Below are 125,277 nucleotides of genomic sequence, written 5' to 3'. Positions count from 1 at the left end.
GCTGCCTCTGAACTTTGCTCTCCCAGTTAACTTCATTGTGGGTTTCATCCTTAACCAAAGGAGAAAGTTCTCAACCCTAACAGATCAACCAGTCTGTTGTTCCATGTCATTCTAACTGTTGCTTCCTGACCTGCATACAGATTTCTCAAGAGGCAGGTCAAGTGATCTGGTATTCCCATCTTTAACAATTTTCCAGTTTGCTGTGATCCATACAGACTGGCTCCAAATATGGAGAGGAGTCCATCAAGGCTGTATATTGTCATCCTGCTTATTTAACTTATATGCAGAGTACATCATGAGAAACGCTGGGCTGGATGAAGCACAAGCTGGAATCAAGATTGCCAGGAGAAATATCAATAACCTCAGATATGCAGATGACACCACCCTTATGGCAGAAAGTGAAGAACTAAAGAACCTCTTGATGAAAGTGAGAGAGTGAAAAAGCTGGCTTAAAACTCAACATTCAGAAAACTAAGATCATGGCATCCAGTCCCATCACTTCATGGCAAATAGATGGGGAAACAGTGGCTGACTTTACTTTTGGGGGCTCCAAAATCACTGCAGATGGTAACTGAGGCCATGAAATTAAAAGACACTTGCTCCTTGGAAGAAAAGTTATGACCAACCTAGACAACATATTAAAAAGCAGAGACATTACTTTGCCAACAAAGGTCTGTCTAGTCAAGGCTATGGTTTTTCCAGTGGTCATGTATGGATGTGAGAGTTGGACTATAAGAAAGCTGAATGCTGAAGAAATCAATGTTTTTGAACTGTGGTGTTGGAAAAGACTCTTGAGAGTCCCTTGGACAGCAAGGAATCCAACCAGTCCATCCTAAAGGAAATCAGTCCTGAATACTCATTGGAAGGACTGATGCTGAAGCTGAAACTCCAATACTTTGGCCACCTGATGTGAACACACACTGGAAGACCCTGATGTTAGGGAAGATTGAAGGTGGGAAGAGAAGGGGACGACAGAGAATGAGATGGTTGGATGGCATTACAGAATCGATGGACATGAGTTTGAGCAAGTGCTGGGAGTTGGTGATGGACAGGGAGGCCTGGCGTACTGTAGTCCATAGGGTCGCAGAGTCGGACACAACTGAGCAACTGAACAGAACTGAATAGATCAACACTCCCTTCTTGTAATGACCATGTATTGTACCCACTTTTACAGTCCTAAGGTCATTATAAATAATCTAAATTCATTTTTTGGCTGCACGGGTGTTCCCGGCTATGCACAGGCTTTCTCCAGTTGCAGTGAGCAGGGGCTACTCTTTTCGGTGTGCGGGCTTCTTGCTGCAGTGGCTTCTCTTGTGGAGTGCAGGCTCTAGGTATGCGTGCTTCAGTAGTCGCAGCAAGAGGGCTCAGCAGTTGAGGCTCGCAGGCCCTAGAACACGGGCTCAGTTGTAGCACACAGACTTAGCTGCCTTGCAGCTTATGGAATCCTCCTGGAGCATGGATTAAACCAGTGTCCCCTGCACTGGCAGGCAGATTTTCAACCACTGGACCACCAGGGAAGTTCCAGACATAAGTTTAAAGGATCTACTTAATTCCCTATAGGTAATGTAAAGGAGACGTAAAATGAAATTTATAATAAAAAATTTACCTTAATCTGTAAATCTCAAGCATAACTATAAGAATAAAGACTTAGTGAAGCAGTCAGATGCTCATGGCTGTATACAGATCCCCAGGAAGACAGGATCACAGAATGAAAAGGGTATAATACACTTGGAAGCCAAACACATGAGTACTGAGACACTCCATCAGGTCCAGTAAAAATGAACCAACTGCTGCACTTCAAACAAATGTTTGGAGACTCAAGCTGTTAATGACTAAGTACAAAAACTTAAATGTGGTTTGGTTTCAGGCACCCCAGCACATGAGATACAGAAAACCGCCTTTATGTGAAACATCACAGGTTGTCATATCAGCTTCTTTGATGACCACCCTTTCCCATTACTCTCAAGTTTGGGGACGGAAATACTATCAGTGGTGGCCATCTGGATCTGGGGGACTTTGACCGCCTCCCTCATGTTATCAACATAATGCCTCTCATCCAGAAAGTAAAGACGACCAACGAGGCCTCTAGGAAGCGGATGGCTTAGGGGTCAAAGACGGGCGGGCGCTACTACCAAGCTAACTGCTTCATACTGCAGTGTCTCCTTCCCGAACTCAGAGGGTTCCCTGCTGCTGTGGACACCTCTTCTGAACATTCATTGTTTTGATATGGAAAATACTCAAGCAGATTTCAGACCCAAGCCTGGCTGACATAGCAGGCCAGGTGGGAAACTGCAGAGCTCGGAGGGCAGGCCTCCTAGAGTCCAGCAGAGCCAAGAACTTCCAGCTGTCCCCACGATGCCAGGTGCCCCACCCCACCTTCTGCTTCCTTACAAAGTGGCTGCGTGGGTCTGGGAAACAGGCTGTGATGCATTGGGTGTCAGTTAAGAGCAAGAGGGGCCCTCAGAGGAATAAGCAAGCAGAAGGGTACTGAGGGTGAGTTTGGGGACTACCTAGAGAAGACAGCTGGGCACTCAAGTCCAGAGATCCAGGAGTCTTCATTTCACCCCTGAACACCAGGGGACTCTGAATTTCTGAGCTTCCATTTTCTCACATGTAAAGTGAGGATGGCTCTAGCAATACTTACCTTACCAATCTCAGGAGACTGTTCAGTGGAGGGATTCGATGACTTACTGTAGATGAAGCCATTCTGTAGAGCACCTTGGGAGTGTTGTTCTTATGACTGTCACTACTATTCGTAAGAACAGCAGACCCGTGGAGAAGGTGAACCTCGAGCCCCTGAGGGCCTGGGGCAGTCAAACAACAAGCGGGTGCACACTTCCTACAGATGAGTCACGTTTCCTAACCTGCTCCCTGGCAGGAAACATAAGGATCGATGACCACTTGCAAGAGCAAGTGACTGTTTTGGATCTAGAAGGAATAGGTGGAAAAACCTATAAGGCTGGGAGGTGTTTTTGAGAAATACTATGTTTCCAAAAATATCCCCAAAATGTGTTCCACTAAAAATTACCAAAAAGGACTGGATGCTGAGATGAGTGTGGGAACCGACTTCCTCCCCCATGCCTTCTCTGAGATCTTAACAATGAACTTCCAGTGAGGATATGGGATGCAGGATGTGCCAGATTTATTTAACCACAGAACCTCCTTTCCACAGAGCATCTACCAAAGGGTTTCATGAAACATACTTTGGGAATTAAACCCTCCAGCTGGGCATGTAATATGGGGACATGGATTATAAGAAAGGAAACAAGAACACTTTGTTAACATTCAGTCAATGGTAGGCAGCTGCTGGACATTTTGGAAAAAGGAGAAATCTGTTTTTTACCATGGCACTGACACAGTATCACCTGTTCCCTGAACCCCCTAATTCCAGCCCCTCGAGATCCACCAGCTATGCAACCCCACATTTTACAGTCACATACATTAAATCTATGTTTATTTTTTGTTCTAAAATGTGCTTTTTCTCTCTTTAATATCAGCCCAGGACCTCCACCTCCCCTTAAAAAAAAAGCCAACAAACACCACCACACGCACACATACACACACACCACCCTCCAACCAGGTGAAAATCCCCGGCGATTAGTCTATAACAAATATTGACACGAGGGGGAAAAAAAGCATGTTGAAATGTATTAGAATCAGAACCTGTACAAAAAAAAAAAAAATTAAAATATAACCTGAAACTGTTCAAGTTCAGAAAGGCTACTAGTCAAGTCCTTTTCTCTTGCCAGGAGAATGCCATCATCAGAGGGCTCTGGGTCACCAGCCAGGGAGGGTGGGAAGAAAGAAACAGAAGCAGCAACAAATCCTTCACCAGAGGGACCACGACACACCATCCCCACCACAGATGCAGCCGGGAGGAATTAAAGACCTCGGGAGAGCGAATGTTGGCAGACAGCCTCTGTGGGCAGCCGGGGCCTTCACACCAAAGGCCAGTCTGAGTAGTCAAAAGGCAGCAGGGAGCGAAGCCAGCAGAGAACACCAAGCCAGAAGAGACTTCTGCCACCCAGCAGACCCATGGCAACCCAGCACTGGTGCTCAGATACCAGGGGTAAAGACAGCCCAGTGCTCCCAGCTAATGAGAGATTGGAGCTGGGCATTAAGAGGCTGAAAACCCGCAGGTTTAGTAAACACAGCCCAGCGTCGGCATCCCTCCATGGCCTGATTGGAGCTGCCAACAAGGAGTAAGGCAGGAGAGGGAAAAAGAAGCATTTTGATACCTGGCTACTAGAGAGCGCCCACACCTCTGTGGGTACTGTGTACAAGGGGCTGGAGAAGGAAGGCGCCCCCCTCACTCAGAGAGCACCCATCCCTGTGGGCCGGTTAAAGCTGCTTCTGGCTTATGAACAGCCTGACAAAATGACACGAAGCAAAAGGAAAACTGGGAGACAAGCCCTTAGACAGGAACGAGAACCTCCTGGAGGGAAGCTGGGCAGTGTCGGCCCTGTTGGGATGGCATCCGTGGAGCCCCTGAGTCTGAAGGGAGCAACTGGGGACAGGGGCGGTGGGCTGGTGGGGAGGGACTTAACGGTTCTTCTGGAACAGTACCAACGAGGGGGGAGGCGCTGGTGAGGGCACGGGCAGGTCTGGAACTCACGGAAGGTGGAGAGGGGAGGAAGAAGGCCCTCGGTGTCCCCTCCCCACCTGACCCAGGCCTGGTGAGTGCCAGCTGCCCCAGCCTGCCCTAGTGGCGGCTGGAGACCAGACCTTTCACTTTGGACATCTTCTTAGTGGGCTGCCTCTGCTCGGCGTGAGGGGGACACTCTCGTTCGGCCAACTGCTGTTCCATCTCCTGAGCCGAGGAGGACGCGGTAGCTTTGAGGGTCTTCTTAATGTTGGTAACCTGGAGGGAGACAGAGAATTGGCGTGCTCAGCCCGTACGTGCCAGAAACTCACAAGTTGCTCCTGCAACAACGGGGGCCACTCAGCGAAGAAACCAGAGCCCTCTGCAAGAAGACCTGAGATTATCTTCAGAAACCCACGCGAGGGGAAACCCTCAAGCAGGGGCTACTCAGAGAAGATTATGTGGAAGTGAGTGGAGCAGAAAAGCGGAACTAATGACGCTTTCTTGGTTGAAAATGGGAAACAAGCCAAGTGGTAGTGGACCATTTGGCAAAAAGGTACAACAGAGCAGGTGAGAGAAAGCACTGACTAAAATGGCCACAGAAAAAGAAAGGGGGACACGAGATGCTATACTCAGCTGACCGCTTTCAGGTATGAAACCGCAGACTACTTTCACAAGAACTTTGGAATACAATTGCATGAGCCTTTATTTCGGCTTCCCTGGTGGCTCTGATGGTAAAGAATCAGCCTGCAATGCAGGAGACCTGGGTTCAATTCCTGGGTTGGGAAGATCCCCTGGAGAAGGGAATGGCAACCCACTCCAGTATTCTTGCCTGGAGAATTCCATGGACACAGGAGCCTGGTGCGCTGCATTCCGTGGGGTCCAAAGAACACGACTGAGCAACTAATATTTTCTTCCTTGAATAAGCAACTAGAAGGTAAACTTCAGCCAACTAAGTGACCAATGGCAAAAAAGGTAGTCAAAGAAAAATGAAATCACAGTACTGTTTTCAGCAGACCTTTCTTAACGGATATTTAAGCACCTCCTCCTGAACATATCCTATACAGTAACATGGGTGTACTGTTCTATGAATGTTCTGCTAAGTCGCTTCAGTCGTGTCCAACTCTGTGCGACCCCGTAGACGGCAGCCCACCAGGCTCCCCGGTCCCTGGGATTCCCCAGGCAAGAACACTGGAGTGGGTTGCCATTTCCTTCTCCAATGAATGTTCTACCATTTCTTAATTAGTTCCTAGCTTGCTTTCCACTTATGTATGGTGCTTCAATGAACAGCCTTGGCATACTTTTGTGAACACCTGTGGAGCTTTCCAGATCAAAGGGTTTACACATTTTACTTTAGTAACTACTGCTATACTGCCTTCTGAAACATGACTGTACCAACTTGTCCTACAAACTATGAGCTCCTATGCCCATATTATACACATTTCCCAACGCCAGTTCTAAAGGATCATTCATACCTTTGACCTTCAGCTAGCTGAGAATAATAATAAAGGGAAGAAAAACAGAAGAGGAAATATCAACTTTTTCCCCCAATCATTAGAAGGAAGAAAGAGGAGAAAGCTGGTGCAGAGAAAGGTGTATGCCTGTTAGTAAGAGTAAGCAGCTTCCCCTGTTTGGTGGCTTCTGTGTTCTCTAGGAAGAAGCCCTGGTTTCTTATAGAACAAGAAGGGAGCTATTACTGTCAACACTTCTCAACAGGCAGAGTATCAGGAGCTTGAGTAAGAGACAGTCCAAATGCAGAAAGGAAAGCAACATAAAAATTAGGTTCCTGGAGGAGAGCTGTCATCTGTGGAATGGGCCTAGACTAGACTGCAGGTCATTTTGTTTTTTGTTGTTCTAAGATGTAGGAACAGCCACGCCTCAACACTGCTGTCCCCTCAGTCATCTCAATGGCATTTCTAAGAGGAGCATCAACAGAGGACTGTGGACGGGGACAGTGGACACAGAGGGCCACCGAATCCAAGGCTGGGTGCATCCGGTGTCAGCCAGGCCCAGACATGCCATCTCAGGACCCCGGGCATCCCACGTTCCCGGGCTCACTGCTGCTCTGTTATCTCCTGTTCAGGAGAGGTGAGGTAGTGAGCAAAGAATGTGAAGCAAGTGGACAGCCTGCCACTCTTTCTCTTACTTCAAGGCGTATTTGATGGCCGTGGAGGAGAGATTAAGAAATGTGACTTCTCAGTTATCACTGCTTTATAAAACAACACTCCAAGTGCCTATTTACCTCTTCAGTTTCTTATAGAAACTTATCTCCCAATAAGCTGATATTCTGGGTGCTCAGTGACACTGGCATGCCACATGAAGAAATGAGACCTACCTCAAGGACAAATCTGGCTTGTTCTCCATTTCTGACATGCCACTCAAGACCTTGTACCATCCTTCCCTTCGCAACACATGCCCCCCATTCGAGCCACACCAAGTCCCCAGCCACACACACAGGAGCAGTCATTTCCCTCTACCTGGCTACCTGTCCTGCACACCCTGTCATTCCAGCCTGGGCAAGCCTCCTCCTTCACTAGCCCCCTCCAACCCCACCTCTTCCACAAACCCACCCTGACCACTCGCCCACGCTGACCTGTCTCCCCTCAATTACACTGCCTGGCAGCGCCGCTCACTGTCAGATGGCGGCCTCCTACATGCTATGTCTCCTCTGTTTCAGGGGTTCACATCTAGCTTCCTACAGTGAGACTACACGCTGACAAAGCTGAGCCCTCCACAGTCGGGTAAACAAACCTAGGTGAAAAGAGGGCTTCCTGAAGAAATGAGGCCCTTTATCCTCACAAGGCCTCAGCTGGATGGGGTGGGGGTGGGAGTGGGTCATAACATGGCTCACAGTGGGTCGTTATGCATATACCATGCTCAATCAGTTTGACTGTTGGCATTTAAAACACACGGAACTTACAAAGGAGACTGCTGAGCCAGTTACAGACTCTCAGAGTTGAAGGGAGAGTCAACCAGCTTTCTGTAATAACTCCCCAGGTCTAACCATAGACACCTCCTTTTAGAACCCAAGACTGGCCACTCAGGCAGGTCCGTCAATTAAGCCTGTCTCAGCTCCATGGAACAATCCTGAGAAGTCTAACTCTGCCTTCACAGAGCCACTCTTGAAACAATGATTGCTATCCCACAGGCTGGACCTCTTTGGCCTCAATGCCGTGCTGCCTTCTAATTTTCTTCCTTGAGCAGTCTGGCTTGCAGGCCAGAACCATCCCATTACCCCAGATGACCTAGAGTTTGTCAGGTCCCTCAGATTATGAGCGCCGGATTCTCACATGGGACTGCATGTGCTGACACAATCACAGCCTAGCTCTACTAGAGACTTTAGATACTCAGGTGAAAGGGGAATCGAGACAGCTCAGGGCAGGAAGACACCTTTGAGCTGTGGGGCCGAGCAAAGGCAGACAACATGAGTAGAGCGCATAGTGGGGAAAGGGCCACACAGAAAAAGGAGACCAGGGAGACGGCAAGAAGCCTCTCAGGAGGCACGGGAAGTACACGCTAACAGCCAATGCGCTCTAGGTCTGTCACTAACTCAGCTTCTGGAGGATTTTCCATATTGAAAGAAAAGAGTGTACTTTGTCCAGTTATGCTGTATTACCTACCTGACTGGAAAATGGCTTATCTTGTAAATGCAGCAAGAGCTATATATTGACGTTCCACAGAACATCAGACTTATAAGCACATTCAAATATGAAGAAGAATACATTCCAAAATCAAATATAAGTGATGAGGTACTTTGTGGAGGTGACCAATACCTCCCTCCAGAGCATTTGCTCGGGGATGACAAACAGTTCGTGACATCACTGCTTTATCTCCTGCAGGTATGCTAGCATTGTGACTAATTAGTTTGTGTTATTTCTGTGAAAGACTAAAATGAGAGAATATTCTTAGGCAGTTTGCATGGGGCTGACTTCACTAAGAGGGAAAGCTCTTAAAGCTAATAGCCACCAGAAGTTTGCTGTTATAAGATTTGAGGGAAAAAAAAACATGGAAGTTTTCCCCTCTGAGAACACCAATCTAACTTAAAAATAAATAAAGATCAACTTAGTTGAGAAGATGACTAAAAAAGTTAAGAGTAACAGAAGCATAAATACAAGCAGAATAGAACAAAATTACAACTTGGTGGTAGATCTGTTTTCAAGTCAACAAATACTTAGTGAGCTACATGTAGCAGCCAGGTCATGCATTTAGAAAAACTGACAAGGCTCTGGGCTTTGACCACGCTCCTACTCTTCTCAGAGGTTTCTGCTCTAGATTTCCTAGAAGAGTATCAAATTAGTGAAAAGTGAAAGTGTTAGTTGCTCAGTCATGTCCAACTCTTTGCGACCCCATGGACTGTGGCCCGCCAGGCTCCTCTGTCCATGGGATATTTCCCAGGCAAGAATCCTGGAGAGGGCTTCCATGCCCTTTTCCACGGTATCCTCTCGGCCCAGGGATCAAATCCAGGTCTCCTGCATTACAAGCAGATTCTTCACTGTCTGAGCCACCAGGAAAGACCAAATTAGAAGGCTGCCTTAATTGGTAGTGGAGGTGACCTTGGTTATTGTTGTCGATGTTCAATTGCTAAGTTGTGTCCAATTCTTTGTGACCCCATGGACTACAGCACGCCAGGCTTCCCTGTCCTCTGCTGCTGCTGCTGCTAAGTCGCTTCAGTCGTGTCTGACTCTGTGCGACCCCATAGACGGCAGCCCACCAGGCTCCGCTGTCCCTGGGATTCTCCAGGCAAGAACACTGGAGTGGGTTGCCTTTTCCTTCTCCAATGCGTGAAAGGTGAAAGGGAAGTCGCTCAGTTGTGTCCAACTCTTAGCGACCCCATGGACTGCAGCCCACCAGGCTCCTCCGTCCATGGGATTTTCCAGGCAAGAGTCCTCTGCTGCTACTGTTAAGTCACTTCAGTCGTGTCCGACTCTGTGCGACCCCATAGACGGCAGCCCACCAGGCTCCACTGTCCCTGGGATTCTCCAGGCAAGAATCCAGGCAAGTGGGTTGCCATTTCCTTCTCCAAAAAGTCCTCTAGTTGGCTCAAATTTCTTTCTCTTGCACTTAAGCAAGCCCTTACTGCCACCTGGTGGCAGCATCAGGCCCTACCAGCTGGAGCAGCTGTGTTTTCCAGTAGCGGACTGCTGACAGCCAAGTCCACACGTGCTGGCTCTCTCGTTTAATAACCGTACTTTAAGGAGTCCACACTGTTGTCTAAGTACTGGTCGGGCTTCCACATTAGGCAATCAGTGTCTTCTTTCATGAGATGCCATTTATTATGGAAATAAACTGGAGCCATTCAAAGTTCTACAACTAGTATCATTCATTTTGGCAAACCACCACAATCAAGCCCACCACCTGACACACAATTAGCAGCAGTCCAATCACCCTGGTTCGATTCTTGAGTTGGGAAGATCTGCTGGAGAAGGGATAGGCTACCCACTCCAGTATTCTTGGGCTTCCCTTGTGGCTCAGCTGGTAAAGAATCGCCTGCAAGGAGGGAGGGGGGTTCAGGATGGGGAACACGTGTATACCTGTGGCGGATTCATATTGATGTATGGCAAAACCAATACAATATTGTAAAGTAATTAACCTCCAATTAAAATAAATAAATTTATATTAAAAAAAAAAACAAAGAAAGAATCACCTGCAATGCAGGAGACCTGGATTCAATCCCTGGGTTGGGAAGATCCCCTGGAGAAGGGAAAGGCTATCCACTCCAGAATTCTGGCCTGGAGAATTCCATGGCCTGTATCACAGGGTCACAAAGAGTCGGACACGATTCAGTGACTTTCACTTCACTGCACTCCAACCACACTGGGGCAGCCGGCAGCTATCAGGCTCCTCCTGGGCGACCAACCAGGTTAAAGAGCGTTTCAGGTGATCCCAGGTCAAGTGAGCATTTTGCCTCTAAATCTCCTATTTCCGGGGTCTGATTTACAGGGAACAGTCAGTGAAGAGGAGAGAGACTAGCCTTTCCTACTTCGCTCAGACATCAATCCCAGGTCAAAGAAGAAACTACAATCTTCAACAGGGGATCACAGAGCTCACTAGAGGAGCAGAAGGCTTACTTTCCTAATTGTTTCTGTCTTTGACTAATGCTAAATTGAATATAGATCACACTTCTCCTGCAAGAAGTAGGGTTAAAAATTTACAACAGGTGGAACATTCCCAAAGTAGGTGTGCCTGTGTAGTATACATGGGTGTTTGTGCACATAAATTCTCTCTGGTTTGTGAAAAGCAGACTTCAGCAGTTCACTGAAACAGGGTGTGCCTGAAATATACAACAATCATGTGAGGCAGGGGGCAAAGAGCTGATCTTACAAAGATCAGGTTTTAATTTAAATAAGACACAGGTTTTATTTTTAAGAAATACATACAACAGAGTAGGGGAAATCTTCAAATTTCACAAATCCCCCTTTGAAAGGCATGACCACCTATTTCTTATGTTCCTTACCTCTAACTCTGGGTTCCAGTCTGCCATACTCTAGGACACCTGACTTTTAAAATTCATTAAATATCATTAATGCCTCAAGCTCCATCATACCAGAACAGAACTTTCAGTGCTAAAATTCTGATCTTCAGGGCTCCAAACAAATTGGGAGATGACTCACACGGGTGTCCAGGCTACAGTCTCACAAATGCCCATTCACTCCAGGGCTGGAGCCTGCATCTCCCCAGAGGCTAAAAGTGTCCTGAATAACCAGGTGTCTAATACCACAATCACAAATTTTACCTTCACTTGTGTTTCATTCATCGAATCTTTTCCCTTTCTTCCTTGTTCAGGATAAAACATATGATGCATTTTCAAAGGTTATGACAAACACGCACAGATTAGAGAAGAATAAAACGAACATAGTGTACCCACCACACAGCCGAGGAGCAGAGCAGCATTAGGCCTGGATGCCAGGTGCCTCAGCCCAGCCTCACCCCGCCATCTACCCAGCCTAGTAACCATCAACCTTCCATCCACCCTGAAGGCCATCCCCAAACTCGTTTCTTGTGCTCTGCAGCTGCAAAGTGTGTGTGAGCTGAGCAATTACAACATGCTGGTCTCCAAGCCCACTCACCCTCTGGCGACCGGGAATCAGAAAGGAGACGGAGAGCACCAAGCCCAGGGATGGGTCACACTGTCCTCTACCTGAGCACCTTGCCCAGGGCCCGCTCGTGAGCGCTTCATCTACGCCAAGATTCACGAGAAAAGGAACAGGGATACCTGGGAGTGGGGACAGACACCCCCTGCCTTACCTCGGCCTCTACTTGCTGCTGAGTTCGGCTGTGGTTCTCCTTGTACTGGTTGGCTCTCAGAACTTGCTGCTCGATGCCCAGCAGGACAGCCTCACAGCCATCACACCTACACAGGAGAGAACCAGCCCTGAGCTGCAGAGAAGCCTGGGAGTCCACCAGTCTCCCAAATCTCCCTCCCCAACTCCATAGACGCTTGCTGGAACATTCCGTCTGCAGGGGCTCTTGCCCCTTCAATCCTGCCACAGGACACGTTGTTACTAAATACATAAGACAAGGCATATGGAAACAAACACAGAGGATATGGAGCAGTTTCCTAAGAGTTTATTTTTGACCATGGCATGCAGAATGCAAGATCTTAGTTCCCCAACCAGGGATCAAACCCTCGCCCCCAGCAGTGGGAGCACGGAGTCTTAACCACAGGACCACCAAGGAAGTCCCTGGGGTGGTTTCTTAGAATACAGCTTCAATTTCCAACCTACGTGTCCCACAGACCATGCAATTAAAGGAATCAGGAGAGACTGCACAGGTGGCAATGATTGATCAGTTTTCTCATCAGAAAAAATTATTTTCTAAAAGCATTCTATTTTGAAGATTGCCCTTTTTCTTAGAAGTGTGTTATTTCCTGGTTGCCACCCACCTCCTCATTATTTCATTTTCCACACTTTTTATTTTGAAAATTTTAAAATGTAAAAAAAAACAGTTGGGAGAAGGAAATGGCAACCCACTCGAGTATTCTTGCCTGGAGAATCCCATAGACAGAGGAGCCTGGCAGGCTACAGTCCATGGGGTCGCAAGAGTCGGAAACGACTTAGTGCACTGTCTCACCCCAGAGATCCTGCCACATATACCACAAAAACCAAACACCCACAGTGACCTTGGCCCCACTGCTCCAATCACTCCCAGGTGGGAATCCAGGCACATGTCCACAGAGGTCACAGACAACACACATATGGTTCTGTTATGTCCCATATATTATCCTTTCATGTCCGAAGGAAGACATTTTCTCTTAGAGATTTTCATTTAGTGTTATCTTTAAAAAATCTTGTGTTAAACTTGCCTCCATCTTTTCCTTGGGTAAGGACAACCCAGAAATGGCCCTTTTGTGTCTGTGATGTTGCCATTCACAACTTTCTTGACAGGCCTAGTACAATCTTGAGAACAGGGCTGCTGTATGCTGAATGTCAGACGGTAGCTCTTAGCTTTGCCTATCTTAGGGAGTTATGCTGTGCATTTTTATTGGTGTACCATGTTTGATTTGTCCCTAGTACCTTTGAAGTTTTTCTGAGAAATGAAATAATGCAACCTAAACTTATTAAAATACATTTTAAGCCTTAAAAAAAAAAACAGTTGAAGCTGTAGTACAGTAAATACCCACCTCCCCTCCATTTCAGAGTCAGCAGTTGTGAACATCCTGCCATACCTGTGGAACCACTCTACGTACCAGCTTTGTTTCAAATCTGATTCCAATGCCTAAAAACAAGGGGTAAGAATTCGTAGACACCCTGGGATGGGAGCTAGGAGAGCCCTGAGTGCAAATATGTTGACGCCAGATGTTGGAGGTGAAAACTGTGTCGGTCATCTCAAAGACAGAAACAGACAGCCAACTTCAGCAGGACTAGATACCGAAAGCTTCTCTTCCAGACCATGTTCGTGTTAGGGGTACATTATAAGTTTCTTTCCCATCTATTCTGACTTAACAGTTTTACAATCTTTTGAAAGCTCCTGTATGTGTCACATGTTGTAAAGGGAAGATGTATGGAGTCACACCTAGGACGGAACCCTGGGTGAAGTGTGGGCAGCAACAGCCTGGGGGTCTGACAGGAGCTGCAGCGAGGGAAGCCTCTAGAAGGTCAAAGCCGGGCTGTACCTCCCTGATATGCACCTCCTGCGGCTAAGCCGGAGAGTCAGTCTGTTTAAAGACAGTTTTCACCCCCACCCCCACCCCTTGCCCAAAGTCTACCTGCCCTGTTTCATGATCTCAAAAATGACATGAGCCCACCTGCAACTGTACTCTTCTCACCTCCAACTATACTCTCATCCTGGCCCTCCTTCACAACTCGGTTTTTAATAACTATAACAAATTCTTATAGAATGTGCAACAGCTTTCACAAGCATCCAATTCCATTAAAATAGTTTATGTGCAAATGTCCCACTCCTTTTTATATACCAGAATACGGTTATCAAATATTCTATACCTGGGTCTATATCCCAATTTAGAATAACCCATTCCTTGTCTTCAATATCCCTCATGGGGTTTTACAACAATGGCACCCCACTCCAGTACTCTTGCCTGGAAAATCCCATGGACGGAGGAGCCTGGTAGGCTGCAATCCATGGCGTCGCTGAGTCGGACACGACTGAGCGACTTCATTTCACTTTTCACTTTCATGCATTGGAGAAGGCAATGGCAACCCACTCCAGTGTTCTTGCCTGGAGAATCCCAGGGACGGGGGAGCCTAGTGGGCTGCCGTCTGTGGGGTCACACAGAGTCGGACACGACTGAAGCAACTTAGCAGCAGTAGCAGCCCAATGTTACTGATGCTGAATATGGTTCTCTTATCCACAAAATCTTACTGACACAAATTCCCCAGCTTGGTTGAAGGCTGAGGGTGAGTCTGTGAAGCAATAGGATCAGTTTCAGGCTTAAAAGACTCCACCTACCAACCCTGGGCATTTCACAGCCTGCTGCTAAATAGCCCCCAGTTGCACAGGACAAGAACAATTTTACAACTATGACATTAGGCAGCCTGAAGTGATTCTTGCTGTCACACAGATATAGTCACAAATGCAGCTCACACCCTGCTTGCTATCCCAAGATCCCAGCACCCAGGCAGCCCCCGCTGATACCTGAAGACCACATTTCCCCAAATAGAAGCCCAAAGGCCAGGCTAGATATCCCCTTCCTAAAGGCGGGCGGCAGGGGGCAGTTGGCTTCCCTGGTGGCTCAGTGGTCAAGAATCCGCCTGCAGTGCAGGAGATGTGGGTTTGAGCCCTGGGTCAGGAAAATCCCCTGGAGAAGGAAATGGCAACCCACTCTAGGATTCTCATCTGGGAAATCCCATGGACAGAGGAGCCTGGCAGGCTACAGCCCTTGGGGTCACGAAAGAGTCAGACACAACCTAGCGACTAAACAACAACAAAGGTGGGGGCGCCCCCTTCTTGGAGCCTCACCATTCATGCAAGGTCTTGACAATATTATTGATATCTTTCTTTCGGATGTCACGGCCAATGCAGAAATCCACTTCCAGCAGCTGGTTTCGCTGGTCCAGCTTGCCCTGGATGATGTCAGTGTAGACTGCCTCAATGATGAGGTCCTCCAGTTCCCGGAGGTTCCGCATCTCCAGGTCCTTCAGCAGCACGGAGTAAGGGATACACTGTGCAGAAGGTATGCATCATACTTACAAAACCACTGGTAAACATTCAAGAAAATTCAAGTTATTACCCAGATAGCCAACGTCTGCCTCAGGGCTTTGGGAAGTGCGGTCCAGTGGTAATTATTAACATTTACAGTGCGGTGAGATCTGGGCTTCCCCAGTGGCTCAGCTGGTAAAGAATGTGCCTGCAATGCAGGAGGTCTGGGTTCCAATCCTGGGTTGGGAAGATCCCCTAAAGAGGGGAAAGGCTACCCACTCCAGTAATTCTGGTCTAGAGAATTCCATGGACTGTAGAGTCCATGGGATCACAAAGAGTTGGACACGACTGAGTGACTTTCACTCATGGCAACAAGAGATGGATAAAAGAGCTGTGAGACCGGTGGGATCCAAACCAGACCCACAGTATCTAGGAATGCATTCTCCTCCATCCTCTGCCTAGTGGACGTTGCTCACCTTTCAGCTGAGAAGAGAGAAATACTCAGTATCTGGCACTGTGCTGCCTTCTGGAAGCTTGCAGAATTTGTGTAACATGCTAGGTCATCAAAAAACTCCAAACAATCTCAGACACCAGAGAGACAAACTGGCTGCTTGCCCAGCAGAGCAAAAATTTTAAAAACTTACAGGCTAACACACCCACCTACAGGTGGCCACTGGGTACTGCCGGCTCAGGGGTCATCCTGAAATTTACATTTGCTTTCTTAGTCTCTTACCCAACAAAGTCAACTCCCCAGTAGTAGTCCTGTAATGGGCTGTACCAAAATTCTGCATGACTCCAAGGAAAATGGATATTTAAATACCCAGTTTTCTGCAACTCCTCTGACACATCACTATTTGCTTGAAAATTAACAGAGCAATCAAATCTGCGAAACAGACAGGAGGAAGATGTATGCAGAGAATATGACAAACCTACCTGAGGGGTGTTCTATGACTAAAGGTCTGAAATCCAGAGTTGGTACATGGGCTTACAATGAGAGGTTGCAAACATGAGGTAAAGAGTCACTACTACTCTTTGCTATACTTGAGAAGTCCATGACCAGGACAAAAGGAAAAAAAAAGTTCAGGTCCTCATTTCCTAACAAATTAGGCCTCCCACCTGTAATGCCCAGCTGAGAATCAGAAATCTGTGATTAGACCAGATAAAATAATATTAATAAGTGAAAACAACAATCCAAGAACAAATATACATCTTTCTGGCTCAATCACAGAAGGAAAATGCAAAAAGCAAACTTTTTCAAAGGCACATCTTCATGAAAACTTAAGACATTTAGGTTAGGATTGAGCAGAGAGCCAAAACCCAACTATAAATTGACTGAACCTGGATCTTCTTTGTTAATGGCTATGAGCAGATGGTTGCATGTCACCTAAACTGAGTGGGGCAAAGACCTCAGAGACACAGTGGTGTGGTATTTTACAGGAGGTTAGGGTCAGAAGTTAGCATATAAGGCAAAAAATTCCAATCAGTATATTCAACCTTGAAAATCCCCAGAGGAAGGCAGCCTATTAAAAAATCGACCTCTCAGTAAGTCCAACACACAGGTTATTCCTCCAGCACAGAACAGTTCACTGCGTATTGAGTAACAGCTGAAGTGGTTAACTTGCCTTCAGATGCCTTGCTGTTTGAAAAATCTGCATCTTAAAACAGCAGTCTCCTTTAAGCACGGCAAATGCTTGAGCACGTGGGGTACCACGGCATGCCAGAGCTGAGACCTGCTGATTCACATCACTCCTGGGCATACTTTTCCTAAATGGAATCGTGAGTAATTATCTACACTATTTTAACTGCTATCTTATTCTCTTTTGTCCTTTGCCAGACAAATTTTATGCATTTATGATGCAACTCTACCGTGTGCAGCTGGGAGTTTCCACACTGATGCCAACGAGACACCTGCCTCGAGGTGAGGAAGAAGACAGGAAAGGGCTGGGGCCATACCTTCATCCTCGACGCCAAGCTCACGATGGTAAGGTGTTTCAGCTTGTTCTGCTGAGCTGTGCTCAGTTCTGGCAGGCTCTCCTTGTTGGCTGCTCAGTCCCACCCACCACAAAAATCAAGACACAAAACAAAATTAGGATTTCTTCACGGAATAAGCACACAAACTCCCCACATCAAACCTACTACTGAATCACTGTCATGCCTCTGCACTTACTCATGAGGCAAATGTTCCATAAGCGCCTCCTGTCTTCACTCAAAGACCATGTGCTTCCAAAGAAGAAAAAAACTGAATCTCTACACCTAAGAAGCTGGGTCTCCTAAGAAGCCAGGCATGACTGCACAAAATGATATGAAAATTATCTTAATGAAATACTATTTTCAATGTCTTCCCAGCGTACCTGTTATGTACAATGCACTATCTTAAGTGATTCAAGGGGAATAAGATGGGCCTTATCAGGGCTGCTGCACTCCACAACTCCAGAAGCACCAACCACCACCCACAGTTGGGCAATTCAATGGCCTTGGACTTGTCCTCAGTTGTCATCTGACATTTCAACAGCTACAAATGCAGGAGAACTACCAGAAGAAAGGTACAAGTTACCAGAAAACGACAAGAGGGTGAGAAGAAGAAAGGGAAAAAGAGAGCGCACAAGTCAGTGCAATCACACTGGGGAGATAGGAGAGAAAAAGAAAAAAAGGTGGAGCTTTGGATGACTGTGGAAGGACGGGCACAATGTGAGCAATGGCAATAATGAAAACAACTGCGATGGCAGCAACCAAGGGAACAGACGGCAAGTTGTACTTAGTGCAAGTGCACACACAGATCCACACGTACACACACACAACCAGGGAGTCCTCACAACCACCCCACAAATCAGATTCCAAATGTCTTCGGTTCCTTACTCATAATTCTAGATTCCAACTGGTGAATCCAAACTGCCTTTTTTTCCCCTTGAGCACCCTGCTGAAATTCACGTGATGGCAATTCCTGACCTAAACTGAGTTAGGCTTTTTAATCCCATTTGTTGTGAACAGTCATTTGTTTTGCTGCAAAACTTGAATGCATTTGACTACTGGTTTTGCCCACATCTCTCAAGGGTGTTACATAAAAAAGTATATGCATCATACAACTTTTTAAAATCATATAACCTTTTTAGAATCCCTAAAATTCTAAATGATGAAACATCCAGCCCAAGAAGTGCAAATAAAGGATTGTGGACCTTTTTATTACTCCCCTCTGACAGATGAGGGGACTGAGGTACTGAAGATCACTTATTTTGCCAAAGGACACACAACTGGTGGAAGTGGAGACAGAGTATAAAAGCCAAGAATCCTGGTTCCAGAGTCTGTAAAATGCTGCTCTCTAGTGAGGACAGAAACAAAGGATTCACTCACTGGAACAAAGTGAAGGTCAGAAAAAACTAGCAAGTGGCAAACTGTCCAGTGTGATGGCAGCAAAGAGTTAAGTAGAAGTGACCAGGGAGAAAGAAAGTGAGAGAAAAAGCAGTCAGGGATACCACAGTGAAGACCTTGAGTCATACCACTGAAATAAACTGCCAGGTCTATGTCATACCACTAAAATAAACTAGGAAAGCCAGACAAAAACGCCTTGAGTGGAATATGAGTTAGTGTATGGACATGCATGTACCTCATTCCTGACAGTTACAATGACAATGCTGTACAATAATTTACAATGACTCAAATGATCTAGAAAAGAGAACTAGGTAAGTAGATTATGGAGTATTAGATTATAGAATATTAAAAATGACTATAAAGACGTATAGTAAAGTAATACTCAAAATTCTCCAAGCCAGGCTTCAGCAATATGTGAACCGTGAACTTCCTGATGTTCAAGCTGGTTTTAGAAAAGGCAGAGGAACCAGAGATCAAATTGCCAACATCCACTGGATCATGGAAAAAGCAAGAGAGTTCCATAAAAACATCTATTTCTGCTGTGTGGATCACAATAAACTGTGGAAAATTCTTAAAGAGATGGGAATACCAGACCACCTGACCTGCCTCTTGAGAAATCTGTATGCAGGTCAGGAATTAACAGTTAGAATTGGACATGGAACAATCAGGAAGCAACAGTTAGAAATGGACATGGAACAACAGACTGGTTCCAAATAGGAAAAGGAGTTCGTCAAGGCTGTATATTGTCACCCTGTTTATTTAACTTATATGCAGAGTACATCATGAGAAACGCTGGACTGGAAGAAACACAAGCTGGAATCAAGATTGCCGGGAGAAATATCAATAACCTCAGATATGCAGATGACACCATCCTTATGGCAGAAAGTGAAGAGGAACTCAAAAGCCTCTTGATGAAAGTGAAAGTGGAGACTTAAAAAGTTGGCTTAAAGCTCAACATTCAGAAAACGAAGATCATGGCATCCAGTCCCACCACTTCATGGGAAAAAGATGGGGAAACAGTGGAAACAGTGTCAGACTTTATTTTTCTGGGCTTCAAAATCACTACAGGTGGTGACTGCAGCCATGAAATTAAAAGACACTTACTCCTTGGGAGGAAAGTTATGACCAACCTAGATAGCATATTGAAAAGCAGAGACATTACTTTGCCAACAAAGGACCATCTAGTCAAGGCTATGGTTTTTCCTGTGGTCATGTATGGATGTGAGAGTTGGACTGTGAAGAAGGCTGAGCCCCGAAGAATTGATGCTTTGGAATTGTGGTGTTGGAGAAGAATCTTGAGAGTCCCTTGGACTGCAAGGAGATCCAACCAGTCCATTCTGAAGATCAGCCCTGGGATTTCTTTGGAAGGAATGATGCTAAAGCTGGAACTCCAGTACTTTGACCACCTCATGTGAAGAGTTGACTCATTGGAAAAGACTCTGATGCTGGGAGGGATTGGGGGCAGGAGGAGAAGGGGACGACAGAGGATGAGATGGCTGGATGGCATCACTGACTCGACGGACGTGAGTCTGAGTGCACTCCGGGAGTTGGTGATGGACAGGGAAGCCTGGCGTGCTGCGATTCATGGGGTCGCAAAGAGTCGGACACGACTGAGCGACTGATCTGATCTGATAAAGGCGTAAAACATGGATAAACGCCTATGAAATAAGTGAATAAAGCCAGATATAAAATTGTACACGTAATCTAATTACACCTACAGAAATCATAAGCACAAGGGAGAAAAAGTCCAGGACCATAAAATGAACAGTGGTTATGGGTGGTACAACTACAAGTGACTTTTTTCCCTATTTTCCAAACCTTCTTCAATATGGTGATGGTATTTAGATAATATTTAACACTTAAAGACTTTCCAAATGGTATTCTGACATTTCACAACACTCCAAGTGCTCTACCAATACCAGTCCTCAAGAACCTCATCTGAAAAAAAACAAGGGCTGTATTTATGTATGAGCATAAACACAGCCCCCTTTAACCCACTGGGAAATAAAAGGAGGGAACCAAGGTCATCATGGGATGTCACCTACAGAGCACAGTGAGATGAGAAACAGCCAGGTAAGTGCCCACCCCATTATACCCCAGACCTCAGTGAGCCTCGGGAAGACAACACATCCAGGCAGAGTAACATAGTGGAGAGAAGACTGGAGGATGTTACCAACTCACCTATGTAATCGGGGTATGTTCCATAGGCAAACAGATTCAGCAACTGCAAGTAAGCAGCGTTGGCTCCTTCTGCAAGCTGAGGAGGGAAAAAAGAAAACCGTTCACAGAGTGAGCTGTCTACCCATCACTGTAGCATTTGAGCAGAGGGCAGGTGATCACAGGCCTCAGTTCTGTACTGTGTTATTGCTTGGTCCCTGAGATCCCTCCCAACTCTGATTCTTTGGGAAAAAATAAATAAGGTTATTAAGGGCCCATATTTAAATTCTCTCTCTCAGGAATACACACTTTACACTCTACCCAGCTTGCCCAAGGAACTACTTTTGTCACATAGATGCGCACACATGCACACAAAGCAATAAGCACTGGGAGCAAGTGGAATTTTCTCAGCGTTCCCCACCATTGAAACAAGGACTGGAGCATCTTTGTCAACACCCCAGCTTGATGGATACAGGGTAAGTCACCCTTAATCCAAACTGAAAAAAGTACAGGGGTGGCTCCAAGTTTCAAGGCCTACAAGTGGACTATGAATGCCAGAGATTAGCAAAGCCTAAGATTCGACAGCACAGCCCAGCTGGGACAGGAAACCAGGCTATCCGCCAGCCCCAAACAAAACTGTTCATTAAAATTACCTGCTCCTCGCTAATTGGAGAAGGCAATGGCACCCCACTCCAGTACTCTTGCCTGGAAAATCCCATGGATGGAGGAGGCTGGTAGGCTGCAATCCATGGGGTCGCTAAGAGTCGGATACGACTGAGAGACTTCACTTTCACTTTTCACTTTCATGTATTAGAGAAGGAAATGGCAACCCACTCCAGTGTTCTTGCCTGGAGAATCCCAGGGACGGGGGAGCCTGGTGGGCTGCCGTCTATGGGGTCGCACAGAGTTGGACACGACTGAAGCGTCCAGCAGCAGCAGCTCCTCGCTAATACTAACTGCGGAAGAAAAAGGAAAGAGGTCCTGCTCTGCTCTGCTCTGCTGCCAGTCACCATAACTGTGTGCTTTCCCTACTCGCAAATATGACCTGTTACTCTCCCAATTTACCAAACTCAGGAAAGTCTAAACAGGAACCAATTGGCATTCTGTGGACACCGATAATAATACCACTCAACTTTAAAAGGTTCCGAAAACTACATCTATAATTTCTGACCACTGGAAGGCAACTAGCTTATTCCCAGCTCATAAATGGAAAGAACATCAACTGTGGGAAGATAAAGGTGTTCTGCTGAGCATGCCAATGAGAACTCTGACATCCTAATACCCTGGCCTACTTTCTCAGATTATCAAGAATCTCCTGAGGTCCTGAATCAGAAGTGGATGAGACCATCAAATCTAGCCCCTACTTTTCAGATAGACAATTTCAAAACCAGCCATAAAAGACTATTTTCTCTAGGACAGACACTCCAAAATTTCTCCCACTGGCCCAAATCAGTAACATCTTTCTGACTTTAATTTTCATCCATCTCCTCTTACCCAAACTTCCATAAAAAACAACTACTTGTTTATATTCATTCAGGCTTTTCACAAACCTGGCCATCTCTTCTTTTGAAAGATGATGACCTATCAAACCACAAAAAGACATGGTGGAAATTTAAATGCAATATTACTAAGTGAAAGAAGCCAATCTGAAAAGGCTACATATGTATGTTTCCAACTATATGACATTCTGAGAAAAGTAAAAACATCAGTGGTTGTCAGGGATTACAGGGGAGGAAGAGAATCTTGTGGGCAGTGAAACGCTCTCCCTGATACTGTAATGGTAGATACATGTCATCAAACACTTCTCTAAATCCACGGCTTTCCAGGTAGTGCCATGGTAAAGAATCCACCTGCCAATGGAGGGGACACAAGAGACATGGGTTCAATCCCTAGGTCAGGAAGATCCCCTGGAGGAGGGCATGACAACCCACTCCAGTATTCTTGCCTGGGAAATCCCATGGACAGAGAAGCCTGATGGGCTATAGTCCATGGGGTCTCAAAGAGTCAGACATGCCTGAGCACACACACACACACACACACACACACACACACACACACACACACACAACCCATGGACTGCACAACACCAAGTGTGAACCCTAACAGAAACTCTGGTCTCTGGGTGATGATCATGCATCAGTGACATTCCACACTGGTGGGGGACATTGGTAACGGGGCAGGCCATGCATGCATGAGAGCAAGGGATATGTTAGAACTCTCTGCACCTCCCTCTCAATTTTGCTGTAAATCTAAAACTGATCTAAAACAATTAAGTCTTTAAAAAAAAAAAAGAACTTAAATTTTCTTAAATTTTCCTCACAGGATTCCTTTTCTATCTCTGGTAATTAAATTTTTACTGAAAGTCTATGGTGTGTCAGGGTACATAAGAAGCTCTAAGAAAACAACAGTGGGCAGAACAGACCTTACCCTCACAGAGCTTACAGTCCAGCAAGCCAGTCTGATGTTAAATAAAAATTTACAATTAAAAAAAAAGTGGGTCTTTCTGTTTTCAACTGTTGCAGGGACAGGAACTGATGCCACACCCATACATCTGCACGGGATGATCCAGCGGAACTGCTCGAGCTTCTTAATCAAGAGGAATGAGCACATGTACAACCCAAGTCCAGTAACCTGAAGACCCAACTCCTTTTGCTACAACGGGCTGACTAACAGCAGGGCTATAAGCATGAAGCCAGCAGCCAACGGCAAAGGCATGTGTCCTACTGTCATGAACTGAAGAACTGGCCAGCAAAAGTCAGTCACCCCACTTATGTGGACCACCATCGACAAGAAAGCCCGGGCAACTCTAAGTAGCATCATGCACCTGATCCTCAAGAACAAGGACCACCCAGACCTGTACATGGCAGCCTTCAGCAGAGCAGGAGTGACACTGGGCAACCAGGAAAGAGCTCTGACAGTGTAGAGGAAGCCAGCCTTCCACTCCAAGAGCTCCGGGTGTAATAAAGTATGTAATACAATAAAGTATGTAATAAAGATGTCACCAGACTTTTAAATCAATCAACATAAAAGCATTAATCAATAAATATGAAAATATCCTAGGTGGAAAACAGAGGTGGAAAAGTATGGGATCCTTTACAGCTCTGTTCCACCTGGTTATTCACATTTTTAAGATACAACAACCAAAGGTGATACCCAAGGTTTTAATAACCTACCAAACAAACAAGCAAACAAAGCAAAAAGGACTACTTCCCAGCTTTTCATGTCATATTGTTTTTACACATCTTTAGCACTCAACTGCCTTTTTCACAGAAATAAAATATTCTTTATCCATGCCCATCTCATGCTCAATAACAAATACTTCCTGCTACGTATGTGCCTGACCAATCTTCAATGTCCATATTTACACCGGAGGCTTTTTGTCCCTAAGAATGACTGGAACTACCAGTAACATCATTCATGCTGATACTATACTTTTCTAATTTATCAGGTTCAACTGGATTTTTCCCCTATCTTTCAAATTACTACCACTTCTCTGGTGACTCAGACAGTAAAGAATCTGTCTGCAGTGCAGGAGACCCGGGTTCGATCCCTGGGTCAGGAAGACAGGAAGATCCCTTGGCAAAGGGAATGGCAACCCACTCTAGTATTCTTGCCTGGAGAATTCCATGGACAGAGGAGCCTAGCAGGCTACAGTCCACAGGGTCACAAAAAGTCAGATACGACTGAGCAACTAACACTACTACTAATCTCAATTTACTCCAAATTCAGATGAAAATACTGACCAGAAGGAGCCCAGAATTTCATCCCCACTCACTTCCCCTGCCTTACCAATTTCCATCCCTTGCTCAAAAATAGCACCTCACAGGTCCACAATGCTTCAGCACCAATAATCCCTGGAAGCCTGGAGAATCTCAGGAAGGTTTAAAACAAAGAAGATATTGTCTGAAAACTGCCCTTACCTCCTGCACGTTGGCCAGCTCCAGCAGTTCTCCGAAGACATATACTCCAGGAGCCTCCAAAACTTGGCTTATGAGAGCAGTGAGAGCTGAACCACTGGTACCTTTGGCTAGTAAGATAAACTGTTCCAGGAGGTTACTTGAGGGCTTCTGTTCACCTGCCATTCTCTGGCCTTGAGATCTGTCCAAAAGAAAAGCGTTTCAGTCATTTTTCCTCCTCCTTTGCAAAATCTATGCTTATTTCATGCTGGATCAGACATCAGAATAGTCTTGCAGTATTCAAAAAGAAAAAACAGGTCCTGAGTCCAGATCTCACTTTGTGACATGGTAGGGTCTAACCTGGAGTTACAGGGATTTGGTCCTTATTCTGAGGTTTGAAACATTTAATAAAAGCCACTTTATTCCATCTGACCCTTCCCCAAAGGCAGCACCTTCGAAGCCCTTAAACCTAACCAAGACCTGAAGAAACACACAGGAGTATCTCAGTAGCTGTCTTATATTCACCTCATTTTTAGACTCTGGTTAAGAAGCAGAGAATCTTGTCAAAACACAGAGGCATCAGTTGTAAGCAAAAGCAATCAGTTATAGCTTCCATTGTATCATTAGAATCCCACCTACAACCAGATACAGATAAGGAAAAATAAAAGGCAGACAAGAAAGACGATGCATTTAATCAACAAAATCACTGACTGAATAGAAAAGGGGAGAGGAGGATCATCTTGAAAGATAAAGAGCAACATATTCAAACTAAGAAAATACACACACACATGCTCTTTAAGTCCATGTGGAAAATCCCTTTATTTGGCCTCCTACCGGTATGTGACATTTCACAAAATACGACTTCAGAATTTGTAGAAAACCTCCAGAAAACAATAAAAAGATTTGAGGAAACAATGAAGATACAGTATAGCCATCCTGAAGACATTAGGACAGGAGGGTTCCTCGATTGTAAAATCTACTGACTACAAGCTGAGTGTATGTGAACATACACACATTGTATATCTACTCTACAGGAATCCTACATAAGAAAAGATCACTTCTCTAAGAATGATATATCCTGGGCAGTGTGACAAAATGAAGGAGTAGTAGAGGGAAGAAGAGAACAAACCGAAAAAGGATAGCTTGGTGCAAGAGAAACTAAGTTTTCCTTTGCAGGCAGGCACCAAGAGCTGCAGTCCTTTCACAGTATTACAGGAACAAGTATGTCGTTTCACCAGGGTTACTTAAGAAGGTCTTGTTGGAAACAGAAAAAAATGAAGTGCTAAATAAAAGGAATAAAGGTTGCTAAGGGAAGGGGAAACTGGAGGGAGAAGAGGAGAGGGTATGAGGGAGATGTCGGGGGAAGGTGATGTGTTCGGAGAGGAAAAAACAAAAACCTCCCTTCCAAGTGGAGATGTGTGAGGACACTAAATGATAGGGCATGGAGAAGGGGTAAAAACATGGACACAACTTCGGTCCCTCAAAAAAAATCTCGGCCTGAAAAGCAAACCCCGTGGGGGCAAAGAGATAATAAGGAGGTGCTGATAACCGCTTTCCTCTGGAGTGGGAGGGCCCAAGGAGGCGGCTAGGAACTCAGGGGAGAATTCCCGTCCTGCGGGGGGCGCTATTTTCATGGACCGCAGAGGGGCAAAGTCGCAGCCTTTGCGGGTGGGGAAGCGAGAGCAAGCACGGTGCGGACGCTGAGGGTCGCGGGCTGGGGTGGGCTTTAGGGCGGGCGGCGTGTACCGCGCAGGGCCGCGGGTGCAGGGTGAGGAGCGGAGGGGCGCGCTCCGGGGCGGGGGCGGGGCGGTGTAGCCGCGGGCTTTTCCCACGGCTGGCGCTAGGCCTGACCGCCCAGCTGCGACTGGCGCGCCGGGCCCCACCCTCTCGCCGGCCCCTACCTGTCCTCGGCCGCCTCTCTGTCCTCTCGGTCGCTGGCTTGGCCTCCCGGCGCCTGCCTGTAGGTTGTCAAGCGTCCATGATCGGCCCGGCGTCCGACGCTTTTCTGCCTCCGCCGACCCGTTGCCCTTGCGGCTCCCCCGGAAGCCTCCCGCCGCTACACTCGAGTTCCGCCCACACTCGGTTCCTCTGTCGCGTTCGCAGCCTCGGAGCTCCAGTGAGGCCTCCACCAGAGAAAGGGGGTCCGAGCCGGCTGGGGTGGGGGTCCTGAGGAGAGGAATGCAGCCTAGACAGGACTGGGGGCCCAAACCATTGCCATCAGCAGCTTTGAGCCCTAAATCCATTCTCCCTGCAGAACTGTGGCTACCCATGGGGTACAGAGCATCTTTGCGCCGAATGCTGTACACCGTCTGGTTGAATTCTTAAAACAACTCCAGGCCTGTAACATTATTCCCATTTTTTCAGATCCAAAGGCCAGTGTGTCGAAGTCTGCTTTGAAACCCAGGCTCTCTGAAGCCAAAGACCATGTTCTTCATCTCTATTCAGAAAATGTTTAAAAATAAGTAAAAGATGGGTTGAACCAACCATGATTCTGTGACCAAAATGATATTTGTGGTGTTGCATCTGGTATTTACCAACGCCCCTGGAAGATAGCTAGGAATGCCACGCAACTGAACACCTAAGGTGGCTCCTTTAACGTGTGCACCAGACTAAGGTCTTGAAAATGAGAAGGGGAAAACAAAACAAAACCCTATTTACCTTTCGTGAATTCAAGTGCAGAAATCAGACAGCGGCAAAGGTGTGGAGCACCAACACATTCATTTTGAAAATTTCTTTAGTGCCTATTATGTTCTAGAAGGTTCTATGAAGATAAAGTTCTTGCCCTCAAAAAGCTTCAATTTGTTAAGTGCTATGAGAGAGAGAGATGACACCACTTTGGAAGCACAGAAGAGAATGCACTGGGGAAGAGAAAGTGGGCATCTTATGGGCAAGAGCTGAGAAGAAAAAAGGTCTGCACTATGTAGCGTATACTGATGCAAAAAAGAAACCCAGAGTGACTGGAGCCCAGGGTGAGAGATGGGGGCTGCAGAGCCAGCATCAGGTCATCTTGTGTTCTTGGAAACCACATGCAAGGCACTATACCCATAAAAACCTAAATACAGCAAAGTTCCTACCTGGGAGAGTTCATGGTTCTGGGGGAGACAGGCCTGTCTGGCCAGGACAGATGGTGCCACAGGTATCCCAGAAGTACAGCCAAGGCTCTCCTGACTGTGCCCTGGGGAGAGGTGATTCAAGGCAGCCTTCTAGAGGAAATGAGGCTTGAGTTGAGCCTGGAAGAATGAGCAAGCAAATCAGAAAGAGGACAAGCCATGTAAAAGAGTTTTTCTTTTATCTTAGAGGCACTGGGGAGCTACTAAAGGTTTTTAAGCTGTGGAGAGGTCTGAATAATTGCCATTTTGGACACTAGCTGCTATAGGAATGGACTGGATATGGAGAAAACTAGAGGCTGGGAAACCCTTGAGGTGACTGATGGATTCCGGTTAAGAGATTGTGAGATCTTGAACAAAGGTGGCAGCAGTTGGGCTTGAAATAGAAAGGTCCTTGTTGGAGACGTTTAGACCATAGAATCTATCCTGGCAACCAGTTGAATGCAGGGATAGAGATGGAAGATATCACCCAGGATTCTGGCTGGGGAGGCCAGAGCTGTCTGGAGGTGGTGGTAAGTGAACAGGGCTGAGGAGGAAAAGGGACAAATTTGGTGTTGGAAAGAGGACTAATAAGTCTTGTTTAAGTTCATAAATATTCTGGCTGTGCCTCTGCTTCCTCCAGAATAATGTTCATATTTGAAGGCTCAGGATGCCTCCCCCACCCCACCCAGCTTTGTCTCACTGCCCTCCCGTCATCAGAGCTCAAACTCCATGCCGTCCCAACACAACAGGACTCAGATCTTGCCTCTGACACCAGGGCCTAGGCTCAGACTTGCTCTCTCTTCCTTTGTGCAGTGCTCTTCCCTCATATTTGTCTGCTAAAATTCCACCAACTATGTAGGCAAAGAGTTAAACAATTAAAAAAGTACTAATCATGAAAAGGGAACACTGAACTATGACCCTTCATTAAAATTAAGAATTGCCCTTTCTCAAAAGACACCAGTACAAGACTAAAGGGACAGGACACAGACTTGGAAAAGATATTTGTAAAGTGTGTATCAGACAAGGAACTCTGTATCTAGACCATATAAAGAACTATAAATCAACAAGAAGATAATCAGCCCAATTAAAAAAGTGGACAAAAGACTTGAACAAACACTTCACAAAAGAGGATAGCAAACAGTCAACAAGCATATGACAAGGATTCAACACCAAAGACAATGTAAACAAAAACATAATGGGATACCACTTTTAGTCAAAATGGCTAGGATTTTTAAAAACTGACACCACTCTCTATTGCCAAGGATAAGAGTCAGCCAGAACTCTCTTATGTTGCTGTTTAAGGTGAAAATTGGTACAAATATTTTGGAAAACTGGCAATATCTACTATTGCTGATCACACACCCTCCAGACAAGCCAGAAACTTCTCTCCTAGAAATAAGTGCACGAGTCCACAAAAAGAACCGTTTAAGAATGTTCACTGCAGCTCTGTTAATAAAAGCCAAAAATTGGTAAACGAAAACCTAAATGTCCATGAACAGTAGAGAAGATAAACAGTGCTACATACCTACAATGGAATACTACTTAGCAATTAAAAAGTAAAAATAAAAAACTTAGCTACTGCCACATACAGCATAGATGAATCTCACAAAAATACTGAACAAGAAAAGCCAGACTTATACTGTACATAGTGTATGATTACATAGGAATTCAAGGGACTTCCCTGGTAGTCCAGTGGTTAAGAATCCACCCTCCAATGCAGAAGACATAAGTTCAGTCCTTGGTCTGGGAACTAAGATCCCACAAGCCGTGGAGAAATAGGGCCCGTGCACCACAACTACTGAGCCTGCCAGCCCTAGAGCCCATGCTCTGCAACAAGAGAAACCACCACGATAAGAAGCCAGGGCTCTGCAACCAGCCAGTAGCCCCCACTCGCCTAAACTAGAGAAAGCCAGTGTGCAGCAACACAGAACCAGATCAGCCAAAAATAAAGAAATAATACATAAATAAATTAAATTCAAGGACAGGCAAAACTGTTCTATGGTAATAGAAGTCAGAAGAGTGATTATCAGGACGGAAGGATGACTGGGAAGGGGCAAAGGGGTGCTGCAAACATTTTCTATCTGGATTTAGGGGTTCATGACACAAGTGTATACGTAGGCAAAAATTGTGCCCTTGCTGTATGTGTTATATTTCATTAACAAAAACAATTTACAGATAAAGATTTTAACGTAGACCCCTGCCACCTCCTCCATCAAGTTTTGCCAACTGAATGTATCTTTCCATGGGGGCCTCTGTAGCATTCTAATGTCCTTTCTTTTGTACCATGCCTACCATTTCATCTTGAATTCCAGTGGAATCTCTTTATTTCCCTAACTACATGGTTATCTTCCTGGTGGTAGTGACCATGTCTTTCACCTTCTACCAACAAAGTCTGGCAAGTAACAGAAACTGAAAAAGGTGTTTGTTGAATTACATGGAAGGAAAAATCAGGTGGGTGCCCAGAGGGGCAAAAGAAGTAAAGGAAGAGGAAGGAAGGCCTAGAAAAAGAGTATAAGATCGCTAAAGAAACTTTAGCTTAAACTACAGTATTTATCTAGTTTCTGAAATCATATTAAAGCTTTACTGTCTGAGCTACCAGGGAAGCCCTTGAACACAGAACAAATCAAAACACCAAGTCTTACCTAGACTGAGGATAAACAAACACTGCACTCCTTCACTTGTAGGAAAGTCACCAAATAAATGTTCACCTAATATCCACTGAAGAAAAACGCACAACCTAAAACTTGCAAGTTATGTTTTATACAGGGACCTTACTGAGGACTATAGCCCAGGAGACAGCCTCATATAGCCCTGAGGAACTGCTCCAAATATGTAAGGGAGGAGCCAGGATATATAGCAGTTTTTGCTGAAAGAGAGCTTGTAGTTGAACATCAAAAGATTACTGCCAATTAACAAGAAACAGAGAACTCAAATGGATGATTTCTGTGGTTTTCTATGCATGGGAAGATGCAACTGTCTGGGCTCATTGACATCATTCCTTAGATATGTATCTTAATTATCTAGGGCAAGTTCCTATTTTTCTCCATCCTGAATCCTCCTCTGGGCCCATCTTCAGCGGTGGCTTCAGTGGCTGACGGCTTGACAGTGGGCAACGTTTGTTGTTGTTTACTGAAATGTCAGGCAACATTTTTTTGTCCACAGTATCCTCTGGGTGTTTCAACCTTGATAGGAAAACTTCACCAAGGAGAGGAAGATCGCATAGCCATGTTGCTAAAAATAATCACTACCCTAGTGTACTGCAAAAAGCCCAGACTGCAGGAGTCTTAGAGCTGAATTCTAACTCTGCCCCAACTTTCTGTGACCCCGACAATCTCTCTGCCTCTCTGGGCCTCAGTTTCTTCATACGTAAAATAATAGAGGTTGGATTAGCAAATCCTCTGAATTCTGACTGTATTGATAGTCTGAGTACACAACCTTTACATCTCTTGGTCCACCGCAGGAGCACACCAGAAATCCCTGCGAAATACCTAACCGGCTCCCCAGGCCAACAAACAAGTACGACTTGAAGGAGTCATTCTATTACATTCTCTTTCATGATTTAATCAGTGTTTGTGTTTGTTGTTTCAGCCTTACCATGATGTGCAGGAGATTTCTGGGTTCCATGTAAATAGAAGTTACCTGTCTGTGGGCTGTCATCTTTTGAGGCTGAAGAGGATCTTCCCGCCTGGTTTCAACCCCTGGGATTCAGAAACCACCAAGCCTACAAGCAGATTTATGGATTTGCGCACACTTTGCGGCACACTGGAATCGAAGTTAGAGGAACTGAGTGCGGAGAATGCTGGGATTTGTAGTCCCTGGGCTTTCTGTTGCGTGCTGGGATCTGTGGTCTCCCCGGGCGCCCCCTGGAATGCTGGGAAGTGTAGTCTCTACCACATCGCACAGGGCAACCTGCTGTCATCTCAAAGCCCTGCTGTACCCAGCCGCAGGAGAGCCTCTGCAAATCTGAAGCAAACTCTCCTCTGGGACAAACTCTAGGCAACCACGCCGAATGAAAATTTTGTCCTACGGGACTTCCCCGTGAGGGCCCTTCCCATTGACGCTCTTCGTCCCCCTGCGAAGCCGCTGGGTGTTTCTATTGGTCGATCAAGATGCCAATCGCCGAGGCGGGCTTTCTATTGGCTTCAGGGCGGGCGCTCAGAGGCTAGAGGGAAGGAGAAGGGATAAGGAGCGGGAGCTGAGGGGAGGGAGAGGCTGGTTTGGGTCTGGCCGCTGCCGCTGTTCGCCCGAGGTCTTCAGGCCGGGCTGCGGCTCCGTCCTCAGTTCCTGGGCACCGTCTGCGAGGCTCCGCCAGGCCAGCGTGAGAGAGCCACAGGCGGCGGCCGCCGCATCATGTCAGCCAAGGACGAGCGTGCCAGGGAGATCCTGAGGGGCTTCAAACTGTATCCGCCCGGGAGCGGGGCGGGGCCGGGAGGGCTCGGGAGGCGGCCGCTCGCTGAGGAGAAGGACCGGGGGCGGGGGCCGCGCCAGGTGGGCATCCGGGGAGAGGGTGGCGGGAAAGGAGGACAGGAACGGCGTCCGGGGGCCCCCGGCTGGACCCGGCGCGGGAGGCGGGGAAAGGGGCGTCCGGAGGAAAGGAGGGGACGTTGATGGGAGCCCTGTGGGTAGAGGCAGAGGAGCCGCCGAATGGGACTGGGAGAGACTCCAGGCGTCGGAAACCGGAGTCTGGGAGGCGCGCTTGGGTCCGAGAAGGGAGGCAGGGAAGGGGCTGCGGCCCGTAGGGGAGGGCCGAGGGACCTCGGTGTGCTGGCCTCGAAGCCCAGCAGCCTCTGGCGGGAAGCCCACCGGGCAGCAGGGGGAAAGTGACTTGGAGCGAGTGACCTTGTGTGGGACAAATACAGATGCTGGTGTTGAACTCTCTCAATGCGAGTGGGGTTCTCGCATCCCACTCCGCACCCCTCAACCCCACCCCACCCTCTACTCCCCTTCTTGTTTCCACAACTTCTCTTCCTCACTTGTGGCTCCTTCCAGGGCTGGAGCGGAGGAAGGTTAGGAGTGAGAAATCCGAGATGGACCTCACCTTAACTCTTGGCCCTTGGAGGCGTTGGACGGTCGCTGCTTCTCCCTCAGCTCCTCAGTTGTCTTTCCAGCGAAATGAGGACCCTAGATGTGTGTGTGAGATGCCTTGAGGCGTTTTGGTTTTGCACTGGGACTCCTGGCGAAGGTGTGTCTGCTCGCACGAGTTTGTGTGATTAAGGCGTAGACACACTGGAACTGTCCAGCAATTATTTGATTACGTTGGGGACACGGTAGGGTTTAGTAGGGTGTAGAAATCATTGTCTCGGGCCTGTTGTGATGCTGCGGATACTACCTTCTCCCCTTACCCTAGTGAAACTGTGTTTGAATGCAGTGTTCATCTGTGACCATTTGATGCAGATGGAAAAAGTGCAACCTTGTCCGTTCCAATCTCACATTTTCCTGCTGACCTTAATCTCTTCTTACATCCTATGTTTACAATATGGAACATTCTTCAGTTCGTCTCTTAATGAACTTTAAGAACAGTTCGTCTCTTAAGTCATTCCTGTAGGGCTCCTCCCCTGGAGATTTACTCAAGCAGTGTTCTCTGAGCTGACTGTGTATTTCCACAGTGTCCATTTCACCCCTGCAAATTTTCATTGCCTTGTCATAATCAGAAACCAAGTTGGTAGTTTTAGAACCCAACAGCAAAAAAGTTTAACAGGAAGTTTTGAAGGTGCAAATTAAGTTTTTCAAAGGGGAACTGACCTGCTATGCTTTTTTTTAAGGGAAGGCAGTATCACCTAAGCTTACTGCCATTTATGATAAACTTTCAGTACTTTTATGCAGTGAAGTTTCCTAACAGCCTCTTTTATATATTAATAGCTTCATGTACCTTCCCCTGTTTCTCTTGCTAATAGTGCCTATAGATAGGAATGGCTGAAGTGTTACAAAAGCTGGCACGGATTTTATTTTTCCCTTAAGTAATTTATATTGTTACTTTACATTTATGCTGTAAACGGTAAACTGAAGACTATGAAGAATTGAGAGATTTCAGAAGCCATGTTTTTATCTGATTGGAGTTAACATGTTGCTGAAAATAAGAAAGGGTCTTTTTAATGGCTTTGAACAAACCAAAAAGGGAAAGTTTGAGCTTCTCACCTTCAGCCTTGGTTCTTGAATGTTGTTCAAGAGAAACTTTGGCTCTTGAGAAAGAGGCAAAGGACAAATATGGAAAAGAATATAAAGTAGAACGAAACAGGCTTTCAGGGAAAATTTGACCAGGGCTGATTAAATCACATGGGGAGCAGCCACTGAGAAAAGTTAGCGTGGAGACAGCAGAATATCATCCTCTGGTAGCTTTTATTCATATCCGAGAATTAAGAGAGAAAAGGAAAGAGTTCTAGGATTTCTTACTACCTTCAGGGAAAAATAAAATTAATGTTTTAATAAGAAACTACCTGTTATCCACCTTTTATTGGATAAATTGTTCTGAGTATCTTTTTTTGTAAGAAGAGTCATTTCTACAAAAAGAAATCACCATTTTATTCTCCTGCCAACAATATTGATAGTACTCATTTTCCACATTGACTGTGTTGGTCAAGATTTCTTTTTGTCAGTTTGAACAGTAGATGACATCTTGCGTTAACTTGTGTTTCCCTGATACTGCTATCTCTGGAGAGGTAACAGCATAGTGGTTAAGAGATATACTGGCTTGAGAGCTTTACTGTCTGCAATGGAATTCCAGCTCAGGTTGTGTGTCCCTGAGGAGCTTCTTTTAACTGCTGCTACAATTTCCTCAGCAGTTAAAAAAGGATAAAAATAGTATCTTATCTCCTAGAGTTATTGTGAGCATTAAATGAGTTGATACCTAAAGCATTTAGCCAAGCACTTGATGCCTATAAGCACATTGTATTAGCTATTACCGTTGTCATTGTTATTATTATTATAAGTCACAAAATCTTCTGTTTGGCCATTTCTTTTTCTTCTATGGATTGTTTGTTGATTTTGTTTTTGCCCATTTTACTATGGAATTGCGTATTTTTCTTGTTGCTTTGTAGGTGTTCTTTATTGTAATATCAATCCTTTGTGTACATTACATACTGCCAATGTTTTCTCTCGACATTTTACTTTTTTTTTGTTGAACAGAAGTTTAATACTATAAATTCATCAATATTTTTCATGTGACTTTTGAATTTTGTGTCTTGTTTAAGAAGACCTTCCTTATCTTACTGTTAATAAATATCCTCCTATGTTTTTTCTCTTTTCAATGTTTAGCTCTTTAATCCACCTGAAATGTATTTATACATATGGTATGGGGTGGAAATCTAACTTCCTCTGCTATTTGGATAGACCGTTGTCCACTACCATTTACTAAGTAGTTAGGCAATCCTTTCCCCACTGTTTTGAAAGCTATCTTTGTCGTGTACTGCTGCTGCTGTTGTGTTCTAAGTCTCCATAAGACCTGGGTGTATTTTTTGAATATTTCTGTTTCACTGATCCATTTAGCTCTTCCGATTCCTTTCCTGTATGCATTGGTTTAATATAGTTTTATAGCGTGATTTAGTATAGTTTACAGTAGGATTGGTATGTCACAGAGTTATGTGTTTGTTTTAAGTCATATAAGTTCCTTATAAATATTCATGTACTGTTTATACAAACAGAACTTTGCCCATGTGCTCATAATAGGTATTCAATAAGCATGAATAACATACTTCATAAATCAGGCATAGTCTTTGTGTCTGAGAGAATCCAACATGAACTTTATATTTGTCATAAGTTTTTTCAAAAATGAAATATTAAAAAAATTTTTTTGGCTGCTCAGGCTTGCGGAATCTCAGTTCCTGAGCCAGGGATCGAACCCATATACCCTGCAGTAGAAGCTCAGAGCCCTTAACCAGTGGACCACCAGGGAATTCCCAAGATTTCTTTTTCACATCACTTCCACACCACCTGCTTTTAGCTCATACACGTTAGAAACTGAAGTTGTGAATGAAATATGACTTGGGGAACAAATGTGATTCTCCTGCAAGGTTTTGATTGTGAGTATTTAAGTAGCTAATATGGAGATTTTGTATGTGAATTCTGCATTCCGTATTTTATTCATTCAATAAATGTCTGTTGGGCAATTTCTGAACAGGGCACTGTGCACTTAAAGGACATAAAAATGTATGAGTCACAAACCCTTCAGAAGTCTAACCATTTTTGTGTCTGTTTAGAAGGGATATCTTATAAAGCAATGCATTTTTTAAAATAGTATTTAATTTTTCTTTTACAGACTCCAGCTACCTAGATATGACCTTTGTTAATATTTTAATATAGTCTTCTAGTGTAGCTAATGTTTATTGTATTTCCTCTTATTAAATGGAATCATAAGTATTATTTTTAAACTTTTTAAACTGAATAAATTTATCGTGTTCATAATTTTTGAAGATAGGTATTAATACTTTGAATTGCAGCCAGTGACATAGATTTGTCACAGAAAGCCTTATACTAGTTTTGTAGTGTAGGCTGTAATGCACTGTTCTGCCTATCAGATTATTTTTTCCTCAACATAAATCTATAATTTTATTAAGTTAATATCAAGAAACTGACACACTGCCAGAAGAAAGAATTATGCTTTTATGATCTCATTATTTTTAATCTGTCTGGAATTTGTTTTGGTATAAGGTATGAAGCAGTGATTTAATTTTATAAAGATTGCTGCTGCTGCTGCTGCTGCTAAGTCGCTTCAGTCGTGTCTGACTCTGTGCGACCCCATAGACGGCAGCCCACCAGGCTCCCCCGTCCCTGGGATTCTCCAGGCAAGAACACTGGAGTGGGTTGCCATTGCCTTCTCCAATGCATGAAAGTGAAAAGTGAAAGTGAAGTCTCTCAGTTGTGTCCGACTCCTAGCGACCCCATGGACTGTAGCCCACCAGGCTCCTCCATCCATGGGATTTTCCAGGCAAGAGTACTGGAATGGGGTGCCATTGCCTTCTCCGTATAAAGATTGCTAATTGTCTTTATTTCTTCATTTCCTTATACTCCAAATATTAATATAATATCCAGAATATAAGTGACTGCCTACAAATCAATAAGATAAATACTTAATTCAAAATGGGCAAAGGATATGAAAAACAGTTCACAGAAGAAAAATGCAAATGACCAATGAATAGATTCAGAGATGTACAACCTTCTTAAAACAACAAGGGACTTGCCTGGGGTTCCAGTGGCTGAGACTTCTGTTCCCAGTATAGGGAGTATTCCTCGATCTCTGGTTGAGGAACTAAGATCCCACATGCCTCGTGGTGTGACCAAAAAAAAAAAAATTTTCCTAATTAGTTGACAAAAACTTAAAAGATTGATAATAGTCAGTGTTGGCAACTATTGGGGGAAAGGGGTGCTTTGTTTGCTCTGTGTGCGTGTGTGTCTGTGTAAGACCTTATGGAAAGTGATTGGTATCTATCAAAAGTGTATATGTAGCTGCAGCAAAGCACAGAGCAGTCTTTGGAGCATGGACTATAGATTCAGATTTTATTGCCTCTACCAGTGTGACCATGGGCAGAGCCCTCAACTCTGAACCTCAGTATCCATTTCATTTCTTTAGAGGGTTGTTAAGAGGATTAGATGAGACTTCATATAAAGTGATTAGTACAGTGCCTGGCTCATAGTAAGTAATAAATGTTAAGTGCTATATTATTTGCTTTATTAATACTTATTATTATTAACAGTAATAGTAATGTTAATATTACTGTAAGTGAAAAAAGTGAAAGTGTTAGTCGCTCAATCATGTTCAGCTCTTTGTGACCCCAGGAACTGTAGCTCCTCCGTCTGTGGAATTTTCCAGGCAAGAATACTGCAGTGGATAGGCATTCCCTTCTCCAGGGGATCTTTCCAACCCAGGAATCAAACCCAGGTCTCCTCCATTGCAGGCGTATTCTTTGCCATCTGAGCCACCAGGGAAAGCCACTTATTTTTCTGAGGTATAACCAATGACTTCATGCTATCATTCTTTCTCACTGAACAGCTATAATATTTGTTTTGCTTCTTTGAAGAAATGGTTCAGTTAAGTAGCATCAATGTATACCTAGTATTTATCTTGTTTTCTAGCAACTAATCACATTCCAATTTATGGCAGTAAGTAGAAAAAGAACTAGTTTGACTCAGAGGTTTCTGAAAGCAACTTTCACTTATGTTGTTGCATTTCCTCTCTATAGTTTGCTCCTGGATCCCCCACCTTCTCTTTCTCAGAGCACTTTGATCTTTGACTTTACTTCCAGTCAAAAATAATTGGTTTTGCATCATCTATTCACTTAGATTTCCTTGTTAAGAGTAGTAGACTGTTGAACTTTTCTTGAATGTCAGTATTGCCTAAGAGATACCTTGACCAAGTGTTAAAAGTGAGTCCGGAGTTTATAATTCCTAAAATATACCAAGGGAACACTTCAGGCAAAGATGGGCTCGATAAAGGACAGAAATGGTATGGACCTAACAGAAGCAGAAGATATTAAGAAGAGGTGGCAAGAATACACAGAAGAACTGTACAAAAAAAGATCTTCATGACCCAGATAATCACGATGGTGTAATCACTCATCTAGAGCCAGACATCCTAGAATGTGAAGTCAAGTGGGCCTTAGAAAGCATCACTACAAACAAAGCTAGTGGAGGTGATGGAATTCCAGTGGAGCTATTTCAAATCCTGAAAGATGATGCTGTGAAAGTGCTGCATTCAATATGCCAACAAATTTGGAAAATTCAGCCGTGGCCACAGGACTGGAAAAGGTCAGTTTTCATTCCAATCCAAAGAAAGGCAATGCCAAAGAATGCTCAAACTACCGTACAATTGCACTCATCTCACATGCTAGTAAAGTAATGCTCAAAATTCTCCAAGCCAGGCTTCAGCAATACATGAACCGTGAACTTCCTGATGTTCAAGCTGGTTTTAGAAAAGGCAGAGGAACCAGAGATCAAATTGCCAACATCCGCTGGATCATGGAAAAAGCAAGAGAGTTCCAGAAAAACATCTATTTCTGCTTTATTGACTATGCCAAAGCCTTTGACTGTGTGGATCACAATAAACTGTGGAAAATTGTGAAAGAGATGGGAATACCAGGCCACCTGACCTGCCTCTTGAGAAACCTGTATGCAGGCCAGGAAGCAATAGTTAGAACTGGACATGGAACAACAGACTGGTTCCAAATAGGAAAAGGAGTACATCAAGGCTGTATATTGTCACCCTGCTTATTTAACTTATACGCAGAGTACATCATGAGAAATGCTGGGCTGGAAGAAACAGAAGCTGGAATCAAGATTACCAGGAGAAATATCAATAACCTCAGATATGCAGATGACACCACCCTTATGGCAGAAAGTGAAGAGGAACTCAAAAGCCTCTTGATGAAAATGAAAGTGGAGAGTGAAAAAGTTGGCTTAAAGCTCAACGTTCAGAAAACGAAGATCATGGCATCTGGTCCCATCACTTCATGGGAAATAGATGGGGAAACAGTGGAAACAGTGGCAGACTTTATTTTGGGGGGCTCCAAAATCACTACAGGTGGTGACTGCAGCCATGAGATTAAAAGACGCTTACTCCTTGGAAGGAAAGTTATGACCAACCTAGATAGCATATTGAAAAGCAGAGACATTACTTTGCCAACAAAGGACCATCTAGTCAAGGCTATGGTTTTTCCTGTGGTCATGTATGGATGTGAGAGTTGGACTGTGAAGAAGGCTGAGCCCGAAGAATTGATGCTTTGGAACTGTGGTGTTGGAGAAGAATCTTGAGAGTCCCTTGGACTGCAAGGAGATCCAACCAGTCCATTCTGAAGGAGATCAGCCCTGGGATTTCTTTAGAAGGAATGATGCTAAAGCTGAAACTCCAGTACTTTGGCCACCTTGTGCAAAGAGTTGACTCATTGGAAAAGTCTCTGATGCTGGGAGGGATTGGGGGCAGGAGGAGAAGGGGACGACAGGGGATGAGATGGCTGGATGGCATCACTGACTCGATGGACGTGAGTCCGAGTGAACTCTGGGAGTTGGTGATGGACAGGGAAGCCTGGCGTGCTGCGATTCATGGGGTCGCAAAGAGTCGGACACGACTGAGCGACTGAACTGAACTAGAAATATAGTTTTAATCTTATAAACCCCAAATTTGGGGAAAGTAAAACACACCACCCATACAGCCTGTGAACACACAGACTTTTTAAAAATATTGATTGATTTTATGTATCTGGCTGCTCAAAGTCTCAGTTGCAGCTTGCAGAATCTTTTTTATTTGGCATGTGGAATCTAGTTCCCTGACCAGGGATCGAACCTGGGCCCTGTCTTAGGAGCACAGAGTCTTAGCCACTGGACCACCAGGGAAGTCCCCAAACAGATTGTTTTGATCATAGATCATAGACTTCATGGAGATTGTGATTGGTAGTTTGTTCTCCAGAACCTTCTTGCGTGGGCTTGGAGAAGTTATTGCTATCCTGAATTGATTAAATGATGATAACATCCTATTGTTTTTGTTATTTAGGATTTTTAAACAGGAATTGCTGCTTTTGCATTTGGGGGAGGAATTTAGAACTTAAATTCTTCAGACCTTCTAAATTTCTTTCCAGGATTATATTTATAGTGAAATATAGTATTGACTCAGAGAAGGCAATGGCACCCCACTCCAGTATTCTTGCCTGGAAAATCCCATGGATGGAGGAGCCTGGAAGGCTGCAGTCCATGGGGTCGCTGAGGGTCGGACACGACTGAGCAACTTCACTTTCACTTTTCACTTTCATGCATTGGAGAAGGAAATGGCAACCCACTCCAGTGTTCTTGCCTGGAGAATCCCAGAGAAGGGGGAGCCTGGTGGGCTGCCTTCTTTGGGGTCACACAGAGTCGGACACGACTGAAGTGACTTAGCAGCAGCAGCATAGTATTGACTTCTGGAAAAATGGAACAGAATATGGTAAAACTGCCATGGAAAATTCCAGTTGTATCATCATTGTATTTGATAGAAGACTAGCAGTGGTGCTGAGGTTTGCCAGCTCTAGGTTCTTATTAGGCTTGACCTCACTTTTGCCTCACAGGCATCACTTGTCAGGACTCTGCGTCCCCAGATCACCATGTTAGAGGAGGACTTGACTTCTAAAAGTATGGACCTGTCCCTATTCCTGAGCTTTGGCATCAGAGGGAGATGCTATAAAAGGCAAGGCCATCTTGTCTAATAAAATCTGACTGTTCCAACCATTGCTTGAATGCATAAAACTCAAATTATCAAGATTTTAGGAGCAACATTCTTCTTTTGCTTTTCACCTGCTGATAATTTTGAAGTTGAGAGGAAAAGCAAATATATTTTCTTAAGTCAGATATCCATAAAGATCTCAATGGATTGGACTAAAGAAGCACACTGTTTATAGAGGAATTTGCTTAGACTGCAGTGAGGATGTGGGGACACAGCGAAGTGGAGCTGGTCCAGAGGAAAGACACTTGAAAAATGTCAGCACAATAATTGGAGAACTGAGGAAGATTAACCTGAAGATTAATTGGGCAAAGGATATGAGTGTTGTAAAGTTTTAAAAAACTGTTCTAAAGAGTTAAAATTGAATGTATTCTTTGTGGCTCTCAGAGGACACAAGGTTAGCAGTTATAAGGGACAGAGGTTAGCCTAGTTGTTTTTTGTCTTGGAGGATTTTGCGGGGTGGGCCTCTGTGCAGCAGGCAGGATCTAGTTCCTTGACCAGGAATCAAACCCGTACCCCCTACAGTAGAAGCAGAGTCTTAACCACAGGACCACCAGGGAAGTCCCAGCCCAGTTTTAATAATTAGAGTTACCTGAAGAGAAAAATTTTTTCCAGAAAATATTTTAAGCAGCAGATGGATGCTTATCCATCAACAGTATTGCAGAAGGGAATTATATATGCATCAGACAAGATATTAGAGTAGATGGTTTCCAAAAGGTCTCAAATCCTTTCAACACTGCAGTTCTTTGATTTGGTGACAAACTTTCTTAGTTAACAAGGACTCTTCAGCAGCTTATTTCTATTGAGATATGTACTATACCTAAAATAGGCAAAACACTTTTTTGTCATTTGACATAATGAAAGCATGGTGTCGTTTCCTTTTTGTTTTTCAGACAACTCTTTAGGAACTCAGTATTGTTAATGTGTTTTGTTTAGTGTATTGTAGATCCACTGATTCAAAGTTATGGAGAGCAATTTTTGCCTCTGAATTTGGACTAAACATAAATAGCTCTAATATAAAAAACACTTTATATATAGCCACAAGAAGAAAGAGGATAGTCTAATAATATCTCACATTCTTGTAGTCTTTTTCAGTTTTTCAAAGCCCTTTGATGTATTATTACATTATTATTATATACAACTCTATACAATATTAACCTCACTTTATTGACAAGAAAAGTAAGGATTGACAAGGTTGTCACTAAGATAAAGGCAGAATCTTAACTTAAACCTTGGCTTGTCTTTCTACAAACTACTATTTTCTATAGCATATCATGATGCCTCTCTGGAGAATTTATTTTTGTTGCTATATTATCGGATGGCATCACTGACTTGATGGACGTGAGTCTGAGTGAACTCCGGGAGTTGGTGAGGGACAGCAAGGCCTGGCGCGCTGTGATTCATGGGGTCGCAAAGAGTCAGAAACGACTGAGCGACTGATCTGATCTGATCTGATCGGTTTTCAGTTTGAAATTTTTCCTCAAAAAAAGAAAAGAAAATTTTCCCCAGTCACAGATTTATTTTTCAGTTGGAAATTATTCTCTTCTGTTGTGATCCTACCCCCTATATTCTTTGTTTTTCCTCAATTCTCAGATACAGAGGGCTAAGGGAGAATTTCCTAACAATTAGAGTTAGCTGGGGGGGAAAAAAGATGTTTTTCAGAAAAAGACATTTCCCCCACAGACTGGGGGCCTTGAACAACAGAAGTTTATTTCTCACAGTTCTAGAGGCTTGGAAGTCCAAGATCAAGATAGTGACTGATTTGGTCCCTAGCTTCCAGCTGGCCACCTTCTCCCTGAGTCCTCACGTGGTGGAGAGAGAGGAGATGGGCAAATCGTAGGAGAGTCATGACTCTACCATGTGTGGCACCACTGCCTGGCCGACAGTTCTACTTGGAAAGGATGATTCGTAGACAGGTCACTGCCAAATAAACTTTTTTAAGTGACTAAATCTGAGAATCTAGCCTGATCACTTAACTTCACAGAATAGAAATTAAGAGATTTAAATTAAATGTCTTTTGCTTTTGAGCCACTTTCTGTGAGAAGGATAAAGGCAGAGGAACTCTGGCCTTAGGGCTCCTGCTTACTGGTGGTTCATTCAGACATTTGTTGGCAGGGTCTGTAAGTGCCAGGTAATTTACTAAACCCAAGAGATGTAGAATAATAAGCCAGTTTGTGTATCCAAAGAGCTTTTATGAGGGAGGGAGAGACCGAGTCGGAGATGATAACAAGCAGAATACAATGCAATAAGTGCCTAATAGTTTGAAGTACTGAGGAACCTCAGAATACTGTGGAACCTGAGGCTGGAGGCGTTCTAGAAGACTTCAGAATTGTCATTTGAATCAGGTCTTGGATGATGAGTAGGTGTTGAGCAGTTTAATTTTAAAGATACAAGACAGTAACATAGAGGAGGAAAGTGATGGCATGGAAAATGAGGAAAGAGAGGATTTCAGAGGGGAGTTGGGGTCAAAAATGAGAAAGAGGGCTTCCCTGGTGGCACAGTGATCCCTGGTCTGAGAAGATTCCACATGCCACGGACCAACTGAGCCAGTGCAACACAACTACTGAGTCCATGCTCTAGAGCCCAGGAGCCGCAAGTACTGAAGCCCGTGAGCTCTAGAGCCCACATGCCACAGCTACTGAGCCCAGGTGCTGCAACTACTGAGCCCTCCTGCCTAGAGCCCAAACCCCCACAGTGCCCTGAACAGATTAAACAGGGTGGCATAACTACTTCTTTAAACCTCATTCTCTTGTGGAACCTGCAAAATTTGCAAGCTGCAGTAAAATCCTTTATTAAAATGCTGAATTAAAAAAGAGAAGCCACCACAATAAGCTTACACACTGCTACGAAAAGTAGCTCCTGCTCACTGCAACTTCAGAAAGCCCACTCACAACAACAAAGACCTTGCACAGCCATAAATAAATAAATTAAAAAAGAATGAGAAAGGATGAGGATCAAAAACAAGTCCTTGAGATTGCTGGAAATTTCATTCACTCATTGCATATTTGAGACTCTACTGAAAGTTCCATGATCCTTTCTTGGTGATCTTTTTGAGAATAGTAGCTATTTGGGGAAACAAATTAACTACCAAGATTTAAAAAGTGGATAATAGGTGAGGAAATAAATTCAGCAAGAATAGATTACTTTTCCAAGAAATCTGGTGACTTGAGAAAGCAGAGATTAGGGAAGTAGCTTGAGTAGGCAGAGAGATTTTATTAAATAGTGGAAGTCACTTATTAAAGCTTATCCAACTTTATGCAAGTTGCTTAACACTTATAAGACAAGGATAATGCTTGTTCCATCTGCCTCATAGAGATACGAAATTTGAGTGGAATAATATTTGTCACCTCACTTTAAAAACGGTAGCTCTATAGATGCATTGTGCTTACTATTACACTGTTAAATTATTTATCTTTGCTTTAAATTTCAGGATTGCTTTCTATTTTTCAAATTTTAGGTTCCATGTTTCAGGGTGTTGATAAAACCAGAGCCTTAGTGATCCTTTTTTTTTAACTCCAGATTAGACATCTGAAGCCTTTTTCACAATTCTGGAGGATAATTATGGCTGCTGGAGTGATGAAATAAGCCCCCTCCTTGGCACGTATGTCCCATTTGAAAGCCAAAATCATCTTTGGTTTTCCTTTTTTTTTTTTTTTTTTTAAGGGTTATAACTTGAGGAAGTTGATTTTTCAATATGGTAGCATTTTTAAAGCTAGGTAAAATTTGGGATCTCTAAATGTGGATTTCAATAGGATTTAAGGTAATATTCCTGTTCCTCTGAATAATGTGTAAGAAACAGCTGCTGATCCTTTTGGGAAAGTACCCTGTGTTGTCTCTTCCTCCATCAGGAGGTTTTGGGAAGCAGGTAAAAATGCGAAGTGAGTCTCTATGAATCTCTTTGGTTGTGTCTCTTCTAGCTTGTTTCTGAGCAGTTTCAGACACATAACCACACATATATCAGTAGAAGAATACACCTACTAGAAAAAGAAAGGTTTGTTTCATTGTTGTCTTTGCTAGTGAGAAGGCTGTGTTATGTTTCAAATACTGATCTTTTTCTCATTATAAATTACTTGCCTCCACTCTTTTCCCAGGCCAGTTTGAATTTTGATTACGCACTTTCCAAGCATAGTACCTCTGCCAGGCCAGAGTATTATTTCACTGGGATATCACCACTGATCACAGTGTGCATATTATGTTTCAAGGATACTGATAGCAAGTTTCTCAGGGATCCATTTATATTTTCTCACCTTGTCCCCATGCATAAGAGAAATACCACATGGAAAAATCACTGGGAACTTATTAGGCAAAGAAAAATGTTGTTGTTCAGTCGCCAAGTCATGTCCAACTCTTTGCAACTCCATGGACTGCAGGAAACCAGGCTTCCCTGTCCCTCACCATCTCTTGGAGTTTAAATGTCCATCAATTAGAACTGGTTCTTTAAACATACTAAAAAATAGGACACTCTCTATAACCAATGCTAGGGCAGAAGGAGCCTAGAAGGAGGGTTTTGGTATTCAAAATTAATGAAAGGCAGGGGGAGTTCTCTGGTGGTTCAGTGGCTAAGACTCCATGCTCCCAAAGCAGGGGGCCCTGTTTCCATTCCTGGTAAGGGAATTAGATCCCATATGCTACAACTAAAAGAGCCTACATGCCACAACTAAGACCCAGTGCAGCCAAATAAATAATTTTTTAAAGGATTGCTGAATGAATACCTTATTTAAAAAAAAAAAAAAAAAGAATGATAATGGGAATAAGAGAAGGAAGTGAATTCATAAAGTGAACTAGGAAGAGAGGGTTCTAGAGGGGAGAGATCATAAAGGCAGAGTGTTAAAGTACAGAGAATGAGAACAAAAAGAAAAAGCTACAACCAAAAATGAGGAAAGCAGAGCAAAGAAAGGCACTCCTATGATGAAAATGCTCAGAATACCACTAAATAGAAACTCCCTTTGTTTACTGCTGGTCATTGCAGCTGCTTCCACCCCAGAGGAATGAGAAGGGGGAGGTTTTTCCTCATGCCTGTGACCTTGGTGTTGAAGCTTTGCCTCCTATTGCTCAGGTCAGCCATAGTAGACATTAGCATATGTCATTTGTGCTTAGTCAGCCGTTTTGCCTGACAATTCAACTTACCTTGAAATTCCTCCAGACTATGGGTAATGAGCCGCATTCCCATGTATAATTTACTCTGCCAAGTGATGAATTCAACTTAATACAGAATGGGCTTTTCATTCTAATGTGTTTTCATGTACAGTTTGGCTTAGTGAAGAAACTGTTCTCCCTAAGGAGAATGGGGTTTTGGGGTCTGTCTGTTGCCTTTTGTTTTTTGCTGAGCTCCATCTCTAAGCTGGCCTTTCCATAGCCTATTGAACCCTGAGTGAGCAGCTCTACTTGTTTGGCTTCTAGGCACTTTTCAGCAAGCCTTGCTTTCTGATTGCTCAGCCTGAACAAGAATCTAATCAACCCCTCTAACTTGCTCTCTGATGTTCAGTGTGGTTCAACACGTATTTGAAAGGCAATTATGTGCTGAGCACAGAGAAGAGAAGGGTAAATAATACAGTGCCAATGGAATTTGACTCACAGACTTATATTCATGGTACATTCTGATAAGTAATGTGATCCAAGTTTAAACAAGTGTCCAAGTGCGCTGAAGAGGGATAAAAGCTTTCCCTCAGGGTGTGTCAGGGACCACGGTCAGAGAGGTTGACAGCAACACTTGAGTCCTTAAGAAGAGTACTGGATGGGGGGATACATACTCTAGGTGGAGTGGAGCAGTAGTCTGCTAAACACTCAAGCAGAAGAAAATAATGTCTTTGGGAAGTATAGCAATTAGGGGTAGCTGGAGGGTAGGCTGTGCCTAGGAACTAAGGTAGGAGGTTACTGGAGAGTGGAAAGGATGGCTGAGACTAGACTCTGTCTCCCTCCCTCCAGTAAGCCTTGACTGACCCTCTTAGCTTCACTCCAGGCTTTCAGCAGTTCATCATACCTACTACCCTCCTGGCTGCCTGTTGGTTTCCTGTTCTGTGTTAAATTGTCCTTTCTACTTGACCTGCCTTCTTATCTCACCCTTCTCCATTGTTCTTTTAGCCTATTATTAACTTATAACCTTTAAAAAGAGGGTCAGTATTCCCCAAACCTATTTACAAAGGTTGAACTTTATATCAAGTTCCTTAGAAATGTGTGTGTCTGAGGATGGAAAGATTTTTTTTTTTAACGCTCACATGGGATTAATTATGCCCATGTCAAGCAAGAGCCAAGGTCTTATCTTTCTATCCTCTCAAACAGGGGTCCCCAACCTCTGGATCTAATGCCCGATGATCTGGGGTGGAGATGATGTAATAATAATAGAAATCAAATGCACAGTAAATGTAATGCGCTGAAATCATCCTGAAATCATCCCTTACCCCAATCCAGGGAAAAATTATCTTCCACAAATCCAGTCCCTGGTGCCAGAAAGGTTAGGGACTGCAGCTTTAGATCAATGCTACTTAAACTATTAGTGGTAACAAGCCAGATTTTTACTTCTAATCCTTTATAGACTAGTGTTTTCATAAAATAAATAAAAATGAGTTATTAGAAAGATGACATACAAAATGTCAAAAATTTTATTATTAGAATCAACATTCAAATTACTCTGCCAAATTCCTGTTAAACTTTTTAGACCCTTGTCGTAGACAGGTAACCAATGCATTCACAAACCAGCACCAGTCTGTGGACCACTTTTTGAGTAACATGGCTGTAGAATCCCCAGTACAATTTGTGCCTGATACACAGTCGAACTTCAGTGCATATTTAAAGAGTAAGTATGTGAATGAGATGGTTAGCAAGATTATAGTAGTAGAAAAGGGAAAATGAACAATGGCAGCTCTCTTTGGAGAGTTGAAGGGAAATAGTTTAGTGAGAAAGAGTACCGTAGCAGGGTTACCCTCCATGTAAAACAAGCTTTCTGTCATCACTTTCTGAACATTGTTCCTTTGGCTCTCTAGGCAAATACTAGTAAATCACCTGTGTGAATTTATGAGAAATACTAGTTTTGATCTTGACAAAAACATAAAAGTTACTGTGAATGTCTATAGAGAACTGTCAACCTGCTTATCTGAACTAATTTTCAGGAGCAAAGCTACAGTTGGCAAGGATTGATTCAGATAGTAACCCTGCTCTTTCAGTCACAGTATACTCCATGTCATAATATGGACCATACTGCCAAATGCTTTCCCTGCCTGAGATTTTCTTGTTTCCTTTTGCATCTTTTTGAAGATTCGCTGAGTAAGGTAAGAAGTCTTTATATTAAAAACTTTATAATAAACAAGCTTTCTGTGTCAGGTAAGATAACTTCAGATTGCTTATTACACTACAGATTTTCAGTTCCTTAAAGCAAGTTGTAAGGTCTTGAATTCCTTTCAGTAAGAAATTCCTGCTATTGTTCAGAGGATAAAAAAGCAGGAGGTGTACTCTGATATTTGAACTCACAGCTGCATTTCAAGGAGATCATTAATCTAAGATATTTAATTAACTGAATGCAGCTTATAACAGGGGACTTCTGCTGTCATAAGTAGATTCTTGTTTCCATTGTGGATCAGTAAAACCAACCCTCCGTATTATGGGTTCCACATCCAGGGATTCAACCAACTGCATTATCAGAAATATTTAGGGGACTTCCCTGGTGGCGCAGTGGTTAGGACTCCACCCTTCCAGTGAGGGGGCATGGGTATGATCCCTGGTTGGGGAACTAGAATCCTACATGCCCAGTGGTGTAGTTAAATTTTAAAAAATATGTATATTCAAGAAAAAAAATTCCAGAAAGTTTCCAAAAAGCAAAACTTGAATTTGCCGTGCCAGCAACTATTTACATAGCATTTACATTGTATTATATATTATAAATATTCTAGAGATTATTTAAAGTATAGGGAGAATGTACCTAAGTTGTATGCAAATACTATACCATTTTATAAAGAAAGGACTTGGGCATCCACAGATTATGATGTGAGGGGGTCCTACAACCAGTCCCCCACAGATACCTGAGGGTACAGCTGTACAGCATCAATAACTCAATCCATAGTCCTTACTCTCTACTAACCATATCCCAAGAGAACATTGTTAGGTGGAGCAAAAGGACCATTTTTGTGAAATGTTTGAGGTCTGCCTGCCTTTATCATCCTCTCATCAGTTTCCTCAGCTCTTCTAGCACTGGAAGCCTATCCTCATAAAGATACCCAGGATCTTGCAGCTGCCTGAAGTCACTTCTTTTCAAGAACACGTAGTACGGACAGGCCTCACCTGAATGTGAGCTGTGTTGACTACCTGAGTACCTTTCTCATGAGTTCCTAAGAAAGGTGTTTAACTTCTGAGATCAGTACTGTTTCCTGTGAGTGTCATTATCAAGTGAGATAAGATTGAAAAATAGAAAAGAGAGGGGCTCTTAGGACAGTGCTTAACTGGTATATTGAATGTAGGTACTCAGATAGTAGTTCTTTCCCCTGCCTCTTTCTTTGAAAGACCAGCTTTAAGCAATTAATGTAGCCAAACATCAAATAAGGCTGGAAATACTATTTGCCTTTTCCCTGGTAAGTTTGCAGTTATCAAGTTGAATAAGACTGCTAGGAAACTGGCTTCTCAGGTGGCTTAGTGGTAAAGAATTCACCTGCTAAGACAGGAGACGTGGGTTCCATCCCTGGGTGGGGAAGACCCTCTAGAGAAGGAAATGGCAACCCACTCCAGTATTCTTGCCTGGGAAATTTCCACGGACAGAGGAGCCAGGCGGGCTACAGCCGAGAGGTCCCAAAGAGTTGAACGTGACTGAACACGAATGCATGCTAGAAAGCTAGCTCTGAGAAATGCAAAAAAGTTAGGACTTTCTTTATCTGTCTGCACTGGTAATGAATCATTGATTAAGAATTATTGATCTTCATCACCACTGTTTAGCTAATACCTTCAGTGGGGTTTCCCTTAGCCTTTGGAGATTTTTACAGAAACTCAGTAGAAAGTCAAGAACCTCAATCTGAGACAGATTTCTTTTTTCCTAGTCCTAACTGGACTAGATTATCCAGCAACCCCCCTTACCATTTGAATGTGGAGGAGACCAACCCCTCAACTAGTACTAGATCTCTTATCTGGACATTGTTGTGGCTTTCTTGATTTTATAGAGTTAGAGTGGTTCAGTAATTTCTGGAAAGCTTGCCTAAGCTAAAAGAAATTATGTCTGTAGTCACATAGTATGTCCTCTTTGTAAATATGTCTTTTGCTCATCAAGAATATATAAAAGATCAAGAATCAGGGACCCCAAAGGTAAATGAGTTCTGACCCATGGAATACACCAGCAGCATAATCTGAGCTGACATGCCACAACACCATACAGCATCCTGTATTCTACAGTGTTTGAAGTACCTTTCCAGCCTCGTGTCCCAGAAGAACTGCTTATCCTGTACCACAAGCTTAGACATCATAACTTACCTTCTGTCCCCCAGCCTTGAGTATAGTTTCTCCCTGGTACAGACTTAGCACACAGGAGGGCTGTTTATGTCATATAAATGTTAAGAGAATAGATATTGAAATCAGGCACTCAAAAACCAGCATTATGACATACTGGCTTCATGACCTTTGAGCATGGTACTTGCCATCCCTAAACCAGATTTCTTATCCATACAAGGACTGTAATAATCATGCCTATTTCATAGGGTTGTGCAGATTAACTTAGATGTGGATAAAGCACTTAGCCAACATCTGGCACTCAACACATGTTAACCATCACCATCACACAGTAAGTAAGTGCTGAATATACAGATCAGTGGAACCGTTATGGTTGGGTATGATTCTGCCAAAGATTCTTACATCCAAGAGATGTGTAACATGAATCATATGACATCAGAATTCTTTTCATTACTTGGTAAAGTCTTCCCCTTTAGTTTCTTCCTCTTTAGTTTATTTGAACAGAACTTTACTCAGACATGGCCGAGCTGATAAGCAATATCTGATAAAGTGTACCAGCTGATTCAAATAATTTTCCAGATAATTTTATGCAAAAGTTTTCCTATTTTATTGTTTTTAGAAGTTATTTTGAAGGACAGTCTGGTGATTTATGAAAACTTATGTTTTCTATTTATGAATACTTACATTGTTTGTCATTCTACAGAATAGGCTAAACTTCTAATTTTCAGGAGGAAAAAAAACCTTTTTTGTTCCATCTCCATTGAAATTTAGAAATCTGAAGTAGAGTGTTGCTAAGAAGCTTCATGCATGCTGAGTCACTTCATTCGTGTCCGACTCTTTGCAACCCCATGGACTGTAGCCCACCAGGCTCCTCTGTCCATGGGATTCACCAGGCAAGAATACTGGGGTGGGTTGCCATTTCCTACTCCAGAGGATCTTCCCAACCTAAGGATCAAACCCCCTTCTCTTATATCTCCTGCATTGGCAGGCAGATTCTTTACCACTAATGCCACCTGGGAAGCCCCAAGAAGCTTCGTAAGACCCCATGTTTGAGCATCTCAGTGTTCTTTCTGCACACAGTGAGAAGCGTTTGGGCAAATAGTCCACTGTTTGTTGTTGGTTCCTTAAGTGCTGCCAGGAGAGACTTATACTCCTGGGGTCTCTTCTTAGGTCCCAGGAGTGGGTTGATGGAGGATGGTTAGTAATCTGCACCAATTTCAGTTTATTAGCTGTACTGCTTCCCAAACATGTTTTTGGCAGTGAAATATTCTACAAATCTCCTTGTAGTGTTTCTCCATCCATTTCCAGCACAACAGCCAAAGATTTTATTTTTCCCATAACAATTCTTTAGACAGTTGATTTTTTTTTCTTACACTGCCCACCTTTCTTTGTCTTCATTATCTCTTGTCCTTCTTTGTGCACACGAACTATATAAGCTCTAGCGACTGTTTTCCCCTGAAAAATGTAGTTATTCCAAACTTTCACTTCCCTAAAATCTTATTTTTTAGAAACATCTTTTAACTCCCCGTATCAGTTCTTTGTCCATCGTGGTAGACTGCCCTCCCTACCTGGTGGCATAGAGCATGGGCTTCAGTGGCTGTAAGTGTTTCTTTCCATTTAAGAGTTTTCCTTCCCAGAACCCTGTAGCTACTCAGACCACGGCCTTTGAGCCAATGCTGAATCTCAAGTCCTACCCCAGCCCTACTGAGCCAGAATTTAGATTTTGACAAGATTTCCACATGATCTATATATATGCACATGAAAGTTTAAGAAAGCACTGCTGTAAATCACGTTTTGCTCAAAGTAGGGAAAGCTGTCAAGTGGTGGTTCTCAACCCTGGTGTTCAGTGGAATCACCTGGGGAACTCTGAAAAATACTAATGCCTAGGTCCCATCTCCTGAGATTCTGATTTAATTGGTCTGTGGGAGTGGTCCAGACATTGGGAATTTTCAGTATTCCCCTAGGCGATTATAATATGCAACCAAGGTTGAAAACCACTCATGTGTATGAATCTTATAATTTACCCTGCTGCTACTGCTGCTAAGTCGAATCAGTCGTGTCCGACTCTGTGCGACCCCAGAGATGGCAGCCCACCAGGCTCTCCCGTCCCTGGGATTCTCCAGGCAAGAACACTGGAGTGGGTTGCCATTTCCTTCTCCAATGCATGAAAGTGAAAAGTGAAAGTGAAGTCGCTCAGTCGTGTCCGACTCTTAGCGACTCCATGGACTGCAGCCTACCAGGCTCCTCCGTCCATGGGATTTTCCAGGAAAGAGTACTGGAGTGGAGTGCCATTGCCTTCTCTGAATTTACCCTATTTTCCTAGAATATCATTATATGTTAATCTGTGCAAGACTAATGACTAAGAAAAAGATTAAGTTTTTCACAATTACATTTATTGGGAGGACATATATATATAGACAGAAAAAATTGGAAATACTGACACAAATATTAAGTGGTAATCTTTGGTTTATAGGAATACAACTATTGTTTTTTGTCCTCTATTTTCCAAATTTTCTATAATAGCCATGAATCCTTTTGGTAAAAAATCCTCACATATATATATACTTTTTAATAAATGTGATCACATAATATGTGTTTTGTAAACTTCTTAATTTTAAAATTTTATCTTTTTTCACACACAAATAAATAACATTTCCTCATACCATTAAATATCACTTAAATAGGCATAATTGTTTAAAGTGAATCTTGACCCAGGATGACTGTATTTTTACTTAAAAGATACGTTTATATACTGACTAGAATCTTTGAGAGACTAACTCCTGGAGAAACCTGTAGTGTTTGGAAGCTTTCCTTGTCCACAGAAGGAACTGTGTTTAAATGGAGACGTCAGAACTGCAGTGAGGTCAGGTCAGACCTTCCCAGAGGCTTTTGCAGCTGTCATCAATTGAGTACCAGCATTTTTTGAGCACTTAACACAGAAAACTTGACTTTACCATCCCAGAAGATGCTGCCCCCTAGGGAATCCTTAATGCTATTTGGCTTACAGCCTACATGTCCTGTTGAAGGACATTATATTTCTGAATTTTCTCTGCAAATCCTTTTTGGTTTAGTTGGAATTGTGCTTCAATACAACAAATGCCTCTCACAGTTTGAGTCTCCTCTACATTACTGTGTACATTATGGTACGTAAAGCTAGAATACCCTTTGAGCAAAATCTTGAAAACATCAACGGTGTATTATAGTGGGCCAGGCTGTGTTGTAATTAAAGAAATTCAAGTACCTCCTTTTTCCCAAACTTGGGAATAAATACCAGTCCTCCCCCAACTTCAAAAGAAAAAATAAGTGATTTGCCTATTCTTCTTGACTGTTCTATTCTTGACCCAGTCTAGTTGCACTATATGGGAAAGGAATAATTTTGCTGATAGTGTCTTTACAGTTGGAAGAAAGGAGATACATTCTATAGTTGGGGAACCTTTTAAAAGATGTACAGTAGCTTTGTGGGAGAAAAATTCTTATTTTTTTACTCCATTTAACCTTTTCTCTACCAGAATCTATATATAAAAGTTTCAAAAATGTACAGTCTTTAATTTCAGAGAAATAGGCTTAATGTTTTATTTGCATATTTGTGGTTCTAACTGAGCTTTTAAACTTAGCTTTTCTTCTGAAGAGAAAAATTTCACAACACTTCACAACCTAAAGACTTCAGGAGTTATACCTACTAAGATCATGAGGGAATTTATGTTCCTTTGAGTAGTATTTGATCTGAGTTTGTGCCTTAACCTGAGACAGTAGTGCTATCAACCTGGGCTATCTTGCCTAGTTATGCAAATCAGGAAGAGAGGAGACACCTGGGTATGGCACAGTATCAAAAGATGATACAGGTTAGTGAGTGGCTATTCAGCTTTAGAGGCATGTTTTAGTCACTGATACTTATCTTATCTCACAAGACCTGATCATAAGCAAGCCAAAGATGGTACTTTGTACAAGTCTTCATTATAGATAGTCATTCTCACATTGCATTGTAATTATTCTTTTACCTAATAGTTTTCCCTACCTGGAGGAGCACTCCAGAGAACATGCACACAGTCATGTCTTATTAGTCACGGTGTGTGCTAGCCTAACACTCATAAATGTTCAGTAAAGTTAGACAAATGAAATGTCCAATTCAGCCATGTTGTAATACAGAACCCTTTGGCCATATTCAAACGTAGATTCAATTGATTTCTTTCTTTTTTCCCAACAATTATAGGTTGATCATTACTTAACACCAGTGTTTAACAACTGTACAGTAGATGATCGTTCTGGAGTTCTGGACTTTCTGGAAGGAAAATAAAGGGGAAATGATTTAGGAAAACTTCTATCTAAAATTATATCAAAATTTGGGGATTAGCTTTTCAGACCATATTTATATTCAGACTGGTATTGTGTTTTGGAGGACATGCATGTACTATACTATCTGTCATTGCTGCTGCTGCTGCTAAGTCGTTTCAGTCGTGTCCGACTCTGTGCAACCCCATAGACGGCAGCCCACCAGGCTCCCGCGTCCCTGGGATTCTCCAGGCAAGAATACTGGAGTGGGTTGCCATTTCCTCCTCCAATGCATGAAAGTGAAAAGTGAAAGTGAAGTTGCTCAGTTGTGTCCAACTCGTAGCGACCCCGTGGACTGCAGCCTTCCAGGCTCCTCCATCCATGGGATTTTCCAGGCAAGAGTACTGGAGTGGGGTGCCATTGCCTTCTCCGTATCTGTCATTATAGTGCCTTAATTCTTAAATAAGATATGAAAACACAAGGAAAGATTATTTCCTGATATTAGTATATTAAAGTAAATTAAATGGTTGAGACACACATTTGACTTTTGGATGCATCGCAAAGTTATTGCCCAAAAGCATTACTTTGACTTCTTAACCATTAGTCAAAAGCATTATTTTGACTTCTTAGCCATTAGTCAAACTCTATAGTAGTCAGCTTGGAATTTGTACATTTCTGAGTAATTGTTTTTGAGGGGTTTTTTTGGCTGCACTACACAGCCTATGGGATCTTAGTTTCCCAACCAGGGATTGAACCTAGGGCCACAGCAGTAAAAGTGCCGAGTCCTGACCACTGGACCACAAGGGAACTCCCTGTGTAATTGTTTTTTTTGATTTTTAAAAAATGAAATATAGGGTTGAAATTAGTATAGAATATATATTATACTGTATATTAAACTATGTTTCAATATGGACCAAACCGCTATTTAAAATTAGTTCCGAACACTTTTCGTAAGAGAAAATTCAACAAGAAAAAATTGTATTTACTAAAAGAATATTGTATACAAAAGAGCAGTTTCTTTATAAACTTAGAAAGTGGCCTGGGTTCTAATCTGTCTATACCTTTCACTAGATGTGAGGCTTTAAATGTCTGTTACTATTTCTGAGGCTGTTTCTTCATCTTTAAAATGGGGGTGATACTTGCTTTGAGAGGATCAGCTGAGATAAAATGTGTAAAAGTGATTTATAAACTTTAAGATTCTATGCAAATGAATGATGGATTTCATTGATTGCCTTAGTAAATCTGATAGCCTAATTCTGTATCTTTTTTTTTATTAGAACAATGATTTAGAAAATATTAGGGTGGAAGGTGTGTTTGGCATGAGAAATAACTACTACTAAGCTCTTCCTATATCTAAAGAGTCCATGTGCAGACCAGACCTTTTTTGTCATTTATTAATATCAATAAAACTGCAACCAAAAAAAGAAGGGGGAACAGTTTGTGGTAGACTCTCCCTCTTGTGTTTTCTAAATTTTTTCTAGTTTTACTGAGATAGAATTGACATATAATGTGTTTTTAAAATTGAAATATAGTTGATTTGCAAAGTTGTGTTAATTTCAGGTGTATAGCAAAGTTGTGCAGAGATCAGTTCAGTTCAGTCGCTCAGTCGTGTCCGACTCTTTGCGAGAGATATTCAGAGATGGATATTCTTTTTTAGATTCTTCTTCATTATAGGTTATTACCAGATATTGAATATAGTTCCCTGTACTATACAGTAGGTCTTTATCTTTTTTATATATGAAATAAAGTGTTAGTCGTTCAGTTGTGTCCGACTCTTTTCGACCCCATGGACTTTAGCCTGCCAGGCTCCTCTGTCCATATGATTTCCCAAGCAAGAATACTGGAGTGGGTTGCCATGCCCTCCTCCAGGGTATCTTCCCGCCAGGGATCAAACCGGAGTCTCCTGCATTGCAGGCAGATTCTTTACCATCTGAGCCACGAGGAAAGCCCAGGGATTAACATACACACACTACAATATAATGTGGCTCAGACAGCTGCCGTCCCTGGGGTCTCACTTTTCATGTTATCCCAAACTTCCAGTTTATCCCTCCCCACCACAGTGTGTTTTTTAAAAATTTGTTTTTCAGAATAGATCCAGACTAAGGATGTTTTTAATTTCCAGTCCTACAGCTTTCCTTTTCACATACTTACCAAGTGTTTTTCTGATTCTTTTGTGGATTTTTGTTTTTGAAATATTTCCTGACCTTTTCATTAATGTTGAAGCCTTTTTCTTGATATCCCTGTAATTCTTTTTATTTATTTTTTTTAGTGTGGTGATTTTTTTTAATATAAATTTATTTACCTATAATTCTTCTTAAAATACACATTTAACAGCTTCATTGAGATATAGTTCACCTATTTATAATGTACAGTTCAGTGGGTTTTATTCTATTCACAATGTTATGTAGCCATCATCAGTCACTTTGGGAACATTTCATCACCTTTTTAAAAGAAACCCTGTTTCCTCTAGCAGTCATTCTTCATTTCCTCTACCCTCCCATCCCAGCTGTAGGAAACCACTAATCTACCTTCTGCCTCTATAGATTTCACTATTCTGGATATTTCATATAAATGGAATCAAGGAATTTGGGGGCTTTTGTGACTGATTTCTTTCACTTAATGTTTTCAAGGTTCATCCATGCTATAGCGTATATTAGTGTCTAATTCCATTTCAATTCCAGATAATAGTTCATAGTGTGGATGTACCACATTTTATTTATCCATTCATCAGTTGAACATTTGGGTTGTCTTCACTTTTTTTTTTTTTAGTTATTAAGACTAATATTGCTATCAACATTCATGTACAAGTTTTTGTGTGAACATGTGTTCTCATTTCTCTTGGACATATACCTAGGAGCAGAATAGCTGGGCTATAAGGTAACTCTGTTTAACCTTCTGAGTAACTGTCAGACTCTTTGAAAAGTTGCTCCATTTTACATTTCCACCAGCAGTGTATGAGGGTTCTAGTTTCTCTACATGGTTTTGAACACATGTCTTCCTATGAATACTCCTCCTAGAGGATGTAAAGTAATATCTCAGTGTGGTTTTAATCTGCATTTCCCTGGTGACTAATGATGTTGAGTATCTTTTCATATGCTTTTGACCATTTCTGTATCTTCTTTGGAGAAATGTCTATTCAGATTCTTGACCATTTTTTATTTATTTTTTTGTTGCACATCACTCCTTTATACTGATCTGGAAAAAAGACATTTTTAGTACAGTTATGCTCAAATGAATACTGGGCCCAAGTGCTGGGCCAAGCAACTGGAACATGATTCAGAAGTCAGGCACAGTGAGAGACACACTTGGACATGATCAAGAGGCATTCCGCTGCCACAAAACAGTAAGGCAGGGGAGGGATTCTAAAACACAGCAGGATGAACTCCTACACCTTAGACGTCAGGAGCTTATCCCATGATAGTGTAAGGAATGACTTATTTGCTGATGACCACATGTGGGAATATTTCAACCTCCACTAAAAACCCCAGAAGGGTTTTGTTTTGTTTGTTTTTTTGTATTTATATATATATATATATATATATATATTTATGTTTTTTTTTTTTTAAAGTAAATGTAACACAAAAACATTCAGGATTGATCCAGCCTTTTAGAGTCAGGGAGGAATATTTGATTGAGTCACCATGCAGGTTACATTCATCTTCCACTGGAATGATTAGAGCCCCAAGTCACCTAACAACAGTGCCCAGCTGGCCTCTGGGGACACGAACAGGCTCTTACTTCTCATTGGTCACACCTCAGCATGGTTTTCTCCCTGTTCCCTACTCAAGCAGCTCCTTAGTAATAAACCACCATCAAACCCCCCAGTGATGACCTCTCAACACTTGGATAAGTCTTCCCTCAGCTTGGACTGAGGACCATGCCCCAGACGTGCCATTCTGACTAGACTGTATGAAGGGAGTGGGTGCAAGAGATAAAATGGCTAATGTGGAATTGGGAGCCGCTGGTCCCCACCTGCAGGTACAACTTACGATGCCTACAGATGTCATCAGTGGGACATGTGCCAGGGAGAGGTGCAGAGGAATAGGGTAGGCCAGGGCAGGGGAGGAAGTTAATCCTTGGGAAAGTAATCTGCTGCTTGCCCTCACTTCTTGGCCTTGCCCTGGGCAGCCACAGCCTCCATGGCTTTACGCACAGTCTCCTCATCCCCCAGGAACTGCATGGGCTTGATGGGCTTCAAGTTCTTGTCCAATTCATAGACCATGGGAATGGCAGTTGGCAGGTTCAGCTCCATGATAGCCTCTTCAGAGAGACCCTCCAGATGCTTGACGATGCCCCTAAGGCTGTTGCCATGGGCTGCAGTTAGTACCCGTTTCCCCTCCTTGATCTGGGGGACAATTTCTTCATTCCAAAAGGGCAGAGCTCTGGCAATTGTGTCCTTCAGACTCTCACAGGAGGGCAGCTGGTCTTCAGTGATGTCTGCATACCTGTGATCCTTACTGATGTTGCTGTAGAAGGGATGGTCAGGCTCCATGGAGGTGGCCGGACATGATAGGAGCACCTCCAGAGCTTTACCTGGGCCTCACCATGCTTGGCAGCAGTTTCTGCCTTATTGAGGCCAGTCAGACCCCAGTAGTGTCGCTCATTAAGGTGCCAAGTCCTCACCACTGGCAGCCACATTTGGTCAGTGGCATCCAGCACTGTCCAGAGGGTCCAGATTGCTCTCTTCTGCACTGAGGTGAAGCAGATGTCAAACTCATAGCCAGCATCTCTCAGCGCCTGCCCGCCTCGCTTCACCTCCTCGTGCCTGGCTGGGCTCAGGTCGTGTCGTACCAGCCGCTGAAACAGTTCTCCAGGTTCCATGTGCTCTCACCGTGCCGGATCAGCACCAGCTTGTAGGCAGCCATGGCTGCGGTTCGGGATGTGGCCAGACCATTTTTTAATTGGGTTATTTGTCTTATTGAGTTGTAAGAGTTTTTTATATATTCTGGATACAGTTTGCTCCTCAGATCCGTGATCTGCAAATATTTTCTCCCACTATGTGAGTTGTTTTTCCATTTTCTTAATGGTGTCCTTTGGAGCATAAGAGTTTTTAACTTTGATGAAATCCAGTTTATTTCTTTTTTTTCTTTTGTCATCATGTTTTTCTAGTCTGTCATATCTAAGAAGGGTTTTAACTAACCCAAGGTCACAAAGAGTTATTCCTGTATTGCTCCTAAGAGTTTTGTAATTTTAGCTCTTACATGTGGAGCTATGATCCACTTTAAGTTAATTTTTATGTATGATGTGAATGTTGGGGGTCCAGCTTTATCTTTTTGCATGTAGATAGCCCATTGTCCCTGCACCATCTGTTGAAAAAACTGTTCTTTCTCCCATTGAATTGTCTTGGCAGCCTTGTCAGACATCAAGTGACCATAAATGTGAGGTTTATTTATGGACTCTCAGTTCTTCCATTGATCTATATGTCTGTCCTTATGCCAGTACCACACCATCTGATTACTGTAGCTTTATAGCAAGTTTTGAAATCAGAAAGTGTGATTTGGCCAACTTTGTTTCTCTCTCAAGGCTGTTTGAATTCTCTGAGTCTCTTGATTTCCATATGAATTTTAGGATCATTTTGTCAATTTCAGCCCAAAAAAAGCCAGCTGGGATTTTATTAAGTTGAATTTGTAAAGCAGTTTGGGAAATATCATTATCTTAATCCCTCCAGTCCTCATAATTCTCTTCTGACATGTAGGAGAGAAGCATTGTAAAGAAAAAAGTTCTTTGCCCTCTTTCCACAAGTAAAGACCCTCTGTTGATAAGTGGGTAAATGAAGGGAGAGACCTTAAAACTCCTGTTGGTCATCCACCAATCTCAGTCTCCCAACTCAGGAAGTTACTGACACTGAGCCTTAGAGAATCCATGCCCAGGGTGTCTGTCCAGAGGCTGGCAGTGGGCAGCTCCCCTACTGATAGGAATGTATATCTATTCCTTCTGACCTCTAAAGTACCCTTGGTAGTTAAGAGACAGTAGAGCGGGGGAGACATATTTATTTCTTAAGTAGATGAACTTGTTTTATGGCTGTTGGTTTCTTTTGTTTGCTTGTTTTAAAGAAGTTCTTTCACCTTTATCAGGCAAAACAGTTTGAGAGTTAGCAAGATAAAATTTGCAGGTTTCACTCAGAGGCAGTGCTTTCTCATGGTCTGGAAACTATAGGCTCCTGAAGAGGCCTAATGTGTGATGATTCTACTGGCAATCAGTTTGTAAACATAATTACCATGTCAGTTAATACAGTGGTTCATTTTTATGTTCGTTCAGTTCTTACCAAACAAATCTAGTTGTATGTACTGGCACTCTCATGTAATAGATCAGAATAAATAATACACAGTTGTGGGGTCTGTCCTTCTTTTGTCCTTTAGGGTTTTGTCTTTCTGACTCTTTAAGACTTACACTCTTTTATGTTGCCTTTGGGAAAGGTTGGCCTCTTCTGTACTCAGAAGGCTTGGTTCTTTCTATTAAGAGCCTCTCTTTCTCCTCAGAAAGACAGGGAAGACAGGGTGCTTCTTGTTGATGGAAACCTGGTTTTTGTTCTGATGACTTATGGCATGATTTCTCATGCCAGAAATGATCTTCCTCTCTTCTTATAACAAAACATGGGGCTTCTCGTGTGCTTTCTTTCTTAAAGTCAAAGGGTCAGAGCAGTCGCTGGAGGAAAGCGCAGGCTCTGGCTGTTTGGGGAGCGAAGCTGAAGCCAGATCTGGTGACAGTGCTCAGTTCTCCTTGGGAGGAATCTCCCGATGAGGGAAGATCAGACCTGACTCATTAGGACTGTCCAGCGATCATTCATGGAAATCGTAGACAGTTTTCAACCTTAAAAATAGATCAATCAAAAGAAAATCACCTGCTTCTTCCTTCCAGCTGTTTAATATTAGGTTCGGTTTTTAATATCTCCAAACTTTTTCCCATCCAGAAAGTGAAGTGATGGAAGTAACAGTACCTAACATGTCGTTTTGTGTACATAAAGCATCTAACACAGGGCTTTACGTCCAGTGTTAATGAGTATAAAAATCTAAATGTAAGAGAGAAAATAGCAGTGCACACAAGCACCAAATCATAAGAAAAACTTTATACTCAGAGAAAAGAAATGTATTTTGGACAGTAATAATGAGTACTGTCTAGTGAACTTCCGGGCATTACTACTGATCTCCTGTGCTCCAGGCACTGTGTTAGTTTTACATACATAGTTCTCATTGAATCTTGACAAGAATCGTACAAATATTTATTACATTTTGGAGTTGAGGCAAACTAAGCCTTAAGGAAGCCGCTTCCCCTGTGGCTCTGACGGTAAAGAATCTGTCTGCAATGAAGGAGACCTGGGTTCAATCCCTGGGTCAGGAAGATCCTCTGGAGAAGGAAATGGCAGCCCACTCCAGTATTCTTGCCTGGAAAATCACATGGACAGAGAACACTGGTGGGCTACAGTCCATGGGGCCACAAAGAGTTGGACATGACTGAAGCAACTTAGCATGCAAACCTAAAGAAAGTGACCCCAAGGTCACAAAACTATTAAATAATGGTGCCGTGATTATCACTGGGGCTGTGAGACTCCACTCTTGTGCTTTAAGCACATTGTATACTCATGGGAGAAGAGGGGATGAAACTGAATGTGAAAGAATGCTAGACCATGGAGAAGTAAAAAGGAAAGGGTCTTTTGAGTGTGAAATCAGACTTAGGAAAAACATAAAAAAGGCTTTGGGGGGATGGTGGCACATACAAGGACAGGTCTGTGATGGAACCAGTTTGGCTGGAGCAGGTGTTTTTGAAGGGAACCGGAGACTGCTCGTGGTGTGTCTATGCTTGACCCAGTGACAGCAGAAAGCTCTGAGAGGTTTATGAGCAGGGAGGAGACAAGATCCAAGTGATATTTTAGAAACAATAGTCTGCCAGTAGTGTGCAGATTGGATAGAGGGGAAAAAAGGTGAAACTGCATTTTAATGGAAGAAAATAGCAGAACTTGGTGACTGACTGGAAAGGAAGGTCAAGAGAGGTCAGGAAGGTCAATGCCCAAAGAAACAAAGCCCTTTGGGCAAGTTTAGTACCAAAATAATTTTGTCAAAAGTTGGAAACCTTGAGAACAGGCTATAAATGACTCCATAAACTTCCTGTACCCTCCCAAAGCGCAGGCTCCTCCAGGCACCAGTCCATTCTGGTGGTCTCACCCTCTTGCCTTTTACTCCACCCAATTCTCCCCAACACCACCCCATCAGAAAACCCTTTTCTGCTCTAAACATGGTCTCCTCCCTCCAGGAGCACTTCCTGGAGCCCTCCCCTTCCCTGAAACCTGGTCCTCCCTCAAGGAGGCACCTCTCCCTCGGGGTCCCAGGGAGGCAGCTCTTTCTCTCTCTCCTCCTGTGAGGGCCAGGCTGGGCTGGGGGAGTGTGACAGGTGAAAACTTGGATTTCCTGCATGTTTTTGCCTACTGTTCTTTTGAGCCATTTTGTCTTTTTCTCATGTAAGTGCTCCTTCTGTGGTAAAGACATTGTCCCTTTGCCTGTCATATTTTTCTAGTTTTTCATTTGACTTAACTTTGTTTATGATGATTTTGAGGTATAAAGTGTTCTATGGTTTGACTTTTGAGATACTTCTTAAATTAAGTAATAGAGATACATTCTTCTTGTAAAAACTTAAAACAGTTTGAAAAACCTAGTCTGTTTCAATCTCTGTCCCCAGAGCACTCTGTCTAGTGCTCTCCCCCTCCTGCTGAAACCACTTGGGTTTTATTCTGGAATTTGTACACACTTTATTCTTTTATGTTTTTTTTTTCTTTTGCATTTCTTTTTAGAGAGGCATTCTTTATCCTTAGGTTACATATTCATCTCTATTTTCTTTATATGTAATTATTGAGGTCAATTGCAGTGTATTATAGTAAACAATATGAGATAATTAACCATTTTTCTTCAATAATTTGGAATTTAGCATATGGTATAGAACGAAGCAGGGCTTCCCTGGTGGCTCAGACAGTAAATTTGCCTGCAATACAGGAGACCCGGGTTCGATCCTTGGGTTGAGAAGGTCTGCTGGAGAAGGAAATGGCAACCCACTCCAGTATTATTGCCTGGGAAATCCCATGGACAGAGGAACCTGGTGGACTACAGTCCATGGGGTTGCAAAGAGTCAGACACGACTGAGCATGCTCATAGAGTCTTAAATGTCTTAGAAACTAATACTAGTGTAATATACACATGGGTGTCTATTTTTTAATTTTCAAATTCCATTTTGGAATAATTTTAGGCCACAAGAAGTTGTGAAAATAGAAAGTGAGTCTTCATGTACCTTTTATCTAATGTCCCTCAATGATAACATCTTACATAGCTATACTACATTATCAAAACCGGGAAAGGGACATTGGTACAGTACTATTAACCACTGTTTTTCCTGGGTCACATACCTTCTAGGATTACCCTGAGAGTCCACTTGGTGAATAACCATGCAAAACAGTCATGGAAGTAGCTGCTTTTCAGCTATCTTATTTACAGTCAGACTCCACAGTGTGTATTAAAAGAAATAAGAAGTGGAGTAAAGAAACCGAGGATATCAAGGAAGCTAGTGGACATTCTGGTCAAAGCCAGCTCTACACAATTTCCTTTTTTTCCTTCCTCTGACAGACTTTTCCATGTTCCCCAAGTAGCCAACCAAACATTTCATAGAATAGCAGATTTCTTGTCCTGTTTGGTAACAATACATCTTTCTTCAGCTTTACCCTGTTTCCAGGCGAGGAGCAAGGAGTCAGGTTTGTCAGGGCAGCAGAGGGAATCCATAACCTCTGCTGTTGTTACAAGTTAGAAGCAAACCCTGTTGCCCTCCCCTGTGGCTGAGACAAAGGAAAATAATGTGACAAGGGCAAATTGACAGCGGCCACCTCTGCCAGCAAACGCTAGAACAGCCGAGAATTTCAGGTTACCTTGGTTGAGTAAACTTAGGGCTGCCCCGGACGTTGTTTCTCATGCAGATAATTTGGTCTTGGCACTTGCTTGAGGTCATATTGAAAGAAAATGAAAGTATTGGTCACTTAGTCATGTATGATTCTTTGCAACCCCATGAACTATAGCCCACCAGGCTCCTCTGTCCCTGGGATTCTCCAGGCCAGAATACTGGAGTGAGTTGCCATTCCCTTCTCCAGGAGATCTTCCCAACCCAGGGACAGAACCCAGGTCTCCCACACTGCAGGCAGAGTCTTTACCATCTGAGCCACCAGGGAAGCCAAGCATAAGCTTATTATAAGGTGCCATTGATGTGATAATGATGCACTTCAGGTTCTTAGGCTTAGGGGAAAAAAAGGAAAAAAAATGTCACTTTATGAAGACATCAAAGATATCTTTTTCTAAGAGAGAGGCCTTGTGTGGTAGGGAAAGATACATTACAGTGATGTGACAAATTAAGTTCTGGCTTTTTAGGGGGTTCAGATCTGAAATATGATTGTATCTAACTGGGGTATAATCTTCAGAAGCTGTTAACTAACATGACTGGCATTTTTTCCTATCACAATAAAGACTTACCATGGATGTGCCCTGCCTGAAGAAATCACAGTAAACAGAAATTTGCTTTTAGAGATTTGCTAGTTAATCTCAAATTAGGGCTTTAAACATTAATTTACAGAAAATTTTCTCCATTTATGAGATAACTTATTTGGTACTTTTAAAGCTCCTACAGAGCAATTTAAACCATGTAATTTACCAAAAAAACAAAACCAAAACCCAAACAAAAACCACGCTTCATTTTTACACAACTGTTCTAAACTGCTAACATTAAATTCACCTGCATAAAAAAAGCAGGGGCACTCTCCCCCTCTCACTCCCTCTCTCCCATTTTTCTCTCCCCCTTCTCCCCGCTCCTTCCCTCCTTCCCCCTCTTCATATCTATCTATATCTTTGTCTCTTCTCTCCCTCTTTTCTCTCTCAATCTCTCTCTCCTGTTACACGAAGGAATATCACAGGATCTTAAATATGGTACCTCATTCTAGTTAAATGTGTGCATTCAAATGACCAACAGGCAGACATTTATTTTTACAAACTAGCAAATCTCTAAAAATAGTATGAAAATATAAAAAATACTCTATTTATAATAATAATAGTCCATTTAAAAATGATCCCTTTGTCTTCCGTCAAATTTCAAGCTAATAAAGCTAGTGATTTTTGTTTTCTCTGGCATAGTTTAGGAATGTGCCCCTGTTTTGATTTTGGTAGCATCTGTAAGAGACTACATTTTCGAAAGTTTATAATTCTAAACTATAATTAAAATGGAAGAAAAGGATTATGTCTAGAAATTGATTAGGATTCCAAGTCCGGAGTAAACAAGAACTGTACAATAACTTTAAGATACCTGTTAATAGTGAAGTGAAAGTCACTCAGATGGAATTCTCCAGGCCAGAATACTGGAGTGGGTAGCCTTTCTCTTCTCCAGGGTATGTTCCCAACCTAGGGATCAAACCCAGGTCTCCTGCATTGCAGGTGGATTCTTCACCAGCTGAGCCACCAGGGAAGAATATGTGTCATGAAAAAAAGTACAAAGTAGAATAAGAATAAAATACTAATTAAGAAATTAGTCCATTTTAAAGCCTTAATTCAGGCATTATCCTAAAAGAAAAATCCTTTCTAAGAAAACATACTCTATGAAAACTAATGTTGACTGTCCTTATACAGAGTACCCTAGACTTAATAATTTGGAAGCAAAATCTTGTTCATTCTACTTAGCCCTATTACCCCACCCCACCCCCCAATTTTTTTTTTTTTTTGCTAATTACTTTTGGCACACTGGAAAGTTACTGATTGATGTGATGCAAAAGCCATGATAGCCAAAGATTTCCATTTTTTGCTATCAACTCAATGAGTGGGAATACCTCTGCCCTCAGTAAGTACATAAACCAAATTAGGGAAAATTTGTAACTAGTACACAAAACAGCTGCTAAAAGCCTGTGAATGTTCAGAATAAAAGGAATAATGAGGAGCAAGTACTAGAAAATCAGACAGAGGAAGACAAAAATAAGCATTCAGGAGAGCCATTTGGCAAGCAGAGGCTCATTTTTAAATCTTGATTCGTTCAGAGATGGTGGATTATAGTGTCTGTCTTAGCCAGGAGATACACACATGTAACGCGATTATTCTGCCCCTCTTTTTAAAGTAGCCTGCACACCACTGCCATTATGAAGCCAGTGACTCCAGAACTGACCGGGGCAGAAGCTGCTGCAAAGGTTAATCTGATCAAATTCAATAGATCCTCCTGGAATCCTCTCTATCCGCAGAAGTTACCATATATTAGAGCAGTGAGGGAGCCGGGGCCAAGTCTTCACTACTGAGAAAAGCTTCCAGAGAAAGAAATTCAGGTGACCTAGGGTATGAAAAATTAGGCCTCTTCTTTGGTGAAGAATTAGGAAGTGATTCTTATTGAAGTTATTTGTGCTTTTGTTTTTAAATAATATACAGATTAAAATGTTTTCAAATAGTATAAAAGGTTATACAGTGAAAACTAAAACTTTTGCAGTTTAAAAGCTGAACTGTGTTTTCTTTAAAAAAATCAGATGGAGGAATACATTATGTATTAAAAGAAAAGCCTCTAGAAGATCTAAATGGGAGGGATAAGACAATGACAGAAGAAATGAGGATTTCTGGCAGTTTGCAGTTTTGGTCAGAGAAGGAAGAGACTTATGTAAAGGCTTCTGGATTTTTCATCATATCACACCTTTCCCAATCCTACATTATAAAAAAGATCCCCATATTTCCCTTTGTATTTTTCTCCTTCCTTCCTTTCTTTCTTTTTTAACTTTGATCTGTCTGAAGTACATTTTAATAGAAGGAGTGAAGTAGAGATTTAATTTTTTCTATATGACCACCCTTTTGTCCTAACACTATTTATTCAATAGTCCCATCTTTTTTTGCCACTGATTTTAAATGTTTCTGTTAATACACTCAGTTCAGTTCAGTCACTCAGTCATGTCCGACTCTTTGTGACCCCATGGACTGTAGCACGCCAGGCTTCCCTGTCCATCACCAACTCTTGGAGTTTGTGCAAACTCATGTCCATCAAGTCAGTGATGCCATCCAACCATTTCATCCTTTGTTGTCGCCTTCTCCTCCTGCCTTCAGTCTTTCCCAACATCAGGGTCTTTTCAAATGAGTCAGCTCTTTGTATCAGGTGGCCAAAGTATTGGAGTTTCAGCTTCAACATCAGTCCTTCCAATGAATATTCTGAACTGATTTCCTTTAGGATGGCCTGGTTGGATCTCCTTGCAGTCCAAGGGACTCTCAAGAGTCTTCTCCAACACCACAGTTTAAAAGCATCAATTCTTTGGCGCTCAGCTGTCTTTATAGTCCAACTCTCACATCCAAACATGACTAATGGAAAAACCATAGTTTTGACTAAACAAACCTTTGTTGGCAAAGTAATGTCTCTGCTTTTTAATATGCTGTCTAGGTTTATCATAGCTTTTCTTCCAAGGAGCAAGCATCTTTTAATATTATGGCCGCAGTCACCATCTGCAGTGATTTTGGAGCCCCCCATAATAAAGTCTGTCACTGTTTCCATTGTTTCCCCATCTATTTGCCATGAAGTGATGGGACCAGATGCCATGATCTTCGTTTTCTGAATGTTGAGTTTTAAGCCAACTTTTTCACTCTCTTTCACTTTTATCAAGAGGTTCTTTAGTTCTTCTTCACTTTCTGCCCTAAGTGTGGTGTCATCTGCATATCTGGGGTTATTGATATTTCTCCCGCCAATCTTGATTCCAGCTTGTGCTTCATCCAGCCCAGCATTTCTCATGATGTACTCAGCATATAAGTTAAATAAACAGGGCGACAGTATATAGCCTTGACATACTCCTTTCCCAATTTGGAACCAGTCTGTTCCATGTCCAGTTATAACTGTTGCTTCTTGACCTGCATACAGATTTCTCAGGAGGCAGGTCAGGTGGTCTGGTATTCCCATCTCTTTAAGAATTTTCCCATCTCTTTAAAAATACTCTTTAAGAATTTTAATATGTACTGAATTCCATGTGATTTTTTTGTCTTCCATTGATCTGTCTAGTCATATTCAACACTATTTTAGTTGTTATAACTTTATAAGTTTTAATATCTGTAAGGATATATTTCTTGTTACTTTTTTCTTGTTATTCTTCAGGATTTTACTGATGATTCTCGTACTTTCCATATGAATTTTAAGATCAGTTTTCGGGTTTTTAAAAAATCCTATAGTTTACATTTATCTGAATTGCATTAAATTTATGGATGAATCTATGGCATTAATTTTTTCCATCCAAAATTAGGGTATGCTTTTCCATTTATTTAATATTTCTTTTAGCATTTAGAGTTTTTTTCTGATAGAGCTTGAGCCGAGCAGCCTTACTTTTATTGTTATTTACAGTAACTTTTCTTTTGATTCTTTTCAGTTTTCCAGATAAATAACCATCACTGGCACATAATGATTATTTTATTTTCTCTTTTCCAATTTTTATATTTCCTATTTCTTTCTCTTATAATTGTGATGTCTAGTACCTCCAGAATACAGTAAATAATAGTGGTGCTAGAAGATGTCTCTGCCCTACTTATGACTTTAAAGGGAATGTTTCTAGTGTTTACCCAGTAAGTGTGAATCATAGCTTGTTTTACATAAATATCTTTATTTCTCCTTACTCAGCTTTTTTTGGGAGAATGAGGTAAAGTAGAAAAGGATAGCTTTATTGCTTTGCCAAGCAAAGGGAGCCACAGTGGGCTGATAGCCTCAAAGTAAGTGTGCCTTACTTAACGTTTCTTTCTTTTTTTTTTTAAAGGGAAATAATCTTTAATTTGTAAATCTCTTACATGAGTCGAGAATAAAAAAGAACCAACAGTTTCTAAAAGTGAAACAGATAATATGGAATATTTAAAGTTTACTGAGTGGAAGTTCTTTTTTTTTTTTTTTTTAAGTGGAGTATAGTTGATTTGCAATGTTGTAGTAGTTTCTGCTGTACAACAAAGTGAATCAGTTACATATAGTCATATAGCCATTCCTTTTTATTTTTTTATTTTAGGTTTTTTTTTTTTTTTTTTTTGCCACATCTCACAGCTTTTGGGATCTCGGTTCCCCAATCAGGAATTGAACCCGGGCCACAGCTGGGCAAGCCTGGAATCCTAACCACTAGGCAATGAGGAAACTCCCTCTCCACTCTTTTTTAGATTCTCTTCTCATGTAGGCCATTACAGAGTACTGAGTATAGAGTTCCCTGTGCTATACAATAGGTCCTTACTAGTTGTGTATTTTATATATAGCAGTGTGTGTGTGTCAATCTGGGTCTCCTGATTTATCCCTCCACCCCCCTCTTTTCCCCCTTGTTAACCATAAGTTTGTTTTCTGCACTTGTGACTCTGTTTTGTAAATAAGTACATTTATACTCCACATTTCTTGACTCATTCTCTCCCCTGAATACAAAATATTTCTTTTCATCCATTGTTAAAAACTTGTATTTGTTCTTCCATTGCCTAATAGTCATCCTTAATTGCATCATCCAAAGACAGTAAAACTCAGGATGTGGACGAATAAGCTAAAAATAAGGGAAACCTGAATTAATGGTTGAAAGAATTAAAAGCTCTGTTCTACCTGTGAATCAGTTTCCTGAGCAATCAGCTTCACCTAGAGTAGAAGCCAGTGACTGAAACTGGAATTGCCATTGGCTTGAGCAGTTTGGTGTGTCTAGAAGTGCTGAAGACTTAAGAGTTTTTCTGGGTCTTTTTAAAAATAAGTTTTTTGGAACTCCCATTAAGAAAAAACCATGGTAGTTTTAAAAATTGTAATAGAAGAGTGGATTTTAATCTTTGAAGGAAAGGAAAAGAAATTTACTCCCTGTCATGGAGAGGCAGTGAGAATAGTGGAAGAATTTTAAGCTTCAGAGTCTGACCATCATTCCAAATCCTGGGCTGCTGCCTCTTGCCTGTGCAGCTTTGGTTAGGATACTGAGCAGCTCTGCTTTATGGCCTTTTTCTTAGTCTCATCACATGATGAGAAACTGCTGTTCTTTGGTACAAGTTTTGCTCTATAGCATTTATGGCATTATATGAAAATGGCATAAATGAGTGTTTAAGCCACAAAGAGTGTTTCCTTCTCTCAGTAATGGAAGTAAAGACTAGTCACACTTGATATATTTTAGGGAGATTTTCTTGGGATGACTGGGGGCCTTTGCTCTACATTTGGTACATCTGGGACAATTATAGCCGGCCTCTGCCAATGATAATTACTGTGTCTTTGTTACTCTGCTTCTCTGTCATGATTGCCTCCACAAGGGTCCTCTGAGCTAAAGACCGGTTTCTTCCCGTCTCCTTTTGTCAGCTTGTCTGGTGTGGCCTTGTGGTGATCATAACACTTGATTGGTTCCCAAAAAGCAGCTCAACTCTCTTGATCTTTCTGGCTCCTCTCATGAGAGACTTCAGACAAGTACCCAAGCTGACCAGAGAGCACAGAGGTGCGTGTGCATGCAGGCTAGATTGCTTCATTTGTGTCTGACTCTTTGCAACCCTATGGACCATAGCCTGGCAGGCTTCTCTGTCCATAGGGTTCTCTAGGTAAGAATACTGAAGTGGATTGCCATGCCCTCCTCCAGAGGATCTTCCAGACCCAGGGATCGAACCTGCATCTCTTATGTCCCTTGTATTGGCAAGCGGGTTCTTTACCACTAGTGCCATCTGGGAGGCCCCTGGAGGTGTATGGGCCATAGTATACTCACTGTGCCTAGATAAGAATGGGGTACAGGAAGGGATCAAAAGGGATATGAAGCAGAAAGGAGACTGAGCAGAAAGAGAGATGCTGGGGCACAATGTAAAGAACTTTAAATACCAAGCTAAAAAATTAGGACCAGTGAAAATCTTTTGAAAAAATTTTTTGAAGAAGTAATGATATGATCCACCTTGTACTTTAGAAGTATAACTCTAGTCATAGATTGTAAAGGCTACACAAATGGTACTTCAACTTTATTGCACATAAGAATTGCTTTTTAAAAATGAGCATCGCTAGGCCTCACCTGAAGAGATTCTGATTAAGACTGAGATGAGGCCTTGGGAACAGTGTTTTTAACAAGATCATCAAACCACACTATAAGAAAACAATGGACTGCAGATTGAAGGAGAGAAATTAGTTGGCATACTATTGTATCAATAATATACAGGAGAAAAAATACCTCAAGAGAACTAGCTTTAACAAGTACAGTAGAAGAAAAAATCATTTTCTAGTGACTTTTCTCAAAAAAATCACCTAATTTTTAATTTTAGTTAATACATATCAGTGTAAAGTGAAAAATCAAAGTGTTAGTTGCTCAGGTGTGTTCGACTCTTTGAGATCCAATAGACTGTAGCCTACCAGGCTCTGTCCATGAAATTTTCCAGGCAAGAACACTGCAGTGGGTTGCCATTCCCTTTTCCGGGGGATCTTCCCGACCCAGGAATCAAACCCAGGTCTCCTGCATTGCAGGCAGATTTTTTACTGTCTGAGCCACTAGGGAAGCCCTCTCAGTGTAAAATGTGAATCAAACAGAAAACCAGAAGGAGTTATTAATAAAAGTTAGGTTTCAGTTCAAATGGAAAAACTAAGAGAGCCATCCCTGCCTTTATTTTTTTTTTAGGTTAAAGTATTAAAACCCCTAAATACAATTTCTGCTTTCTATCTACCTAATATTTAGGATATATGTATTTACAAGGTTTGCTGCTGCTGCTAAAAGTCACTTTAGTCGTGTCCGACTCTGTGCGACCCTATGGACAGCAGCCAACCAGGCTTCTCTGTCCCTGGGATTCTCCAGGCAAGAATACTGGAGTGGGTTGCCATTTCCTTCTCCAACGCATGCATGCATGCTAAGTCACATCAGTCATGTCCGACTCTATGCAACCCTATGGACAGCAGCCCACCAGGCTCCTCTGGCCACGGGATTCTCTAGACAAGAATACTGGAGTGGGTTGCCATTTCCTTCTCCAATAAAGTAGGTTTAGGTCTCACCTATACTCTTAAACGAGGAGATACCCCTTGTCTAAGGTAAGGAGCAGCGGCTACGCGTTGCTGGAGCAGCCGTGAAGAGATACCCCACGTCCAAGGTAAGAGAAACCCAAGAAAGACAGTAGGTGTTGCAAGAGGGCATCAGGGCAGACACACTGAAACCATACTCACAGAAAACTAGTCAATCTAATCACACTAGGACCACAGCTTTGTCTAACTCAATGAAACTAAGCCATATCCGTGGGGCCACCCAAGACAGGCAGGTCATGGTGGAGAAGTCTGACAGAATGTGGTCCACTGGAGAAGGGAATGGCAAACCACTTCAGTATTCTTGCCTTGAGAACCCCATGAACAGTATGAAAAGGCAAAATGATAGGATACTGAAAGAGGAACTCCCCAAGTCAGTAGGTACCCAATATGCTACTGAAGATCAGTGGAGAAATAACTCCAGAAAGAATGAAGGGATGGAGCCAAAGCAAAAACAATACCCAGTTGTGGATGTGACTGGTGATAGAAGCAAGGTCCGATGCTGTAAAGAGCAATATTGCATAGGAACCTGGAATGTCAGGTCCGTGAATCAAGGCAAATTGGAAGTGGTCAAACAAGAGATGGCAAGAGTGAACGTCGACGTTCTAGGAATCAGCGAACTAAAATGGACTGGAATGGGTGAATTTAACTCAGATAACCATTATATCTACTACTGTAGGCAGGAATCCCTCAGAAGAAATGGAGTAGCCATTATGGTCAACAGAAGAGTTCGAAATGCAGTACTTGGATGCAATCTCAAAAACGACAGAATGGTCTCTGTTCATTTCCAAGGCAAACCATTCAATATCGCAGTAATCCAATCCAGTTACTGCCCCAACCAGTAATGCTGAATAAGCTGAAGTTGAACGGTTCTATGAAGACCTACAAGACCTTTTAGAACTAACACCCAAAAAAGATGTCCTTTTCATTATAGGGGACTGGAATGCAAAAGTAGGAAGTCAAGAAGCACCTGGAGTAACAGGCAAATTTGGCCTTGGAATACGGAATGAAGTAGGGCAAAGACTGATAGAGTTTTGCCAAGAAAATTCACTGGTCATAGCAAACACCCTCTTCCAACAACACAAGAGAAGACTCTACACATGGACATCACCAGATGGTCAACACCAAAATCAGATTGATTATATTCTTTGCAGCCAAAGATGGAGAAGCTCTATATAGTCAACAAAAACAAGACCGGGAGCTGACTGTGGCTCAGATCAGGAACTCCTTATTGCCAAATTCAGACTTAAATTGAAGAAAGTAGGGAAAACCACTAGACCATTCAGGTATGACCTAAATCAAATCCCTTATGATTACACAGTGGAAGTGAGAAATAGATTTAAGGGACTAGATCTGATAGAGTGCCTGATGAACTATGGACTGAGGTTCGTGACATTGTACAGGAGACAGGGATGAAGACCATCCCCATGGAAAAGAAATGCAAAAAAGCAAAATGGCTGTCTGAGGAGGCCTTACAAATAGCTGTGAAAAGAAGAGAAGCAAAAAGCAAAGGAGAAAAAGAAAGATATAAGCATCTGAATGCAGAGTTCCAAAGAATAGCAAGAAGAGATAAAGCCTTCTTCAGCGATCAATGCAAAGAAATAGAGGAAAACAACAGAATGGGAAAGACTAGAGATCTCTTCAAGAAAATTAGAGATACCAAGGGAACATTTCATGCAAAGATGGGCTCGATAAAGGACAGAAACGGTATGGACCTAACAGAAGCATTAGATATTAAGAAGAGTTGGCAAGAATACACAGAAGAACTGTACAAAAAAGATCTTCATGACCCAGATAATCACGATGGTGTGATCACTTATCTAGAGCCAGACATCCTAGAATGTGAAGTCAAGTGGGCCTTAGAAAGCATCACTACGAACAAAGCTAGTGGAGGTGGTGGAATTCCAGTGGAGCTATTTCAAATCCTGAAAGATGATGCTGTGAAGTGCTGCACTCAATATGCCAGCAAATTTGGAAAACTCAGCCGTGGCCACAGGACTGGAAAAGGTCAGTTTTCATTCCAATCCAAAGAAAGGCAATGCCAGAGAATGCTCAAACTACCGCACAATTGCACTCATCTCACACGCTAGTAAAGTAATGCTCAGAATTCTCCAAGCCAGGCTTCAGCAATACATGAACAGTGAACTTCACTTGTTCAAGCTGGTTTTAGAAAAGGCAGAGGAACCAGAAATCAAATTGCCAACATCCGCTGGATCATTGAAAAAGCAAGAGAGTTCCAGAAAAACATCTATTTCTGCTTTATTGACTATGCCAAAGCCTTTGACTGTGTGGATCACAATAAACTGTGGAAAATTCTGAAAGAGATTGGAGTACCAGACCACCTGACCTGCCTCTTGAGAAATTTGTATGCAGGTCAGGAAGCAACAGTTGGAACAACAGACTGTTTCCAAATAGGAAAAGGAGTACGTCAAGGCTGTATATTGTCACCCTGCTTATTTAACTTATATGCAGAGTACATCATGAGAAACGCTGGGCTGGAAGAAGCACAAGCTGGAATCAAGATTGCCGGGAGAAATATCAATAACCTCAGATATGCAGATGACACCACCCTTATGGCAGAAAGTGAAGAGGAACTCAAAAGCCTCTTGATGAAGGTGAAAGAGGAGACTTAAAAAGTTGGCTTAAAACTCAACATTCAGAAAACGAAGATCATGGCATCCGGTCCCATCACTTCATGGGAAATAGATGGGGAAACAGTGGAAACAGTGGCAGACTTTATTTTGGGGGGCTCCAAAATCACTGCAGATGGTGACTGCAGCCATGAAATTAAAAGACGCTTACTCCTTGGAAGGAAAGTTATAACCAGCCTAGACAGCATATTGAAAAGCAGAGACATTACTTTGCCAACAAAGGTCCGTCTAGTCAAGGCTATGGTTTTTCCAGTGATCATGTATGGATGTGAGAGTTGGACTGTGAAGAAAGCGGAGCGCCGAAGAATTGATTCTTTTGAACTGCGGTGTTGGAGAAGAGTCTTGAGAGTCCCTTGGACTGCAAGGCGATCCAACCAGTCCATTCTGAAGGAGATAAGCCCTGGGATTTCTTTGGAAGGAATGATGCTAAAGCTGAAACTCCAGTACTTTGGCCACCTCATGCGAAGAGTTGACTCATTGGAAAAGACTCTGATGCTGGGAGGGATTGGGGGCAGGAGGAGAAGGGGACGACAGAGGATGAGATGGCTGGATGGCATCACTGACTCGATGGATGTGAGTCTGAGTGCACTCCGGGAGTTGGTGATGGACAGGGAGGCCTGGCGTGCTGCAATTCATGGGGTCTCAAAGAGTCGGACACGACTGAGCGACTGAACTGAACTGAACTGATACTCTTAAACGGGCTTCCCAGGTAGCACAGTGGTAAAGAATCCACCTGCCAATGCAGGAGACCCAAGAGATGATCCCTGGGCTCGATCCCTGGGTCAGGAAGATACCCTGGAGTAGGAAATGGCAACCTGCTCCAGTATTCTTGCCTGGAAAATTCCATGGACAGAGGAGCCTGGTGGGCTATAGTCCTTGAGGTCACAAAGAGACACAACTGAGCAACTAAGCACACATATGTACATTTAAACAGATGAAGGTGGGAAAAGAAATGCTGATTAATATATGAGCAACAAAAAGGACAGCAAGAGATTTTCTAGGAATTATAAGGTTTTGAGTGGATAAACCAAAATCAAACATTAATTCATATAACTAACTTGTAATTTTTCCCTTGTTGAAGATTATATAGCATTTTAAGATAATGTGCTTTTATTAGAGAATGTGAAATAGCTCAGAAGACGTTGCTTCCTTTTTTTTTCTTTTTCCAGTCCTGAATAATTATGATATAATAATGTCATACTTTTGTATCAAGTTTGTGTGTGTGCTCAGTCTTGTCTGACTCTTTGTGACCCCCATGGACTGTGGCCCCCCAGGCTCCTCTGTCCATGCAGTTTTCCGGGCAAGAATACTGGAGCAGGTTATCATTTCCTACTCCAGGGGTTCTTCCCGACCCAGAGACTGAACCCACATCTCTTGTGTCTCCTGCATTGGCATGTGGATTCTTTATCATGGTGCCTTCTGGGAAGCCCTGTATCAAGTTTATCAGTTTATAAACCATTTTTATAGGTATTTCATATAATCCTGCAGTAACCTTAAGGGTTAAAGTATTATCAGTAGTTGACAAACTAAAACTTGGGCAGGATAAATGACTTAATGTAAGATCACACAAATATTATATGGTAGAAATTGGACTCTCATCCAGGTGTTCTGCTCCAAACCAATTTTGTTTTCCTCTGTCTCAGCTTTTCCTTGTTACTGTATACTAATATACCCTGTGGTGTCTGTCTTCCCCTCTACAATCCAAATGAATCCCTGAGACTTAACAGGTGAACATCTTAAATATTTTTTTTTAAATATTTACTTACTTGTATTATTTATTTGGCTGAGCCAAGTCTTAGCTGAGGCATGCAAACTCTTAGTTGCAGCGTGTGGGATCTAGTCCTTGACCAGGGATGGAACACAGGCCCTCTTCATTGAGACAGCTGAGTCTTAGCCACTGGACCACCAAGGAAATCCCGTCTTAAATATTTTTAAACAAATTGCTTAGTGTTGAAATATTTTCATGTAGATAGATCATTTAGGTATCAGAGCACAGTTATTTGATAATAAAACCAACTGAACTGATATAAATAAATAATTTGATTTTAAAATAAATAGGAAAAAAGACAAATCTCCATTGCAGAGTTCCAGATAATTCATCTAGTTATTCTTCCCACTGGGACATGGAGTATAACTCCCCACCCCTTAATTCATGCTGCATACAGTGACTTATTTCTAAGAGTACAATATGGAAAGAAGGGGAAATGATTGTGTACAATGGAGAAGGCTAACAAATACTACCTCAGCCAGGCAATTGAGGTCAGCATCAACAGTGATAAGTCATGTTGACATTATGTACCCTTGACATGATATGATGGAAATGGCCCTTTACTTCAGTGGTCTTCCTCCTCAAAACCCACAACTCCAGTCTAATCATAAGAAAAAACATCAGACAAACCCCAGTTGATGGACATCCAGGAAATACCTAACCAGTTCTCAACACTGTCAAGGTCACCAAAAACAAGGAAGGTCTGAGAAATTCTCACAGCCAAGAAGAGTTTCAAGGGACTTCCCTGGTGGTCCAGTGGTTAAGACTCGGTGTTCCCAATGCAGGGGACACCAGTTCAATCCCTGGATGGGGAACTAAGATCCTGCATGCTACATAGTGGCACAACCAAAATAAATAAATAAAAGTTATTGTTTAAAAAAAAAGAACTTCAGGAGACACGACAACTAAATGTAATGTGGATTCCTGAATGGGATCCTGGGACAGAAAAAGGACATTGCATAAAAACTAAGGAAATCTGAAGAAACTATGAAGTGAAGTGAAAGTCGCTCAGTCATGTCTGACTCTGCGACCCCATGGACTATACGGTCTGTGGAATTCTCCAGGCCAGAATACTGGAGTGGGTAGCCTTTCCCTTCTCCAGTGAATCTTCCCAATCCAGGGATTGAACCCAGGACTTTAATTAATGTTAATGTATCAGTGTTGGTTCATAAGTTGCAGCAAACACAAGATGTTTATATAAAGGGAAACTGGTGTTGGGTATATGAGAACTCTACTATCTTACAGCTTTTCTGTAAGTCTAAAACTAAAATTTAAGGTTTTTTTTTTTTAAAAAAGGGCTAGAATAGAATAACACTTGATAAGCCAATTCCCTTCTTGGTGAATTGCTGTGAATTGAAATCTTATGTATCTTCCATCCTTAGATTGGTATCAGGGTTGCAGTTAATATCATTAGAGAATTATCTCAGTATCATTGCAGATTATCCAGCTTGAGTATGAATTATCTTTAAGGAAGTGAGTAAATTTTTTGGTTTTAAGTAAAGAAAACCCACAAAATTATCAGAATAATGCCTAAATATATGGTGACCCTGAGTATAAGGCAATTTCTTATCTTTCCAATGAAAAAATATTTTAAAAAGGGATGTGGATGAAATATTTTTGCATACATATTTAAGATCATAATTTTAATAAAATAATATTAATTTAGAACTATTATTTCCCTCCACCTGTCACTTTTTTTTTTTTTAGTTCTACCAGTTTATTGCTACCAACACGTCTCCCTCCACCCTGATACACACATGGTCAATCATGTAACCCCATGGACTGCAGCCCACCAGGCTCCTCTGTCCATGGACTTTTCCAGGCAAGAATACTGGAGTGGGTCACCTGTCACTTTTTATGAAACAACATTGCCTAGATTTTTTTCACATGTGACTTTGATGTCAGTCTTCGGCACACAGTAGGTTGTCAGTAAGCTTTTATTGAATGAATGATAGTTTGAAATCAGATATATGGGGAGCCCTGCATCAGTCTGGGAGGATCCATTGAAGGTTTTTTACCAAGAGAGCAACACACAAAGGTGGAGGGGTATTTAGCCTTTTTTTCAGGGGAGATGAAGGTACCACAAATCCTCTGCTTCTGGGAAGCCAGCTGTGGCCAGGTGTTGGCCTTGGGGCAAGAAGAAACCTTGACCCAGGAGTCAGGCAGATCTGATTTTAGAAACTGCTGGAAACTGAGTGGTCCCAGGTGTCTTTGAGGAGGTGGCACTGAAGCCAGGACCTGAGGGTGTGAAGAGTCAGGACAAAAGCAGGGAGAAGAGACTGTGTGAGCAGAACATAGCAACTGGGGGACCCTGGAAACTACACAAAGGACTTTTTTTTTTCCTAAGTGCAAAGGAAAAAATGGGGATTGACATCTGATTTACAGTTCTAAAAAACCACTTCCATCTGTGAGAATGGGTTTGAGGAGGAGGCAAGAATGGAAACAGAACTTCCCTGGTGGTCCAGTGGTTAAGAATCTGCCTGCCAGTGCAGGGGACACGGGTTCAATCCCTGATCTGGGAAGATTCCACATGTTCTGGGGCACCTAAGCCCATGTGCCACAGCTGCTGAAGCCCTTGCACCTAGAGCCTGTGCTGTGCAACAAGAGAAACCACTGCAATGAAAAGCCCGAGCACCACAATGAAGAGTAGTTCCCATTCACCGCAAGTAAAGAAAGCCCACACAAAGCAATGAAGACTCTGTGTGGCAAAAAATAAATTTATAAAAAGGAGACTGGAAGCAAGGAGGCCAGGTTGGAAATGATAAGCAATAATAGTGATAATAATAATAGCTAACACATGGCTAACTAAATGCCCAGGCACTTTTTAAGCTCTTGTATGAACCAACTCACTTAAGTGTACCTCCCAGTAAGCAACTCTTTCATTCTTGAAAATACCACAGTTGTTGTTTTTTTTTTTTAATATAGTTACTGGACAATATTAGATAAGTTGCAGATGTATAATATATTGTAATTCACAATTTTTAAAGGTTATACTCCATTTATGAAAGTGTTAGTTGCTGACTCGTGTCCAGCTCTTTGCAACCAACCCCGTGGACGGTAGCCCACCAGGCTCCTCTGTCCGTGGGATTCTCCAGGCAAGAATACTGGAGTGGTAGCCATTCCTGTCTCCAGGGGACCTTCTTGACCCAGGTCTCCTGCATTGCAGGCAGGTTCTTTACCATCTGAGCCACCAGGGAAGCTATACTCCATTTATAGTTACTATAAAATATGGCTGTATTCCCCATGTTGTTCAATATATCCTTGTAGCTTATTTTATAGCTAATAGTTTGTACTTCCTCTTCATGTACTCCTGTATTGCCCCTCAACATACCCTCTCGCCACTGGTAACCACAGTTTGGATAATAAATTCCAGAAAACTATGAATCAGCCAATTCAGAGGGGCTTAATGGTTGGATTGCTGTTTCCTTCTCCACCCATCAATTTCAAACCATTCTGTGAAAGTCATTAACCAAAACGCTCTATGGTGCAATATTAAAGTAGAAAAAACTAGAACTGACCTCTCAACTTGCCGAACCTCTTCCTCTCTGTTCCCTTCTGTCCTCACCCTATCTCTTGGTTCTGAGTTTATATGGGCTTTTTTTTTCCTTCTTTAGCTCTCTCCCTCGAGTCCCTTTTCCTGTTCTTGTGTGTTCTGTGTTTCTTTCCTCTTTCCCCTCTTTGCCTTCCTCATTCCCTCTCTATTACCTTGCCTTGCCTTAATGTCCCTCATTTTTCCCTCCCTTAACTGGCCAGTGAGATACTGGCATGTCCAGTGAGTCTGTTCTGTTCAGCATATTAATGTTGTTAATACAATGTATATTATATATACAGTATAATAATGAATGTTCATCTTATTCAGTAATTAATCAAAAATTAATGTTTACTATTTCCATTTAAAACTAATTAAGACCCACAAGACTCAATGTACTCTTCCAAAATGCTTCTATAGATGATTGTTATGAAGTATTTTAAGTCTTTGTATCCCAGTTCCTGAACTGACATCTCTAGGAGAAATTTACCTAGTACCCTGTTCATGTCCAGTATTCTTGCCTGGAGAATCCCATGGACAGAGGAGCCTGGCAGGCTACAGTCCACGGGATCGCAGGAGTTGGACACGACCTAGCAACTAAACCACTACCACAACCACTCATCTAACTGGTTTCTTCCAACCCCCACACGCTCCCTTCCCACTCCACTACCACCTCTGCACCTCCACTGCCTTCTGTACCTCAGGACTGTCCCCAGCTCCTACATTGGACTGCATCTAATTCATACCAGACCATGTCTGTTCTTTAAAACATCAGAGGACTTATGCAACTGTCACGTTGAACCAAACGTCTCATTCTTCCATAGTTTCTCTTAGTTTATTTCCTCTGTTAACTTTCGTAAAGCCTGATACATTACAAACTATTGCTTTTGTTCTGAAGCTTCTTTTTAAGATGCTTTTATTTTACATGTGAGAGTGCATCTCCTTTTGGGTGCCTGGTTCCAAATATAGAGGTACCAGGGACAACCCCTCTTCCCCAGCAGAGGCTTCCCTTAGTAAAGGAGTGTTCCTCTGTGCTCATCTCATATATAAATCACCAGGGAGCTTTTAAATGAGAAAAGACCTGGCTGACCCAGAAGGTGGTATTTATAAATAGTCCTCCAGCCCCCGCTCCTTAAAGCTTGTCCACCTAATCCTCTTCTCTCAAGATAGGAAGTGACTTGAACTTTGAGCCTTAAAACTCACATTCTTTTTTCTTTTAAAAATCTCATTGGCAAAAAGCTGTTTAAAAATGTTTTCAGCCAGATGATGATCGGTCATAAGAGCTTATCTTTCATTTCCAACATTTTTAGGCAAATATGCTTCTTCTTTTGTGGACCAGCTTTTCTCATTGTTATTATTTTAAGACACTTTCCTCAATCATTTTTATTTCTTTTTACTGATAGGGTATCATGGATTTGTATTTTTATGATTTAGAAAGCTGTTCCCAAATGACTCCACAGGAGATGTGGATTCGATCCCTGGGTCAAGACAGTCCCCTGGAGGAGGAAATGGCAACCCACTCCAGTATTCTTGCCTGGGGAATCCCATGGACAGAGGAGCCTGGTGGGCTATAGTCAATGGGGTCGCAAAGAGTCAGACATGACTTAGTGTCTGACTAACAACAACAACAAAAATGACTGCATCTCTATAATGAGCTAAGAGCCTTTCTTTTCACCCCTAAAATCACAGAACTTGGAGGGTCTCTAAGTAACCTTCACCCCAGTATCTTTGAATGGAGCTCTGTTTGTATTTCTCTGATTTTGTGTTGTATGTGTGGGTGTGTGTGTATGTATGTGCTCAATTGCTTAGTCTTGTTCGACTCTTTGCGACCCCTTGGACTGTGGCCCACCAGGCTGCTCTGTCCATGGGATTCCCCAGGCAAGAATAATGGAGCGGGTTGCCATTTCCTCCTCCAGAGGATCTTCCCAACCCAGGAATCAAACCCATGTCTCCTGCATTGGCAGATGGATTCTTTACCTCTCTGCTACCTGGGAAGCTTTTTGTATTATTTATTGGGGCTAAAATGTCACAGGTTTAGGATTATGAAATGAACATATGATATAGACACTAGTAAATAATATTCCAGATTAGGGTACATACAGGAAATGCCTAATTGTTGAAGTGGCCGAAGATACTTTTTTTTTTTTTTTTTACTATATTTTCCCCAATATTAATTAAGTCCTTAATCTGATTATTTATAAAGAGAAGAGATGTTTACATTAAGGAATTAAGCTATATGTTTTTAGCAGCCTCTCTGCCTTATAAAATGGAGGAAACAAATTCACTATCTACTAACTATCAGACAGAATAATTTAAGGCTATTTTCTTTTTATCCCCTGACAGATTGAAGAGTATGTCGTGGTCCCAGGCTTTTGTTTGCTGACCTGGGTCAGGGACAGTAATGCTTTTTCTAGAAGCTACTAGGTCTGATCCATCTGTTGCTTTGTGAGGAGAACTCCTTCCCCAAGGCTTTTCTTATAGTAGTTTTGCTAGAATGTCCTACTTGCATTGTGAGCCTGGAAATTTAGAAGTAATTTTAGTTCTCTTATTTAAGAAAGGCTGGTGTCCATTGTGGCTATATTAGTACATAAGAGACTATCTGCAGGAAAAGAATGAAAAGCATGTACACTGCAGGTTGAATGAGTACTGTCTTCTGAAAACCTTGGGCTTAAATGTCTAAGGCAGTTCTGTTTAGATCTGAGTTCAGCATGGACTTGCTAGAGCAGTAGTGCCTGTTTTATTTCTCCAGTTGGGGAAGCTTTCTCTTAATACACGGAGACTCTAGAATGGGTAAGTATATGTATGTTGTTGTTCAGTCGCAGATTTGTGTCCGACTCTTTGCAACCCCCATGAACACCAGGCTTCCCTGTCCTTCACTGTCTCACAGAGTTTGCTCAAACTCATGTCCATTGAGTCGGTGATGCCATCCAACCATCTCATCCTCTGTCACCCCCTTCTCCTCCTGCCCTTATTCTTTACCAGCATCAGGGTCTTTTCCAATGAGTCGGCTCTTCGTTTCAGCATCAGTCCTTCCAGTGAATACTCATGACTGATTTCCTTTAGGATGGACAGGTTGGATCTCCTTGCTGTCCAAGGGACTCTCAAGAGTCTTCTCCAGCACCACAATTTGAAAGCATCATTTCTTTGATACTCAGCCTTCTTTATGGTCCAACTTTTACATGTGTACATGAATACTGGAAAAACCATAGCTTTGACTCTATGGACCTTTGTTGGCAAAGTGATGTCTCTGCTTTTTAATATGCTATCTAGGTTTGTCATAGCTTTCCTTCCAAGGAGCAAACATCTTTTAATTCCGTGGCTGCAGTCACCATCCACAGTGATTTTGGAGCCCAAGAAAAGAAAATCTGTCACCGTTTACACTTTTTAGGATATGGCCTAAGCAAGTGTGGATACGTTTAACTTGCTTGTAGATTCAGTTGCTAAAATTAAAAAGTGGAATGTAGAAATATGAAAGAGGTGAGAAAACCATGTAGGTGCAACAGAGCAACTGTATCAAGAGATATAATGAGGTTGCAGGAGAATTTGTTAGGATTTCGCACACTGAGAGGAGAGGAGCACAACCAACACAACTTCAAAGCAGTGGTGGGTGCATGTCCAAGGACAGTGCCCAAGCAGGTCAAAGGCATGGGAGGTTTAGGTACCAATCACATTTGGGGCACACTACTGGATAACCCTTGGTTCTCTTTTGTGACCTTTTTTATATCGCAGCAAAACTTAGAGTCTCTCCAGAGGGTTAAATGTAGAACTAGTCCATACATAATGATGCTCATCAACTGTGTTGTTCAGAGTTCTGCACTGCAAACTACCCAACCCATGGAAAAGACTCTCAGAGGCTTTCTGCTGCTTCAGAACTGACTGGCAGTCAGAGGGACAAGGGACACACTTCAGGAAGCATCAGGTTGGCACAACCTGCTGCCCTACCCTGAGGAACTGCTGGCTTTTACTCAAATCTTTGTGTGACGACAGCTTCAGGGCCCCGGGTGTCCCAGCCTAGGTCATATGCTTGCCCCCAGCTGCACCGTGACTAGGAGAGAAGAAGCTGAATCCTAGTTGCTATAGTGCAAAGCACTCACTGCCTCCCACAGGGGAAAGGAGGCTGCAGGGTGCTGGTTGGGAAGAAGGTTTGGTTGCTAGACAGCCGGGGGTGGGGGGGGGAGACATATAAACTATCAACTGTATTTGTCTGGAGCTCAGTCTCTTTACAAATATTAACCATCTTTTTCAGGCTCAGCCATGCATGAAGAATATTAATTTTCTTTTCCTTTAATGCTTTGTTCATTGTTTGAACAATGAAAACTTGGGACTATCTTTTTTAAACTTAGTCTTTATTTTTATCAGAGTTGTATGTATACTTCACATAGAGTCATAGTTCTCCCTGGTTTCTAAAGACGAAGAGCATTTCATTGCTCACACTGCAATTTTCTACTCCCTGCTGCTGCTGCTAAGTCACTTCAGTCGTGTCCGACTCTGCGACCCCATAGACAGGAGCCCACCAGGCTTCCCCGTCCCTGGGATTGATTCTCCAGGCAAGAACTCCAGAAAACTATTTTCACTTCTTTCTGACTGATTTATTTGGTGTTTATCTTGATATTTCCAAATAGTGCACTGTGGTTATATCTTAATGTTTCCCTTTTAAACATTATTTATCGACTTTCCATGATGAAAATGAGTTTTTTTCTGTCTCAATACTTTACTCTTAGTCACACACACATTCTCTTCTTTTCCCATCCTCCCAGGATAATTGTGTTGAACCTATGATCTGTGTTTTTATCATCACTTTTTCAGCACTGCGATGAAGCTGTGTAGTATGCTGTGACTACTCTTTTCTCCAGTACTACATTTAATTTTTCCCTGATGCTAATAATTGTTTTTTTTAATTTGCTTAAATTTTCTATACTTCTCACTAATTTGACCCCCAAACCTCCCCTAATTGAATCAACCCTCTTTTCATATAAACACATCAGATATATGAATTTCATCTTTTTGTTTTTGTTGTTTTTAATTTCATCTTCTTAAACGTCTCCATGAGTGTTATGGCTTGCTCTTGTCTGGACCCTGAACCAGTCGCCCTCCAGGCCTGTTAAGGAGCTCTTGTCTTGGGGTCTCCTTCACCATCACTCTGAGGACCCCTTTGCTGTTTCTTGTTTTAGATCTCTTGCTTCCTGGATTCCATGTTATCCTCTTCCTTGGTCTTCCCTGTCATTTTGAAGGAGTGTGTTACTATTAGTTTCTTGAGAAAGTAAAGGTTTATTAGTTTTAGGAATCATTTCTTTAAGAATTTTAAAGGCACTGCTCCATTTTTTTCTGTCCTCCAGAGTCCCTGTTGAAAAGTCTTACACATTCTGATTTTGACCTTTTCGGTAACAACTCATTTTCCTTCTGGAAGCTTGTCTTTTAACCTTGATGTTCTGCAAGTTCACAGTGATGCGATTCAGGCCCTTGCTGGACCTTTTCAATCTGGGACATTTTCTTGAATTCATTTTTTTGATGACTTCCTCTCCTTGTTTTTTTCTCTTCTTTCTCAAAGTTATATTAGCTAGATGTTGGGCCTCTTGTACTGGCGTCCAGTTTTTGTATCTTTACTCTCATTTTCTATCCTTTTGCCTTTTTTTCTTTCTAAAAGTATCTCTCAACTTTGTCTTTCATCCCAGGGGACTGGGGCAGTCCCAGGGGCAGGGTCCCAGTTCTCACAGCTTATTGTCCCTGACCTGACAATAGGAGGGAACAGCAGAGGTCATTTTGGTCTTGGAAGCTGACTTCTTTGGAATGCAGCCTTCGGTTAAGCTCTTCATGTGTTCAGCTCGATGGCTAACTTCCATCTCTGTCTATGTTGTACTCCTTCATGTTGACTCAAAGAGATGCCACCTGAGACAGTCATCTGTAAATGCTAGAGATGTGGGGTCACTGTTTCTGTGTCTCTGTCTTGGGAATGGGCTGTTTACTGTTAAAGTGATGTTTGTGAAGCCATTGCCTTGAGGCCCAGAATAACCAGGCATGTTAAAGTAGACCAGGGATGAGGTGCTTGAAGTTCAGGTTCGGGATGTTTCAGACTGAGGCACCTATGAACATTCAGTCATTTTATGTGTTCCAAATGTATTTTTATGTGTCACATGTATGTACATATATGCATGTATCTCTCAGGAAGTAGGGAACTGGAAATGAGGGTATTATATAACCTCAAAATGGTGGTAAAGAACCTACCTGCCAGTGCAGGAGATGCGGGAGATGTGCTTTTGATCCCTGGGTTGGGAGGAAGGCAGGGGGAACCCACTCCAGTATTCTTGCCTGGAGAATTCCATGGACAAAGGAGGCTGTCAGGCTAAGATCCATAGGGTGGCAAAGAGTTGACCGTGACTGAAGTGACTTAGCATGCACGCAGGCTAAAAATTAAGTAAGAGACATTTGCCTACTTGCAATGAATTGTAATAGAAATGTGATCTTCCCACGTCATTGGGAAACTTGTTTTCTGCTCAGGCCCTCAGAGAATCATAGATCGTTGGGGTGAGGACTAAGTGAGTCCCCACTGGGTTTTTCTACATAGCAAACAGATGGTATGGCAAGCTTGACGCCTCTCCCCTCTTGCTGCCTAGGCTAGGCTTGTCCTGAGAACATCCCACAGCAGTTTGATATCATCCCCGTGACCTTTGGATGTCCTGTGCCCAGCTTGAGGAAGCCAAGGTCTACTCAGCAGCTCTTCCTGCTCCCGGGTTAATGGACTTGATAGATCCCTTGTCCCTGCCTTCCCACTTCTCCTGCAGGAAACAACAGCTAGGAAATTTGTAAGTGTAAAGACTGCTGAGCCCATGTGACCTCCTTAGGCTCCCTGCTGGTCTCTGCCTGCCAGCCTCCCAGATTGATATCTCAGCTTTGACTTTAATGGTCTCAATGGCACCCCACTCCAGTACTCTCACCTGGAAAATCCATGGACGGAGGAGCCTGGTGGGCTGCAGTCCATGGGGTCGATAAGAGTCGGACATGACTGAGCAATTTCACTTTCACTTTTCACGTTCATGCATTGGAGGAGGAAATGGCAGCCCACTCCAGTGTTCTTGCCTGGAGAATCTCAGGGACAGAGGAGCCTGGTAGGAGGCCGTCTATGGGGTCGTACAGAGTCGGACACGACTGAAGCAACTTAGCAGCAGCAGCAGCAGGCTAGGCGAACAGCCTAACCCAGACAGCCCATTGGCTTCCTTTGCAGCAGCTACTTAACTCGGACAGAGCCGAGGGGACTCCCTTTTGCCTGTGGCTATGATGTCCTTCACGGGCCAGGCTCCAGCAAGGAGGACAGACAAATTCCAATCTCAGACCCTGGCTTTCCTGAGATTGAGGCCCGGGGCTTACCATTTGGAATACAAAGTGAAGGGTTTTTTGTACCATTTTTTAAAAATATAAACTTGATAATTTTATTGCCAATTTAAAAATAAATGACTTTATATTGATTGTGAAGGGGTAAGAAGGCTACTTGAGGAAACTCTTTGGCAGTAGTTAGGACTCTATGCTTTCACTGCTGGGCCCAAGTTCAATCCCTAGTCAGGGAACTAAAATCCTAGAAGCTAAGTGGCACAGCCAAAAAAAAGCATTGCTTGAAAGGTCTGGATTTGTTAGTAACGCTTGTGGACAGTGATTTTCACTGTAGGGCTATCTCCATGAGTCATGTCCTGGGATTTTTCTCATACCTATTTCTTCAGGTCTTTTTATCTCAGCTGGTCAGTTTCTGTTGGAAAATTTAAAATTTTGCACTGTTCATTTTCTACCTCTTTCTTGCAATTGCTAGACGTGTACCATCTGTGAGCTCTCATGTTGCAGATAAAAATATCTCCCCTGGGTCTCTGCATCTTCCTTTAGATGTCTTCTGCACTCTCTTCCACATTTATATTTGCTTTCTTGGCACTTAGCAGTCAGGCCAGCTTGCTGAGAAGTAAACAGGAGTCAATAGGAGCACATTTAAGACACCTGGAGGACGAAGTAGGCGGCTTTAGGGTCTTCTTTTTCCTTAATATACTTGATCAGAAATTGGATGAACCTTCGGGATGCTGAGACAGGGAAGATACTTTGGCAAGGAACAGAAGACCTGTCAGTCCCTGGCGTGGAGCACGAAGGTACTTTCCACCCTTTTCTGCACAGGGCTGACGACGCAGAGCAGGCCTGGGGAGTCAGGGAGCTGAGTTGACACAGCACCACCAGTGGACAGGCCTCTACAGGCACAGCACGTCCATCCACGTGATGCTGAGATTTCTAGTGCCTTCTCCTACTTCCCAAAACCAACTCTGCTGAAATTTTAGCATTAAAACATACCCAAAGATATAAAGTAAGATCTTGATTTTTTATCATCCTGAAATAAAAGAAAAACCAAGGGGTTAAAACCGACAGGACAGACTAGAAAGAAGGCTCCCATTCAGCCTCCTTCCTGATAAGAGGGGCTGGGTAAGGCCTTTCGGTGCACTAAATCTGGTGTTCCTTGAAGATCTTTCAGTCAGATGCATTGGACCAGTTTGGGACCTCTGCCTTTAATCAAAAAGTATAACTCTGTTACCGAGGCATTCTCTGAGATTTAGCATAGATAAGATATGCTCTAAATCATCTCTAAGAAGCTCCCAGAAATGGTTTCAGTATTTCTTTTTCTTTACCAGCCCGTGTTCCCAAGAAAATCCTCAAATGCAAGGCAGTGTCTCGAGAACTGAACTTCTCTTCAGCAGAGCAAATGGAAAAATTCCGCCTGGAACAAAAAGTCTACTTCAAAGGGCAATGTCTGGAAGGTATTCTGCTGCCTACATGCCTCGTATCTGGGCTTAGGGTGACAGGGGCAGAAGTCAAGACTCAGGGAACTAAAGCCCTGCTTTGATAACATCCATTTTGCAACTCAGCTTGGATAGGGTTCCTACACCCTGGGAGATTGGGAGCTTGGGCAAAAAGCAGAAACAAAGCTGGCAACTGTGAGGGGCTCTGAGCCCGTGAGAGGATTACCGACCCTGGAGGGCCTGGGGGTGGTGCTGGCTTTTCACTGATGTGGTCACGAGGAAGCTGCTGGTTAGGCCCTGGTACAGTGCTCTCCATACTGTCACATACAGATTCCACTGGCAAGGGCACCCTGCAGTGAGTTTTCTTCACCATGTGTAAGAGTATAAAAGTGCACTCTGTGTCTTAGATCTGAAGTAACAAGTGAAAAGGCCTGTTCTGTGCCTCTGTGTATAATTTACATCTAGCCTACTTATAAGAAAATGCTGCTGGTCCTAGTGCTTTAGATCTCAGAGCATAGGAGCAGACCTCTGGTGTGGTTCAGGGGGCTTCCATGTCCTTTCTTGTGGCCTCTGGCCTGGGAGGTTTCTGATGGCTTCATTGGTGGTTCCTGGGGTAGGAAATGGCAACCCACTCCAGTACTCTTGCCTGGAAAATCCCATGGATGGAGGAGCCTGGTAGGCTGCAGTCCATGGGGTCGCTAAGAGTCGGGCACGACTGAGCGACTTCACTTTCACTTTCATGCATTGAAGAAGGAAATAGCAACCCGCTCCAGTGTTCTTGCCTGGAGAATCCCAGGGACGGTGGAGCCTGATGGGCTGCCATCTATGGAGTCGCAAAGAGTCAGATACAACTGAAGCAACTTAGCAGCAGGGGTAGGAAAAGGCTTGCTCAAAAGGATAGGGACACAGAGCCCCGAGACTCTGCCCAGGGCTCCAGCTCACCCACTTTTCCTTCTTCCTTCAGAATGGTTCTTCGAGTTTGGCTTTGTGATCCCTAACTCAACAAACACCTGGCAGTCCCTGATAGAGGCCGCGCCCGAGTCCCAGATGATGCCAGCCAGCGTGCTAACGTGAGTGATCGGGCCGCAGGGACGGTGGAGGTGTCCTGAAGCAGCAAGTCCAGGCACATGGGACGCATGGTTCCATTCAGCAGGCAGGCAACCTAGATTGAGAACAGGGGTAAGAGTATCCAGGGTATCCAAGGTTACAGCTTACTGGCTTCAGTCACGTGAAAAGACAGTATGATAGAGTGGAAAGAATTAAAAACTTCAGACTAGACCTTTAGACTAAATTCCTGATTAACCCTGACTAGTGAGGGCAATGGCACCCCACTCCAGTACTCTTGCCTGGAGAATCCCACGGACGGAGGGACCTGGTGGGCTATAGTCCATGGGGTCGCTAAGGGTCGGACGCAACTGAGCGACTTCACCTTCACTTTTCACTTTCATGCATTGGAGAAGGAAATGGCAACCCACTCCAGTGTTCTTGCCTGGAGAATCCCAGGGACAGTGGGGCCTGGTGCGCTGCCGTCTATGGGGTCGCATAGAGTCGGACAGGACTGAAGCAACTTAGCAGGAGAAGCAGCAGCAGCAGTGTAACCTTGGCTATGTACTTTATTTCTCTGGGCCTTACTCTTTTCTCTAAACAGAGAATTAATAATCCTGTCTCACAGAGGTAGAGTAAGGATAAAATGAGATCGTATGGAAGAAAACTAGCACATAACATAAATTAAATCTATGCTAATTTGCTCCCTTTCCTGACTATCAAACTCCTGATACTCTGTACTTCATTTGACCCTCAGCAGAATCTGGAAAAGTCCTAATTCTGTTTTAGAGGATAATGTTTGATTGTAGTTTTTCAGAGACTCACTTACCATTTTTATAAATTTGCTTCTTGCTCAAAGAATAGTTTGTCCTTTGTCCCCCAAATCAGTCAGTCACTGCCCACCTACCATTTTCTCTTGGGAAAAGATTTTAGTCTTTTAAAGGTTTTAGAAGTATTGCCTGGTAGCAAATCATGTACACAGATAGATAATTGTGTGATATTGGATCACCTCTTTAAACAGGTCCTTTATGAAAACCACATTGAATTTGTAAATAGAGGTTTTTTTATTTTATATCTTGGGTAGATTTTTATTTACATAATAGTATAAACTATAAAATACTATAACTATATAATAGTATAAACTAAAATAATATAAATTTATATTTAATCAGTCAGTCAGATTTTGAGTTCCTTATTTACCCATGTTTTTATAATTAATTACCAGCAAAAATGCATCTAGTAGATATTAACTACCCTGGGAAAGTACAGTGTCATAAGTAGATGGGCATTTTTTAGATTTTGTTAACCCTTACTTGACTTCTTGGCCAGGCCTGATTTCTTTCAGGTGCTAACACCAGCAAGTCTATGATAATATATTCAGGTTATTTAAGTTGTCTTACTTTTTAGAACCCCAGAATAGCACCACTCTTGCTTTTAACTCAGTTCAAGAGGAGTTTGATTTGGAAACACTGACATACCCACCAAGAAGAATGAAATTGTACACTGCGTACAATACAGGTGTATCGTTTGGGGTTATTGAGCCGTAAGCCACAGAAACTGACTCTGGCTTATTGGACAGAGTTGAAAGGGTAGGGCTGAGACCTGAGCAGTCAGAGGATGCAGGTGGCAGGAATCATGGATTCCTCAAGGAGCAGCCATGGGAAGGATTTTGCTCAGAGGAGAGATTCTGATTGGTTCAAATTATATCCTGTGCCTGCCTTTTTGTCAGTCAAGGGAGGGGCCACTTGACTGACCATGGACTGGAGATAGGGGTTCCCCCAAGAGAAGAACAGAGTGTTGTTACCCAAAGTGAGGAGAAAGATGCAGGACAGGCCAACCCACAGCTTCCACCAGAGTGAGTTTTATAAGAAAAGATACCACCCCTGCGGTCTCAGGTTTTCATGTGAATCAGAAAGTCGTATTTATAGGCACCTCTGCATGCAGAGCACTCAGAGGGCCTTGGGTGTACTGTGGGTTAAGACATGCTCCCTCTTATAATTTCTAAACTTGAAGAAGATGAACCTCATCACATAAATTAAAAGGTCATGTGAGATGTCTAATCCCATGTGATCTTAATATCCCCAAGCCAAGGTTATATAGGTGAGTGCATGTCCACGGGCCCAGTAGACCTAGATTGAAACTACTTTGTGGAAATGAAATCTGTTGCTAACACGCTCACTCTTCTGCCCTCTCTTCTGACTTACAGTGGAAATGTTATCATAGAGACAAAGTTTTTTGATGACGATCTTCTCGTAAGCACATCCAGAGTGAGGCTTTTCTACGTTTGAGAGAAGAATGTGTGTGCATTTCAAGAATTCATTTTTTTAGGGGGATGGAGGAAACTGTTTACTTTTTTCCTCTACACCTTTGATTTTTGGCACTTTCACCCCTGATTCCTTCTACGGCAAAACCCACCTGCAGCCACCAGGGGACCAGCTCTGTGTAGGTAACCAGATGGCTTTTTTCTCTCAAGCCACCATCTTCCGTTGACCAGAGTATAAACTCCCAGTCCCAGACCAGGGCAGAGGGCATGCCTCGACTCCTTCCTGGAGTAGCCCCAGGGACAGACACACACCACGAGCTGTTCCCATCACCCTCCCTGCCTCCTCCTTGGGCCCTGCAGGCAACACATCTTCTTTTGGCCCCTGGTTTTGGAAAACTTCATGTTCCTGACCCACATTTAGTTTTTTCCTACTGTTTCTATTTCATACATTCTCATACATTTAACTTGTAAAATAGACTGATATTATTATTATTACATAATTAATTAAAACATGTTAATTAAAATATTCCTACGTCTTTAGCATGACACTTCTTTCATTTCTCCTTTTTTTGGAATGTGAACCTGGCTCCATGATGGGAAGAAAGACATTTATCAGACTGTAGGATCACAGCTCTGTTTTGCTCCAGAGAGAACTGATAGATCTTGCAGTTCCTGAGTGCTTCAGTCACTGCTTTCCAAGAACGTACAACACACTTGAGCAAGACCCATGACCTTGACATTTGTCTTTTAGATGTGGGATTTAGTGGCTCTCTTCAACATACATGTGCCCTCCATTTGTCTGTTGTTTTTAACTTTTCCCCTTCTTTTATAATGTGCATTTGTTCAAGAGGTTTCCAGAGAGGTTGGAGGTCCTAAGTTGGTCGAGTAAGGACTCTTACCTTCCTAAACGAGACACTAGAAGTTACAAAATGAAGAAAAGGTCTCCCTAAACTCACCTGGAGAACAGTGATGAGGAAGTACCTGGATGAGGAGGGATACTGGGAGACGTTGAAAACCGCAATCAGAGGGAGCCCGTGTAGGGGAGCAGAAGTTATATTTGCAGTGCTTTTAAGTATGACAATGGAAAGAAAACTAAAATGGGTTCTTCTGGAGACTTCCTTGGTGGTTCAGGGGTTAAGCATCTGCCTTGCAATGTAAGGGACTCAGGTTTGATCCCTGATTGGGAGCTAAGATCCCACATGCTAAGCAGGGTGGCCAAAAGAGTTTAAAAAAAAAAACCACACACACACAGAGAACAACAAGAAAGGGTTCTTTTTTATGAACTTACCTGTGAACTATCAGTAGCCTTCACTGTCCTTTATAAAATACCAGCAATGAAAAGTCTTCTGGTTCTGGGACTACCCTGGAGGCCCAGGGATTAAGACCTCATCTTCCAATGTACATGCCTTCTCACATGCCTCACTACCAAGAAAACAAACTTAAAAGAGAAGCAATATTGTAACAAATTCAATAAAGGACTTCAAAAAATGGTCCACATCCAAAAAAAAAATTTTTTAAGCAAATTTTTCTGGTTCCTAAAGTAGTAAGGTCTGAGGCCAGAGGAGGGAAAATACACTGAGTGGGCCCTCTTGGTGGAGCCCCTGCTCCTAGATCCCTGCTCTCCTTCCATCTGTTACCGCAAAGGGCCTGTTTGCATCTGTGGGTGGGAGAAGCAGAACATTTTTAGTACTGTATCTCCATCTTTCAGTGATGACTCCATTCTTAGATCTGTTATCTTCAAAACCTAATTTTTAAATACCAAAGGTTGAATTAAAAAAAAAAAGATAAAAGTGAGTCAAGCTTTTCTTTTTCTTTCCAAAAATGCCTTGTCTTTTCTCAGCATCAACCTGTCTCTTTCCTTTTTCCTGGACTGAGTCTTCTCCCCAGAATCCCCCCGGGGAAGGCTCTTGGGCCTGGACACATCTTGATGGAGAAAAGACTTCCCAAGGGGCTTCTCCACCTGCTTAGACTTCCTTCACTGCCCTGCCCCACTCACCCACCCAGCTAGCACTGCTTTGCTAGCTGCTCTGAGAAAAACAAAAAGAACCATGGCCCAGTCCTTCTTAGAAGCTTGCCATCTCTCCAAGGTACATGTGCTCAGGAAATATTGAACATGTGCAAAGAACTGATGCTTTTTTACTGTGGTGCTCGAGAAGACTCTTGAGAGTTCCTTGGAGAGCAAGGAGATCAAATGAGTCAATCCTGAAGGAAATCAAGCCTGAATACTCAATGGAAGGACTAATGCTGAAGCTGAAGCTCCAATACTTTGGCCACCTGATGAGAAGAGCGAACTCATTGGAAAAAACACTGATGCTGGGAAATATTGAAGGCAAAAGGAGAAGGGGATGACAGAGGATGAGATGGTTGGATGGCATTACCGACTCAATGGACATGGGTTTGAGCAAACTGCAGGAGATAGTAGAAGACAGGGAAGCCTGCCCTGCTGCAGTCCATGGGGTTGCAAAGAGACATGACTGAGTGACTGAACAACAGCAGCAAATCATGAAACAAACAAGGAAGAAAAGTGTGTGCTTTGGGAACAATGCCAATCAAGGAGTTCCAAGCACGGGTGGGACTTGAACTGATGGGGAGAATGGCTGAATGCTATGGTGGGAGGAAAAGGGAGGTGGTACAGGCCAGGCAGAAAGAGAGGACACGGGACCTGCAGGGACCAGGATCCTTGGTGGGTTCAGGTCAGCCCCTGTAGGGTGAGTGCTCGTCCAAATGCCTGAAAATCTGTGTGGGGTTGGGGGTGGATATATTAAAGATCACAAAATGTTATTGGAAGGAGATGCATTCAGATCAGACCTGGCACAGTGTACAGCCACTGTTTCTCTAACATTTATGGACATCTGCCCATCCCCAGGAATGATGACTTAGCGGGTATCAGGCCCAGATACCTGCCTATGGAAGCACCCCGGCTGATTCTGCTACAGGTGGTCTGTGGAACAATCTTTGAAATACAGCACTGTCCCTGTTTTTCAACAGGGATACAGATACAACACAGTATTTCCCTGACAGTGCTGGCTGGGTGGGTGAGTGGAGCAGGGCAGTGAAGGAAGTCTAAGCAGGTGGAGAAGCCTCCCCTGGGAAGTCCTTTCTCCATCAGGATGTGTCCAGGCCCGAGAGCCTTCCCTGGGTGGATGCTAGGGAGAAGACAGTCCAGGAAAAAGGAAGGAAACAGGTTGATGCTGAGAAAAGGCATTTTTGGAAAGCAAAATAAAAGCTTGACCCACTTTCACATTTTTTTTAAATCCAAAATACTGGCATTCAGTGAGTATTAGAGACATAATATGTCCACTGGTGACCATAAGATAAACTGAGATCTCCAAGCAGCATGCTTAAGGAACAAAGGCAGTCCCAGTTCTGACTTGTGCAAGTGGCCTATTCTGACCTGTGCAAGTTCTGACCTGTCCAGTTGCTTGGGGCCATCCAGAGGAACTTTGTCATCTTTAGAGGAGGACAAGAGCCCGAGGCAGCAACTTAAGAGACTCTTTCAAACACAGACTTCTATTTAGAGAGTTTTGGTTAAGGTTTCCTGTGTGATGTGAGTCAACTGTCTCGTCCACCTTCCCATCTGTGTTACTGGCCAGAGTGCTGGGTGGTTTTTGTGATGGGGCATGTGGTGAAGCCCTGAGTCTGGCCCCAGGCGGGCGTGGGAGTTGGAGGACGCGCAGTCTGGCAGAGGGGATCTGGCCCATTCAGGCCACACTGTGTACCAGTTAGAGAGCACAGGTCTGCATTTCCGAGTGTCGTCTCCAGTTGAGCAGTTATAAATGCCTGCCACGAGAAAAGGACAAGGTGGGCATTCAAAGGAAGAGATGACACACAGTGCAGAAAAAATCAGGAAAGCCCTCTCTTCTCTGGATCCTTCAACTCTCAGCCGACAAAACATGTTCAAGTTACCCTAAAAAAAAGATGAATTAAAAAAAAAAAAGGCTTTCCTTCAGTCCTGCATAGAGTTCAGCTCCTGCGTCATCCTTTTCTTTCTCCACAGAGTCAAGTTCCCCAGAATTATCTCCTCACACTCTTTGCACTCCTGCCTCTCATTTACTGCTTGACCCTCTGCTGTCTCACCTGGCCTGTGGCCACCTCTTCTGAGGCATCAGAGAACTCCACTGAGCCCCTGCCCCCGTCAAGCCCTTCTTGCTTTTTACCTGCTGGGGTCCTGGGAGCCCCTTTCCTGAGTGTTTGCTCCTTGTTACTTTGCAGGCTCTTCATTTTCTTCCAGCTGCCCTGTCCCTAAAATGTTGGTAAATTTGGGATTTTTTTGTTGTTGTTAGTTAGTATATATTGAAAACATGTCAAATTCTTTAAGCATTATACATTCACTCCACACATACTTATTGAGCACTTTTTATGTGCCAGACACTGTTTTAAGTGATGGAGACACTTGCTGGACAAGATGAGCAAAGTCCCTACCATGAAAGCCTAATGAGAAGAGACAGAAAGCAGATAATTTCAGATGGTAATCAATTTGCTCTGAAGAAAACAGAGCAGTGCAGTGGCAGCATGTCTGAAATGAGGAGGTGAAAAAAACGGAAAGAAGTCAGCATTCAGCCCTTGACCCCGAAACAAGGATTGACAAGCTCCCGCAGTAAGCCAGCAGTCTGGAAAGCCAGGTTTGACTCAAACAGAAAGATTTTTTACACTCTTTTAACCTGTCATCAACAAAGTAAGAACCAGATGTGCCAAGCTTGATACTACAAAGACCTCCGGGTGTGATGGGGAAAGCACTGCCCTGTGGGAGGAGTGACCGCCTGCCCCTTCCACCTGGTGAAGGATGGAGAGGAGGGTGAGGAGAAAGCAGGGCACAGACTCCCATGCTGACATCCTTGCTCTCCACCCCTCAGGCCTGGAGGGGATGGCTGTATAGAAACATCTGCCTGGGACTTTCCTGGTGGCTCAGCCGTTGAATCTGCCTGCCAATGCAACTCCTGCAGGTTTGACCCCTGATCTGGGAAGATCCCACACGCCACAGAGTAACTAAGCCTGTGCGCCACAGCTACCAAGTCTGTGCTCCTGAGCCCGAGTGCTGCAACTAGAAGCCGGCGAGCTCAAGAGAGGCCATGCTCGGCAACAAGAGGAGTCACTGCAGTGAGAAGCCCACGCACACCGCAACTAGAGAGGAGCCCCGGCTCGCGGAGACTCGAGAAACACCTGCACAGCAACAAAAGACCCAGCACAGCCAAATAAATAATTATTATTTTTTTTAATCTGCCCAGGTGTGGGGGATGATGGGGCCTTCTGGAAGTCAGTAGGGAGGGTGGGCTGCCCGCCATCCAGTAGACGGGAGCCTGTTGACTCAGCTTCCATAAGCATCTCCCCCATCGTGTCCTCCATCCCCACCACCCCTGCTAAAGTTCCTATAACCATCTGGGGCCTGTCCAGCCAGCGGCATGCCTGCCCCCAACCCCCATTTATCCTTCACACCACAACCAGAGAGCGCCCCAGGGCGCGCATATGCTCACCAATCCCGGTGTACTGGCGAGTTTATTTTTAGAATTTCTGGCTAGTGACCTGGCACTCGTTTTGCCGCCTTCCATAAACGCACCGTTAAAATGGCCCTCAAAGTGAAAACATAAAGCCGCTTAGCAGCTCCTTCAGGTGCTTTTATTTGGTATGAAACTGAGCAGCTTTGACTATGGCTTTGAAGAACCTGAGAAATGCAATGCAGTGGAGTGAGAAGCAGAAATATAGTAAATATCAGGTTGGCCAAAAAGTCTGTTTGGGCTTTTCCATGGCAGCATACCAAAAACCCAAACGAACTTTCTGGCCAACCCAATACATTTGTTTCCCAATCTGTACACTGAGGCACCCCAGGGCACTACAGTGAGTCCACAGGGGTGGCACAGGATCTTTTAGTTTTTAAAAGCAATGTAATGGTCCAGGACATCTGTTACACACTGCTGAAAATCATTGTGAAAAGGAAATGAGGGGTGTGGTCCAATCTAACTCCAGGTTGAAAAAGCTGTGCCGGGTGCCACAGGCACACACACTCCATTCGTAAGTCCTTGTGATTATAAATGAAATAAAAATATTTTTGCTCTCTATTTATGTGGCTTTTCTTTTTCCAAAATAATATGGCTAGTAAGCAGGACATTATAATACTGAATAAGTTGTTTGGACCTAACTACTTAATAAAGAGAATTGTTATTTGTTTCAGTCTAGTTGCACTGTGAAAAACATTTCTGAGACACAAAGATTTCTGTGAACAGAGAGCATTTGCAGCTCTCTGATAAAACCTTTAGTTTAAAATTATGTCTTTCAGAGGATTGGAAACATACTTAAACACACAAATATCACCATCACCGGCAGCAGTACCAACAAATGGGTATTGAGCACCCAGCTCCGAGCTCTGAAACAGCTGCGTGTTTCCATGCAATGCTTTTAAAGTCTTGCAGTTATTTGGAGGAAATGTATTCAAAGTTAAAAAAATAGCATTTACTCAATTTTTTTAGAATGATTTCTTAGGTGACTTGATTTATGCAAATCAACCCCCAACAGCTCTTCTCAATTATAAGGGAATAAGGAAAATTATTGTCACCTTGAATGTTTCAGGTATATTATAATTATTGCTTTTGTGTTGGGATAAAATGTGTATTCTGAGCTATCAATATGCCATCTGCATGGTACACAGGACACCCCTGTATAATCAAGGTGTACATGATTGGTCTACCTGTTTAGAGAAAAAGAATTTCATTCCACTGCTTTGTGCTATTATTACAGACGTTGATCATGGTCATTTCTTTTCTTTCCTGGTACATTTTCAGTCATACATATTGGTTACTGGGGACCACAACCCTTGGCTACAACTGGAATCCACCTCATCTCTTCCAGCAGACTGTCTACGAAGTGTTACTCTCTTTTAATTGACTTGTATTCAGCAACCATCTATAATGTATTTGGTAGAATTAGGCTAAGGTTTTTCTTGGAGGGTTTGTGCATGCGTGCATGCATGCTCAGTCCCTCAGTCACGTCAGACTCTTGGCAACCCTTTGGACTGTAGACCACTAGGCTCCTCTGTCCATGGAACTTTCCAGGCAAAAATACTGGACTGGGTTGCCACTTCCTACTCCAGGGGATCTTCCTGACCAAGGTATCAAACGTGCATCTCTTGTGTCTCCTGCAATGGCAGGCCAATTCTTTACCACTGCACCACCTGGGAAGCTCTTGGAGGGTTCACATTTACTTAAAAGTAGATGTTTCGTGATACTGAAATGGTTTTATGACCAATAGTGATCCTCAGTGTTTCCAGGCTCTCAAATAGTATCATTATGACCCAGAATTCTGGTAGCTCCGTTGTGGATTTGGTGATGTTCTGGAGGACACACAATTATTTGCAGAGGAAAATCTTGCCTCTGCTCACAAACACCTCCTTGACCTACCTGGAAGGCCAGTAGCCACTGGGAGTACCCATCTGAAAAATGTCATTGCATAACAAGAGACTACCATTTAAAAGTCAAGTCTGTTATTTTGGCAGGATTCCCACCCTCTCCCCAAGCAGAACAGGAAAATAATAGAAAGCCCACCCACCTAATAATGGGACCCCTTAAGTGCCAAGGTCAGTAAAATGTTTTTTCTTTAAAATGGATTCAGGGACCTCCCTGGTGGTCCAGTGGTTAAGACTGCACTTCCAATGCAAGGGGCACAGGTTTGATCCCTAGTTGAGGAACTAAGATCCCACATGCCAAAAATGAATAAATAAAATAAATATAAATTTTAAAATGGGTCAGACCACACTGGTCTCCAAGGAAAGGAAGGAGCTTCTCCTGGGGAGAGACACTCACTAGTAGGTTGATGAGTAGAGCAGCTCATCAGGGACAATGTTGACGAAGGGTAGAAACCACTGTCACTCCCCCCTGGGACAAGGAACACCCTCCCTCCCCCCCACTCCCACCATTCTTCAGCCTCTTTGAGGATGGGTGACTGCCCAGCAGGCCAAGCCCCGGGCTCCAGTAGAAACCATGAGAGTCAGATCTGGGACATTGTGGGGAGACTGGCGAGAAGGATGAGAGGGGATAGAGATTTTTCTAGGATGCAGAATGGCATTGCAGGTGAATTTCTATCACAAAAAAAGTATGTACCTATTTTGTGAATCTTGATATTTTGGGTCAAATGCTTTCTAGAGCATTTCTAGAAGGGTCTGTACCAGTTCCCCTTTTGTTATCCCCATAATCTACTGATAGGTCACCTCCCAGGCTGTGTTAACAAGGGCCACTGTTGTGGGCACAGGGCCCCAGGCCGCCTGTGGAACCAGTTCCCAAGGGAATCCTTTCCCATCATCTGCTTAGTTCAGCAAATATTCCCTGAGCCCTAGAGATGGTCCTTGTGCAAGAGCAGCTTTTTCAGGACATGAATGTCCTTCAACATGTTAATAGACTTACTATGAAAAAAATACAGGTCAAATAAACTTGGGAAGAGCTGCATGTTAAACCTTATTTCTGGAGACTCCTTGGTAATAAGACCCCATGAGTTCTGTGGAAAGAAGACACTTGGACACTGGTTAGCCTAGCAGTTCTGCACACAGGGGATCTCACCTCTCAGGCCCAACTTGAAGCAGAGAGACAGTTGGGAGGCACCAGGAGGCATAAAGACAGAGAGTCTCACCTTTCACCTCTGGCCTTCAAGAGCAATCAAGTTAGTTCAGTGAGACTTAGACTGTGAGGCACAGGTGGGAATGCTGGAAGTTCAGTGAGCTGCTGGGAAATCAGAGAACCAGAGAGTCCTGGGACTAGAGATGAGGGAAAGGGGGTCTCCAGGCGGGTGATACATGAGGGGCAGCTCAGATGACCCGGGCCCTCTCTCCCCAGTGCCCACCCCCAGTTGAGAATGAATCCAGCAGTATTCTGCCATCCTGCTGAGAGCTAGGCCATGAGCATCACAGCCTCTTCTGAGGCTGATTCACCTCCCTCTGTTCCCTCTCAACCTGGAAACCTCACCAGAGAAGCAATCCCCCACACCTCCATGCTCCTCCTCCTTCAGGCTGTCTTTGTTCATGGAAGCCTGGTTGGCCTTGGAGACCAGAGCCTGGAGCCCTGTATTCACCTGTTGACTGGTATGACTCAGAGACCACAGAAAACCCAACGTGAACCAGCCTAAGCTAGGAAGAAATTTACTGACATGTATAATTAACAAGTCAAAAGATTGTTCTAGCTTCAGGCATGGCTAGACTCAGGGGCTCGAGCAATGTCATCAGAAAACTCAGGGTTCCTCTGCCTTTTGGCTCAACTCTGCTGCTATCCATGTGGGCTGCAGCCTCAGCTTCTTACTCAGCTGCCCAAGTTCAATGCCCAAGGCTCAGAATCAAATTTGTTCTCTTCCCAGCAACTCAGGCAAAAATCTCAGGTCTCACTCTGATTGGATCAACTTGAGCCAATCTGTTTAGCCAGAGGGGGCTTCCAGGCACTGATTGACCAGGACCAAACCACATCCTTCCTGTGAGGCTTGATTAAGATTGGGAGAGGGGAAATTATCCAGGAGGCAGACTGGACAGTTTCAGGAGATTATTGCCAAGAGAACAGTAAAGATTGCTGGTCGCAAAAACAACAGATGTCCCCAGTACCTTCTGGAATCCTCACTAGCATCTGCTTCCTTCAAGGGATTTGCTTGCTGCCAAGAGCCTCACAGCTGGGCCCCAGCATGGGTGCATGTGAAATGAGCTTGTCTCAAATGACCACCTGGCACTTCATGTTGCTATGGGCAGCAGCCTTGATGGAAAGCTCCCGAGGGCACATACACCGTTCTAACTGGGTTCTTGGCTCTGCCCAGAACTTCGTGGAATCCCACAACAGTCACTGGCTGCGAGGCCATCTCCATAAATAACGCACATATCATTCACCCAGTATATAAGGTCAATGTCCCAGGCGGTTTTAGAATGTTTTACCTCTATTTCCTTGTTTGAGCCTTCATCAGCTCTCTGAGCTCAGACCAAACCCTGTGGGCATAGACTGAGGTCTCCATAGGCTGAGTATAGCTCCTTGCCTACAAAGTGTTGAAGTTGGGAGGGACAAGCAGCCACACAGCAGAACTGGACCAACTCAAGTAAAGCTGTTACTGGGGTTTTCATCCTCACAAAACAACTTCCACTAGGAGAGACCAGAGTAGCCAGGGACCTGAGGCAAGCAGGGCTGGCCTGCATCCAAGACACGGGAGGCCACAGGGGAGACTGGGCATCAGGGTCCTGGAAGGACTGGGACCTGGGAGGCCTTTGGGCCCTTGGGCCAGCAACGGAGCTGTGGAGAGGTGACCCCAGATCCTGGACCTTGGGCCTGGGGCAGCCTGGAAGGGAGGCAGAGTTCCAGGGAGTACAGCTGGGAACTCCCGCCCCCCACCCCCAAATCCAATCAGTTGAGGCCCTAGAGCCTCATCAGAGCAGCAGCCACTGTGTGGAGTCCTACAATAGGGCCCAGAGATGGCCAAAAGCTGTGCCTGCCCTAGGAGGACGCTCTGTACACCATGCATTTCAACAGAACTAAACAAGAGAGAGGGCTTCCCTGGTATTCAGCCGGTAAATAATCTGCCTGCAGTGCAGGAGACCCCGGGTTCGATTCCTAGGTCGGGAAGATTCCCTGGAGAAGGGAAGGGCAATGGACAGAGGAGCCTTGGTGGGCTACAGTTTACAGGGTCACAAAGAGTCAGATATGACTGAGCGACTAACACTTTAAAACAAGAGGGAGTTTGAAACAAGAGGGTCCAGAATCCAGGGGACTCCCATGACTCCAGAGGAGCCAACCCTGGCCTCAGCTCTGGCTCTGGGAGGCCTGCGGTCTCCACTCCAGGAAAACAAGGATCAGAACCCTGAGATGGACCAGAGGGAAGGCTTGGGAAATGACCACCGACTTTCATGTCTGACTGGAGTTACAGCAACAGAGAGGGAGGAAGATCTTGTTTTTGGCCAAGCCTGCGTTTGCTAGGGGCCAGGGCCCAGAATGGCTCTTTCCTGGAAGGTGCTGAACGCAGGAGAGCCACATGCAGTTTCTCTATGTCCACCAGGGGGCGCCCATTCCCCACAAATCTTCCAACTTGGGGTTCCTGAGAATCCTGTCCTTCCCCTTGGAGAGAACTTGAATAGGATCCAGGTGACCCTGTATCCCGAGGACACGTCGCAGGCACTGATAAATTGTGTACTAAACTCAGGACTACAGAGAAGTGGGTTCTGCCAAAGGTAGCAGGGTCTGTTCCAGACCAAACCTTTGGAGGGGTGAGCGGTACGGATGGGAAAATGAGTGTGGAGAGCTCACAGTGCAGACTTAAGACCCTAGGAAAGGCAGCTCTGGGCCATGGCACACGCCTCTTGCTAGTGTTGCCTTCAGGCAGAGTAGGAGATGGAGGCCCAGCTGGGCTCAGTTATTTGCCCCACATTAACCACCCTTATAGCAGAAAGTGAAGAAGAACTAAAGGGCCTCTTGATGAAAGTGAAAAAGGAGAGTGAAAAAGTTGGCTTAAAGCTCAATATTCAGAAAACTAATATCATGGCATCTGGTCCCATCACTTCATGGTAAATAGATGGGGAAACAGTGGAAACAGTGGCAGACTTAATTTTGGGGGGCTCCAAAATCACTGCAGATGGTGATTGCAGCCACGAAATTAAAAGACGCTTACTCCTTGGAAGGAAAGTTATGGCCAACCTAGATACTGTATTCAAAAGCAGAGACATTACTTTGCCAACAAAGGTCCGTCTAGTCAAGGCTATGGTTTTTCCTGTGGTCATGCATGGATGTGAGAGTTGGACTGTGAAGAAAGCTAAGCGCCGAAGAATAGATGCTTTTGAATTGTGATGTTGGAGAAGACTCTTGACAGTCCTCACACCAAACACGAGGCTCCGCTGTGGACCCCTCACACCCCACACACGACGCTCTGCTGTGGACTCCCCCAAACCCCACACACACACGAGGCTCCGCTGTGGACCCCTCACACCACACACGAGGCTCTGCTCTGGACCCCTCACACCACACACACGAGGCTACGCTGTGGACCCCTCACACCACACACAAGGCTTCTCTGTGGACCCGCCACACCACACACACACACACGAGGCTCCGCTGTGGACCCCTCACACCACACACGAGGCTCCTCTGTGGACCGCTCACACCACACAAGAGGCTCCGCTGTGGACCCCTCACACCACACACACAAGGCTCCGCTGTGGACCCCTCACACCACATACACACACGAGGCTCCGCTGTGGACCACTTACAACACACACAAGGCTCCGCTGTGGACCCCTCACACCACACACGAGGCTCCGCTGTGGACCCCTCACACCACACACACACATGAGGCTCCTCTGTGGACCCCTCACACCACACACACAAGGCTCCGCTGTGGACCCCTCACACCACATACACACACGAGGCTCCGCTGTGGACCCCTTACACCACACACACCAGTCTCCTCTGTGGACCCCTCACACCACACACGAGGCTCCGCTGTGGACCCCTCACACCACACACGAGGCTCAGCTGTTGACACCCCACACCACACACATGAGTCTCCTCTGTGGACCCCTCACACCACACACGAGGCTCCCCTCTGGACCCCTCACACACACACACGAAGCTCCACTGTGGACCCCTCACACCACACACGAGGCTCCGCTGTGGACCCCTCACAACACACACGAGGCTCCGCTGTGGACCCCTCACAACACACACGAGGCTCCGCTGAGGACCCCTCACAACACACACGAGGCTCCGCTGTGGACCCCTCACACCACACACGAGGCTCAGCTGTTGACACCCCACACCACACACATGAGTCTCCTCTGTGGACCCCTCACACCACACACGAGGCTCCCCTCTGGACCCCTCACAGCACACACACGAGGCTCCGCTGTGGACCCCTCACACCACACATGAAGCTCCGCTGTGGACCCCTCACACCACACACATGAGGCTCCCCTCTGCACCCCTCAAAACACACACACGAGGCTACACTGTGGACCTCTCACACCACACACAAGGCTCCCCTGTGGACCCCTCACACCACACACACGAGGCTCCGCTGTGGACCCCTCACACCACACACACGAGGCTCCGCTGTGGACCCCTCACACCACACACACGAGGCTCTGCTGTGGGCCCCTCAAACCACACACGAGGCTCCACTGTGGACCCCTCACACCACACACACGAGGCTCAGCTGTGGACCCTCACACCACACACGAGGCTCAGCTGTTGACACCCCACACCACACACGAGGCTCCTCTGTGGACCCCTCACACCACACACGAGGCTCCACTGTGGACCCCTCACACCACACACGAGGCTCAGCTGTTGACACCCCACACCACACACATGAGTCTCCTCTGTGGACCCCTCACACCACACACACGAGGCTCCCCTCTGGACCCCTCACACCACACACGAGGCTCCGCTGTGGACCCCTCACACCACACACATGAGGCTCCACTGTGGACCCCTCACACCACACATGAAGCTCCGCTGTGGACCCCTCACACCACACACATGAGGCTCCCCTCTGCACCCCTCACAACACACACACGAGGCTCCACTGTGGACCCCTCACACCACACACGAGGCTCCCCTCTGGACCCCTCACACCACACACGAGGCTCCGCTGTGGACCTCTCACACCACACACGAGGCTCCGCTGTGGACCCCTCACACCACACACACGAGGCTCAGCTGTGGACCCCTCACACCACATACGAGGCTCTCCTCTGGACCCCTCACACCACACACACGAGGCTCCGCTGTGGACCCCTCACACCACACACACGAGGCTCCGCTGTGGACCCCTCACACCACACACGAGGCTCTCCTCTGGACCCCTCACACCACACACACGAGGCTCCCCTCTGCACCCCTCACAACACACACACGAGGCTACACTGTGGACCCCTCACACCACACACAAGGCTCCCCTGTGGACCCCTCACACCACACACACGAGGCTCTGCTATGGACCCCTCACACCACACACGAGGCTCCGCTGTGGACCCCTCACACCACACACACGAGGCTCCGCTGTGGGCCCCTCAAACCACACACGAGGCTCCGCTGTGGGCCCCTCACACCAAACACGAGGCTCCGCTGTGGACCCCTCACACCACACACACGAGGCTCCGCTGTGGACCCCTCACACCACACACACGAGGCTCCGCTGTGGACCCCTCACACCACACACACGAGGCTCTGCTGTGGGCCCCTCAAACCACACACGAGGCTCCGCTGTGGACCCCTCACACCACACACACGAGGCTCAGCTGTGGACCCTCACACCACACACGAGGCTCAGCTGTTGACACCCCACACCACACACGAGGCTCCTCTGTGGACCCCTCACACCACACACGAGGCTCCACTGTGGACCCCTCACACCACACACGAGGCTCAGCTGTTGACACCCCACACCACACACATGAGTCTCCTCTGTGGACCCCTCACACCACACACACGAGGCTCCCCTCTGGACCCCTCACACCACACACGAGGCTCCGCTGTGGACCCCTCACACCACACACATGAGGCTCCACTGTGGACCCCTCACACCACACATGAAGCTCCGCTGTGGACCCCTCACACCACACACATGAGGCTCCCCTCTGCACCCCTCACAACACACACACGAGGCTCCACTGTGGACCCCTCACACCACACACGAGGCTCCCCTCTGGACCCCTCACACCACACACGAGGCTCCGCTGTGGACCTCTCACACCACACACGAGGCTCCGCTGTGGACCCCTCACACCACACACACGAGGCTCAGCTGTGGACCCCTCACACCACATACGAGGCTCTCCTCTGGACCCCTCACACCACACACACGAGGCTCCGCTGTGGACCCCTCACACCACACACACAAGGCTCCGCTGTGGACCCCTCACACCACACACGAGGCTCTCCTCTGGACCCCTCACACCACACACACGAGGCTCCCCTCTGCACCCCTCACAACACACACACGAGGCTACACTGTGGACCCCTCACACCACACACAAGGCTCCCCTGTGGACCCCTCACACCACACACACGAGGCTCTGCTATGGACCCCTCACACCACACACGAGGCTCCGCTGTGGACCCCTCACACCACACACACGAGGCTCCGCTGTGGGCCCCTCAAACCACACACGAGGCTCCGCTGTGGGCCCCTCACACCAAACACGAGGCTCCGCTGTGGACCCCTCACACCACACACACGAGGCTCCGCTGTGGACCCCTCACACCACACACACGAGGCTCCGCTGTGGACCCCTCACACCACACACGAGGCTCCTCTGTGGACCTGCCACACCACACACGAGGCTCCGCTGTGAACCCCTCACACCACACACACGAGGCTCCTCTGTGGACCCCTCACACCACACACACGAGGCTCCGCTGTGGACCCCCCACACCACACACACACACGAGGCTCCGCTGTGGACCCCTCACACCACACACGAGGCTCCTCTGTGGACCCGCCACACCACACACACAAGGCTCCGCTATGGACCCCTCACACCACACACGAGGCTCCGCTGTGGACCCCTCACACCACACACAAGGCTCGTCTCTGGTCCCCTCACACCACACACGAGGCTCCTCTCTGGACCCCTCACACCACACACGAGGCTCCGCTGTGGACCCCTCACACCACACACACGAGGCTCCGCTGTGGACCCCTCACACCACACACACGAGGCTCCACTGTGGACCCCTCACACCACACACGAGGCTCCCCTCTGGACCCCTCACACCACACACACGAGGCTCCCCTCTGCACCCCTCAAAACACACACACGAGGCTACACTGTGGACCTCTCACACCACACACAAGGCTCCCCTGTGGACCCCTCACACCACACACACGAGGCTCCGCTGTGGACCCCTCACACCACACACACGAGGCTCCGCTGTGGACCCCTCACAGCACACACGAGGCTCCTCTGTGGACCCGCCACACCACACACACAAGGCTCCGCTATGGACCCCTCACACCACACACGAGGCTCCGCTGTGGACCCCTCACACCACACACAAGGCTCCTCTCTGGTCCCCTCACACCACACACGAGGCTCCTCTCTCGACCCCTCACACCACACACGAGGCTCCGCTGTGGACCCCTCACACCACACACACGAGGCTCCGCTGTGGACCCCTCACACCACACACACGAGGCTCCGCTGTGGACCCCTCACAACACACACGAGGCTCCTCTGTGGACCCCCCACACCACACACACACACGAGGCTCCGCTGTGGACCCCTCACACCACACACACGAGGCTCCGCTGTGGACCCCTCACACCACACACGAGGCTCCCCTCTGGACCCCTCACACCACACACACGAGGCTCCCCTCTGGACCCCTCACACCACACACACGAGGCTCCGCTGTGGACACCTCACACCACACACACGAGGCTCCGCTGTGGACCCCTCACACCACACACGAGGCTCCGCTGTGGACCCCTCACACCACACACGAGGCTCCCCTCTGGACCCCTCACACCACACACGAGGCTCCGCTGTGGACCCCTCACACCACACACGAGGCTCTGCTGTGGACCCCTCACACCACACACGAGGCTCCCCTCTGGACCCCTCACACCACACACACGAGGCTCCGCTGTGGACCCCTCACACCACACACACGAGGCTCCGCTGTGGACCCCTCACACCACACACGAGGCTCCGCTGTGGACCCCTCACACCACACACACGAGGCTCCGCTGTGGACCCCTCACACACACACGAGGCTCCGCTGTGGACCCCTCACACCACACACACGAGGCTCTGCTGTGGACCCCTCACACCACACACACGAGGCTCCGCTGTGGACCCTCACACCACACACGAGGCTCAGCTGTTGACACCCCACACCACACACGAGGCTCCTCTGTGGACCCCTCACACCACACACGAGGCTCCTCTGTGGACCCCCCACACCACACACACACATGAGGCTCCGCTGTGGACCCCTCACACCACACACGAGGCTCCACTGTGGATCCCTCACACCACACACGAGGCTCAGCTGTTGACACCCCACACCACACACATGAGTCTCCTCTGTGGACCCCTCACACCACACACACGAGGCTCCGCTGTGGACCCCTCACACCACACACGAGGCTCCCCTCTGGACCCCTCACACCACACACGAGGCTCCGCTGTGGACCCCTACAACACACACGAGGCTCCGCTGTGGACCTCTCACACCACACACGAGGCTCCGCTGTGGACCCCTCACACCACACACACGAGGCTCCGCTGTGGACCCCTCACACCACACACACGAGGCTCTGCTGTGGACCCCTCACACCACACACACGAGGCTCCCCTCTGGACCCCTCACAGCACACACACGAGGCTCCACTGTGGACCCCTCACACCACACACGAGGCTCTCCTCTGGACCCCTCACACCACACACACGAGGCTCCGCTGTGGACCCCTCACACCACACATGAAGCTCCGCTGTGGACCCCTCACACCACACACATGAGGCTCCCCTCTGCACCCCTCACAACACACACACGAGGCTACACTGTGGACCCCTCACACCACACACAAGGCTCCCCTGTGGACCCCTCACACCACACACATGAGGCTCTGCTATGGACCCCTCACACCACACACGAGGCTCCGCTGTGGACCCCTCACACCACACACACGAGGCTCCGCTGTGGACCCCTCACACCACACACACGAGGCTCCGCTGTGGACCCCTCACACCACACACGAGGCTCCTCTGTGGACCTGCCACACCACACACGAGGCTCCGCTGTGGACCCCTCACACCACACACACGAGGCTCCTCTGTGGACCCCTCACACCACACACACGAGGCTCCGCTGTGGACCCCCCACACCACACACACACACGAGGCTCCGCTGTGGACCCCTCACACCACACACGAGGCTCCTCTGTGGACCCGCCACACCACACACACAAGGCTCCGCTATGGACCCCTCACACCACACACGAGGCTCCGCTGTGGACCCCTCACACCACACACAAGGCTCCTCTCTGGTCCCCTCACACCACACACGAGGCTCCTCTCTGGACCCCTCACACCACACACGAGGCTCCGCTGTGGACCCCTCACACCACACACACGAGGCTCCGCTGTGGACCCCTCACAACACACACGAGGCTCCTCTGTGGACCCCCCACACCACACACACACACGAGGCTCCGCTGTGGACCCCTCACACCACACACACGAGGCTCCGCTGTGGACCCCTCACACCACACACGAGGCTCCCCTCTGGACCCCTCACACCACACACACGAGGCTCCCCTCTGGACCCCTCACACCACACACACGAGGCTCCGCTGTGGACACCTCACACCACACACACGAGGCTCCGCTGTGGACCCCTCACACCACACACGAGGCTCCGCTGTGGACCCCTCACACCACACACGAGGCTCCCCTCTGGACCCCTCACACCACACACGAGGCTCCGCTGTGGACCCCTCACACCACACACGAGGCTCTGCTGTGGACCCCTCACACCACACACGAGGCTCCCCTCTGGACCCCTCACACCACACACACGAGGCTCCGCTGTGGACCCCTCACACCACACACACGAGGCTCCGCTGTGGACCCCTCACACCACACACGAGGCTCCGCTGTGGACCCCTCACACCACACACACGAGGCTCCGCTGTGGACCCCTCACACACACACGAGGCTCCGCTGTGGACCCCTCACACCACACACACGAGGCTCTGCTGTGGACCCCTCACACCACACACACGAGGCTCCGCTGTGGACCCTCACACCACACACGAGGCTCAGCTGTTGACACCCCACACCACACACGAGGCTCCTCTGTGGACCCCTCACACCACACACGAGGCTCCTCTGTGGACCCCCCACACCACACACACACATGAGGCTCCGCTGTGGACCCCTCACACCACACACGAGGCTCCACTGTGGATCCCTCACACCACACACGAGGCTCAGCTGTTGACACCCCACACCACACACATGAGTCTCCTCTGTGGACCCCTCACACCACACACACGAGGCTCCGCTGTGGACCCCTCACACCACACACGAGGCTCCCCTCTGGACCCCTCACACCACACACGAGGCTCCGCTGTGGACCCCTACAACACACACGAGGCTCCGCTGTGGACCTCTCACACCACACACGAGGCTCCGCTGTGGACCCCTCACACCACACACACGAGGCTCCGCTGTGGTCCCCTCACACCACACACACCAGGCTCCACTGTGGACCCCTCACACCACACACACGAGGCTCCGCTGTGGACCCCTCACACCACACACACGAGGCTCTGCTGTGGACCCCTCACACCACACACACGAGGCTCCCCTCTGGACCCCTCACAGCACACACACGAGGCTCCACTGTGGACCCCTCACACCACACACGAGGCTCTCCTCTGGACCCCTCACACCACACACACGAGGCTCCGCTGTGGACCCCTCACACCACACATGAAGCTCCGCTGTGGACCCCTCACACCACACACATGAGGCTCCCCTCTGCACCCCTCACAACACACACGAGGCTACACTGTGGACCCCTCACACCACACACAAGGCTCCCCTGTGGACCCCTCACACCACACACACGAGGCTCTGCTATGGACCCCTCACACCACACACGAGGCTCCGCTGTGGACCCCTCACACCACACACACGAGGCTCCGCTGTGGACCCCTCACACCACACACACGAGGCTCCGCTGTGGACCCCTCACACCACACACGAGGCTCCTCTGTGGACCTGCCACACCACACACGAGGCTCCGCTGTGGACCCCTCACACCACACACACGAGGCTCCTCTGTGGACCCCTCACACCACACACACGAGGCTCCGCTGCGGACCCCCCACACCACACACACACACGAGGCTCCGCTGTGGACCCCTCACACCACACACGAGGCTCCTCTGTGGACCCGCCACACCACACACACAAGGCTCCGCTATGGACCCCTCACACCACACACGAGGCTCCGCTGTGGACCCCTCACACCACACACAAGGCTCCTCTCTGGTCCCCTCACACCACACACGAGGCTCCTCTCTGGACCCCTCACACCACACACGAGGCTCCGCTGTGGACCCCTCACACCACACACACGAGGCTCCGCTGTGGACCCCTCACACCACACACATGAGGCTCCGCTGTGGACCCTCACACCACACACGAGGCTCCGCTGTGGACCCCTCACACCACACATGAGGCTCCGCTGTGGACCCTCACACCACACACGAGGCTCCGCTGTGGACCCTCACACCACACACGAGGCTCAGCTGTTGACACCCCACGCCACACACACACGGGGCTCAGCTGTGGTCCCCTCACACCACACACACAAGTCTCTTCTGTGGACCCCTCACACCGCACACGAGGCTCTGCCTTGGAGTCGTCACACCACACAGGAGGCTCTGCTGTGGACCCCTCACACCACACACACACGGCTCCTGTGTGGACCCCCACAAAGACACACATGAATCGCCTCTCTGGCCCCCCCCCCCCACTACCACACACAAGGCTCCTCTGTAGACCCCTCCCACCACACATATGAGGCTCATCTGTAGACCTTAGGTTCTTAAGAGGGCTCCTCACCTGTCTGAAAATTCCAAGCAGCTCACCTATCACCCCTTACTGTGCTGAAGGGGCAGGGTGTCTCTCCCCCAACCAAGGCATTTATTTTGGAGATCGGAATTTTGAGTTAAGTGCAAGTTTGGTAAGGAATCTGCCTGCAATGCAGGAGACCCAGGTTCAATCCCTGGGTCCAGAAGGTCCCCTAGACAAGAAAATGGCAATCTACTCCAGTATTCTTACCTGGGAAATCCCATGGACAGAGGAGCCTGGCAGGCTACAATCTACAGGGTCCCAATGGTCAGACATGACTTAGCTCTTAGTGACTGAACCTAGGCTGCATTAGTATCCTGGAATGTATGTCCTAAGGGACCAGAAGGTGCCACATGCCACCACCAGGGGGAGCCATTCAGTGGCCAGGATAATCTAGTGAGGCTTTAGAGGTGAAGGGCACAGCTAGCAGCTGTCCCATAGGGAGGTAGCATCTCTGGGATCTTTGGCCCTGAGTGCATACTTGGGCCTGGACCACCCCCTACCCCACCTCCTGGATCCAGAGGGCAGCCCTGCATGTAGCCTGTTTCCCCAGCGTATAGAGGTGTCAGCACCTTTCCAATGAAACTAGGTTAAACAACTTCAGTGAAGATGCTCTCACTACAATCCTAGGAAGGGATGAAGCTGGTAAGTGGCTCCCCCTTCAGCCCATAGCTCTATAGTGCTCCCATCACATCCCCATTAGCCAGTTGCAGCTCAGTCCTTGACTACAGGATGGCCACCCACCAGACCCTGGTGCCAAGGGGCACACCCCCCCAACTGAGGTCTCCAACCCACTGTCCCCAGGAAGGACAGCAGGGTCAGAGTTCAAGATCCTCCCCTCTTCTTGCCCCTGCACCTCTGGAGAAAGCCTAAAGAAACCAAAACAGAAAAACCAGGCCTGAGACAGCTTTGTTAGAACAACTCAGCAAAATAAAATTCCGGTTTATTGTTGGACAACATTGTTTCACACATACATCAAACAGGCCAAAAAAATAAACAGCAACTTCATAGACAAAAAAAGGAAAAAAAAGAAACCTTTTATCTTTGGCCTTTTTAACCATCTCATACAAACCAACTACTTATAGTACAGCTAAGTACATACACAAAAAAAGTTACTGGAATGCTCGGAATAAGATTGTTTTTTTTTGTTGTTGTTTTTGCTTTTTTTACAAGGTTTTTTTTCTCCTTTGAGATTATAATGAACATGGTCACACCACAAGTAAAGTCAGAGTAGGACAGAGAACGCTCCGAAGGCTGGTTTGGTCATCCGAGATCATTAAAAATGGCTGACCCCTAACAATATGTACAAAAATATAAAATGTAAATAAAAAATACAAACAAATTTTCCTTTTTAAAGTACTTTAAGAAAAAAAGCAGGGCCTTAGAAGTTTTGGTTCTTTTTTCCTCCCCTGTTGCAAATTCACGTTGTGGTTTTGGTTGGGTGGTGGAGAGCGCTGTCGTCTGTGGGTGGCGCTGCCCGCCAGGGGCGGGCGGGCGGGACTCTCTACTCGAAGGTGACCACGTTTATAGATTCTGAGACGGGAAGTGGAGGGTGAATAGGTCACGGTGGCCTTTTTTTTTTAAGTTTAACTTTTCCTTTTTTGCTGTCTAGTCATCTTCATCAGTCTTCTGCTTCTTGGTATCCACATCGTCATCCTGGGAAGGGAAGGATTGTCAAGGCCTCTTCCAATCCCCTGGGCCCGCCCACCCACTGGCTGAACTCCCGCTGGCAGAACTAAAACCAGGCATGCACTGTTCCAGAGGGCCTCTGTTCCCACTCCAGCTCAAGAGAAGGACCATACACTGCATCTTATAACCACTTAAGTTCCATCAGCCCCTCCAGTGTTAGTGTCTCAGATCCTAGCCCTCTCACCCAACTCAAGCCAGACCAGACCCACCTCGTCATCTTCAGCTGCCCGTTTGCCCGTAGCTGCCTCGGCCTCCTCATCTTCATCTCCGTCCTCTTCCTCACCTGGTGAGAACAAAGCCCAAGTAAACCGCTCTGCCTTCCTCAACTAACCAGGCACAGTGGGTCCTGGGACTCTCCCACTCAGTGGTAGCCAACAACGGGGTGGGGGGGGGGGGTGGACACGATGACAGGAAAACTGCAGCTCCTTGGGCAATCTCCAGTAACAGAGTAACCAGGGTTGAGTGCCGCTGAGCCATCTCTGCTGCCTGACAAACTAGGCAGTCGCTGCACCCACACTGCCCATCACGGGCAGCTTGTCGTCAGAGGTAAGAAGACCCAAGTGAAACCAGAGAAGCCCCACCAACCAACTGATCGGGGCATGGAGGGCACTCTCCAGTGGGCGTTGAGCATGGTGCTGGGGGCACAGCCCCACAGTCACTGGCCTAAAGTGAGAAAGATGCCGGCTCTGCGGCTTCAAGCCCAGTTGGAAGTGGTCCCTTGGACCCACCCCCCGCCCCAGGAAGACCCCAGTCCCTCCCCATCTGCTAGGAAAGACCAGAAGGTACTAGAGGAACAAAGCTACTCACCGTCACCTTCCTCCTCCTCCTCCTCTTCCTCCCCACCTTCCTCCTCTTCTTCGTCTACCTCATTGTCTGCCTCCTGCTCCCCATTTTCCTCATTCTCCTCGACAGAAAGCAGAGCAGCTTGTTGATGAGGACAGAACATCACTCTGCCCCCAACGTCCCTTCTTCCAGACCCTGCCCTGGGCTTCTACAGACCAGACCCCCGGAGAGATGCCCCCTGAAGTTCTAGCCAGAGATCCCAGTACAGAACTGGCCAAGGCCTTGGCCCAACCCCCCCCCCCCCCCCCCCCCCCCCGCCCCACCCTTGATTAAGCCCAAAGTCTTAAGTAAGAAGTCCAGGCCAGGAGCTGCTGGGGGTCATGACCACAGCAGACACTCACAGCATTCCCATTTGCAGGTGCCTCTCTCCCATTCTCCGCCTCCTCCACAACTTCCTTCTTCTCCTTTAAGTCCTTCAAAAAGGAAAAGGGAACCAGTAAGTCTTCTGAGTAGCCTAGGGCTGGCAAAGGGGCCCAGACCTACAGGTAGGAGGGATTCAGTGCCAATTCTGATGTCCCAAATTACAAGCTCAAAGTTACAGGTGGGAGAGAGCAAAAAATACTGAGTGTCTGTGGCCGGGATCTCATCCTACTTCTCTACCCTTAAAAACACACACATTTTAAAAAATGGATCCAGAACAGCGGTTCCCACCGCACCTTTACTCATGCTTCTTAGGAAAGAAGCCATGTAGCACCACAGACCGAAACCTGTCTGGCCGGGCAGACGAGCCCGGGAACACTTCACTCACACTCTCTCATCACAGACTTGTTTCCAACCAGAGAGCTCCGCCTCTCACAAATCCTTCTTGGAAGACAGCAGGTATGTGCCATAAATAAATAAGGCAATGGGGGAGGGCCCTGACACTGCGGGAGGATTCCCGTGGGTGGACTAGCCTGGGAAGGGAATGGGAGGGAACTAACTGGCAAAACTGGGGAAGCCGCTTCTCCAGCCAGAGGCCCCGCAGCCGAGCTCGAGCTCGGAGCCCACGATCTGGCAAGCGCAGGGCTTTCTTTGAAGGTACCAGAATCCCACCGATCCCTCCGTAAGCCACAGCCATCCCAGAAGGAGGCAGACCACAGCCCTGGACATGGGCGCGGGCTCAGGCGACAACACTCCTGGGCCCGAGTGAGGCCTTGCTGCACTCAGACGCGCAGTCCCTGAAATGTGGCAGTTGGGAGCACCAAAATGTCCCTCCGTGGCTCTCTCGCCCGTCCGAGGGCCAGCTCGGTGTCCGTCAGGCCGCGCCTCGCCCGAGCCCCAAGGGGCAGCGCCGCCGCGGGTACCCCGAAGCCCCGTAATTATTTCCACCCAGTGCGGCACACTCTGCCGCCAACACAAACAGGCTTCGAGCAGCCAGGGAACCCGAGGCTGCTCGGGCGCCTTCCGGTGAAGGGCGCCGGGGCACCTGCCGGCCCCATCCTCCTGGTGCTGCTCCCTGTCCGACACAGCGCGGACCCCGGCACCGCCCGCTCCCGCCCCCTGGCGGCCGGAGCCCCGGGGAGTTGTGGGGGCGGGGAGGTCGTGGCGCGCAGGCGCGCACCCCCGCCCGGCGGGCTTTGCGCGCGGGCCTCTGCACGCACCGCGCGCGCGGAGCACGTGGCCCCGGGGCCTCCGAGTGCGCCCCTGACCCTGGAGACCTGGCGCTCGCTGGCTGCACCGGCACCGCCGGGCGCGCGCCAGTTGGTCTCCAGTCTTTCCGGGCCTCTGGGCGCCCCCGCCGCCTCCCCTCGCAGGCCTAGATGCGCGCGCCTACGTCTCTGTATTTGGCGGGCAAAGTCCCGCGGGAGGCCGCCCCGAAGTCCGCGGGGCTTTAGCAGTCCCGCAGCCGGAGGCCGTCGGAGACGCCCAACAGGGGCACTTAGGGCTCCTAGCGGGAAATCACCTTGGGGGAAAAGCGAACGCCCGCGCTGGGAAGGGCTGACCCTCTCCTTCAAACTAGTTCCCTGACTGGGCCGAGAGAGAACCGGAGGGAGCCCCGGCGGAGACCCGTGTCCCAAGCCCCGCTCCTCTCGTGGAGTCGCCCCTGGGAAAGAACCAGGGGTGACGGCAGGGGCACAGGAGTTAAGGAGACGCCAAGGTGACTCGCGCCTGTCTCCGCAGGGGCACGAATAAGGACCAAAGGATTAAAAAAAAGCGGTTCCTCCTCAAAGTGCCGTGCTCCCGCCGAGGGCGGAGACACTCCCCAGGGCAGGGAGCGGGACCGACGCGGCGCGCAGGAGCGGAGCTGCGCCAAACGCGCAGGATCTCAAAACCGAGGGCAGTGAAGCCGCATCACCGGGCCTCAACAGCCCCTGGCGCGCGGCTCGGTCCACAAGAAGGTAGTCGTGGCCGCAGCTTTTGTTCGCCCGCGTAGTGCCCGAAGCAGCCGCACACTTGGTGCCCCCGGGCAGCCGCGGGGGGCGCCCATCGTCGCCCCGGCGCGCCGATCCTTCACTTTTCGTTTCCTCCCCTCCAGCGCGTGGGCTCGCCTCCTCCTCAGCGATGCCTGGTACCGCTGGTGAATTACTGAGGCTGGGCGGCTGCTCCCGGCACACTCCTCCACACCCCGGGAAACCCACCTTCCCTCCCCGAGGGCAGCCAGGGCGGAGGAGACCTTCACACCTCCGCGGGAAGACAACCGACACCGCGGCCCCGCCGCCCCGCTCCGCCTTATCGGAGGCTAGTCCAGATAAACCTCTTCGGATCCACTATAAGGCGCGAAAAGTCGGCCGCCCGGCGCCTAACAAAGAGCAGCGCCGCGGATGGGCGCTCGCCACGGAGCCGCCACTTCCCGCAGCCGGCCCGCGCCCGCACACGCTGGCCCCCCCAACCCCGGCACTTCCGATTCCAAAAGCGCTCCAGTTTCAAAGTTACCTCAGCGCGCCCCGTGGGCCGACGACCCCCCAGCCAGGTCCCTATCCTCCGGCCGCGACTCCGAAGAGTCACAAACAAGTTTCGGGAGCCCGTGCGGCAACCTCCCCTCGAGCCTGTCGGCCTCCGCACTCGCATCTCCGGGTCCCTGAGGGCCCTCAGGTCACTCCCGGATGGGCATCACGTTTGCCCACGGCGCTTCCCGCCCCCTCCCCCGCACGCGCACAAAGAGTGGGCTACCTAGTACCCTAGGCCGGGAGCGGGCGGGCTCCGCAGCGAATGGGAGTAACAGCGGGCTCGGGGCAGAGCCGGGTGCGGCGCGCCAAACACCGCTCCGGCAGTGGCGGCGCGCGGACCCCAAAAGGGCGGGCGGGCGGCGTCTAACCTCACCTTGGTGGTGATCTCGGAGCTGGTGTCCACGGCCGCGTCTGACATGATGGGGCACTCCGGTGATCCGATGCAACGGACTGAGAAGAAAAGCGGGAGTTCGAGGACTCTGGCGGTAAAGCTGCCGGAGCCCGCGGCGGCGGAGATGGCGCGCGGCGGAGGTGGCTGCGGCGATCAGGGAAGCCGGAGACGGGAACAATGCAAAGATGGCTTTTCAGAGCAGCCAGTGGGGAACTCACGCGGCGCCAGAACCTTTAATATAGATTAGTGGGCGGCGCTCGGCCTCCTTTGCCCGAACGCCATTGGCTGCGGGCAGGGAGCGGGCGCTCGCTCATTGGCTCGATTCCGAACAATGGGCAAGCATGCTTAAAGCGGCAGTGCCTTGGTGCGTCCGTGCTGCGCAGTCGCCGACAGCCCTGTCATTCGGGGTCTGAGTTTGCCGGGTCTCGGCGGCACCGACGCCGCTGGGGGAGGGGCGCGCGCTCGCATTCAGGGCGCGCGCTCCCGCCGCTGTTTTGCTCGGTGCTGCTGACGCAGAAAGCCAAAGCGCGGCAAAGCTGCCCGCCCAGCCCCCACCTTCCCCCCACTCCGTCCTCACCCCTCCCCGCGCTTGCTCGGAAGGACGGGGGAAGGGAACAGAAGGAGGCGGCTGGCCCACACGACGGCTGCCAGCGAGGGGGAGGGGCAGGCCGGGTGCTGGGCTGTGCTCGCCCCGGGCGGTACCCTGCGTAGTGCCCGGGGATGCTCACTCCTCCACCCCCGCGCCTTGGCACATTCCACCACGAATTTTCCCAGCGCAAGTCGGTGGAAAGCCCCACGACGAGCGATGAGGGCGTGAGGCCGAGGCCCGCGTACCTGGGCCACCCCCTACGTCCTCTATCCGCGTCCAGTTCTGGGTGCCCCGAGTCTTTGGGGAGGTCCCTTCGCCCACTACCCAGCCTAGGCGCCCGCCGCCAAAGCCAGCCGACGAGTGGGCTTCGTGCCAAGCATTCACATTGGGGGTATTCGTGCATCGAGGGGACTCGAGGGCCGGCATGGGCTCCGTCGTCGAGCTGAACAGCCCACGGGCGTCGCAACACACAGCGGGTGCCCGCACTTCGGGGTTCTGGTTTGCGCCTGCCCCGAGCGGTCACTGCCGTCGCGACAGCTACTGAGATGCTTCCAGGACCCGGCCTTCGAGTCTGTCGCTCTCCCGCCCCACTTAAAGCTCTGTGAAGGGCACTTGAACATTTCCTTGCTAGGTTATTCGAGGGGAAGTAATGGTCCCTCAGATCGGGTGGGCTAGTCCTTGGGGGCTCCTTGAAGTTTTGGGCGCCATTTAGGGAACACGCGGAATCCGAAAAAGGGAACCATCCGGCCGCCACACTCAAGATGGCGCTGGGCTCGGCGAGCGTGGCGTGACGTGGCGACCCAACCCACTCGGACGATCCAAAAACCGTAGGCCACCCTCTTCTTATCGCCATTGCACTTGGCTGTCGAACTGAGACACCGGCTTTGTGGCAGGAAAGATCGAATTGAGTGCAAAGACGTTCGAGAGAAAAAAAAATACCTGTGCCACACACAAGATGGCGACAGATAGTGTTCATCCTCGTGTTGCCAGAAGGGGGCGCCCGACACGGAAGGCGGGACTCGGGAGAAACGAGCGCACACTGGCTGAGAGTGGCGGGCGAACACAAAGTTGACGCTTTGCGTCCTGCCATTGGCAGGTTCCTCTGTCTGTCTCTTGGGGGCCGCCGATTTGGGAATGGAGAAAACCCGGAGTCTGGGATCGGGGAGGAGGGACGATTGCCAAGTCCAGTAGGGCTTGAAGTCGGGGGGCGAGAAGAGAGACTGAGTGGGTCGCCCTTCTCTTTTATTTAAATCAAGGACCCGTGGTCCTGTTTCCACCGCGAGACCCCCGTTAACTAAGCTCAGCGCGCACTCGCATGGCTGCCCCCACCTCGGGCCACAGACTCCGCTGCCCAGCCGGGAGCAGGCGCGGAGTGCCGGGGCGCCACTCGGGTCGGGGTCCCCTCCCATTGCCCCTGTCGCTCGCTTGTCAGGCTCGCATCCCCGTTTACATCTGACTTTCTGGCCGCTGGCCTGTGGGGGCTTTCCCGAGCGAGTTTGTCCTTTGGGGAAAAGAGAAGCCCGGACTCCCTGTCTTCTGGCAGAAGGGAACGTGGGGCAGGTGCTGGACAGGACAGGGCACCGCGCCACCTCCCGCTGCCTGGCGGTCGCCATCCTGTCCTGGGTACGCAACCGCGGAGGTGGGGCGCCCGCCGGGTCCCCGCCCTGCCCCAGGGCGCCCCGATGGCTGGAGGTGCGATTCTCCCCCAGGGCGGGCGCCTGCCAAACCAAAGGACTGGCAAGTGGTGTCCCCCGGGGCCACGCGTCCCAACCTTTTTGTTCACTCCGCTCCCGCCAGCCGTCAGTTGCCTTTGCTGAGACGGAGACCGGGGCCGCCCTTCGCCCCAGAGTAGGAAGGGTCTCCTTGGCAGCTGCGGCGGCGACCCTTCCTTTGTATCACGTTATCCCGAGAGGTGGAGGGACTGTGCGGCTCCTACCTGGGGTACAAGAGAGCCTCCTGCGGCGCGACCCTTAAACTCTCGTTACCCTGGAAGGGATTGTTTTGTCCACGAAACGCGGATGCATTGAGAGTTTGCTCTGTGCCGCATTTGAGCGACTGAGTCTTCTTCCCTATCTGGATAGTGGCCTTGGGCAGTCGTCTCTTGTGTCCACGGCTGAAAACTGGTCACGATTGTTCTGGATTCTGACCTTAGTGAACGGGGGAGGGGAGTCGAGGGGAGGGGGCAGATCCTGGGAGGAACTGGGTGAATGTGAATTTCCCTCGAAGAACTGCTTTGCCTGACGCTGTCCCTGTACAGCTGGCTTGGCTAGGTGGGTAAGTAAGGCTCATGCCCACCTGGTTCTGGAACCAGCGTTCCCTTCACTGAGCACACACTGGGTTCCTGCTGTGTAGGTGGCAGTTAGCCTCTGGCTCATGCTTCAAGCATTTTTAGGTATTCTCCGCACTTTCCAAAGTAGGTAGGACAATTATAGGGTTGGATTTTATGAAACTGATGTTTTTTTGAATGTCAAAACCAACTGAAAATCGGCAGATTTATAGGTTCAATCTCTAATATGCTATCACTCTCCTTTTTAACAGGTCAGGAAAGCGGACCAAGGGATTATAGCAAGGAACTTGGGATAACCAAGTGAATCAGTGACCAAGTTGAGGCTAAAACCTTAGAGTGGAGGAATCTTTGTTGTTAAATGAGCCCTGAATCAGCTATGGCCTTGAACCTCCTTCCTGCCGTAGGCATGTGGTATTTGAAGGCATGTGGTATTTGACACCTCGTAAGTGAAGGCGTTATTTAGGCTAATGGAGAGCCTCATTCCAGGACTTCCCTGATGGTCCAGTGATTAGGAATCCTCCTGCCATGGGTTCAATCCCTGGTCTGGGAAGCTCTCATGTGGAGAAACTAAGCCCAGGTGCCACAACTACTGAGCCAGTGCTCTGGAGCCCACCAGCCGCAACAGCTGAAGCGCATGTGCCTAGCACCCATGCTGTGGAGCCCCCACTTGCTGCCGCCATAGAAAGCCTGAGCGCAGCAGTGAGGACTCAGCACAGCCAAAAAGAGAAAAAGCCCCGTATCTCCAGTGACAGGCAACCCCTCACCTCCTTTGCTCTTTCTGAACAGGTTGTTATCCCCTTCCCCTGTCACTTTGACTCACTGGTGCCTCTCTGCCCTTTGCTGCTTCTGTGACCTTTCAACACCCCACCCCCATCCCCAGGACAAACTGGTAATGCCTTGGGAGCCCACATGTCCTGTCCCTGGTCGTTTACAGCCTGAGGCGCACTGGCTTAGGTTAGAGCTACTTTAAGCCAGGGGACCCAATTGGCCTCCAGGCTAGTTTTGGTTTTAGGGAATTTGCACGAGGGACACCTCTGTATGGCCTGCACACTCTCAGCTGGACGACAGGCCTTTCTCTGCTGGCCTGGGGCACACATTTTTTTCAGTTGCCTCACCCTGTAGGCACTTAAGTTTGCAATTCTTGCTCCAAAGCCATTTCCAACATATTCCTAATTGGTCATCTCACAATTTTGATACCCAAGAGACCAGAAAGAATATAAATGCTAGTAAAGCTGCCTAGGTTCAAATCCCAGCTCTGCCATATGCTCTCCGTGTGAATTTGGGAGAGTTATCTTCCCACCTTTGAAAAATGGAGATGACAAGAATAGTATCTACCTTCCACGGGTTCTGGTGGGAACTGAACGAGTTCATATGCAGAAAGTGCTTAAAAATAGGGTCTGGCACAACCAGGAAAGCTGTCAGTGTTCTCAGGATTCCACTTTCCAGCTGCCATCTGTACCTAAGTGGGTTGGCTTCACAGTTTTCGCAGGACTCTGGACAAAGGAACAATGTCTTCAGCAAATTCTTCCTATACTTGGTGGGAAGGGAGGGCACCAGCCGAGTTGAGTTTCTGGAAGCCTGTGACTCGGTGCCTGACATCCTCAGCAGCCCCTCTGGCCTCAGAGGAAGGACAGAGTCTGAGAGGAACAAGCCTCCAAAAGAACCGCCTTTAGAAACCCAGGAGTTTAAGGCTGTGGTTTCCTTGCCCAGGCATCAGGGCCTGGGGAGCTGCCAGGGCCCTTTCAACTCTCCCGCCCTGCCGAGCCCGGATGGGATTGTGTAAGAGCCGCCCTCCACACGCCTGCTCTCTCGTGCAGCACGCCTGGGCCTGCCCGTCCTCCCGGGGAGCCGGGCCAGAAGGCCCTGGTACCCACACAGGTCTGGCCACCCAAAGGCTCCTGCCTGGTTGGGAGAGGGAGGGGGATATCTCTTGAAGTTCAAGGCCTAATCCCAAACTGATGCCAGACTGGAGTTCTGGGGAGGCTTGGGGAGAGGGGTGTGTGCTGTGTACACGTCCCTGGCCACCCCCTGAGCACACATGCCCTGGTGTCTCCAGGGATCTTCTGCCGGCCTGTACCATTTCCCAGGCCTTCTTCCCTGTATCCTTGTGTCTGTGTGTGTGTCTGTGTGAGCGTGCCTCCCTGCATAGCCCAAGCAGGTGTTTTGCTTAAGCTCTGGGTACCGTTTGTGAGTGCATGGGCCTAGCATCCCAGTGGCAGGTGAAGGTGCTGGCTAGGGGAGAACATGTGTGGGCGCACAGCCTGTTGCCCTGGCTGCAAAAGCAGGGCATCTGGAGAAAGGTTAATCAGGTATGTGACCGCGAGAAGGCATTTAAGGGGGCATCTCCGCACCTGGCCCCACTTGGAAACCCAGCAAGACAGGAACCAAAAGCGGGCCCCAGCTGAGGACCTCGGTGGTCTGGGCCAGGCCAGAAATCCCAACCTGGTTAAACTTGAAGCTAGGAGAGGCCGGCTTTTTGACATCTTGAAGGTTCCTCTTCCCTCTTTCTGTTAAACTCAAATGGGTCTTTTCTACCTTTCCGTCACCCCTGGCAGAGGAGCCACCCTCAGTCTCGATTAGAGGGGAGAAAATATGAGGGATGGAGGACACACCACCAGCTCCCCTTCTCACAGCCAAGGGGAGTGCAGGCAAGGTGATTGATTGGATGGTTCCGGGGCTCAGAACACTCAGTGGTGCAACCAGGAAACGCCTGGACACGCTGGATGGCTGGTTACCCTGGTCTGGTCCTTACTCGTGTGCTGGTAACTATGGCATTCCTGCAGAAATCTGAGACACTGTCAGGAAGAAGGGACCTGCAGCGCTCAGTCCAAGAACAGCTTCCAGCTCTGATGCTGCCTCTCTGCGATGGAGAAGCCAGGGTGGCTCCGGGAGCATTTGGTTTGCATGTGACAGAGCAGAAGAATGAAGAAGCTTAGCAGAGATCACAGAGCCAGTGGGTGACACCGGGATCGGGCCTCCCGCACCCTCCTGGGAGGGCTCGCAGCTGTGCCGTGCAGCGCATAGGAATCCGTTGGTTTCCAGATCCAGGTGGGAACGAGGGGAGGAGATTTCAGCCTCCTTTAAAGCAATGTTCTCTCCTCCAAGAGGTTTTTCTGAGGGTTTCACAGGGGAAAAAAAGTGAGGCTCGGACAATTCTACAGGAAGTCTCAAAACAGGATGAAAGGTTACTCCAGAGAGCAAACCTCCCCAGGGAAGGGAAAGAGGAGCACCCTTTCTAAGGAAGTGCAAGCTCCATGGGCATTTAGAGCCTGAGAGGAAAGTCACAGCTCACCCACCTGAACCAAGAGCCCTAGGCCTCCTCAGCTGCAGTGCGTTCTTAACTTACAGTGTTGTGGCCAAGCCTAGAATTGTGACTGTGTACTGGCTCTTGGCAGCTTTCTCCAGGACAGGCCAGTCTCTCTTGCCACTTAGGTGCTTCAAGAGTGTTACTTTGAAAGCGTGGGCTAGACACCTCCCCATCCACCTGGCTGCTGGCA

At 46.1% G+C, this 125,277-nt stretch overlaps 3 protein-coding genes, 1 non-coding gene and 1 pseudogene across 5 annotated transcripts; 1 reads left to right on the top strand and 4 right to left on the bottom strand.

Moving 5' to 3' along the window:
• Nucleotides 1–3,627: 3,627 nt before the first annotated feature.
• On the bottom strand, nt 3,628–31,474 carry COPS7B (COP9 signalosome subunit 7B). The gene is made up of 9 exons (XM_019978575.2): nt 31,326–31,474; nt 27,672–27,827; nt 26,499–26,763; nt 24,622–24,799; nt 20,726–20,801; nt 17,132–17,220; nt 14,999–15,201; nt 11,828–11,933; nt 3,628–4,861 (listed from the first exon to the last, which is right to left on the bottom strand). The coding sequence occupies exons 4-9, from the start codon at nt 24,781–24,783 to the stop codon at nt 4,703–4,705; spliced, it is 795 nt and encodes a 264-aa protein (XP_019834134.1). The 5' UTR covers nt 24,784–24,799; nt 26,499–26,763; nt 27,672–27,827; nt 31,326–31,474; the 3' UTR covers nt 3,628–4,702.
• A 367-nt stretch (nt 31,475–31,841) lies between these two features.
• PDE6D (phosphodiesterase 6D) lies at nt 31,842–93,056 on the top strand. The gene is made up of 5 exons (XM_019978562.2): nt 31,842–32,086; nt 88,496–88,584; nt 89,116–89,241; nt 90,188–90,293; nt 92,474–93,056. The coding sequence occupies exons 1-5, from the start codon at nt 32,037–32,039 to the stop codon at nt 92,553–92,555; spliced, it is 453 nt and encodes a 150-aa protein (XP_019834121.1). The 5' UTR covers nt 31,842–32,036; the 3' UTR covers nt 92,556–93,056.
• On the bottom strand, nt 55,284–55,356 carry TRNAK-UUU (transfer RNA lysine (anticodon UUU)). The gene has a single exon. It is a non-coding gene; the product is annotated as a tRNA-Lys (tRNA).
• LOC109574858 (phosphoglycerate mutase 1 pseudogene) lies at nt 58,095–59,429 on the bottom strand (annotated as a pseudogene).
• A 20,966-nt stretch (nt 93,057–114,022) lies between the features above and the next one.
• On the bottom strand, nt 114,023–119,132 carry PTMA (prothymosin alpha). Of its 2 annotated transcripts, none has more exons than XM_019978552.2 (5): nt 118,887–119,132; nt 115,988–116,059; nt 115,611–115,707; nt 115,013–115,086; nt 114,023–114,770 (listed from the first exon to the last, which is right to left on the bottom strand). In XM_019978552.2, exons 1-5 carry the CDS (start codon nt 118,929–118,931, stop codon nt 114,723–114,725), a joined length of 336 nt encoding a protein of 111 aa, XP_019834111.1. In that variant the 5' UTR covers nt 118,932–119,132; the 3' UTR covers nt 114,023–114,722. The 2 variants fall into 2 exon arrangements, with proteins under 2 accessions (XP_019834111.1, XP_019834118.1); XM_019978559.2 differs by having other exon boundaries at nt 115,611–115,704.
• Nucleotides 119,133–125,277: the final 6,145 nt, after the last annotated feature.

The sequence above is a fragment of the Bos indicus genome, chromosome 2, assembly GCF_029378745.1.
Source record: "Bos indicus isolate NIAB-ARS_2022 breed Sahiwal x Tharparkar chromosome 2, NIAB-ARS_B.indTharparkar_mat_pri_1.0, whole genome shotgun sequence".
Taxonomy (NCBI): Eukaryota; Metazoa; Chordata; class Mammalia; order Artiodactyla; family Bovidae; genus Bos; species Bos indicus.
Note: the sequence above shows the minus strand (reverse complement) of the source record. Positions and strands in the feature narration are given on the sequence as shown.

Excerpts from the sequence above, each read along its gene's own strand:
- COPS7B (XM_019978575.2), bottom strand. The coding sequence starts at position 24,783 with ATGGCAGGTGAACAGAAGCCCTCAAGTAACCTCCTGGAACAGTTTATC. Across the intron at positions 17,221-20,725 it reads AACATACCCCGATTACATAG|CCAACAAGGAGAGCCTGCCA; the intron begins GTGAGTTGGTAA and ends GGGACTGAGCAG. Across the intron at positions 15,202-17,131 it reads GCTTGGCGTCGAGGATGAAG|TGTATCCCTTACTCCGTGCT; the intron begins GTATGGCCCCAG and ends CCTTCTGCACAG.
- PDE6D (XM_019978562.2), top strand. The coding sequence starts at position 32,037 with ATGTCAGCCAAGGACGAGCGTGCCAGGGAGATCCTGAGGGGCTTCAAA. Across the intron at positions 89,242-90,187 it reads CAAAGGGCAATGTCTGGAAG|AATGGTTCTTCGAGTTTGGC; the intron begins GTATTCTGCTGC and ends TTCTTCCTTCAG. Across the intron at positions 90,294-92,473 it reads ATGCCAGCCAGCGTGCTAAC|TGGAAATGTTATCATAGAGA; the intron begins GTGAGTGATCGG and ends TCTGACTTACAG.
- PTMA (XM_019978552.2), bottom strand. The coding sequence starts at position 118,931 with ATGTCAGACGCGGCCGTGGACACCAGCTCCGAGATCACCACCAAG. Across the intron at positions 116,060-118,886 it reads GCTCCGAGATCACCACCAAG|GACTTAAAGGAGAAGAAGGA; the intron begins GTGAGGTTAGAC and ends TCCTTTTTGAAG. Across the intron at positions 115,708-115,987 it reads CACCTGCAAATGGGAATGCT|GAGAATGAGGAAAATGGGGA; the intron begins GTGAGTGTCTGC and ends CTTTCTGTCGAG.